This window comes from Amblyraja radiata, chromosome 25 (assembly GCF_010909765.2).
Source record: "Amblyraja radiata isolate CabotCenter1 chromosome 25, sAmbRad1.1.pri, whole genome shotgun sequence".
NCBI lineage: Eukaryota > Metazoa > Chordata > Chondrichthyes > Rajiformes > Rajidae > Amblyraja > Amblyraja radiata.
The window spans coordinates 17458939-17603117 of NC_045980.1; the positions used below are offsets into that span (position 1 = coordinate 17458939).

The window sequence follows — 144179 nt, forward strand, 5'->3', positions numbered from 1 at the left end:
TGTTCAATGCAATGTGGCTCTGCAGCATTGGTGCCGGAAATGATTTTGGGGGGAAAAAGAGAGATCGGAGCTCTATCTTCTCAAAGGTATCTTAGTATGTGCAACAAAACACTGATCTTGTCATCATTACACATTTCAAATAAATAGAATCAAAGTAATTCCATTAGAATTTAAGTTTAAATGAGATCCTAATGTATATTGAGTTTATGTGGATTAGTTATTATATCCTATGGATAAAGAAATTAATTGTAATTCGGTCCAACATGCCTTGCAATATAAGATTGGAAAATAATTGATTCCCTCTATATATTGTATGTATAATGACAACAAATGAAAAGGTAAAGAAGAAACTTTATTTTAGGCTATTACACAGAGCAGACATTTTGAAGAATATCAAAGACATGAAGGCGATAACACAAATAGTCAGCAGCACAGTACCACAACTAAAACATTTTCAGAGAAAGGTGCAAAATCTAGTGACTGTTCTTGTGATTATCTGATGGAGTTTTGTAAAATTATGAATTGTTTTCAGGGTCTATAATCAAGCACCATCTATTGATTTCTATAAATCCAACAAAGAAAATCATACAATCTATGGCTATACCTCCATGCACAATGGCTATTGATGCAGATACAATGGGCTGAAGCACACATGGGGAACTATTGTACAGTGCAGCTACAGTATATATGTGAACACTTTGCTTACTTCTGCTGGTTGATCTGACATCCCTGTTGTACCCAAGGTCTCAGCACTATGCTATTGGCAGCTCTGCAAGGTTCCAAGCCGAAGACTGTTTGTATCTGTGTTCAAAAGGGAACTGCAGATGCTGGAATATCGAAGGTACACAAAATTGCTGGGGAAACTCAGCGGGTGCAGCAGCATCTATGGAGCGAAGGAAATAGGCGACGTTTCGGGCCGAAACCCTTCTTCAGACTGTGTTTGTATCTGCTCCCCCAGTTTCATACTAGCCAAAACTGACATATCTTCAGTCTCATGCAACTGAATGAGATTCTCCAAATCTGGACGGAAAAGGACAATTGAGCATTTGGGGTTTTTCTTCTTTGTTTTAATGCATGTTAATGTCATTGAGCCGTACAGCATGGAAACAAGCCTTTAGGCTCACTATGTCTGGACTGACCATCCATCACTCATCCACCTCAACCCTGCACTAATCCCATTTTGCCCCCTTCATCCCCATTAACTATCCTCCCCAATTCTCCGTCTAACCAACGACACGGGGGCAATTTACTGTGCCCTCCACAATGTTTGGGACAAAGACCCTTCATTTATTTATTTGCCTCTGTACTCCACAATTTGAGATTTGTAATAGGAAAAATCACACGTGGTTAAAGTGCAGATTGTCAGATTTTATTAAAGGCCATTTTTATACATTTTGGTTGCACCATGTAGAAATTACAGCTGTGTTTATGCAGTCCCCTCATTTCAGGGCACCATAATGTTTGGGACACATGGCTCCACATGCATTTGTAATTGCTCAGGTGTGTTTAATTGCCTCCTTAATGCAGATATAAGAGAGCTCTCAGCACCTAGTCTTTCCAACACCTTTGGAAACTTTTATTACTATTTATCCACATGAGGACCAAAGTTGTGGCAATGAAAGTCAAAGAAGCCATTATGAGACTGAGAAACAAGAATAAAACTGTTATCGAGACGTCCGCCAAACCTTAGTCTGACCAAAATCAACTGTTTGGAACATCATTAAGAAGAAAGAGAGCACTGGTGAACTTACTAATCGCAAAGGGACTGGCAGGCCAAGGAAGACCTCCACAGCTGATGACAGAAGAATTCTCTCTATAATAAAAAATCCCCAAACATCTGTCCGACAGATCAGAAACACTCTTCAGGAGTCAGATGTGGATTTGTCAATGACCACTCTCTGCAGAAGACTTCATGAACAGAAATACATGTATGGCTGCTGAAGGTACTGGCTCACTTATCTTCATTGATGATACAACTGCTGATGGTAGTAGTATAATGAATTCTGAAGTGTATAGACACATCTTATCTGCTCAAGTTCAAACAAATGCCTCAAAACTCATCGGCCAGCGGTTCATTCTACAGCAAGACAACGATCCCAAACATACTGCTAAAGCAACAAAGGAGTTTTTCAAAGCTAAAAAATGGTCAACTCTTGAGTGGCCAAGTCAATCACCCGATCGGAACCCAATTGAGCATGCCTTTTATATGCTGAAGAGAAAACTGAAGGGGACTAGCCCCCAAATCAAGCATACGCTAAAGATGGCTGCTATACAGGCCTGGCAGAGCATCACCGGAGAAGACACCCAGCAACTGGTGATGTCCATGAATCACAGACTTCAAGCAGTCATTGCATGCAAAGGATGTGCAATAATATACTAAACATGACTACTTTCATTTACATGACATTGGTGTGTCCCAAACATTATGCAGCCCTGAAATGGAGGGATTATGTATGAACACTGCTGTAATTTCTACATGGTGAAACCAAAATGTATAAAAATGGCCTTTATTAAAATCTGACAATGTGCACTTTAAGCACACGTGATTTGTTTCTATTACAAATCTCAAATTGTGGAACAGAGGTAAATAAATAAATGATAGGCCCCAAATATTATGGCGGGCACCGTACATTGCCCCTTTACCAACCAGCATGTTCTTGATATATGGGAGATGACAAAAACTCCTGGTCACCGGGAGAACACACAAACTCCACAAACAGAACCCCAAGGTCAGGTTGGAACCCAGATCTGTGGAGCCATGAGGCAACAGTGTTACCTGCTGCTCCACAGTTCATTCAGTGCATTATTAAATTATTTTTTTGCATTGTAATTTATTCATGATAATTTTAGTTAACTGCATTTCAATAAATGTCTGATCAACAAGGATGGAAAGCAGACGTGGCCAGGTGGCTTTGCGGTGATCCTGTGTTGAGTCTCAGAGTTTGGTGCCTGACACCAATTTGCCATTCAGAAGTATTCAAGAAGGAACTGCAGATGCTGGAAGATCGAAGGTACACAAAAATGCTGGAGAAACTCAGCGGGTTGCCATGAACTTGCCATTCAGAAGTGTTCGCTTTAAAAACATTGGAAACTACCTGCAGGTGATAGACTCAAAACAAAGGCCTAGTCATACATTATTTTCATAACTTCTCTTAATTGTGAACTTGGTAAATATTTCACTGCACGGTGGCGCAGCGGTAGAGTTCCTGCCTTACTGCGTCAGAGACCCAGGTTTGATCCTGTATAAGGGTGCTGTCTTTACGGAGTTTCTATGTTCTCGCCGTGACCATGTGGGTTTTCCCTGGGTGCTCCGGTTTCCTCCAACACTCCAAAGACATACAGGTTTGTAGGTTAATTCGGCTTTGGTAATACCTATGAATTGCCTCTAGTGTGTACCTGTGCTAGTGTACAGGGATCGCTGATCAGCGCGGACTTGGTGGGCCCAAGGGCCTGTTTCTGCACTGTATCTCTAACCTAACCCAAGTTTGAAAAGGAAGAATATAAATGTAAAGACAGTGAAATAGTATGGGAAGAACGAGAACTGATAGATGGCAGTTATCATCCTTTTAATTCACTTAGAGGTATTTATATTTTAATTTTTAAATGAAATCAACAATCAATAAACGTCAGTCTGAAGAAGGGTCTCGACCCAAAACGTCACCCATTCCTTCTCTCCAGAGACGCTGCCTATCCCGCTGGGTTACTCCAGCATTTTGTGTCTACCTTCGATTTAAACCAGCATCTGCAGTTCTTTCCTACACATAATCATTATGCTCTTTAATGTTTACCAATTGATTCTGTATTCCTATACTTTGCCATATTATCCCATACCTTTTGACATTAAATATTTGAACTTCAATTCAATCTCATCTATTCCACTAAAAATAATTTAAATGATCTAAACCCCAAGTTTGTGCTCAGGGCACTGCACGTTAAGCCATTCTTCTCTGGTCTCCCAACTATGGTGGGTTGGAGGGTAGGGTACCACAAAATATTACGGATATGAAAAATGTGGAGAATCAGCAGTGCATCACACCAATTGAGCAAGTGGGGAAAAAACACAGGCAGAACAAACATACAACGTATTGAGAGGCCCTGAATGCTTCAGATACAAGTATATTTTTAAGTAACAAAAAAAAAATTTAACAATGTGATCGCAGTTCTCGGCTTGTCCTCACATATTAGAATGCAATGCACTACAAAATGCACACTTTGAGATTTGACCCTTAGTATTTGCTAATCAAAATTCATGCTTTTAATATAACTGAACCCTTTAACTTTTCTGGAAATCAGTTGGGCAGATTTGGAACCTCCATTTTATCAGCTGTTGGGTGCAGCTCTGGGGCAGGGAACCTATTTTTGAATGCAGGTAAGAAAGGTCATACAGCCAGCTCTCTCCTTGGATTTGTACAATACCAGCAACTGATCACTTTACAGCAGTAAAATGCTGCGTATTCTCACGAGGAAGATCAGCAAACAACATTTTGGATGATAACATTTAAGGTTTGGATAAGAACTACAAGCTTTTCAGTAATTTGATTTTTCTTGTAGATTGCAAATTAAGAATACAATATTTAAAGGGGAAACTAAACTAGTTATTTAGAATTAATACTTGGACACACCTACAGTTAAATAATTAATGGAGGTGCAAGGAACTGCAAGTGATGGACTCTTCAGCAAGTGCTGATGGAACTCAGCGGGTCAGGCAGCACCTGTGGAGGGAATGGACAGGCAAAACTTTCGGTCAGTACCCGTCTATAAGCCCCAATCCAAAACGTTGCCTGTCTATTCTCTCCACAGATGCTGCCTGACCCGCAGAGTTCCTCCAGCACTCAGTTGAACCACAAAGTTCCATTACAAACTACTAACAGTTGAAATGCTTTGGAAGGTTTTAGAGTTCCAGGTGCATATGTGTCCCATCATTTAATTGTAAGGAACACAGGTAGACTGTTATTTTTCACCCACCGTTTCCATCATTACGCACGGATGATTTCTAGGTCAGAAGTAGTAATAATACTAAGTACATTTCAGCGATGCTTTTTTTTGCAATATGAAAATAACTACAAGAATAAATACACAAAATAAAGGGCAGATTGAGCATCACTACTTTTAACATAAATAAATTGCAAGCCATTGAAGATTTTTAGTTCCGTTAAATGTTTTACCACAAAACGCAAAATATACACTTACTCAAATTTCCTGAATAACCCAAAACAGTTCACTTAGCCTCACAGATTTATTATAGCCGGTATACTTCACATCATGTTTGTGCCAGTCAATAAACCAAGAATCCCAAACATGATTACAGGAAATACCTTGCTCTGAAATTTTAAATTCAAGCGTTGACTTGATTCCCACAAATATAATTGGGTGTGCAGAATAATACAACTAAAGTGCAATGTAAAAAGTCTTGTATCATTTACATAAACGGAGTCAAGGTAGCTTCATGCTTTTCCTTCTCTTGAACGAAGAATAGAGTCAGCTGTTGCCACATGGATCACCTGAATTAAAATAAAGTACAAGATAATAAGTGAAGTTTCGAACATAGTACAGCACAGGAACACGCTCATGTTCCAGGCACCTGTGTAAATAACTTGTCCCGCATCTTCAAATTTTGCCTCTCGCATTATTTAGTGTATTTTCATTTTTTTCATAACTATGCTGAATACAGTAACATATAGTAACAATACAGGCCCAGATTTAAAAAAAACCCTGCAATATTGGTAAACAGCATAAACAGTGTGATAATTTACAGCATTCATTGGCAATTATAGAAACAAGAACTTTTTCGAAGTTCTCTTTCAAAACTGGAATATTATAATCTGACACACTACTCTCAATATGGTCTCCCCCCCCCCCCCATCTCTCAGTCTGAAGAAGGGTTCTGACCCAAAACATCACCTATTCCTTTTCTCCAGAGATTCTGCCTGACTACTCCATCAGTTTTTGTCTACCTTTGTTAATATTAATTTGGAAAAAATTTTGTGCAAGTTAAGGACACTTACCAAATACATTCCGCTTACACAGGGGGCAAGTCTGTTGAAGTAGCAACCAAGGATCAACACAGTCCCTGTGAAACTCGTGTAGACAAGGCAACACACGTAAACACTGGGGATAAAACAAAAATCAAACTAGCTTCACTTTTCTTCAACAGGACTTAATCCAATATTCTTAAATTTCTACTCATAACAATATTACTCAATTGACGTGCTCAATAGAAGCACACTAATAAATAACCCTCAAACACATTTTATGGCATTATTAGCTTCTAGAATAAATAAATTCAGTAAAGGGAAGTCAAATCAATGAATAAAGTGTTTAAAAGAAAATTTAAAACTATACAAATCTGAAATAGAGATAAATGACAATTTGAAAAATTCTGAGATTTTTGGTATTCAAACAGAAACCTGATCCAAAATGTTCCTAACTCCACAGATCACCACTGAAACACAGCAGAACAGCTAATGTTTTAACTCGCCTTCATATCAAGTCATTAGATGATTAAGATGTTTAACAGCAAAAAGCAACCCAAGCAAAAATAAGTAAAAGAGTGAGAGACTCGACTTCTAATCAAAACCACACACCTGATTTTTGTGGAATTCTTCCAAGCACACCGCACAACTTTCATGCTCTTGTAACTGTGTTTTGTGTCTTTTATTTGGAAAATATTTTCTAGTTTTCATTGCCGATAGCTGCTTTAAAACTTGTTGTTTTAAGTTCATCTATGAATAAATATTAAAAACAAATCAATCTTCTCATCAAGATGGGGGAATTTTAAATTGAAGATTTTGTTGGCCTGAAACATCCTTCCTACCCTTCCGCAGAGAACTATTGTCGAGGGCTTTTTTTTGCCAGGTCAACACATCTCCAACTTCTATACCTGGGCACTGTGGCTTGAAAGTTGGAGACTGACTGGAGCTCTGATGTCAGCACATCCCATCTCCTATGTCGCTGCACAACTCCGCAATGAGACAAGGGGTGGATCACAAATGGACTAAGCTGAGGGAGCAGGATATATTTAGCATCTAACTTCTCAGTTTTCCAAAGGGTGGGAGATTGCAACCTTCACGTGGTCTATCCTGTTTCGCCGAATGCAATCAACCTGGCGTGCACAATCAAATAAGATCAAATAGACCAAATGTCCTACAACTTTAGGCTGTGCACGCCATACGCAAGAAGAAGAAGTTTTCCAAGAGCCATGCCTGGATTATATGGCATTAACCCATTCATTTGAATTGTCTTGTCAATCATGACTGCAAAGATAAGCCCTAATAAAAAGGTTTTTGTATTTTAAATTTTACTTTAGTTATTTTTAAATATACCCATAATTTCTTTCCTTTAGCTTGTGTTTTAATTATTGTAATCTATTTGGTTATCAAAGACAAGTTAAAACAGTTAGGGTGACATAATGGCACAGCTGGTAGAGCTGCTGCCTCACGGAGCCAGAGACCCTGGTTTGATCTCGACCTTGGGTATTGTCTATGTGGAGCTTGCATGTTCTCTCTGTGACTGCATGGGTTTCCTCCGAGTGCTCTGTGTTTCCTCCCTCATCACAAAAATGCGCAGGTTTGTAGATTAATTCTCCCTCTGTAAATTACCAAGAATGCGTAGGGAGCAGATGAGAAAGTGGGATAACATGAAACTAGTGTGAACTGATAACTTATGGTTGGCGTGGACTCCGTGGCCAGTTTCCATGCTGTATCTGTCAATCAATCAGATTTTTTGATTCCAGGAAGTTTATCAAAACTGTCAGTGACAAGGTTTCATGGATGGGCTTTGGCAGAAAGCACGTCAGCTCAATCAGAACGGCAGGAAGATTTGATAAAAACCTGGTGATGATGAATATGAGAGGCAGGCAGGATCAATGCCATCTGATCCCTAAACATTATTTCACATAAAGTCAACAAAATTACCTAAAACTAAATGTGGCTTCTGATTTAATTTAAATTTAGAGATATCGCACTGAAACCAGCCCTTTGGACGACTGAGCCTGCGCCTGCCAATGATCAGCCATTCCCACTAGTTTTTTGTTATCCCACTTTCTCATACACTCTCTACCCACTAGGGGGCAATTAACAGAAGTAACCTGTATTAATTAACCTACAATTAACTCACCAACCTGCATGTCTTTGAAATATGGGAGGAAACCAGAGCATACGGAGAAATCCCACGCGGTCACAGGGAGAATGTACAAACTCCACACCGACAGCACCCAAGGTCAGGATTGAATCCAGGTCTCTGGGACTCTGATCTCTACTTTAAAAAAAAGTAGTCCCATATTTTCCTAAATAGCTAAAAAAAATAAAAAAATTACAAGAATACATGATATAAATACATGTTATAAATATATTTCCTTAAATACATTTTTAGCATAATTGACTGCTTACACAGGGATGGGACACAAACCTCCAATTCTTCAGAACTAGATTCGTAGTGTCTATATTGCCACTGGGCCTGTACAATGACTCCAGTACACAGGATTAAGCCCACCAGTAGAACAGTGTTCCACAGCTGATGCAGATATTTCTGCAAAGGACAATGGAATTCATTTCAAATGGAATTCATTCATTCAAATCATAAATGAGACAACATAGATGACTCTAGTTTAATAAAGTATCATGTTTGATTCCAATGCCTTGAGTAATTTTCTAATTTATAAAGCCTCAAGTTTTCATCATTCCATTAACTTATTCTTTGTTCTTGTTTTGCAAATATATTTCTCAATTAGTTAAAAAGTGTTTTTGGCATTCCTACTGAAAACTTCAACTAACGGAATGCACCAGTCAAATTTAAGGCCGAAACAAATAATAAATCAGAGATAATACTAATTGTGCAATAGCCTTAAATAATCTCAACTTTCCTTTGTTTTACTGAAACAGTTGTTAAAGAGAAATTAATGATGTCCAAGGGAAGCTGAATTGAAACTGCATTGTACCATTGCTTACCTGAACCCGAGAGCTGTTCTCTCCTGTACAAATCACTCCCTGCCATTCCCCATACAGCCCACCTCGTGAACGGCCACAGGTTGACCACAGCGTTAATGTTGCTCCCTGATATTAATGAAAAAGATGTTGGTTGAAATCGGTTTACGCGATGGTCATCTCAGCAAGGCTAACATTTATTGTCCAACCATAAATGCCTTTAATCTGCATCAGCTGAACAACTCAGTGTGGCACAGTGGCATTGCAGTAGAGTTGCTGCCTTGCAGCACCAGAGACCCGGGTTCAATCCTGACTACGGTGTTGTCTGTACGGAGTTTGTACGTTCTCCCTGCGATGTTTTCTCCGGGAGGAAAACCGGATGATGTAGGTAAATCGCAAATTGTCCCTATCGTATGGGATAGTGTTAGTGAACGATGTGATCGTTGGTCGGTTCGGTGGGCAGAAGGGCTTATTTTCACGTTGTATCTCTAAACTCTAAAGTGAAGACTCAGTGAATTGCTACAGCCCTCTGGTTATACTCCTGCCACAATTGGGAAGGGAGTTTGTCAGCTTCAGTAACAATGAAGGACAGCGATATATTTCCAGATCAGGAGAGCTTGGAGCTGTAGGGGTTCCTAGCTGCCCTTTATCTACTAGGTAGTAGAAGTAGACCAGTCTCTGCATGTTTGTCGAGAACTTTGCAGAGTTGGATATGGTTTACCATGTCCTAATTCAGGATTGATGAATATTATGTTTCACCACAGAATACACTGTCCACTGCGTGCAGTGTCTACAGGATGTGGAGTTCAGTAAGCCGAGGGCAACAGTGTACTTTTACATTTAAAGAATTAAACTAAGATAGATAAAGACAAAATGCAGAGATTGTAACCTTTGTGGTTCTCTTTCTAATTTAATCTCTAGCTCCTCTGGCAGAAACTCCTTTTCCCAATCTCTGTTACAGGTTGGACAGGTCATCTCTGAGGCAGGATCTCTGGAGAACATAGATGGGTGACTTTTCAAGTCGGGATCCTTCTCCAGATATGCTGCCTGACCCTCTGAGTTACTCCAGTGCTATGTGTCCAACTTCTGCAGATACTAGTTGCTAAACTAAGATAGATGAGGAAGTGAAAAGGAATGTGGTGAGGACATATACATAGGTGGATAAATACTGGTGCCCGTTGCAATGACTGCAAGTTTGGAAGACCACGTTGTCAGCGGTGGTTAAGGACATCTCCTCAGGGCTGGAGTAGAAGAAGTATCCAGTAACAGAGTTTGGGAAAAGGAGTTTCTGCCAGAGGAGCTAGAGATTAAATTAGAAAGAGAACCACAAAGGTTACAATCTCTGGATTACAAACCGAACCACGTGCCAATCAGCATATGGTCAACCATACCAGTGAGAGAAATGTATGGCTCAAGGATTGCGATGGGGTTTCAATTCTGGGGTTTCAAGAAGCTGTTCCTTTGGGGGTTCAAGGTATAAATATAATTCAAGAGGCAGCATTTTATTTTAAGGGTGGCACAGCGTCGCAACGGTAGAGTTCCTGCCTTACAGCGCCAGAGACCTGGTTTCGATCCTGACTATCGATGCTGTCTGTATGGAGTCTGTACGTTCCCCCTGTGACCACGGTGTTTTTTCCAGGTGCTTTGGTTTCCTCTCACGTTCCAAAGATGTACAGGTTTGTAGGTTAATTGGCTTCGGTAAAATTGTAAATTGTTCCTAGTGTCTAGGATAGAGTTAGTGTACGGGGTGATCGCTGGTTGGCGCGGACTCGGTGTGCCAAAGGGCCTGTTTCCGCGCTGTATCTTTAAAGTAAACTAGAGGGGGAATTTTAGAGGGGGGAATTTTAGAAAGACGGAAAGATAGGGTGAGGCAAAGGGTAATGACAACCATGACCAATAACCGGAATCTGTCAGCAGAGGTCAGTATATACGAGCATACACTTCCAATTTGATAGAGAAAATTAACATGAAATTAAATTAAAGACTTTCATCTGAAGGCATGCAGCAACTGTAATTAATGACACAAGGAGAAATAAATGGGTACAGTCAATATACATTTTGGTTGCAAAGTGACAAAAGTTAGAAATTCTTGCAAATAAGCTAACTGGAAAAGATGGTGCTGTCGTTTCGATAGAAAAGGATGGGATAAATGCAGTAAAGAGAAAGACTCTTAGGTTGAGGGGAAAAAAAATAATCAGGAAATAGAATCTGTTTAGGCAGAGCTAAGAAGCAGCAAACAACTATAAGCATTGGTGTTGCATATAGATCCCTACTGTGGTTGCATCCTAGGGGTTTGTGCAAATCAGAAAGTGGTGGCCTTCCTTCTGAAAGTCTTCTTCACTATTGACAATGACACCTAACAAAACAACATTAAAGCAAACTAAAAGCTTTAATATATTTGTAAAAAGGAAAGAGGAACTAAGATCAATATAGGCACCTTACAGTATAGGTAGCCATTGGGAAATTATAGTGAGGAATAGGCAATCGACAAAAAAAAATAATTTAGGTTTCAAAGAAATCAGCATTTGTAAAATAAATGTTTTGGGAAAAGCAATGGAATCCTGCTTGATGGATGACATGGACATGATGGGCCAAAGGGCCCGTGTCTGCGTTGTACGATTCTATAATTTATTGAAAACCTATAAATCCCAAGGATGTGATGAAATGAATACCAAGCTTTTAAATGAGGTGGTGAAGGAGACATTGAATCCAATGGATCCAATTTCACATTGTATACTGGCCACTCAGTATCAAGTTTTATAGTTGCCTCATCTCAATGACATGGATATATTTTGTGATTATTCAGCTCTTAAACAAGTGAAATAAAATACATTATCACATACCAGATCATTCTGAATTATGCTTTTAAAAGTTATTTTGGCAGATGCACGAAGCCCACTGCAATTGAAACATAATTTGAAGGAAAAATTACTTTTAGCATGCTCAAAGTTCTCATCATTATGGTTATAGTTTATCTGAGTAAGATTAAGACATTTTACTCACCATCAATTGCCCAGTCCTTCTTTTAAGATTAGCTACATCATTAAAGAAGGCCAGCAAGAATGTCATTGATGGCTGTGCTTCTTCAGTGATGTAATAATGTACTCCATGGGTTAAAACAAATAGTCACTTCATAACCTCCCGATACCATTGGAATACGACAGCATCCTAAAGAAATTTAGTACTTGTAGACTATGACGCAAACAAATTTGGCAATGCTATAAACTGCAAATTATTCCCCTTGTTTGGAAGATATATGTTAAGGGCAAAAAGCGCAAAGTGCTGGAGTAACTCAGCGGGTCAGGCAGCATCTCTGGAGTACAGGGATAGGTGATGTTTTGAGTCAGGGCCTTTCTTCAGACTGATTGTAATGGGCAGGGGGCGGGGGAAGAAAGCTGAAAGAAAAAAGCAGGACAAAATCTGGCACGTGATAGGTGCATACCAGTGAAGGGGTGGGGGTTGATGAGCAATAGACAAAGAATAGATGAAAAACCAAAAAGTGTGAGACCCATTGAGTTACTCCAGCTCTTTGCCTTTTTTTTTTCAACCAGCATTTGCAGTTCCTTGCGTCTACTTGAAACCTAAAGGCCTTAATTCAAGGCTTGCATTAAAGGCCTTGGTGCAAAATTTAGGGATTACATATTCAAACCCAATATTACCTGATATGGGAAGAGACATGAAAACACCCTTTCTTCCTTCATACGTGGCGAAGGAGTTGCTCAAAAGCCTCTCGTATGGTTTTCATTAATGCAAACCCTTAGCAAAATCTATTGTTCACATTTCTTGTTTATTTGGTTATTCTTTCCTCACATAACTTTGACCAGCAGCAAATTTTTGTTCAGTATCTCAAGTTTTCTGATGGTGATTTGTGAATTCCGCCAGGATGAACTTCCATTATCTGAAAAGTGTGTGTGTGTGTGTGTGTGTGTGTGTGTGTGTGTGTGTGTGTGCACATGTGCGTTAAGACTGTATTTAACGTTCTCCGCCATTTCCCATTTTACAGTATTTTGCCATATCTGGACTTCAAGGAAGAACAAAGGAACAAGATATGTAGGAAGGAACTGCAGATTCTGATATATACCCAAGAATGCTGGAGTAACTCAGCTTGTCAAGCAGCATCTCTGGAGAAAAGGAATAGGTGACTTTTCAGGTCGGCACCCTTCTTCACATTGAAAGACAGGGGGTGGGGGGAGAAAGAGAGAAAAATGGAGGCATGAAATGGCTAGAATCACCTGTTGCCAGCACCGATTTGTAATGGCCTTTTCTCACCTCCAGATCCCCCGCCCCCCACCCTCTATCTTTCAGTCTGAAGAAGAGTTACGATCTGAAACGTCATCTTTTCCTAATCTCCAGAGATGCCGTGATTGTGGTATGGCAATTGCCAGGGGTGAGAAGGGACTGGGGAATATAATAGTATAGTACCAATAAACAATACCATTAAGTGACACAAAAAAAATGATGCAAGCAATTCTGTTATAATGCAATAGTCGTATTTCTAAGAAACCTTGTGCCTTAGAAAATTGTATTTAAAAAACTATTCTGCCTATGGGAGAAAGAGGTTAGTGGCTAGAGAATTTCAGACATCCAATAACCAAGTTATTTTTCCTGTAGGATTTTCAAAAATTATGATTTTTAATAACTACAAGTTTATTTTTGTTACTGCAAGCTACAAAATGATTGTATGCTGTATTATTTAATAGAATATCACTGCAAAAGTATTACTAGAAGTGATTACTTGACAATTTTAATAGTAACCATCAATGTGTTGGCAACCAGAATGTGTTCTCAACAGGCAATGGTCTCTTATTATTGGGCGGTGGTGTGTGGGGTGGGGGGGGGGGGGGGGGAGGAGGTTACAGGTTACATGGATTTTGTTTTCCCCCAAGACACCCTTTTTCTGCTTGCCAATTTCCAAAATGTTTAAACAGTTCTTCAATTCCTTATTGGAATTGGATTATAACCAATTAGACCCAAGTAAAATAAATTCATCGAGTATGTAATATCTAATTCAAACTGTGAAAACACACAGCAAAACTACCTATATTAATGTGGTATTTTGTTAACTTAGCAAGATTAATTATCAAAGTCACAAGGTGCATTCTCTTTTTTTTTTTTTTAAAGATTCATTATCTTGATGTTATTTTGTGTTTACATACATGGATTGATTTGGAAAAAGTATATTTCCTAGCATAATATAAAAATATTTCAAACTGACTGTAATCTGTGATATATAAATGTAAATGGGATCCACTCAACAAACTGACACTGTTATGTGCTTGCTCACCTTAACAAGGCTCCCAGAAGTTTAGTCACATTTTCGGAGCTTTGCATTACAACTACAGGCTTAGAAAGTACTTCAGAGATGTCCATCTAATATAATAATTTTAAAAGAATCTTTCATTATGGCAATAATCATATGCATCATGATATGCTCAAAAAACATTAAAGCTGTTTAGAATACATTTCACAACAACCATCCGATTAAATAATTACTACATTTTCTTAACTCATCACACCTGAAGGGCTTAATTGGCATTACTTTGTTTCAGGCTTTACCAAGTAATGGTAAAAATAAAATGGTGTAATGCTAAATAACAGCATATTTAAACAACTCATCACAAATATGCAAATCATTCAGAATAGAATCTGTAGCATAAGGCGAAAAATGTACCTCGGTGAAGGCATTTTGATTCAAAACTAAAATGAACAGGGCTGATGCTCCTAGAACAAGTGCTCTTTTCATCTGTAAGAATAAAGCAACCATATTTTACTTGAGGGATGAGAAAGCATGGCACTAAGAATGTCTTAACTACAAAACATCAGATCCACTGTATGCCTTGCCATTAATGAGAAATATATCTTTGCCCTTCTCTTAAAATGCCAAGCCAGGTTTATTTTAAATTTTGATCTGAAATAGTATTCATAATTTCTACCGATTATTCATCAAAATTCAAATTCATCATCATCACTTCAGGTAAGGATTCAGTAACAAATACCCTCAACTATATTGTCACTTCAGTGCTGGGGTGACTCAGCAGGTCAGGCAGCATCCTGGAGAAAAAGGATGTTTCGGGTTAGTCTGAAGAAGTGTCCCCACCCGAAACGTCACCCATCCTTTTTCTCCAGAGATGATGCCTGACTTGCTGTTACTCCAGCACTTTGTATCTATCTTTGGTATAAACCAGCATCTGCAGTTCTTTGTTTCAACATTTTTTTAAATTTATGGTTCTTTTATATATTTTAAAATATGTAAGATTCAGCCTTAAATGCACCAGAAAAGACAAACTAACATAGACTGTCATGTATGCAAGAAATACAACAATCTTTCCTGAAGAATATCATTGACAGTAAATTGAATTTACCAATGTATATTTGCAAATAGCATTTTATTTGTCAAAAAATGTGGTTAGTCAGAATTTAGAACAAAGAACCGTGACAGGCCCTTCGGCTCACAATAACTGTGCTAAACAAAATGCCAAGATAAACTAACCTCACCTGCAGTACATATCCCTCCATTCCCTGCATATTTAATACCCGCCTCTAATTCTCATTGGAGAAGATAAAAGCAAACTGCTCCTCTGAACTGCTGCAGCCTGCGCAATGGAGTTAGGCAGGTGTTCCAGAGTTTTGACCCAGGTTTGACGAAGGAACAGCAAATATTTCTAAGTGAAGAGAGAGTGTGACATGAAGGAAAATTTGGCAGTGTGGTGCACCCATACTCATGTCGTCCTTGTACTGGATGGTAGAGTTCCAATACTTGTGTCGTGCAGGAGGAGAGCAGCACCTTGGAAGAGGTTGTGCTAAATCCCTGTGGCCACAGAAAGCTGGGGATAGATGGTGTTTATCTATAACCTTATTCCGGAAAAGTATATATGATTTAAATTGTTTAAGAAAGAACTGCAGATGCTGGAAAAATCGGTAGACAAAAAATGCTGGAGAAACTCAGCGGGTGAGGCAGCATCTATGGAGAGAAGGATAGATGCTGCCTCACCCGCTGAGTTTCTCCTGCATTTTTTGTCTACCTATGATTTAAATTGAATGTGTAAAACTTATGGTAATTTATCCAAATAATGTTTGTAATGAAACTATCTTAGAAATAATCTATAGTATTCATTTCGTAGAATATATAATAAAAGTATGAACAAAAGGCAAGGATACTAGTGTGGCATCTACTTTGCTTATGATCTTTTTGTTCTCCATCCAAGTATAAAGCGACTGGAGGATTAGTTTAGGGATACAGCATGGAAACAGGTCCTTCGACTCAGAGTCCACACTGACCATCGATTACCCAGTTCTCACTAGGTTTTCCCACTTTCTCATCCATTCCCTACAAACTAGGGGCCATTTATAGAGATCAATTAAACTACAAACCCCACTTCTTTGGAAGAAACAGGAGCATGCGGAGGAAACCCATGCAGTCACAGGGAGGACTTGCAAACCCCAAGATTGACAGCACCCAAGGTCAGGATTGAACCTGGGTCTCTATGCGGCAGCAGCTCCACCAACTGCGCCACAGTGCCACCCTGAATTTCTACACAGCAAAATATAATGCACAAAATATGGTTAATCTGGTTTTAAAATGGACTTTTATAAGCACCATATAATACTTGCCTTATTAATAACTGCAGCAGCAAACCATTCCTGCTTGCTGCTTCCTTTTTTTTCAACCTGGTCTTCATCAACAGAAACGACTCCGATCCATTTCTCTCCCTTGTTTGGCTGAATGTCCAATGGTTCATCTTTAACCTTAAAAATAATGAATAACCACAGCTTTATTTTTTGTTTAAAAAAGCCAAGAAAATTGTATTGAAATGCTTCAAGAAATTTGTAATTCAAAGATACTTTGCCATGCAAGCATAATATTATTAGTCTGGTGGATTAAAACCTTAACTCAAGACATTTTCACATCATTTTCTGGAAAATAACTTTCTGAAGTATCTACACAATATGGCTTTATGAACCTTAAAACACAAAGCTATTATATGGAAACGTCAAGCCACTTTTTAATTTGACCATCTTAATACAGACGAGTTTAACTATTCTGATGCTTTAATTTATTTATATTTCATCTAAATATTGCATTAAAACAATTGAACTTTTCTATTAACCATTAATCCACATTAAAATGTAACCTATAATATACCATTCGAAAGGTAGTCAGGAGCCTGGATGTTCAGCGATAGCCCATGACCCAATTTTAGATAAATCAGATTTAGATTTGAAGCTTATTTTATTATGGTTAATTGACTGCCACCTTCCAATCATTCATGGATTAATGCACCTGTGTTGCCTAGACTTTTGTTTTGCTCCAATGCCAACTGAATTAATGTTTTAAGATGCTATCAAATCCTCAATTTGTAATTAAAAAAAACAAAACAGAAAAGTATTAAGTTCCAGAAAAAAAAAGAAATAGCGTCTATTCTGCAGGCATAAATATACATCACGAGGATTTTTCGACTGACTCTAGACCAGTACTTTGGCAATGAACTGATCACAAAGGAGGTATAACCTCAGCTCTCCTCAAACCGCGAGGATTTGAGTATAAGAGCAGGGAGGTTCTACTGCAGTTGTACAGGGTCTTGGTGAGACCACACCAATATTGTATTGCGTACAGTTTTGGTCTCCTAATCTGAGGAAAGACATTCTTGCCATAGAGGGAGTACAGAGAAGGTTCACCAGACTGATTCCTGGGATGGCAGGACTTTCATATGAAGAACGACTGGATAGACTCGGCTTGTACTCGCTAGAATTTAGAAGATTGAGGGGGGATCTTATAGAAACTTACAAAATTCTTAAGGGGTTGGACAGGCTAGATGCAGGAAGATTATTCCTGATGTTGGGGAAGTCCAGAACTAGGGGTCACAGTTTAAGGATAAGAGGGAAGTCTTTTAGGACCGAGATGAGAAAATCATTTTTTACACAGAGAGTGGTGAATCTGTGGAATTCTCTGCCGCAGAAGGTAGTTGAGACCAGTTCATTGGCTATATTTAAGAGGGAGTTAGATGTGGCCCTTGTGGCTAAAGGGATCAGGGGGTATGGAGAGAAGGCAGGGATGGGTTACAGAGTTAGATGATCAGCCATGATCATATCGAATGGCGGTGCAGGCTCGAAGGGCCGAATGGCCTACTCCTGCACCTATTTTCTATGTTTCTATGACCCCTGTCCCAACCCGTCCTGGTTTCAATTGAAGCACAATTTCTCCGACCATCTCCCAGTCTCCCTGCTCCTTTTCATACACTCATCTCCCTTCCTTGTTCAGCATTTCCCTTTTATCCCCCCCTTCTTTCCCCTCACCCATGTTCTTCCACCCATATCTCTTTTTTCCAGCTTTACATTTTATTCCTCCTATTCTTTCCTTATCCAACACATTTTGGACTCTTTTTCACCTCTAGCTATTGTCACTTACTCCACCCATCTGCCAATCACCCTCCTCCCTCACTTATATCCATCTATCACTTGCAAGAATTTGCCCCATCCCTGCCTCTCTTTTCCAATTCTCACTCCCTTTGTCAAATCAAACAGAAGAAGGGTGCATTCCCACCACAGATGCTGCCTGGTCCACTGAGTTCCTCCAGCATTATGTTTTTGCGTCTTGTAAACAATCATAAATAATAAATGTGTATCAAAATGAGTTTTTGAAAATGGTTTCTTCTGCCGGCAAAGCAACATGGGAGAGACCATAAACCAATGCCACCGGTACACTACAGCACGGCGGCAACCGATATGTGGCTCCTTCTGACCTCTAGTATTCAGGACATCTCTTTGCAATTAAAATTAAATAACTTCATTTTGAATGCCTAATTTTAGTCATTGAGTCATACAGTGTGGAAGCTGGCCCTTCGGAAAACACATCCCGTCTACACCTGTCCCACCTGCCTGCGTTTGGCCCAAATCCCTCCAAACGTTTCCTGTCCATGTACTTATAAAATGTTTTTTAAACGTTGCAATAATCTGCTTCAACTACCTCCTGTCACGGCTCGTTCCATATTCTCACCACCCTTTGCATACAAAATATAACCCTGTTAAATCTTTACCTCCTCACCTTAAACCCAATCTGGTCTCCATTCCCCTACTCTGGGCAAGATACTCTGTGCCTTCGATTCCTCTCAGGAGTTGTTTATGAGAATAGTTGTTTAACTAAAATTCTATAAAGTCTTCAAGATCATAGACATGTACAGAAAAGGGGCTACAGATGTGGGGTTGGTTTTCAGTTATCATAAAGTTCACATCAACTCATATCCACAATTTTTGTTGCGAACCCATACAGGGAACAGGCTTATTCATATCTGTACATGTGTAATCAGATTGATTAATCACAATTACAATTCAAGGAAAGAGTTGTGTGATAGTTTTTCACATTCCATTTCAGAATAGTAAAGGTTCTTACAAAACATAAAAGACAACTAGTAGAAACATGGAACTGCAGATGCTAGTTTACACAAAAGAACTCAGAGTGCTGGAGTAACTCAGCAGGTAGACAAAAATGCTGGAGAACAGCAGGCGAGGCAGCATCTCTAGAGAACATGGGTAGGTGACATTTCAGGCTAGGACCCTTCTTCAGGCTCATTGTGTGGGGTGTGGGGATGGGAGGGAGAAAGCTGGGAGAGAGGAGAAGCAGGAGAAAGCATGGCAGGTAATAGGTGAACGCAAGCGAGGGGCAGTTTTGATAGGCAAATAGTTGGAATAAAGGTCAGAGATAAAAGCAGAAGGTGCGAGACAGATGGGTTGAAGAGTTGCAAATTGCAAAGCAATTACATTGTGAAGGCAAGTACATTGCATAAAGTGAAAGAGGGGCCAAGGAAAGAGCGTTCACATCTCGGCCCTGTTTCAACCAATCTTTCCACCACCACGCACAAGAAGCACAAGAAGCGCAAGACAGACACCATTGGGCAGATGCCAAGAAGTGTGTTCAGCTCTGGCTGAACAACTTCTAATCTTGTGTGTGGACTCGATAAGAAGAAGAAGAAGTGAAAGGGAATGAGGAATTCAATTTAAAGATGGGTGGTAATGTAGGTGAGCTGTCTTTCGCGCGCTATTTACACGACCTGCTAGCGTGTGGGTAGCGTGGGGATGGGCGCATGGAATGGTGTGGAGGAGTGTGGACTTCGTCCTGCACAAAATCTTTGCGCGCCACCGGCCTGTCATGTAACTGACGGCCAAAGCGCGACAGGCCCTAGACCCTGGCGCGACGCAACAGCTCACCTCCAACAGCAGCAGAAGCAGGCAAACGATCGACAAGCTCGGCCTGGGGCTCACGGTCGTTGCGGATCCGGATCTGCCCCCACTCTTACTCCCAGAGAGGGGCCAAGAAAATTGAAGATAGACACAAAATGCAGGAGTAACTCAGCGGGACCGGCAGCATCTCTGGATAGAAGGAATGGGTAACTTTTCGGGTCAAGACCCTTCTTTCAGACTGAAGAAGAGTCTCGACCCGAAACATCATCCATTCCTTCTCTCCAGAGATGCTGCCGGTCCCGCTGAGTTACTCCTGCATTTTGTGTCCATCTTCAAGTGACGCCACGCGCTCCAGACGGCTGTGCAGGCGCATGATGACGCGCGCGACTCTCGGGGGACCGTCACTACCAGCCTGTCGCGTAAGTGACGGCCCAAGTGGGACAGGCTCTTAAGGCTACATTCTCTTGGGGAGCATGGTTTAGATCCCATCACTGTATTTTCCAGGTGCCAGGTAGCAATGCAGGTTGTGTAGTGCTCCACATCTCCAGTACCTCCAGACTCACAAATAAACCCCTCATATGCAAGGGACAAATTCCCGATCTTCCAATCTACCTCAATGAGAAACTCGTATTTAAAAAAATAAAATATCCGGACTTTCTCTGTAGTTGTAATACTATATTTTGCATTCTATTTTCTCTTTTATACCACATAATGTGCTCATGTATGGCATGATTTGCATGGAGAGCACACAAAACAATGTTTTGTACCATATCAATAGACCAATGCCAGTAGAAATCCCTCACATAGTAAAGCTGCTTGTGTTTCCATGCTATCGGACTGAAGCAATGCTCAGGCATGAACCATTAAGTGACAGTTAATATTCGTGGCACACCATGCAATGACCATCTTAACAACAACAAAAATCACTTATCCTTCACATTCAATAATACTGCACTCCCCTAAAATTTCCTGCAGATTATCACACTCAAAATGTAACCAAACTACCACCATGAAAACAAGGCTACTAGACTGGATCAGATAAGATATTCCGTGGAGAGCGACACACCTGATTCCATAAAGCCTTTTCACTATTTACAAGAACAAAACTAAGATTGCAAGAGAATGTTCTCCAATTACCTTGAGGACTCCAACCTCCACAACCCTCCAAGAAACCCAACACCATTCAAGAGTGAGCAGCCTTCTTGACATACTCTATCTGCCATAAATTAATCGCCAGCACTCCATGCTCAATCTACAAGATATACTGCAACAACCTGTCAAGGCTTCTTCAAAAGTACTGCCCAACCTCTACACAGATGCACATGGCCATCAAAACACCTCTGGGTTCACATTCAAAGCACATTAACCTGAATTCAAAATACTTTGCAGTTACTTTATTGTCACCGAATCTCCCTACCTAACAATACCGAGTGAATTTCTTTGTCACACCATCTGCTGTGGAGGGTGGCTCATCATCATCCCTGTGGGCAATTTAGGGATGATGAATAAATGTAGGCTTTAGCAGTGACAGTGCATCCCACAAATTAATACAATGATTGAAAAAGCTGTGTTCAAGAAGGAACTGCAGATGCTGGAAAATCGAAGACAAAAGTGCTGGAGAAACTCAGCAGGTGCGGCAGCATTTTTGGAGCGAAGGGAATAGGCAACATTTCGGGCCGAAACCCTTCTTCAGACTGATGCAGGGTGGGGTGGGGGCGGGAAACAGAAAGGAAGAGGAGGAGCCCGATGGCTGAGGGAGAGCTGAGAAGGGGAGGAGACAGCAAGGGCTACCGGAAATTGGAGGTCAATGTTCAAGCCGCTGGGGTGCAGACTGCCCAAGCGGAATATGAGCTGCGGCTCCTCCAATTTCCGGTGGTGCTCACTCTGGCCATGGAGGAGGCCCAGGACAGAAAGGTCGGATTCGGAATGGGAGGGGGAGTTGAAGTGCTGAGCCACAGGGAGATCAGGTTGGTTGATGCGGACCGAGCGGAGGTGTTCGGCGAAACGATCACCAAGCCTGCGCTTGGTCTCACCGATGTAGATCAGTTGACATCTAGAGCAGCGGATGCAATAGATGAGGTTGGAGGAGGTACTGGTGAACCTCAGTCGCACCTGGAACGACTGCTTGGGTCTTTGAATGGAGTCGGGGGGGGGGGGGGGGGGGGAGGTGAAGCGACACGTGTAGCATCTCCTGCGGTTGCAAGGGAGAGTGCCCGGGGAGGGGGTGGTACGGGTAGGAAGGGAAGAATTGACCAAGGAGTTACAGAGGGAGCGGTCTTTGTGGAAAGCAGACAGAGGGGGAGATGGGAAGATGTGGTGAGTGTTGGGGTCACGTTGGAAGTGGTGAAAATGACGGAGGACTATTTGTTGTATGTGGCGGCTAGTGGGGTGGAAGGTGAGGACTAGGTGGACCCTGCCCTTGAAAAAGCTGTACCATTTTTATAATACCCAGTAACCAAAAATAACGTGCTGCTACTAGAAGAAAGGACTGATATTACTCTATCTGTTGTTGTAAACAGTTGGTTCTCCTTTGGGTATTTTGTAAGTGATTCAAATAAAACACAACATTTATGAGATCATTCAATGTGTATACAGGGTGTTCTGTCATTATATTCAACGTGTTTTAGAAAGAAAGACTTGCATCTACTACTTTACTGCACAAACGTAGCTTTACATGCATTGAAGTTTCTTTGACTCGGCTCTTTTTCTAGTGTGTGAATGAAGCAGCCAACACATGAAGCAAATTGCAACAAACAACAATGTGACATAATTAGATGGAGACACAAGAAACTGCAATGCTGAAATCTTGAGCAAAACACAAAGTGCTGGAGAGACTCAGCAGGTCAGGCAGCATCTGTGGAGGGAATGGATAGGCAACATTTCAGGTCAGGACACTTCTTCAGATGCAACATCTAAATAATTGATTTGTTTAAAGAAAATTATCTTTGAGGTTCAGAAGTCTTTTTGAAAACATCCCTGTTTTTCCAGGAAACAACATCACAATATTTTTTTCCATGGAAAAATAAAAAAATAATAAACAAACTCACAATTAAGGAACAAATTTCAGGGAATGGGCAAAGAGAAAGAAAGAGTTGGAGAGAGATTTAAAAAGATAACAGCTGATAGTGTTCAATTGTCATTTGTACTAACAATGCAAAAATCCCCCCCCCCCCCCCCCCCCACGACAAGCAGACAGAAGGGCCCCGACCCAAAACGTCGCCTATCCATGTTCTTCACAGGTGCTGCCTGACCCGTTGAGTTACTCCGACACTTTGTAAACCATTATTGTGTAAACCAACATCTGCAGTTCCTTGATTTAAATCTTTTTATTTGAATTTCACAACAATTTGCATACATACAATGATAACAGACAGTTACAGTCAAGGCATAATTGTGCAACAGTATGTAAGTGACCCTCAAAGCCCTTACCCTTACCCACCTTCAACCCACCCAAATCAGGTCGGAACCAAACGGGGACAAACAACACTCACATACATACACATCCACACAAATATGGTAAGATAAACGAAACAAAAAGTACTAAAAAAAAAAAATCTAAAAAAAAAGGGGTCACTAATAACAGTAAATAAGTAAGTAACTAAATAAATAAGTGTGGGGAGGGGGGGGGGGTTAAGGGGAGAGCAGCTGCAGTAGAGCAGAACAATGGTGGAGAGCACAAAGTCCTCTTCCGAGGACAAGTTGAGAGAGTTAACAAGTTCCAAGAAAGGGTTCCATGTATCTAGGAATGTCTTGGTAGAGCCTTTGAGAGAGAACCTAAGTTTTTCAAGCTTTAAATTGTAAAGCACCTCCTTAATCCAGCGGGCATGTGTCGGGGGACAGGTGAGCCTCCAGTTAAGCAAGATCAGTCTCCGGGCTAACAAGGTTGTAAAAGCTAGGACCCGTTTCACCGCAACAGAGAGGTTGGTGTTGGGAGGGGTATACCGAAAATGGCTGACAGTGGGGTTGGAGGAATAGTCTGGCCATAGGCTCTGCTTATCAAGTCGAAAGCACTCCTCCAAAAGGCTGCTAGCTTAGGGCAAGACCAAAACATATGGCGATGGTTGGCAGGAAATTGATTACATCTGTTGCAGGTGTCCCTAACAGCGTGGTAAATTCTAGATAATCTTGCATTTGTGTAGTGGACTTTGTGAAGGACTTTGCATTGGATTAGGCCATGACGGGCACATATGGAGGAAGAATGGATCAAATCCAAGGCAGAGTCCCATTGCTGGTCTGTTAGTTTCGTATTCAGCTCACCCTCCCACGCAGCTTTTAATGAGGTATGAGGTTTCAATATAACCGACCCTAACAAGTTATACAAAACAGAGATGCATTTCTTCCGGTTGGGATCTAGAGCTAAGATGGTATTAGTCAGGGTTTCAGGGGGGCGATTTGGGAAATGGGGGAATGTCTTCTTCACAAAATCCCTAATCTGGAAAAAACGAAAAAGGTGGGAGTTTGGGAGGCTATAGTTGGACGAGAGCTCCGCAAAAGACGAAAAGATACCATCCTTGTATAGGTTTTTGATACTACTGATACCGTTGCTATGCAAGGTTTTGAATGCGTGGTCTGTACTTGAAGGTTTGAAGATGTGGTTTTTAAGCAGTGGGGTCAAGATGGAAGGGCCTTGTAAACCGAAGTTTTTCCTGAGTTGACTCCATATCTTGAGCGAGAGGGACGCAATTGGGCCTGCAGCCACAGATGTTATAGGAAGGGGGAGTTGGGAGCATAGGACAGACCGCAACGGGAGATGTGAACTCGCCTTTTCCATGTGTACCCAGGTCGGTAGGTGGTCGCAATCATCATTCATCCAATACAGGAGTTTTTGCAAGTTAGCTGCCCAATAGTATCGCCTAAAGTCAGGAAGTGCCAAACCGCCGTCACTCTTAGGAGACTGCAGTATCGCCTTTCGGATTCTAGCCGGTTTACTACCCCATAAAAATTTAGATATTGTCCTTTCTAATTTATCAAAAAAAGATTTAGTGATAAGTATAGGGACATGCTGGAAAAGATACAGGAATTTGGGTAGGACGACCATCTTGACCAGATTTATCCGGCCCACGAGGGATAGCGGTAAAACTGACTAGCGGTCAAAATCTCTTTCAGCTTTCTCAACCAGAGGCAGAAAGTTTGTGCGGAACATATCAGATAAGGGTGTTGTGATAAAGACGCCGAGGTAGCGAAACCCGTCCTCTGCCCATTTGAATGAGGTTAAAGAGCGAGGGAGCTGCTTAGCCAATGAGTTAATCGGTAATAGCTCACTCTTTTGGTAGTTAAGTTTATAACCAGAATACGCACCAACCCGTTCTAAAATATTCATAATCACAGGGAGAGAGCTGACTGGGTTCGAGATGTACAGGAGCAGGTCATCCGCATACAATGAGACTTTATGAGTTGTGTTGAACCGTGTAATACCTTTAAAGCCCTTCAGGTCAGGACACTTCTTCAGATGCGACATCTAAATAATTGATTTGTTTAAAGAAAATTATCTTTGAGGTTCAGAAGTCTTTTTGAAAACATCCCTGTTTTTCCAGGAAACAACATCACAATATTTTTTTCCATGGAAAAATAAAAAAATAATAAACAAACTCACAATTAAGGAACAAATTTCAGGGAATGGGCAGAGAAAGAAAGAGTTTGAGAAAGATTTTTTAAAATAACAGCTGATAGTGTTCAATTGTCATTTGTACTAACAATGCAAAAATCCCCCCCCCCCCCCCCCCACCCACCCACACGACAAGCAGACAGAAGGGCCCCGACCCAAAACGTCGCCTATCCATGTTCTTCACAGGTGCTGCCTGACCCGTTGAGTTACTCCAACACTTTGTAAACCATTATTGTGTAAACCAACATCTACAGTTCCTTGATAGACAAAAGTGCTGGAGAAACTCAGCGGATGCGCAGCATCTATGGAGCGAAGCAAATAGGGCCGAAACCCTTCTTGCAGTTCCTTGTTTCAATGCTCCAGCACTTTGCTGTAGCACTCTGCTCAAGATTCCACCATCTGCAGTTCCTTGTGTCTACAACGGTGTTCTTACTTGCAGCAGCAGAACAAGTCTGCAAACACAATGCATACAGATAATTGATAATAAACACAGTAGATTAATAACTCAAACACTCGTACAAACAAAATATAAACTGTGCACAAAGATGAGAGCATTTATGATAACGTTTGATGCATCAGGCATCCTGAGATGGACGCAATGCAACACTTACTAATATTAAGCTTCCTTCTAAGCTGTCCGGGTTATGTTTGGGAAAGGCGCACAGTCCCTCGTTACCTTGGCCGCTGCCAGGCGCCAGCACCGTCCCCTGCAGCCGGTAGTTGCTGCCCGACTTGAAGCCGAACTCGGCCGACCAGCCCCGTTGCGCATCCATCAGCAAGACGTCCACCAGCGCCACCTTCTCGGCCGCCGCGCACCAGTGCAGGAGGGAGGCGGCGAGGAGCAGATAAATGCCGAGCCACTTCCAACAACAGTCCACCATCTTCCTTCCTTCCTTCCTTCACTCTGACTGTCGGTGGTCTGTCTGTCGCACAGAGCGCGGCGGCGGCGGCGGCTTCCGGGTCACCCGTCCCTGACCCCGGATGGCGTCGCCCGTTACTAGTGGCAACGCGGCCCAGCGGCCAACGATTCCTGGCGCCGATCCCTTTCAAAATGAGTTCGGGCGAAGCGCCGAGCGTGGGATGAAAATACCCCCCCACCAAGACGAAATGAGTCTCCTATTGGCATCAGGGATCAGCAATATTAACCCCTCAATATTAACTTTTTTTTTTGCCTCGCTGGCTATCAGTTCATGAGGATCACCGGCGTTTTGTAAACGGATGGTGGAGCGGAGGCAAGTGATCACAAACCGAGCGACACGTCAAAGGGTTTGACTTGAAAGTGAAGCCAGGCTGCTGCAGCTGCTGGAGATCTGAAACAAAATCAAACGGAAATGCTGGAGGCAAGTGGGAGGGGGGGGAGGGCTGCAGATGGTGCAGTGCTGAGCCAAAGGAACCAAATTGTGCTCTAGGAACCAAAGCTCTATAATCTTTGCTAGCAACTGAGCGGACCAGGCAGTATCCTGAACGGACCAGGCATAATCTTAGAGAGGTCTACAAAATTATGAGGGGAATGCACGGAGCCTTTTACCCAGGTTGGAGAATTAAGAACCAGAGGACATAGGTTTAAGGTGAGAGGGGAAATATTCACTAGGAACCTGAGGAGCAACTCTCTTGCTTTTTTTTCGTATGGCTGTATGGTAATTCGCATAGCATTGTACATGTGACAAATGTGACATTGGTACATGTGACAATAAAAGACCTTTGAAACCTTTACACAGCAAGAATAAGGTTATGTGGAACGAGCTACAGAGGAGGTGGTTGGGACATGTAAATTGAAAAGACATTTGGACAGGTAAATGGCTAGGAAGGGTTTAAAGGGATATGAGCCAAATGCGGGCAAATGGCACTAACGTAGACCGGCATCATGGCCAGTATGAACAATTTGGGCTGAAGAGCCTATTTCTGTGCGGTGTGACTTTCCCTGTGGAGGGAATGGGCAGACAACGGGACCCTTTATACAGCACAGGAATAGGCCCTTTGGGCCACAATGTCCACACCAAACATGATGCCAAGTTAACCTAATCTCTGCCTGCACATAATCCATATCCATGCATATCCATGTGCCTATCCAAAGCCTCTTAAATACCACTATCATATCTGCCTTCACATCACCCTGACCATTGCATTTCAGGCATGCACCACCCTCGGTGTATAAAAAAAAGTACCCATTCATCGCCCTTAAACTTTGTCCCTCTTTATCCCACCTTAAAGCTGTGCCCTCTAGTCTTTTACATTTCTACCCCGATAAAAAACCTCTTGTAATGTTATTATCAGGTCTCCCTTCAACCTTGGTCTAAAAGACAAGTTTGCAGAGTGAATTTTGATATGTAACTTGGGTGATTTAAGACTTTAATCCCAATGTCAAGATGAAGGGAAATAAGGCAACAGAAGCAACGCACTGTGCTAGTGGATGAAGAGTGACGTACGAACAGTGTTGAATTTTGGATTGCCATAAGTATACAGAGCGTGAAGAGTGAGAAGCCGGCGGGTAGAGCATTGAAATAGTCCCCCATACTACAATCAATCCGAAGAAGGGTCTCGACTCAACACCTCGTCTGTCCCTGTCCTCCTGAGTTACTCCAGCACTTTGTGTTCCATGATTGAAATAGTCAAGTTTGGAGGAGGAAAATATTTTCAATAATTGAATTGAATTGGAATTGAATTGAATGCCTTTATTGTCATTCAGACCTTACGGTCTGAACGAAATTTCGTGCCTGCAGTCATACATACATCATACAATAATAACAACAATAAACACAAATTAACAGGGTGTATGTAAGTGAAGTGAAATGTGTTGGCGTTGTGGAGGGAGAAATGATTGTATTTCAAGGAGACAATGTTTATGTTATGGTACAAAGACAATTACTTCGTTCTTCCCTAATTGGGTAATTGCAATTCATTGCACACGCTCTCATGGCAAAGTGGGCGTCGCCGACATTGCTGCCGACTTCAAGCTAATTACATTATATTTTAATAAGGAACTACAGATGCTGGTGTACATAAAATGACACAAAGTGCTGGAGTACCTCAACGGGTTAGGCAGCATTTCTGGAGAACATGGATAGGTGACATTTCGGCCCTTTGTTTAGGGTTGAAGAAAGCTGGAATTGTTGCATTGTCTGTACATATGACAATTGAACACCCTTAATTCTTGATATCAGCAGCTTTTCTCTCTACCTATGCATTTATCTTCTACTATCGTTCTCTTCTACCGAATCTGGACTTTGTTTCTGTTCATTTTGTTTTGAGAAAGTGAGGCATTTCTTCTCTGGATAATATAATTGCAGCTTGCAACCTCGGTTACAGTGGATGACACTGTTTGTGTTTTGGAACAGTTTTCTGTTTTTCTGAGAAAGCCAGCATGACGTTTGCCGTGTATATACACACCAGTGCCAGGCCAGCAGAGGGAGGAGAGAACAGGAGAGGCGGCGCGATGCGTCAAGGGCGAGGCGAAGCGTAGCAACATTTCACCAGAAGCGAGTTGTCAGTTGAACCGCGGAAGCTGCAATGAGCGGTAGAGTCGGCGACCTTAGTCCCAAGCAGGCGGAAGCACTCGCCAAGGTAAGCGGGTGAAGTACTGCGAGTCAGTGGGCAAATCAAGCCAACGTGCGTTTTTTATCTCGTATATATCCCAGGTAGATCCTCCGACACATGGGTAGGCGAGGAACTGCTTATTTTGTCATGACTTGATTTAAAAACTAGAAAGATGTAAACCGACTGCGGTCTGCAGGCCTTGTAATAGCGGATAGCAACCGAGGATACCGGGTGCACAGCGTCTGCGATTGAATGTACACATTGGTTTTAGAGAGTTATACACCACACCAGCTAATCCCAATTCAATACCAATCAAAAGCAGTTTCCTAAACCGGGTTGCGAGGTGGAAGAATGCTGTGTGCAAACGGCAAGGACGAAAGTTATTACAGGTTACCCCGGGTCATAAACTGAGATTCCGTTTTTCCACACACACTGCTCTTGATAACATCTGAGGTGGCGTCGCTATCCTAGTGCTGAGATTTGAAGGGTCCCGACCAGAAATGTCACCTATGCATGTTCTGCAGAGGTGCTGTCTGACCCACCGAGTTACTGTTTTACTGAGATTTAAACCGAAATTAGGTTTGGGAAGGACTGGATCAGATTCAGATTCAATCTTTATTGTCATTGTGCAGTGTACAGTACAGCGACAACGAAATGCAGTTAGCATCTCACTCAGAAGAGCGAACATATAATAATGAGCAGTAATATATATATATGTACAACATTAGTAGTGAAATTTTTCTGGGGGAGGAGTGTCGGGGTGACTGGCAATCACCAAGGTGCAGAGATCAACGCTAACCTTCGTCTTTCATATGTGGCGCAACCTAATTACGTTGTCGTTGTTTTAGGGATTTATTGCCTAGAATCTACAGCGTGAAAACAGCCCCTTCGGGCAACCGATTCCATACAGACAAGTAATCACTCGTTCACAGTAGTTCGGCGTTATCCCACTTTCGCAGCCTCCACACTAGGGTCAATGTTACAGAAGGCAATTAACCTACAAAGCTACATGTCTTTTGGAAAATGGCAGGAAACCGTAGCACCCGGAAAAAAAACCCACGCGGGCACAGGGGGAATGTACAAACTCTGCACAGACAGCTCCCGAGGTCATGGTCTCTTGCGCTGTGAGGCAGCAGCTTTACCGTTGCGCTACTGTGTCACCCGTTTCTTATGTAATGCTGCATACTGATTGTGATTTAACATAACATTCCTTCAGAAGGTGTTTGGTTGTAAACGTGAGGTGTCACCACGGGTGCTGTCTGTGTGGCGTTTGTATGTTCTCCCTGTGCACGTTTGGTTCCTCCAAATGTTCGGGTTTCCTCCCACATCCAAGGACGTGCGGGTTTGTAGATTAATTGCCCTTAAAAAAAATGCTCCAAGTGTGCAGTGAGTGGATAAGATAGTGGGATAACATAGAACTGGTGTGAATGGGTGATCGATGGTTGGCGTGGACTCGGTGGGTCCTAGGAACAGTTTCCATGCTGTATCTCTAAACTAAACAATTTTATACTGCAGTAATTAGAAATGAAGAAATCTGTTCATTAATCAACATCACATTGTTACAGGAATTAGTGTGGGACCTCGTAGGAAATCAAGAATAAAAACAGAAAAATACTGGAAATAATCAGTGTGTCGGACAGTATATGCGGAGAGAGAAGTGGTTAGCATTTCAATGGATGTGGGGAATCTTGAAGGAAAATGACACAGTAGCTAAAATACATAATAATTTTCTGGAACCTTTTGTAACAGTGGAGTCACTTGTATTGAACCACCAAAACCTGCTGAACAAGTAGGTTCCTCCTCCCCTAGCAGAGCTGGTCTTTACCCTCAACAACTTCTCCTTTGACTCCTCCCATTTTCTCCAAATCAAAGACGCCCTAGCTATACCTGCCTTTTTGTGGGGTATGTCGAACAATCCCTGTTCCAGGCGTACACTGGCCCTATCCCCGATCTCTACCTCTGCTACATTGATGACTGCATTGGTGCTACCTCCTGCACCCATGCAGAAGTCACTGACTTCATCCACTTCACCACTAATTTCCATCCGGCACTCAAATTCACCTGGACCATTTTCGACATCCACCTACCGTTTCTAGATCTCATCATCTCCATCAAACCCACGGACTCCCATAGCTATCTTGACTACACTTCTTCCCACCCTGCTTCCTGTAAGGACTCTATCCCCTACTCCCAATTCCTCCGTCTACGCCGCATCTGCGCCCAGGATGAGGTGTTCCATACTAGGGCATCGGAGATGTCCTCATTCTTTGGGGAACGGGGGTTCCCCTCTTCCATTATAGATGAGGCTCCCACCAGGGTCTCCTCGATATCCCGCAGCTCCGCTCTTACTCCCCCTCCCCCTTTTTGTAACAAGGACAGAGTCCCTCTTGCTTTCACCTTCCACCCCATCAGCCGTCGCATACAACATATAATCCTCTGACATTTTCGCCACCTCCAACGGGATCCCACTACTGGCCACATCTTCCCATCTCCTCCCCTTTCTGCTTTCCGCAGACCATTCCCTCTGTAACTCCCTGGTCAATTCGTCCCTTCCCACCCAAACCATCCCCTCCCCGGGTACATTCCCCTGCAACCGCAGGAAATGCAACACTTGTCCCAATACCTCCCCCCTCAATTCCATCCAATGACCCAATCAGACTTTTCAGGTGAGGCAGAGGTTCACCAGCACCTCCTCCAACCTCATCTACTGCATCCGCTGTTCTAGGTGTCAACTTCTCTGCATCGGCGAGATTCAAAAGTGTGGAGCGATTGTAATATGTGATTTGCAGGTCTGCTTCTGTGGCTTTTAGACTAATAGTCGCCTGGGTTGGACGCCATCCCCTTTGTTCTGAATTCTGATGAATTCATGATGTAACCTCCCACATCTGAGAAGAGGTGTGGATGTTGGTGGTCTTGGAGAACCAGGATATCATAAAGAAAGGAAGCAAGTTTGATTCTGCAGTTAGCAGTCTTTCTGTTATCTGCCACCTGAAAAGTTATTGCAAGGATCCTCCTCAAACATCTCCCAGCAGCCAAGGAGTTCCTCCTGAGTTGCAACTAGGATTCTGTCCACGAGACCTACTGCACCACATCTCCATAATTGCTATTATTTCTCTCTCTCTCCCTATGGACTTCATAACCCAAATCATCTCAAGTCCACTCATTGGTTTAGAGTTCAGAGATAGTGTTTGAGTTCTAAGATATTATGAGCTCCTTCATTGAAGAGGATAAAAACATGGACCTTGTACGAAACATTCAGATGGCAGGTGTCCTCAACAATCTACCTCCACCACACAAAATTGTCATCCAACAATCTCATTATTTGGTGAGACACTGGAAAACACAGAATACCTTCCATGTAATGGAGTCGCCTATTAGTTAGGCCTTTCAACTGATGATCAAATTTACTATTACCTGCAGATTGAAAAGGATTTGGCCAAATAAGCTTTCATAGATCAAAATCTATAACCAAGAACCAAGCCCCATGGTCTATTGAATGCTTTGGAGACATAGTCTATATACAGTAGGAATTTTAACATATTGTAGAAGCATCGCCTATGTTGTCTGTGCAGAATCTTACGAATTTTGGTACTCACAAAATGCTGGAATTTTGCCACCAGATGCTGGAATCTTGCATAGAACATAAAGTGCTGAAGTAACTCAGCAGGTCAGGCAGCATCTTTTGAGGACGCGGATAGGTGGCATTTCAGGTCGGGACACTTCTCATGGCCTGAAGAAGAGTCCCGACCTGAAAACATCCATTCCTCTTGAAATTCTATTGGCAAATTAGGGGGACCAAATCAGCATTCTCTCCCAGGTCAGCTTTGAGACTATCATCATTTTCAGTTGGTGAACTACACCAGTCGTGTACATGACACCAGATTTCCAAAATAAGCACTCTACTTCAAGCTCCATCACAATTAGAGATTACCTGGAGGATAAAAATAGTAACCCCTCTGATGCTCCCAAAGTCCACAGGACAACAAATTATAAAATCCTTTCATCCCTTTGCATAACTACCTAAAACAGAGATGGAATATCTGGGAAGATACTGAGCACATAGAATTATTACAACAGGAGCATATAGAACAAACATGCACAAACAGTGGAGGAAGGTTGGAACATCCCCAAAAAACCATCAATTCCAAGCTGCCCCCATTGTGAGCAGAGCCTGCAGTTCCAACACAGGTCTTAGCAGCCACTTCATTTCCTATTGAAATCGATGAATTGCCTATTAAGAAGACCCACTGCTCTTTCCAAGATTTAGATCTTTCCATGTGATTTAGACCAGTACCTACACTACTAGAATTTCCTGGGACACTGCTCGACTCCCTTGTTACCCCTGGCAGAAAAGTAAGAATTTCATTCTACACTCTCCCTAACTATAATTTCTCCAGTAAAATCTAAATTGTGAATTTGGGAGTTCCATGTTGCCACCATCATAGAGTAGACCAGCCAAAAGCCATTGTTGTGGATGTTTAGTTTAGTTTATTGTCACGTGTATTGAGGTACAGTGAAAAGCTTTTTGGTTGCGTGCTATCCAGTCTGCGGAAATGCTATACAATTGAGCCTTCCACAGTGTACAGATACCGGATAAAGGGAATAATTGCAGACACATTTTTCAGCTTTTCTTTAAAAATATTGTAATTGATTAGTTTAGAATATGTACAGTGAATTACAAAAAAAGTGTAATGATTATTTACATAATCATTGATGGGATTTGTTTCTGGGGGCTGAGTTTTAAAATAGCTTCTTTGGCACTATATTTAAATGCTGGCTTAGTCCCATTTGCAATGGGATTGTACTTTTGGGCCAAATCATTACTAAAATCTTTATTACTGTGCATTACAACTATAAAGATGCTCACTGATGAGCCTATCTCTTGGGCATTCACTAAGAAAGAGAAAATGAAATGAGTTTTGTTTATTTTCGAAATACAGCATGGAAACACTGCGTCTACACCAACCATCGATCACTCTTTCACACACTAGTTCTACACATTAGGGGCAATTTACAGAGGTCAAATAACCTACAAACCCTTTGGGATGTGAGCGGAATGTGAGAGAACAAATGAGCACTCGGTTGAAACCCACGCAGTCACAGGGAGAACTTGCAAATCCCACACAGACAGTAACCAAGGTCAGAATCGAACCTAGGTCACTAAACCTGCAATGCAGCTTGCTCCACCAGCTGTGCCACTGTGCAGCCTGTTAAATACAGTAAGTCCTTGCTATAATGTAGAGAATAGCCAATTTGCACTCTGCAACCTTTAGGAATGATAGTTGGGAATGAAACATTTTTGTTTTTGTGGCAATTCCCAGCACTGGCATTGCATTATATACTCAGTACACTTCACCCTGCACTTTTCTAAAGACATTATTCAGCTCAGACTTCCAGAAGCATACTCACTGCATCTGTGCGGTACTACCTTTCCATGCACCGCCAATTATTACAGTCTTTCCTTGACATGAACAATGCAAGTAAAAAGAAAATGAAATATCAGATATAGAGAAGATATTTCGATCACCCAGAAGTATCTGGATTATCTTTATCCTAGATGGCACAGTGACGCAGCTGGTGGAGCTGCTGCCTCACAGCGCCAGAGACCTAGGTTCAAACCTGAACTCAGATGATGTTTGTGGGGCGTTTGCGCATTCTTCCTGTGACAATGTGGGTTTCCTCCGAGTGCTCCTGTTTCTTCCCACATCCAAAGACATACAGGTTTGTTGAGTAATTATCCTCTGTAAATTGCCCCGAGTGTGCAGGGAGTGGATGAGAAAGTGGGATAACGTAGAACTAGTGTGAACGGGTGATTGATGGTCAGCGTGGACTTGATGGGGTGAAGGGCTGTTTCCATGATGTATGTTTCAATTATTAACTGGAGGTAAAGGTGTAGTTCATCAACAGTTATAGCTTCATAATAACTTAACTTATTGTTGTCATTGGTAACTATTTGCAATAACATTGATGTTAACCCGTGATCAATTTTGCATGCTCGAACAGAAGATAATTGACTTGAAAAGTTAACTGATTTTTCTTTCCATAAATACTTCTTGACCTCCTATTACTTTATCTGTTTTTAGCATAGGACATTCAGCATGTGATTTTGTTCAATGGAACTAATTATTCATCGAACTAAATGACAACATGTACGCTTTGAAATGCCTTCCATGGACATAACAATTATTCTGAAAACCTTCTAGCTTTCAAAAAATCTAATTTGTAATTACATTTGCATGTATACTGAACAATTTGGACTTTAATCTCAGAAATCTGCACTCCCTTATCTTCAGTGACCTTTCACTGCAACAAATTAGCCCATGCTTAATGCAATGAATTTGCATTCAAGCCTCCACAAGTGTATTACTTAAAAATAATACTTTAAATAGTCAAAAATATACATTCATATGTGTGTTTTATGATGTTATTTGATGTTTTATAACAGCATATATATATTCGAATATCATCTGTTTAGGGTAAATTCAGTATTTCTCAGCTATGAAGAGCAGTATTTGTTTTTGCCAATATTTGTGTTGCTTGTCAAACAGAAGTGGGTGTGCTGCTACACAGAACCCTTTGGCGTGGCTGTGAAGCATTTCATGAAACCCCCAGGGATCCTTAGATGCTTGTGGTTTAAAAGAACTGACTATAAGGCAGGGCAAAGTGCTTTCAACGCATTATTAGTGCTTATTCTGCACTTCTAGGTTCCACATATTACCAGTTAGTACTACAAATGTATCATTTTAAATTGCGTGTGTGATGTTATTGTGATTATATCTTTTTTTCTGTTCACAGTTCCAAGAGAATATTCAAGATATTTTGCCAAATCTTCCTGTCCAGGATGACCACTACCTGCTGCGATGGCTTAGAGGTACCTACTTTAACATCAATTGTGTTGTTTCTCCCCATCTTACCTTCCAGTGCTTTGCTCACGGATTTAGTTTTCACCAAAATGCACAGTACTCCACAAATTTAAAAGATCAGACCGAGGTCCCAAGCTAAATTGTGAGACTCTTCTTCACTTGCTATTGTTGGTATTGGGTAAACTAATACTCAGTAGAGTTCAGAGTTAATATGGATCTGTAACCACACAATTGGAGGGCAAAAAAGGACCTAAAGTGCTGGCAGAGCAGTTGTTAAACTCAATTTGCTCTCTCAGGTTCCAGGCACTTCACACACTTTGTTCTGTAATTTCTAAAAACATTTCACGAGCGATCATCATAATTTATCCCATTATGTTACTCAATTTTAAGCAAACCTACTTAAATATTTTTATTATTGGTTTGGCAACTTTAGAGAATGATAACCTGACAACCAATTTATTTTACTGTGAGGTTTTGTTATCATTGTGGACTGTACAGAAAATTCTTTTGAAATTATTGTATATGGAAGTCACTGGGTCATTTGTGTGGGTGTACTGGACACTTTGCGGTACAATGGTAGAAAATCTGCTTGTTTGCATTTCTGTCAGTTCGTTGTGATTTTTGCAAGTCACATCAATATATGTGTGGAATCTAGATTTTTCATTAGCTGCTGAGGTTCCAGTAATTAATTCAGTTGGTAAAGCCTTCCTGAACTCATGAATACAAGCAATGTTATTGGAATATGAACTTTTACTTTGAAGATTAATTATATTGCCATTGCATCTTTTCCGAAGATGGCATTGCAGTGATGTAGCTGGTAGAGCTGCTGCCTCACAGCGCTAGAGACCCGGGTTCAATCCTGACCTTGGGTGCTGTCTGCGTGGAGTTTGCACATTCTCCCTCTGACTGCGTGGGTTTACTCCAGGTGATAGGGTTTCCTCCCATATTCCAAAGATGTGCGGGTTTGTGCATTAATTGGCTTCTGCAAATTGCCCCTAATGTGAAGGGAAAGTGGGATAATGTGGAGCTACTGTGGTTGAGTGATTGATGGTCGGCATGGATTTGGTGGGCCAAAGGGCCTGTTTCCATGCAATGTATCAAAAAATAAACTTTTTGAGGGAGCGATTGGAACATAATTTGCTTTCCTCAGGCCAACAACGTGTAACTGCAAAGGAAAATGTGGCAATAAATGGAACAGTTTGAAATAAAAATATAATTGGGCAAAGTTGACATGGATTTATGAAAGGGAAATTGGGCTTGACTAAATTGTTTAGGACTTATGGAGGTTGTAATCAGCAGAATAGATGAAGGGCAATGATGTATTGCAAATGGTATTTCAAGGCATCTTTGATCAATCCGGCTATGGAACAAAATTTGAGCACATGGATTGGAACAATAAACTGTTGAGAATGGACAATCAGATAACAGACAGGGGAAAGGTGTAGAAATAGCAGGGTCATTTTTTGGCAATGAGATTGATGCTGGCATCCTCCCTGTTCAAAGTCAATGATATGGATAAGGGGGATTGCATACATTTGGGTTTGATAATAATGCAAAATTGAGTGGCATTGCGGGTTATGAAGAAGATGCAAGGGATATTTACTGGCTAAGTGGAAGAACAAGGGTGTAGTAGGTTGAAAATAATGTGGAAAAATGTGAAGCCATCTACATGGAGTATTTTTTAGAGGATGGGGGTTTGAAAAGTGTGGCTATTCACAAGGATATGGCCATCTTTGTTCAAATTATCATTATAAGAAAATGTGCAGCATAGTCAGCAGCTGAGGAGGCAAATACTATGTTGACCTTTATTGCTAAAATTAAATAAGCTCTTGGTAAACTGCCCATGGAATATTGTGCATAGGCCTCCCCACCTAAAGGAATATATGATTGGGTTAGTTGGGTTTATTTTCATCAGTGCTGTGAGGCTTCTGATTGGAAGCATTAAATCCATTTTCTAGTCAGTGCAGATGTCACACTCTGGTTACAAATAATCTTTAAAATTTATAATTTCCTCTTTCTATTGGTATTGCTCTCTCACCAATTGGTGGAACTGATGGATCGATTGATGAAAGTAAATAAATGCAGATGCTGGAAATCTAAAATAAATGCAGAAACTTCTAGAAACATTCAGTGGGTCAGGCAGAATTTGTTGGAAGGAGAAAGAGAGTTAATGTCTCAGGTCGAAAACCTCTTTGTTGGGAATGGATTGATATTGTTGGGTAGGATAGCAAGTGAAAGGATACGGGAAAGAGTTGGAAAGGTCCCAGGATGGCATTTAAGAGATACATACAATATTACTAGCAACTTGCACCTCAAAAGCTTTAAGTAGCATGGTGGTCTTCATTATGTCAAATTACAAATCATTTAGTATCAAAGAAGAAAAAGAAGCAGAGGTCAATAGAGAGAAGCATGAAGATGAAATAATTAGAGATTTCAGAGGATGGAGATGTGGAAGAGAGACAGAAAGAATCTTTGGTAAGCAGATGTCAGATGGTAAGAGGTTGAGAATCTTTTGCAGTCATGCAGTTTGCAACACAATTTGGGATATCAAATACTAACAGGCCATATGCAGTAAATGGCAGAAACCTTAGGAGAGTTGATGCACAGAAGGATTTTGTGGTGCAAGTTCATAGCCCCATGAAATGGAGACACAGGTAAACTGGGCAATAAATAAGGCACTCAGCAAGTTAGCTTTCATAAGCCGGGATACTGAGCACTAGAGTTGAGATATCACATTGCAACTGTGAAAGGCATTGGTCAGGCCACACTCGAAGTATTGTGTGCAGTCGTGGTTGCTACACTGTAGGTGGGATGTATACTGTATATCAGCAAAAAACACAGAAGTGATTCACCAGGATGTTGCCTGGAATGGAGGGTTCTGGTTACAAGGCGAGTTTGGATAGGCTAGATCTAATAGGGGGGAGATTTCATGCATTGGTTACAACCCCAAAATAAATTATGGATAGAAAATGCATATGATCTTATTTTTATTTATTTCTATTTATTGTTCCAGTATCTCATGCTCGTGTGTGTGTTTGCCTAACTTTACAGAAATAATATGATCAAGCATATCATCTCAATTATGACTATTATTATTGCTTCATTCTTACACTGAATAAAAGTTTTTAACACATTTAGCCAAATAAAAAATAGCATTCTATGTACAAAAGTGGACCCCATAGTACACAGTGAGTTGGCTTTGAAGTTTTATTCATGTTATTTTACTTTGAAATTTTTATTTTCAGTTTTACTCATTTGAAATTAGAATTTTGGCTTTATGTGAAATATATTCACCTAAATTGGGGATTCATTCTGTTTCCACAGAGTCCTGGCTGTTATCGTTAGAACTTCTTGACATATATTACTTCAATTTTTAATTTGAGGTCCCCGTTAAATGCAAACAGGTTATCTATATCGTCACTTAGTCCTGTTCTAAGTAGCTTTTTGTCCCAGACCTATGCTTCTTGCCAAAACATTCACAATATAACCTAGTAAGAGAAATTGTTCCCAGCCTTCTGCCCAAATTGTAAATCAGAGATCAAATTCTATTTTCACTGTGTATGCACACATAGATGGGTCTTTTCTTAATTAATTATGACACAGACTTTCAGGACTATGCTATTTCCAGCAAAGTACTCCATTTATCTCATTGCAGTCCCAAATTCCTTGCACATTTACAAGTTGCTCTCCTATATCCATTAGTGCTCTGATTCTCTTGCCACTTGCCAACACTAATGGGTCATTTGCAGTAGCTGATTAATCAACTAACACATCCTTGGTATATGAGAGAAAATTGGAGCATCTGGTAGGAACCCATTTATTTATTGTGTGAACGTGCAAACTACACACAGTGCCCGAGGTTAGGAATGAACATCAATTGCTGCGGCATGTGAAACAATAATTATTTAGGTATGAAAATTTCTTGCTATAATTTCAGTGGATTATCTGCAAAATGCCTGGAGCAAGGGCATAACCTGCTTTTTATTCCATTCTCCCTCTCAAAGTTGTAGTAGGAAATCAGGACCCTTTCGGCAGAAAATCAAAAACTTGAGATGGTGAAACTGAAATAAAATCAACACTGGGCATACACTGACTGAGTCAGCCAGCATTTGTGGAGAAAGAGGGATATAGTTACTGTTTCACAGGTGCTGCAACATCATTGATGTGAGACATTGACTATTGTCCTCTCTCTTAGAAACATAGAAAAATAGGTGCATGAATAGGCCATTCGGCCCTTCGAGCCAGCAACGCCATTCAATATGATCATGGCTGATCACTTAAATCCGTAGGTAGACAAAAATGCTGGAGAAACTCAGCGGGTGCGGCAGCATCTATGGAGCAAAGGAAATAGGCAACGTTTCGGGCCAAAACTCTTCTTCAGACTGATGCAGGGAGGGCGGGGGCGGGAAGAAGAAAGGAAGAGGAGGAGCCAGAGGGCTGAGGGAGAGCTGAGAAGGGGAGGAGACAGCAAGGGCTACCGGAAATTGGAGAAGTCAATGTTCAGGCCACTGGGATGCAGACTGCCCAAGCGGAATATGAGGTGCTGCTCCTCCAGTTTCCGGTGGTGCTCACTCTGGCAATGGAGGAGGCCCAGGACAGAAAGGTCGGATTCGTAATGGGAGGGGGAGTTGAAGTGCTGAGCCACAGGGAGGTCAGGTTGGTTAATGCGGACCGAGCGGAGGTGTTCGGCGAAACGATCGCCAAGCCTACACTCACCGATGTAGATCAGCTGATATCTAGAGCAGCGGATGCAAAAGATGAGGTTGGAGGAGGTGCAGATGAACTTGGAACGATTGCTTGGGTCCTTGAATGGAGTCGAGGGGGGAGGGCCACAGCGAGCAGGGGCCGAGCGCCACGAGCAGCGGCCGTGCGCCCTGAGCAGCGAGCTCTGGCTGTACCGCACGGCCGCGCACCTTCTGTGAACATGTTTAAGAAGGAACTGCAGATGCTGGAAAAATCGAAGGTAGACAAAAATGCTGGAGAAACTCAGCAGGTGAGACATGCAAGGGTTGCATGAGGCTGCTTCACCCGCTGAGTTTCTCCAGCATTTTTGTCTACCTTCTGTGAACACGTGATTTGATGCCTGCCATCCGGGGCGGGATCCATGTGTACACATGATAGATGTGGCCAGCCATACGCTCACAGACATGCGTCCCGGCCCCTATGCAGAACAAGGTCGCCGACCCTTGAACTAGAGGGCATAGCCTCAGATTAAAAAGACGTACCTTTAGAAAGGAGATGAGGAGAAATGTCTTTAGTTAGAGGGTGGTGATTCAGTGGAAATCATTGCCATAGACGGTTGTGGAGGCCAAGTCATAGGGTATTTTAAAGGCAGAGATTGATAGATGCTTGATTACTAAGAGTGTCAAGGGTTATGGGGAAACGGCAGAATAATGGGGTTGAGAGGGAAAGATAGATCAGCCATAATTGAATGGTGGAGTAGACTTGATGGGCTGAATGGCCCACTTCTGTTCCTATGATATGAACTCGGCAAGTCAGGCAGCATCCTTGAAGAATATGTCTGAATAAGGGTCTCAATCTGAAGTGTCTGAAGAAGGGTCTTGACCCGAAACGTCACCTATTCATGTTCTCCAGAGATGCTGCCTGATCTGCTGAGTTACTCCAGCACTTTGTGTATTTTGATGAAAAGTGTAATCTGTGCCAAGGTTTGTTCTTGTGCAAACCTGGAATGGGTAAGAGTTGCTAGTGTATGCATAAGTGCCCCAGTCTTTTATCAAACATTAATATATGGACTAATCACCTAATAAATGATTTGATTGCTGGGATGTGTTCATACACTATGTGTTATATGTGTTCATACATTATAAACTTGACTCCATGGGTCAGTAGAGATACCAAGCAAAAATTTGATTGTTTTCCTTGTATCTTCCTTGATTTTCAAATTCATGCATTATTCTGAACATCCATTCAACTTTAGAATGAAATTGCAAACACAACATTTTTATTTTATTAGTCTCTTATGTTGTGGATATAACTGAGAAATTGTAAGGGTAAAAATACCCTAATGTGAGTTATCATCAGGCCCCCAAACAGTAGCCTAGAGATCGGGTGCAAGTTGCATCAGGAGTTAAAATTAGCATGTAACAAAGGTAATGCTGCGGTGGTTATGGGAGATTTTAACATGCAGGTAGACTGGAAAAATCAGGTTGGTACTGGACCCCAAGAAAGAGAGTTTGTAGAGTGCCTTTGAGATGGATTCTTAGAGCAGCTTGTACTGGAGCCTAACAGGGAGAAGGCAATTTTAGATTTAGTGTTGTGTAATGAACTGGATTTGATAAGGGAACTCAAGGTAAAAGAACCATCGGTAGGTAGTGACCATAACATGATAAGTTTTAATCTGCAATTTGAGAGGGAGAAGGTAAAATTGGAAGTGTCAATATTGCAGTTGAACAAAGTGGACTATGTTGGCATGAGGGAGGAGCTGGCCAAAGTTGACTGGAAAGGTACCCTACCAGGGATGACAGTGGAAAGGCAATGGCAGGTGTTTCTGGGAATAAACCAGAAGATGCAGGATCATTTCATTCCATAGAGGAAGAAAGATTCTAAGGGGAGTAAGAGGCGACCATGGCTGACAAGGGAAGTCAAGGACAGTATAAAAATAAAAGAGAAGACGTATAACATAGCAAACATGAGCGGAAAGCCAGAGTATTCGGAAACTTTTAAGGATCAACAGAAGGTAACTGCAAAGGCAATACGGGGAGAAAAGATGAAGTATGAAGGTGAGTTAGCCAAGAATATAAAGGAGGATAGTAAAAGCTTCTTTAGGTATGTGAAGAGAAAAAACATAGTTAAGCCAAATGTGGGTCCCTTGAAGACAGAAACAGGTGAATTTATTAGGGGGAACAAGGAAATGGCAGACGAGTTGAACAAGTACTTTGGTTCTGTCTTCACTAAGGAACACACAAACAATCTACCGGATGTACTAGGGGACAGACGACCTAGGATGACGGAGGAATTGAAGGAAATTCACATTAGTCAAGAAATGGTGTTGGGTAGACTGATGGGTTTGAAGGCTGATAAATCCCCAGGGCCTGATGGTCTGCATCCCAGGGTGAGGTGCCTGAAGACTGGAGAGTGGCTAATGTTGTGCCTCTACTGAAGAAAGGCAGTAAGGAAAAGCATAGGACTTGCACACCAGTAGTGGATATTTATTGGAAATTATTCTAAAACACAGTATCTGTGTGCATTTGGAAAGGCAAGGTTAGATTAGGAATAATCAGCATGGCTTTGTGCATGAGTAAACATGTTTCATCAATTTGCTAAGAGGTTTTTGAAGAGTGACCAAAATAATTGAAGAGGGCAGTGTGACAGACATTGTGGACATGGACAAGCTACTGCATGGGAGGCTGGTCTGGAAGGTTTGTATACTGGATCCAGGGCGAGTCAGCCAAAGGGAGACAAAATTGGCTTGAAGATAGGAGACAGAGGATGGTGGTAGAGGGTTGCTTTTCAGACAGAAAGGTTTGGATGAATGCGAGCCAGACAAAACAAGTAGGTCTAGCTGGGTTAAGCAATAGGTCGGCATATATGAGTTGGGCCGCAGGGCCTGTCTCCATGCTGTATAGCTCTATGACTTTATGACACTAAACTAAAGCTTAACATTTGCATTTTGAGAAAGGATTATGTTCTAATCTGAGAACAAAATTAAGTGACTGCAAACTTCTTGTATTTACAGCCAGAGGTTTCAATCTTCAGAAAGCAGAGCATATGGTTCGCAAGGTAAGAAAAACTTAAAATATGTACTGCTGATGTTTCTCCTTTCTATTCAATAGAAATTTTCTGGAGCCAGTTTTCCCTCCTTTTTATTTAGTTTTCTCTCCCAATTCATTTCCTGGATATGATGGGAGGAATGGGCAAATATTGTTTTTAAATAATTGTAGATATGAATCGATACACAAAATTGGTAAAAATGTGGCAAGTTCATTTAATTGTAAGCAAATGTGAGGTAATTTTGGACCCAACCAGTAGGGAGATTGCTAAACGGTGAAAACCTTGATACAGGTTTGAGTCAACAATTTTCTGTTCCCAATGCCTTATCCACTGCCTATTATTCTTGTAATTTAATAGTTAATGTGGTTACTTTCCATTTTCCTTACTCTACCACTGTGCGTGTTCCCCTTAAAGCCACGTGCCATCCTGAATTCAAAATAGACCACGATTCTTTAGTAAAATCCTGAACCCTACCTTACTTCCCCAACTGCACTGAGGAGTTCCCTCAACATTCAGACCGGAGCTGTTCAACAATATGGCTGACCTTCTCGTGAAATTAGGATGGGCAATGAATTTGAGCATTGTCAGTTAATGCAAGTTAATTAAAAATAGACTGGATATTTTAGTCTTTCAGAAGTTGATGTGAACAATTGGAAGGAAAGATGGTATTGTAATGGCGACAGGTGGTGAGCGTCTTCCCGTGCGTTTAAGTTTGTCTAGTTGTTTAAGTTTCTGACTGCATGTGGTTGAATGAGTGTTACCACGGTTCTTATTAATGTTTGTCCTGTTTGGACGTATCATCATAGTGAGATCAAAGCTTGTAAAGTACACTTTTCAAGATGAGGAAGTGCGTGCTGCAGTTGCTGCTGCTCTGGACAGTCGAAGTGCAAATGGCAGTATCTGGGTGACATGGTAGCGAAATTCTGTGGTATAACTGGGACGACCTGCTGCTTCTGCGGAATATGGATTACCCAGCACCAAACGTGGACAACTGTGGAGAATTGATACTGAGACAACGCTATACATCATGGAATGGCTGCGATCACCGGCGAAAAGCTCCGAAGAGGAAGCGGGGAAGGAGAGAGGGTGAGGCAGAGGCTGAAGGGACTCGCCGGCACCCAGAAATATCTGCCGCTCCCCTCTATCATGCTCGCCAATGTTCACTCCTTATACAATAAACTGGATGAACTACAGGCAAACATTTCATGGGCGTACAAGGAGGCCAGTTTGATCTGCCTCACGGAAACCTGGCTGGATAACACGATCGCGGACTCAGAGCTCTCTCTGGACGGAGTTGGTACTCCGCTCAGATTGGAATGGGACACTGAGTAGCCTGAAGAGACACGGGGGTGGGCTGTGTGTATTTTAATAAGGACTGGAGCAGAACTGCTGATGTCATAGACTCCTGCTGTACACCTGATCAAGAGCTGCTTGCTGTGTCATTCAGACCCAAGTATCTCCCCCGGGAGTTTGGTCAACTGGCTCTAGTACTTGTTTACATCCCCCTCTCTGGCAACGTCACACGCGCGTCAGAGGCCATAGCTGCGTCTGTCCATCAGATTGAATGTGCATCTCCAGATTCCCCCGTTCTCATTCTAGGGGATTTTAATGGCTGCAGGCTAAATAAGACACTCCCAACTTACCAACCGTATGTTACATGCGCCACCAGGGGTGAGAGAACAATCGACCTCTGTTATGGGAATGTAAAGAACGCATATAAAGCATTCAAAAAACCACCTCTTAGTACTGCAGACCACAATGTTGTTCATCTGATCCCTGCCTACCGCACAAAACTGCAGGGAGAGGGCGTGGCTAAGAAGCTGGTGAAAAAGTGGGATGATAATGTGGTTGAGACTCTACAGAGCTGCTTTATCTGTACAGACTGGGAGGTGTTAACCCAAGGGAACAGTCTTGAGGAAGCCACTGATGTGGTTACTCACTATATCACCTTTTGCGAGGAAATGATTGTCCACACAAAAACTGTAAAGGTATTCTCTAACAATAAGCCCTGGATTACAAAAGCTCTGAAATTAACTCTGAATTAAAAGAAAATTACATTCAACTCAGGAAACAGAATTGAGTCCAAACTCATTCAAAATAGACCAAACAAATAAATAAAAGCAAAGAGAGGGTACAAGGATAGAGTTAAGAAACTGTTTCGGGAAGGTAAAGCCAGGAACGCCTGGCGAGGCGTCAAAACACTGGCTGGCCCCCCCAACAATAACTCGGCAACATCAAAGACCTGGTCAGATGACTCGGTCAACATGGCAAAGAGCCTTAATCAATTCTACTACAGGTTTGGCCAGTCTGACTACTCACAGGAGAGGGAGCAGCTAATAGCTGAGCTCACTCCAATGGTACCTACCCAAGTAAACCTGGAGCTGCAACAGGGGGAGGTTGAACTCATGCTGAGGCGGATGAAACCGAACAAAGCACCAGGACCTGACCAGATTTGTGGCCAGTTGTTGAAGGCCTGCTGCAGCCAGCTGGCTGGTGTTTTCTGTCATCTCTTCAACCGTCACTCTGGAAATCCACGACCATCTGTCCTGTAGCCAAAAAGAGCAATCCCACCTGTGACAATGACTACCGGCCTGTGGCATTAACATCTCTGGTCAAGAAAGGCTTTGAAAGGCTTATTCTTTCCCAGCTTCAGGAGGAGGTCAGTATGCATGCTGACTCTTTTCAGTTTGCATACAAATGGCACAGGGGTGTGGATGGCGCTGTACTAACGCTGCTGCATGGCGCCTATACCCATCTTGAGAAGCCCAAATCATTAATTAGACTGGTCTTTGTGGACTTCTCTAGCGCCTTTAACACCTTGCAACCTCACCTGATGGGACGAAAACTGCTCCAGATGGGTCAACCCGCACCTGATCCTCCGGATCCTCTCATTCTTGACAGATAGACACCAGAGGGTCTGAGTCAATGTTCACCTCAGTTCATCCAAGACAGTCTCCACAGGACCCCCACAAGGCTCTGTAATCTCACCGGTTCTGTAGACACTATACACAAACGACTGCAGGAGCACTAAGGTATAACATCCAGGTATAACATACAATAAATACTCTGATGACACTGTGATCATGGACAACACCAACTCACAGGGACCGTTCCAGTCTGAGATGGATATTTTAGCAGAGTGGTGTAGGTGGAACTGCCTTGTTCTCAATACCTCCAAAACAAAGTTGTTGACTTCCATCACCCCCACTCTGTTAATCAACAACCAGCCAATAGAAAGGGTCGCGTCATACAGACAGACACCTTGGGACAATAATTGATCATAAACTCACCTTCCAACTAAACAGTAAAACTATGTTTTCTAAGTGTCAGCAGCGCCTCTTTTTCCTGAGGAAACTCCGCAGACTTCAGGTTCACCAGTCAGCCCTGACAGCTTTTTACAGATGTTTCATTGAATCAGTAATAACTGTCAATATGTCAGCCTGGTTTAGGTCACTATCCAACATCCATCGCAACCCACTAAACAAAATCATATCAATGAGCAGTAAAATAATCGGACTGGAGCAGGAACCACTGATCAGTATTTACAATAGAAGGACTAAACTAAAAGGAACACAAATAGCCTCAGACACCACTCACTCATTGCACAGCCAATACAGTCTTCTACCCTCAGGCCAGAGATACAGGTCACTCACATTCAGGACTAAGAGAGCCATGTCGAGTTTTGTGCCTGCATCCATTAGACTCATGAATAGTTGATCTATTTATTTATTCATTTATTTATATATACATTTTTAACATTCTTTTAATGTTTTTATTGCCTATTCTTCATGTATTGTGCTTTGCAAGTTTTAACCACTGTTGGACTGCTGGTATGTGATGTGTGTGGTATATTGTGTTGTGTTGCTGGGTATGTGAATTGTACACGCACTGATGTTCTGCACAAATGAAGTTCCTAACGGATAAATAAAGTTCATTGAATTGAATTGAAATCAAAACTGTTGCGTAGTCGTTAAATGTGATGACATATCCCCGACTTAATAGTATCAGCATGGCTCTTGAATTTATCATAACATTCAGTGGATCATTTAACCAACTAAAACACAGACAGAGCGCAGGTCTGCAAATGTATTAGCTAGTAGATCCCCAATGGGAAAGATGCAACTGTGGATAATTTTACTATTTATGACTTAATCCACTGTCAGTACTCATACTTTGCACATATAATGATAGGATACAAATCTTGTCCTTAAATTACTTAAACAGCAGGCTAATGATTTTGGCCCAAGCTTAAGGTGAGAGGAAGGAGTTTTAAAGGCGATTTGAGGGGAAATTAATTTTACAACCAGAGAATGGTTGATGTCTGGAATAGGCAGCCGGAGGAGGTGGTGAATTCAGATACAATCACAATGTTTAAGTGACATTTAGACAGGTCCTTGAATAGACAGGGAGTAGAACCTACAGATATTATGTGGGCAAATGAGATTGGTGGAGATAGGTAAAAAGGTTGGCATGGACATGATAGACTGAAGAACCTGTTTCTGTGCTGTGCAACTCATTGACTTTATGACAAAGGTAAATTTTGCTAATTTGCTGATGACAAAGACACGAGATCTTTGTCTAGATCTAGGTTGTTTGTCTAGTAGGTTGTCTTGCAGTCATGTGCACTGATGGTGAAGGAATGGTTGGGATAGTAAGGGGGGTCCCAATTAAGCAAGCTTCCTTGTCATGTCTGCAAGTATTGAGCTTTTGGAGAAAATACCAGGAAAATTGAGCATATTACATAATGGTCCTGCGTTATACCTTGTAGTTTGTGGAATGACTCACACCAGTCAAGATGAGAGTCACTACATGTGATGGATCCAGACTGTGAACTGCTCCTGTAGTTGAAGTATTTGTGTGATACTGATACTAATAGTTATCGTGATGAACATCAAGAGGTGCAGAAACAAAGAACTGCAGATGCTGGTTTACACAAAAGGACACAAAGTGCTGAAGTAACTCAGTGGGTCAGGGAGAATCCCTGCAGAACATGGATAGGTGACGTCTTGAGTCGGGACCCTTCTTCAGGTCTGAAGAAAGATCCCAACCTGAAATGCCACTGAGTTATTCCAGCACTTTGTGTCCATCAAGAGAAGGCAGTTAGTTTTTTGTTGAAAATGGTTTTTACCTGCCATTTGCAGAGTATGAATTTTACTTCCCACGTAATACTCATGGCTTGGTGTAGGAAGGAACTGCAGATGCTGGTTTAAATTGAAGAAAGACACGGAATGCTTGGAGTAACTCAGCGGGACAGGCAGAGGCCGGAGAGCAGGAATGGGTGGCATCTCTGGAGAGAAGGAATGGGTGACATTTCGGGTCGAGATCCTTCTTCAGACTGAGAGTGAGGGGAGGGGGAGATACAGAGATAAAGTGTAAGGTGTGAGAACGAGACATTAGAGGGGGTGGATCAAGGAAAATCTATCTCCTAGCTAGATCATTGTTAGCTAGGAGAAGGTAATAACAAAGCAAACAGAGCTGAAATATAATCAAGAACAGTCGGACAGGTCAGAGAACTGGGAAGGGGGAGGGATGGAGAGAGAAGGAAAGCGAGGGTTACTTGAAGTTAGAGAAGTCAATATTCATACTGCTGGGGCATAAGCTGTCCAAGCAAAATATGAGGTGCTGTTCCTCCAATTTGCGCTGGTCCTCACTTGAACAATGGAGAAGGCCCACGACAGAAAGGTCAGTGTGGGAATGGTAGCGAGGGTTAAAGTGTTTAGCAATAAACACTTTATAAATAAACCAATACTCTGGTGTTGTCTACACCCTGTTTTATTGTCAAGGGCATTACTAAAGTAAGCTGTATTGTGCTCATTAAGTTTCTGTCTCAATTACATAATTTTACGTGAATTGATAGTTGTATTCAACCGGTTAACGTGAAGCTGCATTGAATGTAATGTTTATTTTTCATGTTTATTTTTAGCATGTAGAATTCAGAAAACAGATGAAAGTTGATACACTCACTACCATCTGGGAACCTCCTGAGGTAAGACAGTCGTATTGTGCATGAAAGGAGATGGAACTTTCGAACTGACTCAAAGCTGATTAAACAGATTTGTGAACCTCGAACTGTGGTTATATAAATGACATAATTTACCTCTGATTAGATAATATAATTTTTTTTAGGGAAAGGTTATCACCAAATATCTGACTATACTTTGCAGAAAAGTGAATACAGTCTTGCAATGAAATAGAATACAATTAATTTTGAGGGATGTTCAGTGGCATTAACTTTTTAATTTTGTGAGGAAGTAAGTAAGAAGAACATAAGTTGGGTATAAATGCAGGAGTAGCAAGATGGATTCAACAGTGGCTGAATGGGAGACACCAGAGGGTAATGGTGGATGGCTGTTTGTCGGGTTGGAGGCAGGTGACTAGTGGGGTGCCTCAGGGATCTGTGTTGGGTCCTTTGTTGTTTGTCATGTACATCAATGATCTGGATGAAGGTGTGGTAAATTGGATTAGTAAGTATGCAGATGATACCAAGATAGGGGGTGTTGTGGATAATTAAGAGGATTTCCAAAGTCTACAGAGTGATTTAGGCCATTTGGAAGAATGGGCTGAAATATGGCAGATGGAGTTTAATGCTGATAAATGTGAGGTGCTACACCTTGGCAGGACAAATCAAAATAGGACGTACATGGTAAATGGTAGGGAATTGAAGAATGCAGTTGAACAGAGGGATCTGGGAATAACCGTGCATAGTTCCTTGAAGGTGGAATCTCATATAGACAGGGTGGTAAAGAAAGCTTTTGATATGCTAGTCTTTATAAATCAGAGCATTGAGTATAGAAGCTGGGATGTAATGTTAAAATTGTACAAGGCATTGGTGAGACCAAATCTGGAGTATGGTGTACAATTTTGGTCGCCCAATTATAGGAAGGATGTCAACAAAATAGAGAGAGTACAGAGGAGATTTACTAGAATGTTGCCTGGGTTTCAACAACTAAGTTACAGAGAAAGGTTGAATAAGTTAGGTCTTTATTCTCTGGAGTGCAGAAGGTTAAGGGGGGACTTGATAGAGGTCTTTAAAATGATGAGAGGGATAGACAGAGTTGATGTGGACAAGCTTTTCCCTTTGAGAATAGGGAAGATTCAAACAAGAGGACATGACTTCAGAATTAAGGGACAGAAGTTTAGGGGTAACATGAGGGGGAACTTCTTTACTCAGAGTGGTAGCGGTGTGGAATGAGCTTCCAGTGGAAGTGGTGGAGGCAGGTTCGTTGGTATCATTTAAAAATAAATTGGATAGGCATATGGATGAGAAGGGAATGGAGGGTTATGGTATGAGTGCAGGCAGGTGGGGCTAAGGGAAAATAATTGTTCGGCACGGACTTGTAGGGCCGAGATGGCCTGTTTCCATGCTGTAATTGTTATATGGTTATATGGTTATATGGTTATAAGTGTGTTTGAAAACAATGATAATAAAATCTTTATTATGACCTTTGAACAAGAGTATCTGGATACGAACCAGTATCTGAAAATTACTGACTTTGTCATAATTTACCAGGACAGTGAAAATGAAAAATTCGAGAGGTTCAATATGGGAGAAACGCTTCATGGAAAAATTAGCTAGATGTTTGAAAGGGCTTCCTAATTTATACATGCTTTTGTAATCTTATTGAAGGATTTTTAGCTTAACACACTTTTGGAGAATGTCAACAATAAGTTCATTCACAAGGAAAGAATGTTATCCTCTTTTTTTTAAAACAATTACTGAAGTTGAGATGACATTAACTGTGGAAGTTTCTGTAGACCTACTTATCAATGTAATGGTTCATGAGGTTAAACTACTCCATTCTGAGAGATTGTAAGACAGGTTGAAAAAAATAGTGAAAGTGAGGGGAAATTGATGAAATGATTGAGAAGAATGTTGACGGTGGTTTTTGTTGTTGTCAGGTGATGACTCGATACTTTGCTGGAGGAATGTGTGGCTATGACAAAGATGGCAGCCCTATATGGTATGACGTGATCGGCCCTTTGGATCCAAAAGGCTTGATGTATTCGGCTTCTAAACAGGACTTTTTGAAAACCAAAATCCGAGACTGTGAACTGCTACGGGAAGAGTGTATTAAACAATCTAAAAAGGTAAGTTGGGCAGAATTTGAACATGGGAGACATCTGGACAAACAAGTCCAGAATTTCAAATAATTGGTTTTGGAACTTTTAGAGTATAAAGTTCGAATTATAGAGCTCCACAAGATGGTGTGCTGAATTAACATTACAGATATTTCATTTAAATTTGTCACTTGTTTTAAAATATTCCAATAAAAGTAGCATTTTACTTTTTAAGGAACGTAGTACAATGGCAAATTATCATTGTTAAGTACAGAGCCTGGCATAATCCTTTCAGTATTGTAGATTAAGCAATGGAGGATTTAAATGTATACCATTTGATTTGGTAGATAGTTTCTTCTTCTCATGAAGGAGTTTAAAACAGGGCAAAATATCATATTAAAGGTGAGGAAAATCTGGAGTACTTGCACCTGTTGGTAGGAATCACTTACTTCTCATACATCAGCTTTAACATTGATTAGAATTTTACATCGAATAACTGAGGCAAACACTTATGCATTGTAGGTGTTGTCATCTTTAGTTCTGTCAAATGTAACTATAGGTTTCATAGTGAAATTACATGTTTTAAAGCAATATATTTTCAGGTTTCAGTTATTATTTTGTGAATGAACTATTACTTAATTGGTCATAGAACGTAGAGCACATGAACAGGCCCTTTGGCCTACAATGCCATGCTGAACATGGTGCCTAAATAAACAAATCTCATCTGCCAGCACATCCCTCCATTCCCTGCATATCCATGTGTTGATCTAAAAGTCTCTTAAATGCCACTATCGTATCTGCCTCCACTCGTCACCTGGCAGCGTGTTCCAGGCACCCACCACTCTCTGTAAAAAAAACTTGTCCTGCACATCTCCATTAAACTTTTCCCCTCTCACCTTAAAGCTAACCCCTGTAGTCTTTAATTTTTCCACCCTGGGAAATAAATTCTGGCTACCCTGTCTACGCCTCTCTTAATTTTATATACTTCTATTAGGTCACCTTTCAACCTCCGGCGTTCCAATGAAAACAATCCAGGTCTGTCCAACATCTCCTTATAGTTAATACCTTCGAATCCAAGCAGCATTCTGGCAACCCTCTTTTGCACCCTCTCCAAAGTCTCTAAAGCATGCCTGTAATGGGGTGACCAGAACTACGTGCTATACTCCAAGCACAGCCTAAGCAAAGTCCTATAAAGATGATATGCTTATCATAGAAGACCATTGTGTTTGGGAGCGAAACTTTTCTACAGCAATTAATGAGTTCTATCAAAGTGAAAAAATTGTCCATCTCCTGCTATGATCATTCATGAAATCTTTAACTAATTGCTGAGCCCATGTCTTTTGTGACCCAAACCCCGAAACAATTTTTGACCCGAAACGTCACCTATTCCTTTTCTGCAGAGATGCTGCCCGACTCGCTTAGTTACTTCAGCATTTTGTATCTATCTTTGGTATAAATCAGCATCTGCAGCTCCTTCTACACATCTTTTGTATCCCTCTTGACAGTGCATGGGCTTTCATCTCTCTTTTGTTGCATTGCTTTGGTGTTTATTTTGTTTTTAAAGTATGATAAAGAAAAGTATTTATAAAAGTAAAGAATGGAGTTGAGAGAAAAAAGTAGATCAGCCATGATTGAATGGTGGAGTAGACTCGATGGGCAAAATGCTCAAAATCTGCACCTATGTCTTATGGTTTAGTAATAGATATTACTAATTATACTAGAAATAATATCTTGAGCTAAGTGTTGATGTTGAATCTTCTCATGACAAAAGCAAGTCATTAATTAAATTTATTTTTAACTCTTAAACACCAAAAAAAGTGAGTTTATTCAACTCTGAATAAAATTAGTCTGAAGAAGGGTCTCGACCCGAAACATCACCATTCCTTCACTCCAGAGATGTTGCCTGTCCCGCTGAGTTACTCCAGCATTTTGTGTCTACCATCAAATTTATTCAACTTCTTGTTTGGGATAATAAAAAAAATATGGGATTGATATATTGGCTTGTCATCTTAATATTGATTCTGTGATTGGATTTTGCAGCATGGGAAACAGATTGAAGCAATCACAATGATCTATGACTGTGAGAATCTAGGAATGAAGCATTTATGGAAGCCAGCGGTTGAACTTTATGGAGAGGTAAGGCAGCTTATAATTCAGGATTTGCAAAATCTCTACACAAAAGAATAGAATGGGATTATGTTTACAGGATACTAATGAAAGGTTCTGGGTAGCTAGTTATATAAAAGTTACTGTATTAAAGAGTGACGTGTCCAGAAGCAGTTTTGTATTGATTTACATATAATTTGTCACCTGATTATGGAAATCAGATTACAATAGTATTATTAATGCTTGATATATTTTGTGTACTCTGTTTGAACTTGATTATACTAGGTAAATCATTGTGTCATATGGTGGCCATCAGTATGCACTTAGATTATGTATATGTAGGTTGTTTGATAGCCCAGTTCTTTGCTGTGTATTGCCATACATAGAAAACGTCAGGGAGTATAATTCCTGCTAGAAAAAATAATTATTTACAGGGAAATTTTAGGTACAGGTAGTTCTATAATGTATTTTGCTATAATGTCAATAGACTCAAAATGCTGGAGTAATTCATCGGGTCAGACTGCATCACTGGAGAAAAAGAATAGGTTCTGTTCCAGGTCAGAACACTTCTTCAGAAGCGACCTGATTCTGACAAATTGTCACCTATTCTTTTTGTCCAGAGATGATGCCTGAACCGCTGAGTTACTCCAGCATTTTGTGTCTATCTTCGGTATAAACCAAATCTGCAATTCCTTCCCACACATTTCCATAATGTGAATTGGATATTGTGCGATCAATGAATTTGATAATGTTATTTATATTACGCGGACTGAATTGGTTATAACGTGATTTTGATTGGGGACTGGAGAACCACTTAAACGTTACTTTGGAAATTGATAAGCAGAAAAAAAGCTGTATTGGAAAAAAGACAGTCTTGGAAAAAATAACAGTTTCCATGTAATCTCCCTGCAGTAATAAGACACAATTGGCTCCCAAGAATGCAGCTATTAGTTTCACTTATGAAGGCCTTTAGAAATTGACAAGCAAACACTTTCATTGACACTCATGTAGTGATACTCTATTAAACAATGTAATATATAGCCTTTAGAATAGAGAGATTAAACGAGAACTTACCGTTTGAAGTTTGATCTTTATTTTATGAGAAGTTGGAGTGAGAGACTACGTGAAGAACCCACCAGCCCGCATGCGCGTCAATCTTCAAAGCAACTGTATGAAACCACAGACCACTTGCACCAAATTAAACTATAGAAAGATTAATAACCCTTGACTTACCGAATGATCTTTATGCGATTCAGGGTTGGGAGTGGAGGGCACGTAGTCTCTCACTCCAACTTCTCATAAAATAAAGATCAAACTTCAAACGGTAAGTTCTCGTTTAATCTTTCTATTTTATATCGAAGTCTCGTGATGAGACTACGTGAAGCCTTCGAAGCTCTGTGGTTTCATGCAGTAAACCAATCTGTATGTGAACACACTACACAGATAAAATTCTATCTGCGAATTGTCCAGATCTGTTAATCGGTTTATTATAAAACTTCTGAAACATGTGTTCATTTGACCATCCTGCTGTTGCAAGAATGTGATCACGAGGAACCTCCATTCTATTTGCTGCCGTTGTAGCTGCAGCCCTGGTAGAGTGAGACTTGAAAATATCAGTATTCACTCCCGCTTTCAACAGCGTACACTTTATCCATCTAGAAATAGTCTGCACCGACACTCTCTTGTGTGGCTTTTTATAACTTATGAAGAAAGCTTTTTCCTCATCTCGAAGGTTTTTAGTAACCTCAATGTACTTCTTCACATAAATAACAACACACAATCTCCGATCCGGTGCATGTGCTGCCAGATATAACGTACCCCACCGCGCCTGGCCTGCTGTGCTTTATTAGATCATCTGCATAAATACCACTTTCTTGTCAGTCACAGCAGACGGAGTCATCCGGACGGAGTTTGTGCAAAGACTGAGCTCTTTGCACCGAAATAAATGCCATAAACATCACTAATTTTAAATGAGCTGTTCCAATGTCAGCGATGCAGCTGATGCCAGGTTGTGAAGCAGACTTAAAACTACTTTCACATTCCACACATCATTATATCTAGGCCTTGGAAGGGTCATATTAAAGACACCTTTCATGAACTTTGACACCAATGGATGAGTGCCAATAGTTTGTTGCCCGAGCCCAAGCACTATGTACAATGATAAAGCACTGCGAACAGTGTTAATAGCGCTATAACTTAGACGCTTCTCAAAAAACAAAACTGAAAGATATTCCAAACATCAGCTACTTCTGCCTTAAAGTAGTTCAGTTGTGCATCCTCACAAAACTTTTTGCATTGTTTTATTTTCCCCCAAACCTCTGCTACTTCTGTTTAAAAGTAGCTCACATATGTGTCTCTTCACAAACCTTTTCCATACAACCATGCAGTGATAAATGCACGAGTGTTAGGTTGAACGAACCACTGCTCGTGTCTGTGAGCAAATATAGGAGCTTCTTTCAGCAGATCTATTTACAATGGTTGAATAGGCCAATTTGGCGCTACTATAATTCATGTTGCCTCTTCATGAATTATCTTTGGAGGCATCTTCCAATATTTATACCCTGTGCATGCCTCGACAATATTCTGTTTCTTATCTGTGGGTAGGGTCACAGACATATCTGCAGAGTTTATGACAAAACCTAAATATGTAATAGATTTTGTCGGCTCCAGTATGGACTTTCCTGGATGAATAACAACCTTAGATATTCTAGGAGTGCCTTTGTTGCTGAAACAGCTAACTCTGTGACACATGATCTCTTCCCTACAATGAGCATGTCATCTAAAACCCCACGATAATATGCCCTTTAGATCTGAGTAGGGCTTTAGAATCTTTGTAAATAGCCTAGGGCTGAACTCAACCCCCTAGGTAGAGCCTAAAATTTCCACAACTGGCCTTGCCAGATAACCTACAGATATCTTGTGGCTCTCATGCATTGGTACTGAATAGTATGCATTTTCGAGATCGATTGAGGCCATAAAGCAATCCTCTGTAATCAGCTATTTCGCTGAGTGAAAAATATCCATCTAAAATTGGGTATATTCCAAGCACATGTTCAGACTAGCTAAATTCTAGAAAGATTCGTTATCCTCCACTATTCTTTAACCTTGAGAAGATATTAGAAATATACCCCTCTTGTTGATGGGCAGACTGCTCAATCAAACCCTATTTGTGTAGTTTCTCTATTTCAACTTGAATAGCCATAGTTTCCTCTTTAGACCGTATGTACGAGAGTCTTGGCTTTACTTGCCGCGGAGGAAACTGATCAGCTAGAAACTCAATCTTATAACCATATGTGATTAGTAAGCCGAAAGGATCAGAGGTTATCTGTCCCCACCTGTTTTTGAACAGTCTTAATCTACCTCCGATTTGAATATCGTCAGCACATCTCATGTGACCGATGGAAACATATTTGCATACCTCAACAGCCCCCACCTCTTGGTCGCTTTGCTGTCCATGACGAGACAGACGGTGGCTGTAGGTGTGATCTAGGCAGTTTGTAAGAAAGTGCTTGCTATAAAACCACCAAGGCTGCCTATAAAATACTAGGCAAGAGGTGATTATCACCACCAGCCACCAAGATCCAGCAACCACTGAGACTGTGACACCACCAAAATGGCCTTGGGCGGTTGATCAATAGAGTCAATTGACCCTAGATTTTGCTCTGTCCCTTTGGCTCTGGCATCGTGGCCTGCTGGGGAATGATACTGAGTATGTGGAGTGCGCTGCCTCCATGGTGAGCACTGTGAACCTGCTCATAAAAAAACCTCTGGCTTGGTTTTAATTGTGTAGGCCTGATGCTCCAAGCAGCCTCAGTGTAGCGGTATGTGCCGCTAGCTTGGTAGTGATTATATGCACGGCGGTAACTGGGAGTCTTACCCACAAAGAGTGTCTTACCACACCCACCGCAGACTTGAATTTTACTTGCTTGACCAAATCTTCTCCAAAGAGATACTTGCAAACCGCACATTACTTGCCTTTCACAAATCTTTTGTAACAGAATTGAGCTCAAACTGTGCATTACACAGAAGTGCTAAGGTGTCTACTTCAAATCAGACAGCTGGCAAAGGCTGAGATCCCTCTTGTGAGAAATCACCAAACTCACTGGGGTTTTAAGTCTTTTAACTTTGTTTTCCCATTCAGATTGCCCCAAATTGTGGCATTAGCCTTCGGAACCTCCAATGTCTGGCAGTTATCAGGACCAGCATACTTTCCAGCAGTGTCCTGCATGTTCTTCTCATTCAGCTGATGAGAAGTCAAGTAACCAATGCTACTTGCCAGTTCTTCCTCTAACGGTTCTCCTATCCCCGAGGGGATGACAAATTAGTCACAAATGACAGCAGCTCCTTTTTAGAAAAGAATAGAATGCCATTTTATTGTCACTATACACATGTACAATGAGATTAAAAGCAGCTCCTACTCAGTGCTGACATGTAATTAGTGCAAAAAACAAAAATAAAACAAAGGGGGGGGGGATAAGGTGCACAGTTCTGCGGCACTATATACATATCTATAAAAAGACAATGGATGAATAGAGTGAATAAATAGGATTCCTATATACAGTATGGGTTATTGCACATATTTAAAAAAAATTACAGTTACAGTACAAATTACAGTAGGTGGATAGATGGAAGTCCGGGGGTTAGGCTGTGAAGTCAGTACATGTGTGAGTTCAGGGAGGTTATGGCTTTTGGAAAGCAACTTGAGTCTGTTTGTCCTTGTTCTGATGCATCTGTAGCGCCTCCCTGAGGGCAGCAGGTCGAACAGGCCAAATGCAGGATGGGAGCTGTCCTTGATGATGTTCTTCGCCCTGCTGAGGCAGCGGGAGGTGTAAATGTCCATCAGGGAGGGGAGAGGGCAGCCAATGATCTTCTGTGCTGCCCTAACTACCCTCTGAAGCCTCTCCCTGTCTGCCATGGTGCAGCTGCCGTACCATGCTGTAATGCAGTATGTCAGCAGGCTCTCAATGGACGAGCGGTAGAAGGTCTTTAGACTTGAGTTGAAGTATATCATCCACTTATTGAGGTAATTTAAGTTTGCTGTTGATTTCCCCACAGTCAGAGTCTACCATGTAATACTCCTCAAAACACCACTCCTCTGAGCGGTAGATATCATAATGCAACCCTGAACCAGGTATTGCTGCCACAGACATCTGGCTGGAACTACCTCTATCGGTCGCCAGTGTGCGGAGCACATTCCCTTCGACCCACCTTTCAATCAGTTTTTTCCGTTTTGAGAGCTGACAGAGGATATCCTTAATGGATGATGAGGCGGTACCTTCCTGCCCAGTATTGTCCTTTGGACATATTTTGCCCTATTGGCCTTGGCCTTCCCCAAACTAGGGTCGCCAAACTGCTCCCTTTCGGAGCTTCTTATTTATGTATAAATAATTCTTGCCAGTTCGGCCTTTACTGCTTTGCCTATCCCCAGAGTGCTGGCAGCTCTATTTTAGCCGTGAGCTGAAAGTATTTTGCATGTGTAGAGGGAATCCTCAAACTCCCCGCCTCTGTGCCGGAGATATCCTCAAATATCTGAATCTAACTGCCTGTATCAGTGCAGTGCACTCACTCAGTTATCCTCACTCTTGTGAGCATCCTGATAACCTCAATCTCTGATGTTGAAGCAGTGCCTCCCTGGCCAACATGGTCCTTTTGAACAGCCAGTCCAAGAACTTTACTGTCCCATCTGGGACACATGACAACAAACTCTCCGGAACTTGAACTCTTTGAGTTGGTCTTCCCTGAGCTGGGGTCGACAAGCTGCTCCATTTTGGAGCTTTAAGAGGTTGCTGTGCAGGCCATCCTGCCAGCATCCCCGAGCCCGGGTCCAAAAACCTGCTCGTTTTCAGAGCTAGCCTATGCTGCCAGTGTCTCCGAGCCTGGCTCCATTTCGGAGCTTCCACAGAGGTTTAAATGCAGACCTTACCTGCCAGCGTCTCTCCAACAGCGTGCAGTCTCTTCGGCCCCACACTTCCAAACTGCTCCCTTTCGGAGCTTTAAACGGAGGTTGCTGTGCAGGTCCCGCCTGCGAGCGTCTCTGATTCTGGTGTGGCAGGCTGCTCCATATCGGAGCCTTGGTGGATTACTGTGCAGGTCGCACCTGCCAGTTACTCCGAGACCAGGCCGGGCCACCTGCTCCCTTCGGAGCTTTGACGATGGTTACTGTACAGGTCTAGCCTGTCAGCATCTCTGGGCCCGCTGCACCGTTCCTGCAAAGCAAAATCACCTTACCTGACGGAGCATTTCCGAATGCATTCGTATATCTCGCGCCATGCCACGACGTATTGATGCGCATGCGGGCTGGCGGGTTCTTCACGTAGTCTCATCACGAGACTTCGATATAAAATTCTAAGCTTGCAATAACAGAGTACACTTATAGTTATAAAGATATAAGAGTAATATAGTTATAAGATTTATTTTTGAAAAGCCTGCAGGAAAAATTACTTTGTTATTGTGAGTCTGAAACTCTCCGACCCCTAATCTGTTTTTCCCCCACTGACAAAGTTGTTTTTATGATGCAATATTCCAAAATGTAGTTTCAGAATATAATTACCATGTTATAGTTGTTCTACTTGCATTTAGAAACATAGAAAAATAGGTGCAGGAGTAGGCCAATAGGCTCTTTGAGTCAGCACTGCCATTCAATATGATCATGGCTGATCGTCTAAAACCAGTACCCCGTTCCTGATTTTTCCCCATATCCCTCGATTCCTTTAGCCCTAAGAGCTAAATCTCTCTTGAAAACATCCAGCGAATAGGCCTCCACTGCCTTCTGTGGCAGAGAATTCCACAGATTCACAACTCTCTGGGTGAAAATGTTTTTCCTTATCTCCGTCCTAAATGGCCTACCCCTTATTCTTAAACTGTGACCCCTGGTTCTGGACTCCCCCAACATCAGGAACATTTTTCCAGCATCTAGCCTGTCCAATCCTTTACAAATTTTATATGTTTCTATAAGATATCCTCTCATCCTTCTAAATTCCAGTGAAGCCCAGTCGACCCATTCTTTCATCATATGTCACTCCCGCCATCCCGGGAATTAACCTGGTGAACCTACGCTGCACTCCCTCAATAGCAATAATGTCCTTCCTCAAATTAGGAGACTAAAATTGCACACAATATCCAGGTGCGGTCTCACCAGGGCCATGTACAACTGCAGTAGGGCAGTTGCAGCACCTCCTTGCTCCTAAACTCAAATCCTCTCGCAATGAAGGCCAACATGCCATTAGCTTTCTTCACTGCTTGCTGTACCTGCATACTTACTTTCAGTGACTGATGTACAAGCACACCCAAGTCTCGTTGCACCTCCCCTTTTCCTAATCTGACCATTCAGATAATAAGGTAGACACAAAATGCTGGAGTAACTCAGCATCTCTGGAGAGAAGGAATGGTGACGTTTCGGGTCGAGGCGCTTCTTCAGTCGCTCATTCCCTCGCTCCAGAGATGCTGCCTGTCCCGCTGAGATACTCCAGCATTTTGTGTCTACCTTTGATTTAAAGTTGCAGTTCTTTCTTACACATTCAGATGATAATTTGCCTTCCTATTCTTGCCACCAAAGTGGATAACCTCACATTTATCCACATTGTACTGCATCTGCCATGCATTCACCCAACCTATCCAAGTCATTCTGCAGCCTCATTGCATCCTCCTCGCAGCTCACACTGCCACCCAGCTTTGTGTCATTTGTAAAATATGAGGTAATGGTAAACAGACAAGTCTTCTAACCATGTAAACATCCACTGAAGCTAATGGATCAACATAATTGTTTTTATTTAACCAGGTACTTACTATGTTTGAGGATAATTACCCTGAGGGTTTAAAGACATTGTTTGTTATCAAAGGTAAGGCACTCTTTGTTTTTAACAGGTTGCCAAATATGTGGAGAATGCTTGGAAATTCTCTGACTCTTTTTAAAATCTATTTATGCTCTGTGTACACGCAAGTAAAATTATTTGGGTGTTCCAAAAAAAAGAATGCCTAAGATTTCCCATGTGTCTGCAAAGAGTCATTAAATGGTTGCTGCTTAGTGAGACAATGACCATTTGATTATAGGTTTTGATTTGTAATACCTATAGCACTTGCAACAAAAGACACCGGACACTACTGAATCTTCCTTACTTGAGATAAAGCCTTTCCATTATGTGCTTATTTGGAAGACAAGAAGGAATTTGTTTGATAATGAAGCCATAGTTTGTGGTGGAGTTGGGGAGAGTGTTGAGAGGAGGGATGGCAGCCAACAATCAATGGTGATGATTGTAGGCAGGTAGAGGTCTGCGTTACCAGTTAAGAATAGGTTGACTTCAGTGCAGTGTTGAGTTCAGGCTGGAGTCATCTGGTGGGATGGAGTGGGAGTTGGTGCTCGAAGGGAAAAACAATGATAGATTTTTTCCCACATCCCAATAAAGTGGGGGTTTGTAGCCTAGTTGGTCTCTATAAATTGTCCCTAATATTTAAGGAGTGGATGTAAAAGTAGGATAATATAGAACGAGTGTGAACAGGTGATCATTGGTCAGTATGGACTTAGTGGGCCGAAGAGCCTGTTCCCATGCTGTATCTTTAAACTAAACTAAACCAGAGTTACCAATTAAATAACCTGCCATTCAGGTTCCCAATAATAGATGGGAAACAACTTAGTGACGCCCATTTCATTAAGAGTGTATGCATTGGAAGCCTTCTTTTGCAGAAGTGGCCTATGAAGAACTTGAGGAATGAAAGGTTTCAGGAGCATAATATTAATACTTCAGTATAGTGCTGATCAAAGCTGACCAAACCTCCAACGGGATCCCACCACTGGCCACATCTTCCCACCTCCTTCCCTTTCGGCTTTCCGCAGAGACCGCTCCCTCTGTAACTCCTTGGTCAATTTGTCTCTTCCCACCCGAACCACCCCCTCCCCTGGTACTTTCCCTTGCAACCGCTTGTCGCTTTACCTTCCCCAACGACTCCATCCAAGGACCCAAGCAGTTTTTCCAGGTGAGGTTCACCTGCACCTCCTCCAACCGCTGTTCTAGGTGTCAACTGCTCTACATCGGTGAGACCAAGCGCCGGCTTGCCAATCACTTCGCCCAACACCTCCGCTCAATTCGCATTTAACCAACCTGATCTCCCGGTGGCTCAGTACCAACTCCCCTCCCATTCCGAATCCGAACTTTCTGTCCTGGGCCCCCTCCATGGCCAGAGTGAGTCCCACTGCAAATTGGAGGAGCAGCACCTTATATTTTGCTTGGGTAGTTTACACCCCAGCAGTATGAACATTGACTTCTCCAATGTCAGGTAGAGCTTGCTTTACCCCTCCTTCCCCTCTCCTTCCCAGCTCTCCCACAGTCTACTGACTCCGCCTCTTCCTTTCTTCTTCCCGCCCCCCAACATCAGTCTGAAGAAGGGTCTCGACCCGAAACGTCGTCTATTCCTTCGCTCCATAGATGTTGCCTCACCCGTTGAGTTTCTCCAGCTTTTTGTCTACCTTCGATTTTTCCAGCATCTGCATTTCTTTCTCAAACACAAAGTCAAAATAGTTTGCAACTAAGGGGATAACTTGTAGGTGGCAGCATTTCTATATACCCCATGCCTTTATCTTTCAAGGGAGATAGAGATTGAGAGTTTGAGAATTGCTGTCAAAGAAGACTTAATCAACTCCTACATTTTGCAAATGTTATATACTGCAGCCGTGCTTTGTGAAGGGAATGTGTAGGAAAATGAATGCACTGGCAATCATGGAGCTACTTTGTCTTGAATTATGTCTTGCGAGTGATAGAGGCAGATGAGTTGCTCCCTGCAGGAACAGTTGGCTAGGCTGGTGATTAAATTATTAGGTTAAGAGATGAGAAGATTCCACCAGAACAGGTGGCAAATTCAGTTAATAATATAATCGAGGATTAAAGGATAATATCAAGAATAGTGACCAAGAAAGTACTAATTGCCATCACAGCCAAAATGGTTTTATCCAGTCCATGCAGTGTTAATTTGAATGATTAACCCCACCATTAGCCTCTGTGTTAAATGGGGATTTCAGGAGGAGGCTTAGATGGATCATGTAAATGTCTCACAGGAGTATTACAATATCTTTGCTGACTAGGTTTTTTGATCATTTATCTCACTTGCTGTTTATGAAATATACCTGCATAGATTAAACGGTATCTGACTGATGCATGGTGGGATGTCTTGAGGATGTGAAAAGGACAATACATTTATTATATCATATATATTTATTCATGGCTAAATTAATTATTATTCTGTTCTTGTTTTATACAGAACAGCATATCATTTCAGTGTTCTAAAATCTAAGAACATCAGGGATTTATAAAGGATACAAAATTAAACTATTTATTAGTTTAATTGCCTCCCATAGAATTATAGAGAAAGCAGTCCCTACAGTCCACTATGTCCATTCCCAATATTAAGTACCCATCTATACTAGTTCCATTTGCCAATTGAGTAAGCTGCCAGAAGAAGTAGTTGAGGCAGGCACTATAACATTTAAAGGACATGTGGACAGGTACATGGATAGGAAAGGCTTAGAGGGATATGGGCCAAATGCGGGCAGCTGGGACTGGAGTAGATGGGGCACCTTGGTCGGCATGGACATGTTAGGTTGAAGGGCTTGTTTCCATGCCGTATGATGCTATGAATCTTTACTTTAGGCCAGTGCCTTCCAGTTTTAGTTATGGGGAAAGTTTTCTGCTATTTACATATTCCCCTTATAATTTTGTATACCTCATTTCCGTCCCCCAGAGCCTCAACTCCCAAGTTTATAAAGTCTCTCCTTGTAAGGGAAATGCTCCATCCTAGGCACTATCTTCATAAATCATAGCTCTACCCTCTCCAGATGCAATCAAGTTCTTCCCATGGTGGTCTGACCCTAACTGTACACATTGCTCCAGCTGTGGCTTAATCAATATTTTACAGAGTTGTACTGCAATCTTCCTGCACTGGCTAATGAAATCAAGTATCCAATGTGGCACCTTCACCATTTTATCTCCCTCTGCTGCCACCTTCCGGGAACCGTGAACTTGTCCATCGAGGTCCATCTGTTCCTCAGTCATATCATTCACTGTGTCTATCTTATCCAAATTAGTCCTTCCAAAGTGCATCAACCCACATTTATCAGCATTAAATTCCATCTAGTACTATTCTGTCAAACTTACTAATCATAAATATTGCCTATCAATGTAGCTTAACAATGTCCTCCTTCTGATTAACCACATCACCAATTTTCATGCCACCTGCAAGTTTACTGATCATACTTCCTAAATTCATATTCAAATTGTTAATTTATATGACAAACATTAAGAATCAGTGGTAGATTACTGGATACACCTACGCACCTTTAGTTTCTGCTTCCAATAACCAAGCAAAATTTGAATCCAATTTTCCTTGGATTCCATGGGTGCTAACCTGTCTTACTTTTCAGACTGCTTAAAACAGACGCTTAGCCTAGCAATTCCCCCCATGAGTGGCATCATGGCAAGATGTGGATCAAATGAAAAGTTGGGCATAACATTGGATAGAATTTAATCCTGACAAGTGCAAGGTGTTGTATTTGGGAAATCCGACAGGGGTAGGATGTATACAGTAAATGGTAGGTCATTAAGGAATGTAGATGGAGCTTGGGGTTCAAGTCCATTGTTTCTTGAAGATGACAACACAGGTAGTTAGGATGATGAAGAAGGCATATACATGCTAGTCTTTACAATCAGGTCATTATATATGAAAGTTAGGATGTTTTATGGAACTTTATAAAACTTTGCTTGTAGTGTTTGTGTCACCCTATTGTAAGTATGTGATTGTGCTGGAGAGACTTTTAGTCTCTTTAAGATCCCTTAAAAATAATGTTTAAGAAAGAACTGCAGATGCTGGAAAAATCGAAGGTAGACAAAAATGCTGGAGAAACTCAATGTCTCGTCTAACGGGTGACCTCTCATGCATAGTGTCGAACTGTAGTTGCCAGTGAGCATCATTACATTCAGGAGAAAAATGTTGTGTTACTTTGAATTCTAAATTAATTTTCAGTTTTCAGTCCTTTGGTTACTTACATTTTCGTATTCTTTACAGCGCCAAAAGTTTTCCCTGTGGCCTACAACCTTATAAAGCATTTTCTTAGTGAAAACACTCGGAAGAAAATTCAAGTTTTAGGTGGTAAGCTTCTTCTATGCTGGCTATTGCAAACTGTACACATTAAGCTTTTCCTTTGTACTGTGAAGGCATAAGTAATGCTGGAAACTGTGGAGATGTCATTCAAGAAGCATCACCAACTGCAATTGTGGTTGTTAAGGAAGGTACTGACCAGGTGTAATGTGGAGGTGATGATCATCTTTTAACATGGGAGAGAATTTAACTGCCTACCTATGCCATTCGTATTCATTATTCCATATTTACAATTTTCTCACCAACATAGGATGCCATTCTGCCCATTGAGACTATGCCAACACGTAGCACAATCCTATTCCTCCATCTGTTTTGTTGCAACTCATTGTTACATCTTCCATCATACAACCATGGGGAGTGGGAAGTGGAGGTGATTAACAGCGCTGGCTAATTAACAGGGCAGGACACATAAGTACTGTGGCTGGCAGAACAATCCTGAGCTTGTTTGAAATGAGTAACTCCCCAAAGCTTTTCCACCATCTAAGAGGCACAAAGACTGGCAATGCAATATACTCCATGTGCTTGGATGAGATGAGCAAAGACTGAGATGGCACAGTGGCACAGTCTGTAGAGCAGCTGCCTCACTACTCCTACTGTATGTCCCAGCTTCAATAAGGTTTTTGTCTATTTGGTGACCGCAGGGTCACATTATCCTCCTGCAATGCACTTGCAGTAGACAGTTGCATGGAGACAATGGAAGGTTGTTAATTAAGCAATCAAATACCAACAGTACAGGGATAAGGCTAACCAAACTTTGAAGGTTCTGTAAGCATGAAGAATACATGTAATATCTATAAAAATAATAGATAAAATTCCAGCTTGTGTGACTTGAGGATTTATGCGCTGCATAGCACAACAGTAAATGTGTGTTATTGGGCCTAGTCCTCTTCTATTGGGATGATATTCATCTGGAGCACCATCTGAACAGGTGTTGGACAAAGTTACGTGGTGGACCCCACAGGGATGTCAGCTCAGCACACACGTTCTCTGCCAAAGAGCCAACCTCACATCGTTTTTGTGTGATATTGTACAGAGTGTAAATCCAAGTTGATACCAATCTTGGGTTACAAAATACTCACAATCCATTGGGGGGGCCTTGCCCATCAGGACATATAAAATGTACTTTTACATTTAGGCAGCATTAACATTCATTCTTTTCATTTTGAAACATTTACATTTTAATTACATCAGCTAATGATGGTATTTGCACACATGGACAGCTCTTCCTGAGCAAAATGATTGGTTATCATTAGGCAGGCTCTAGGTTACGTGGACCCATATCTGCTGGTAGCAACATGATATAACTAATTTAAAAGAAAACTTGTTGTTGCTATATCACTAGAGGGTGGTGGGTAGATGGAGCGAGCTGCCAGAAAATGTAGCTGAGGCAGGTACCATAACGACATTTTAAAAACATTTGGACAGGTACATGGATAGGAAAGGTTTAGAGGGACATAGGCGTGGGACTAGCATAGATGGGACATGGTCAAGATGGGCCGAAAGGCCTGTTTGCGGACTGTATGACTCTATCTGTACAGGTCTGTTACAAATGCCCTTTCTCAGTCTCCGCTTACTTTACTATTGATTTGCAGGTAATTGGAAAGAGGTGCTATTACAAAATATTGATTCAGAACAACTTCCTGTTTATTATGGTGGAACTCTCACAGACCCGGACGGCAATCCTCGATGCATGTGCAAGGTAATTATTTCTTTACTCTTTATTTTGGAGCTCTTTGTGGACAAAGAATATGAAAAGAAATTGTGAATTCCATCAATGTTATGTGCTTTGAGCCATCTAACACAATGACAAATTTCTCCTCAATAAAATCCACATCATGTTTCTGACAGAGGATATATGTGCACGTAACTTAGACCCTACTAACGACAACTGTAATCATCCTGCCCAGAAAGAGCTGTTGACCTGTGCAAATACCATCATGAGCTGAGAGCAGTTAAACATATTATTGATTAATTTTCATCACGGTTTCAAGAACAGCATTTCTACGTTACCAAATCTATACTCCTTGAGCTTACCTATTCTTACCCTATTGCTCCTGGTGCTTCATAATATTAAATTTTGATACCCAGTTGGACGATAATAAGCTACGTCCCTGACCCAGATCCTTAAAGATGTTCAACTCTGCATTATAGGTTTGTAGTGGGGACTTCCGTATTTAATTAACTGATATTTACAATGTTGCACATATAAATATTGCCCGTGTTGGTGCGCCTTTGGGGTGGGTAGCATATGGAGAATTGTAGAATTTGTCTGGCAAGCAATATTCATGATATTCAAAATATTCAATATTCAAAATTAAGATCTTCATTGTCATACAATTATCACAAATTACTTGTGTGTGATATTTCAATATGCGAAAACGAACAGATATCTTTAGCCTTTAAGATGTTTATGCTTGTGTCTGCAAAGAACCAGGGATATATTGAATGTTGGCCATTCGGCCCAACTAGTCTGGCTGATAATTGTACTCTGTCTAGCCCAGGCTTCACAATTCTAATTCCATCCTGTCTACATCATAGCCTTTCAATATATCTTTTATTTTTTATGTTCATAAATTCATCTCATAAGACCAGAATTAGACCATTTGGATCATCAAGTCTACTCCGCCATTCAATCATGGCTGATCTATCTTTCCATCTCAACCCCATTCTCCTGCCCTTCCACTTTTGTAAATATTCAGTTCCCTTTCAGATCATATTGAAAAGAAATGGACAATTTGTTATATAATATTGGACACAAAGTGCTGGAGTGACTCAGTGGGTCAGGCAGCATCCCTCAAGAACATGGATAGGTGATAGTTTAGATCTGGACCCTTCTTCAGACTCAATCTTCTTCAGACCCTTCAGAAGGGTCCAGACCCTAAAAGTCAACTATCTATGCTCTTCAAAGATGCTGCCTGATCCACTGAGTTTTAGAGGAAATGTATGTAAGTTACACTTTCAAATCAGGACATATGAAACTTTTATAACGTCGACATTATCCGCAGCCAGATGGTCAAACCAAACAAATGCTCAAATGTAGTAATGTCCAGAAATGGAAATCAGGAAATCAGAAAATAAACTGATGAGAAATAGTTTAGCGATAGTTCCCTCATCTCAGTCCTAAATGGCCTACCCCATATTCTTAAACTGTGACCTCGGGTTCTGGACTCTCCCAACATTGGGAACATTTTTTCTGCATCTACCCTGACCAATCCTTTACGAATTTTATATGTTTCTATAAGATCACCTCTCATCCTTCTAAATTCCAGTGAATACAAGCCCAGTCGACCCATTATTTCATCTTACGTCAGTCCTGCCATCCCGGGGATTATCCTGGTGAACCTACGCTGCACTCCCTCTATAGCAATAATGTCCTTCCTTAAATTAGGAGACCAAAATTGTACACAATACTCCCAAGTGCGTTCTCACCAGGGCCCCGTGCAGTATGACCTCCTTGCTCCTAAACTCAAATCCTCTCGCAATGAAGGCCAACATGCCATTAGCTTTCATCACTGTCTGCTGTACCTGCATGCTTACTTTCAATGACTGATATACAAGCACACCCAGGTATCGTTGCACCTCCCCTTTTCCTAATCTGACACCATTCAGATAATAATCTGCCTTCCTGTTCTTGCCACCAAAGTGGATAACCTCACATTTATCCACTTTATACTGCATCTGCCCACTCACCCAACCTATCCAAGTCACCCTGCAGCCTCATAGCATCCTCTTCGCAGCTCACACTGCCACCCAGCTTTGCGTCATCCGCAAACTTGGAGATGTCACATTTAGTTCCCTCGTCTAAATCGTTAATATATATTGTCCCAGCACCGAACCTTGCGGCACCCCACTAGTCACTGCCTGCCATTCTGAAAAGGACCCGTTAATTCCAATTCTTTGCTTCCTATCTAACAGCCAGTTCTCTAACCATGTCAATACCCTACCCCCAATACCATGTGCTATAATTTTGCACACTAATCTCTTGTGTTTGACCTTGTCAAAGGCTTTTTTGAAAGTCCAGATACACCACATCTACTGGCTCTCCCATATCCATTCTACTTGTTACATCCTCAAAAAATGCCAGAAAATTAGTCAAGCATGATTTCCCCTTCGTAAATCCATGCTGACCGATCCTGTCACTGCTTTCCAACTGCACTGCTATAACATCTTTAATAATCGACTCCAGCATCTTCCCCACTACCGATGTAAGGCTAGCTGGTCTATAATTCCCTGTTTTCTCTCTCCCTCCTTTCTTAAAAAGGTGGTGTTACTTTGGCTACCCTCCAGTCCACATTAACCCTCCAGGCCACCTCCTTGAGTACTCTGGGATGCAGACCATCAGGCCCTGGGGATTTATCTGCCTTCAGTCCCAACAATTTACCTAACATAATTTTCTGACTAATGTGGATTCCCTTCAGTTCCTCCTTCCCACTAGATCCTCGGTCCCCTAGTATTTCTGGGAGATTGTTTGTGTCTTCCTTAGTGAAGACAGAACAAAAGTACTCATTTAACGGTTTTGCCATTTCCTTGTTTCCCCATTATAAATTCACCTGTCTCTGATTGTAATGGGCCTGTCCCACTTACGCGACTTTCGGCGACTGCCGGCACCCGTCATAGGTCGTTGCACGTCGCCGAAAATTTTCAACATGTTGAAAATCCAGCGGCGACCAGAAAGACGCTACGACTCTTTGGGCGACTGAGGAGATTACTCACGATCATACAGGCGACACCCTGGCGACATGTCGCGGGGTGAAGCCTGTATGGTCGTGAGTAGTCGCCCAAAGAGTCGTACCTTGTTCTGGTCGCTGCTGGATTTTCAACATGTTGCAGGCGACCTGCAGGCGCCGAAAAGTCGCATAAGTGGGACAGGCCCATAAGGGACCTACATTTGTCTTCACTAATCTTTTTCTTTTTACATATCTAAAGAAGCTTTTAGATTCCGTTTTTATATTCCCCGCAAGAATCATTTTTCCCCCTCGTAAATAACCCCTTTGTCCTCCTCTGTTGAGTTTTAAAGTTCTGCCAGTCCTCCAGTTTGCTGCTTCCTCTGGCCAATTTATATGCCTCTATCTTGGATTTAGCACTGTCCTTGATTTCCCTCCTTGATGAACAGGGATGGACAATTTTTGGAGTTCATCCATGCGGTCTTTAAATCTTTGCCATTGAATCACCACCGTCAACCCTTTAAGTTGACGGTGGAGATTCAATGGCAAAGATTTAAATTCTTTGTTTTGCATTCTTTCCAAGCAGATATGATATACGATACATAGATACAATCAAGTCCAACTCAAGTACAATAGATAGAGCACAGGGGAAGATACAGAGTGCAGAATATAGATCTCAGCATTGTAGCGTATTTATCCAAAAATATATGATATATCATACATATATACAATCAGGTCAAATTCAAGTACAATAGATAAATGTGAAGATACAGTGTGCAAAATATAGGTCTCAGCATTGTAGTGCATCAGTTCCATAGACATAGTCCAATGTCTGCAACGGGGTTGAGGTGAATCCGTCGTGCAAAAGTCTAACATTGTTTTCAATAAACGTGTAGGACTATTTGAAAAAGTACAATTAATATTTACATGGTGCTTTTAAATTAAAATATTTAAGCAATAATTCAAAAATAGAATGGTGGGTGTGCATAGATTCGCTTAATAACCAAAATGAAATATCAAAATTGACACTATTAAAAATCTGTGTTTCTTTAATTAGATAAACTTTGGAGGTGATGTTCCAAAGTCATATTACATCCTTGAGTCCATCAAACAACAATATGAAAGCACAGTCACTGTTAATAGGGGATCATCGTTCCAATCTGAATACGAGATTCTCTTCCCTGGTTGTGTTTTGAGGTGAGACTAAGTCTGTTGTATTATTTGTGCTGAATCATTTGGGGTAAAAAATGTTCTTCCATGATGCTCAAAATGTATGTATTTTGTATTCTGTACTAGTTATGAAAACTCTTATGGATTATCTTATGAGAAAGATGGAGAATTTCTAAACCTGGAATTATTACTTGTTTATTCAACAAATTTTTTTTTTAACAAAGGTAATATTATGCTACTCTCACGAGGCTATTGAACCCTCAACTACAGGGGTTGAATTTAAATCTTATCTCTGACTAGTACTTGAATCTAACAACCTCCAATAATTAAAGTTCTCATCAGTCAAATAGCTAGACATCCATTGGGCCGAACAGTCAGGAGTAGAACATTTTAGAAACAGCATAAAACCTATCACTGACAATTCTTAATACCTGTGGGTAAGACCATTCCAATCTCTTGATGAAGGGAAAGGATAGTAACTATTAGCAGTATTATATGGACTAGAGGGACAGGGGAATTCAAATAAGTGCATGTACCAATTTATTATTTACTACAGATTTACTCATTGGTTATATTTAAATAGTTTTACTGCTGTTTTTATTCAGTCAATACAATGGTTACCAAAACACTACTTTAATTAAAAAATGACAATAATGTAGTCATTTTGCTGCAGTTCGAAACTGAACTGAAATAACCATTGTAATATTTGTTGGCCTGGTGCATCTGAAAGGAAATGATGTTAGCTTTAACAGATTGTGCACTGGAAATACTTGAGCAACAACAACATTTACAATTATGGTTTGCCTTTCATGTAGGAAACAGTTTCTAAGTGCTTCACAGAACTGTGATTGGAAAGCCAAGGGAAATGGCAGGAGAATAGCCAAAATGAGTTATTCTGAAAGAAAGAGAAGGAGGTGTATTAATGGGAATGGAGATTGCTGGAAGCTGGAGCTAAAAACAAGCTGCTGGAGGAACTCAGTGAGTCAGACAGCGTGGGCCAGGCTGGATTATGGATTATCCCTTTCCACAGATGCTGCTTGACCCGCCTAGTTCTTCCAGCGGCTTGGTTTTTGTATTGGTGGGAAATTTCGGGGAGGGTTTTCCAAAGCTTGTGTTCGAGAAAGTTGAATTCCCAGGCATGTCTATTGTGGCTAAAGGAGTAGGGGATACACGTGGCCAGAGTTAGTCATAGAGTCATACAGCATGGAAACAGGCCCTTCAGCCCAACTTGACCATGCTGATCATGATGTCCCATCCACACCAGTCCTATCTGCCCGCATTTGGCCCATGTCACTCCAAACCTTTGCTATACATGTACCTACCCAAATTTTGTTATAGTACCTGCCTCAACTACCACCTCTGGCAGCTGGTTCCATATACCCACTGTGTGAAAAGGTTGCCCCTCATGTTCTTGTTAAATGTTAATCGCGAAATGCAGTCAGTTGTAAATTATAGAACTGGTGGTTAAAGAGATGGAGAAGGATTTGATACACAAAGATGACATTTTGAATTTCAGGGGCTGTGCAGTTTCTCAGTATCTCCACTGTTGTTGCATGTTTCCAGGTGGCAATTCATGACTGAGAGTGCGGACATTGGGTTTGGTGTCTATCTGAAGACAAAGATTGGAGAACGACAAAAGGCTGGTGAAATGGTGGAAGTGGTTTCCAACCAGCGATATAACAGTCACCTGGTGCCTGAGGATGGAACACTTACCTGTATGGAACCTGGAATCTGTACGTCAGTAAGCTTAATGATGATCTGCCTTTTTATCAATTCATAATTTCAGTACTTTCAGGGTAAAAAAAATGGTGTGGCCTATTGGTAATATGTCAATATATTTGCCAATTTTAATTATGTTTGATTGTCAGCATTTACAGTTTCTGCACACAATAGCTTTCCCCCATCAATCACTAACTTTATAGTAGTAAAGCGTCATCCAAAACATTGTTCATAGACATATATGAATGCTTTTATACTTTAGTTACAGTGATTAAGGTGGGTGGACCCCAGAAGATATCAGTGAAATCCCCTAAAGGCACGAGAGACTGCAGATGGCAGAATCTATAGTAAAAAGAGCATTGAGAGCAGCTAGAGGAATTCAGCAGATCAGGCATCTTCTGTGGAGGGAAATGGACAATTTTGGTTCAAAATCTTTCATTGAGACGTTCATCCAGTCTAGGTGAAGGGTCACAACCAGGAACATCAGCTGTCCATTTCCCCCCACAGATGCTGCCTGGCCTGTTAAGTTCCTCCAGCTTCTTTTTTGAATACATTTCTTGTACCGTTTAATGCTAGGAGTAAGAAAGTATACGGACTAAACATTATACCAGGTACTGCAGATCAAGATGAATGATACACAGGAGATTCATTATTTTCAGACCATGCACTATTCCCAAATATGCATCTTTGCTGATCACTAGATTTAGGTTTGGTTAAATTTGAACTTTACAGCTGTACCGTTTTCAGGGGAAGACTACAAATGTAAATGTCATTTTGCAGTTTCACTGAGAAGATTGAGGTGTGATCTTTAATTAATAAGGTCACGAAACCAGTTGTCCCCTTTTGAAAGATTAAAAAAAAATTCCAGTTACATCTCCATTCATCCCCGTTACATGCAAACACAACTCAACATCTGATGTGGAAGTCTGAAAAAGTCCAGTTGGATTTCAACAACACAAAAAAATTCACCCTGATTTCTAGTGCTTTGTTAATTTATTTTTCACAAATTTTGGCATGGAGTTCATATTCCCTCCTGACAGACAGATATTTTGCAGATATATCTCCATCTGAATGACCTACCAACTATAAATATTGTTCGAGGTGTACATGAGATTAACTAAACTTTCTGTTCATGCATCAAAACCCAGCTTCCTCAACGCAAACTCAATATTGACAATAGTCATCGATAAATGTACACTTCTAATAAATTATTTAAGAGCCACAGAATTTTCTTTCTGTATAATTTTCTATTAATAGAATATTGAACACAATAAGTACAGGAACAGGATCCTCTGGCCCACGATGTCTGTGCTGAACATGATGCGAAGACCAACTCTTATCTGCCCTCACATAATCCATATCCCTCCAATCTCTGCGTACACATGTGCCCATCCAAAAGTCTCTTACGTGCCACTATCCTATCTGCTTCCACCACCATCCATGGCAACGTGTTGCGCACAATCACCATCTTCTGTGTAAAAAAAACGTGCCCCGCACATCTCCTTTAAACTTTCCTCTCACCTCTCTTCCAAATAGTTTACAAACTGTGTAGATTTTGTTTATTAATTTGGTTGACATCTCAGGCTAGAAATTGGAATGTAGAAACAAGGATCTGAGGGAGTGCTGGAGTAACCCTTTAGTCCTGACTCGAAACGTCATCCGTCCATCTTCTCCAGAGATGCTGCCTAACCCGCTGAATTACTCCATCATTTTATGTCCATAAATTGGAATGTTTATCTTATTGTCATTTTTCATGTTTATTTTCCCCAGATGTTTTAAGATTTGACAATACATACAGTATCATTCACTCCAAGAAGGTTAGCTACTCAGTGGAAGTGCTGCTGCCAGATAAGGGATCGGAAGCACAGATGGATGGTCTTGGAAAGAAAATAAAATAAATGATGTCAATGAAAAATAGCAACATCACTATTAAAGGAATCTGTAAGGCTATTTTTACTAAAGAAATGATTTCATTTTTGTGTGCCGCATAGACAGTGAATGCAATGGCATGTTTGATTATTTGATTGATTATTCTCAACAAGCAGATATTAGTAATGTGTACACTTTGTCCTTAATGGGATCTAGTTGAATAATCCATGGATGATCATGACCCAGTCAAAATTGGAACAAATAAATGGCTGATTGTGCATGCTACTTGTACCATCGATAGGATTAAGTGGATAAACCCGACAAAGTTTCCTCATCTAAGATTCAGTATTGACTACTATGTGTAATAAATAGCTAAATTGGTCTGGGGTTAATGATGTAATCAGATATTTGGCTTCAGTGTTGTCCAGTACCATAATGTCATACAGGATAGAAATGGGCCGATCATTAAGCACCCATCTTTACCAATTGCATTCTTCTTCTCTCATCTCCCTTAGAGGTCACACCTGGAGTACATATAATCCAGTGTGGGAAGAATTGCAAAGATTTTTACTAAGTAGTGCATTTACTGTCAAATTAAATGGGCAGTTCTTAGGTGGTCATAAGGTATTAATTTTCAATCAAATATATTATTACGATTAGTTGTTTCAAAATGTAGATTATGAATTTCTAACTTACTTTAACAGTAAACATATCATTCCATTTACTTCTAATTCTAGATTAATAGCAAACCGCTTTTCACTGACCCATTCTAATGCCTTTTAATGTCCATTATCGCTGCCAATATTCAGATGACGAATAATTATCGCTGCAATGTCACACACAAGAAAATAAGAGCTGAAGTAGGAAACCTGGAAACACTCACGATTCAGTAAATCAAAGCTGATCTATTCCAGGCTACAACTCCTCCCACTGTGCCATATCCCTACAGCCTTCAATCTTGATCTTTTTTTTATTATCTACCTCCACTTTAAGTATTTATATTAGGTTTGGCTCCACAGCTCTGAGGTAGAAAATTCCAGAGATCCACTACCCTCTGTGAGAAGAAATGTATTTATATCTTGGTTTGAAACGATTGGTCTCAAATTTTGAAACTCTCCCATTAATGAAAACATCTTAGCATCTACCTTGTTATGCTCCCTTAGGATATTTCAATAAGAGCACACCTCGTTCTTCTAAACTCTAATGAATACAGACCCAATCTGTTTAGTCTCTCTAGATAGGATAATCCCTTCATCTTGGAGTAAACTGGTAAATCTTTTTTGAAAGTCTTCCATGCTACCTTGTTAAGTAAAGGGACCAAAAGTACTCCAAGTGCAACCGCACCAACACCCTGTACAAGTATAATAAAACGTCACTATTTCTAAATTTTACAATAAAAGCCAAATGCCATTTGCCATGTCACTACTTATTGCACTTACTTTCACCATTGGCAACACACAGTACATTCACTTGTCTCTCAAAGACCTGACAAATATCAAGTAGTGCAAGTATCTGCTACCGTTCCTTGAAAAGACTGGCTTTGTAGTGGTACCTAGTTCATGTTTCTTAACTTATTGCAAACAAGAATTACAGTCTTGTGCTGAAACATTCAACTTTCCAATATCCATTTGAATGTAAAATATTCAAAAATGAAATATTGCAGATGCTGGAAATCTGAATATCAAATGCAAGTCAGGTAGCACTGGAGAGATTTAGGCTTATGATCTTCTGTTAATTACCTTGATTATATTAAAATCAGGTTCCAATCTTTTTAATCTTTGAACATATTTTGAATGAAGTTGCAACGTGATAAATTATTGTCTTAAGAATTAAAATTCAAGGAATAAATCGCTCTACCTATTGAACAAACTCTGAAATAAGATGGCATTTTAATGGGTACATATGTCTCTAGTTTGGGATTATTCTACATAGTGGGCTCTGCTCGAGTTCAGTAGTAATTTAAAGTTGCTCCATTCTTTCGGATGTTTCTCAAACATTCCCTTTTAAGCAAACATAAAGATATTTTTATTTCCTTTCAGTTTGCTTCTTTAATACGTAAATATTTATTGCGTTTCCTCTTCCTCCCATCGGGAAGAAATGCTAGATGAGGCTGAGTAGATCAACATGAATGCCAGAGATACTTTCCAGAGACTGCAGCTTGCTTGAGATTCCAAAGGCTGCCAAGTTTTGCTTTGCACTAACAAAAAAAACTACCTTGGCATTGATCTGCAATGAATAGGCTGGCTGAGATTGCGAAAGTTTACTCAAATGACGTAACTGAGTCCAAACAGTGGTCAGTCATTAATCCCACATTACTTGGGAATCAAGTATACAGTCTTTAAACTATAGCATGTTTACCAGTGTAGTGAATCATCATAAACATGTAACTGGCAATTGCTTGATATAAATTGGCAACAATGTCCACCTTCCCAAGAAAAAGAGCATTTAGGTTGCTGGTGGTGGATCTCAGAGGAACATTGTGAGTCAATTTCTAATCTTTTTGACATTCCCAATGGTTCTGGACTTATTCTGGAGGAGTCTCCAAATATTCTTCCAAAACTACTGAGTTAGTTGATCACACACCAGAAGTTGGGACCAGTTGATTTGTTTTGGCCTCATTGCTCTCCCCTTTCTTTTGCCTGTTAACCCTTGTATCTAGGTTAATGATTGAATGACCACTGGATCAAGATACTGAATGAATTTATGATATCCATGGTACAGTATTTAGCATGCATCCGCTACATCAAGAAATTAAAAGAAAAAAAGAACAGGAGGGCATCAAAAACTATCACATAACCCCAGTTTATTAAAATTTAATGTCGGTAATCATCATCTTTAAATATTAAAAAATATTAATAATAAATTTCTAGTTCTCCTTTCACTTGCCAGGGGCACTAATTCGGTTTAACACTTTAACTGTTCATTTTCAACGGCAAGTTCCCTCTGCAAGGAACAACGTTTACTTTGTGTAAGGCAGTATTTTCTTCATTGGCAATTACATTCCAAAGTAACTCAAGGTTTGCTTCTGGGATTGAGTGCAGCAGATTTACAGTAGTTGGTTCTGCATCAGTGCACTGGTTTAAAATGCAAACATGCGCTGCACACCACTGTCAGAGTTCCATTATTCATAACTGTTTTCATTCCAATATCTCTTCCACTTGAAGTGCCATTAATTTTTCAACTTATTTAATCAAGCATATGCACCTGATATTTATTTGTAGAGACTGATGCTTTGTAATTAAATATACAAACGAATGGGTAAATTGTAACCAAGAGACTTTTTTTTACTTCTCCGGGTCTACTTTCTTACTTGACAATATGAATGAATGTATTAATGAATATCGAGTAGTTATCTAACTTTGGTTCTTAAAAAAATCGCAGATAACAAAAATTATTTATTTGACTTCCAAAATGATGAACTTGTTTCTACACCGTTCCCCCCCTTCCCAGATCCTTAAATGTAATACTTACAATTTACTTGAATACTACTTGCAATTGATGTCTTCATCATTATATTGTGGTTCTGTATTGCAATTATGTTGTAGTCTTTAATGTATTTGGTGGACATATATTAGATTAAAATAGTTAGTTAATTAATATAAAATTATCCACCATAAATTGATTTTGGTAAAACGCCCAATTTCAGAACTACTGCTATATATTTTGAATGAGTGTATCTCAATTTTACAGTCACAGGAGAGTCTGTGGTATCTGCTGCTGTTTACAGAGAAATAATGTACAATTGAAATGAATGAATCGAATATCTGGTTTGATTACCAGAATAAGAATGTGGAAGTAGAAAAAAACTATCCAGCTGATCTAACTGGCTCCAATATCCACACCTTGCAGGACCAAACCTTTCCATGTTCGTTTGGTGATTTTAAACTTCCACCATGTAAATAGGAATATGAAGAGAAATATTTTCTACAGATGGTATTTGGCAAATATAAGACAATTCTAAATGCAAAGATGTTATCTCTTAAGCTGAATTTAGTGTATGGCTTTTTTCAGTTTGTTTAACCATGCCCACTGTCCAATAATCCTTGCATCTGTTTACATTTACTGTATAAATTTACTGTGTCGTAAGATTATTGAACTTGCATTTTGGTTTGATCGCAAAATTTATACTCTTCCCATAACTCAGCAGGCTTAAAGCCTGGAATATTTCAAAACCATCTCCCTACTTCCCCTCATCTTCCACCCATACTTTAAACTTCAGACTCAACAACCAAGGGGTGGTTGGTTCTCCTCCTGCACAGTGGGATTTTGGGCACGAGGACAATTTTTATTTTGGAGCATACAGTTAGAACTGAAAGCAATTTAGTTGTATCTTTAACGGGTTGGAGATGTCTTATTGAGAATCAGTACAGGGTGCTGCTATATGCAACACATAATTCAGGACATAATTACATAAATGGCATGGTGCCTTGCACAATTCCCAAAATGATTAGCTGGCATGTAAAGGTCACTGGAGTACAGACTCTGCATTTTTTCTAGAAACCAGTTGACTCTCAATGTACATTGATGGAGAGAACAAAAAGTGTTTGTTCCATTGGATCCAGCTTCATGTCAGCAATGCAAAGAGTGCCCATAATATTTTGGTAAGGTCAGTGAATTTATAATTGGGATTGTATTAACATTTTTTTTCCTTTCTCAGATGAATACTTTAATGCACTGTACAACATACTTGAAGTGGTGTGTACTCCTCAGTTACTGTAAAGAATTGGAATGCTAATTTTATAGAGTTCCAATTTACCACTGGAATTGTTAAATGTTCTTGCATTTTTGGTGGACACTGTATTTGCTAACCTTTGAAGTACATCAAGGATTATGTGATCACCACCCAGAATGGGGAACTTGGGTAGCAGAGATCACTGTCATGGTTAGCACAGCAGCTCATAGCTGTCCAAGTTGGGCCACATAGCATCGCAAAATCACTCCTGTTCCAAAACAATGCAACAGCAAAATTATTTTATTTTCAAATAACTTGCTTTGAAATAAGATGTTATGCAAAATCAAGTGTGTGTTCTGTGGAAAATAATTAAATAATCCATGTACCTCACACTGAGCTGGTATTTTCTTTGTCAGTGTTTATACTACATTGTATTTAAAATAACAAATGACACCATGCTATCTGTCACTCAGATGCCCACTCAACATTCCACACGAACCTGGCAGCTGGAATGCCAGTATCAGAATGAAACATCTGGGGAACAGCTGGATCACAAGGTTGAATTTGTGATGTGTTTTCAGGTGTGTTTCCTGTTGAAACCACCCCACATCACCACAGAGCACCTTGTGCTGCCTGACAAGAAAGACGAATGAACTTGCACTGCTAGAGTAGAAACAAAGAACTGCAGATGCTGGTTAACACACAAAAGGACACAAAGTGCTGGAGTAACTCAGTGGGTCAGACAGGATCACTGGAGAACATGAAACGTCACCTATCCACATTCTGCAGAGATGCTGCCTGACCCATTGAGTTCCATTCTGTCCTTTTGTAAAAAAAGTGTATATATGCTGTCTGAATTTACAGCAGTTGTAATACACCAACAAAGGGTGGTGGGTGTATGGACCGAGCTGCTGGAGGAGGTAGTTGAGGCAGATACGGTTGCAAGGCTTAAGAAACATTTAAGATAGACATAAAATGCTGGAGTAACTTAACGGGACAGGCAGCATCTCTGTATAGAAGGGTGATGTTTTGGGTCGAGACCCTTCTTCAGACAGATAGTTTAGACATGTTCTTTAAACAGGTCTTCTTCTTGCGTAGGGCGTGCAGCCTAAAGTTGTAGGACAACTTGTTCTATTTGATTGTGCACCACAGGTTGATTGCATTCGTCGAAATGGACGGACCACGTGAAGGTTGCAATCTCCCACCCCTTTAAACAGGTACATGTGATGGATGGGATAGGTTTAGAGGGATACGGGCCAAACGCAGCCACGTGGGACCAGTGTAGATGGGACATGTTGGTTGGTGTGGGCAAGTTGGGCCGAAGGGCCTGTTTCCACGCTGCATGACTCTATGTCCTGCTGAGTTACTCCAGCAATTTGTGACTTTTCTTTTAGCACACCAATATCTGCAGTTCCTTATTTTTCCTCCGACCCTTTGAGTTTGAGTCTTATCGGTGCAGCAGCTCTGTGTTTCACGGCGTGCGCGTTATTTTTATATCAAGGCCACTTGTGTAACATTTGCATCGGCACGTTGCCAGTGGAAGCAGCGCACGGTTGCCTGGTAGGGTGTGAAACCCCGGCGTCATCGCTGTGACTCAGCTGAACTCCGGGAGCTGGAGACTGGGGCTAGGAGTCGGTGAGCTGACATTAACTCGTGGGAGGGAGGAAATAGCCAGGCCGGGCCGGCGTCCCGGGACCGGGACCGGGACAGACCCCGCATCTGTACAAGCTGTCCCCGTCCGTCTCGTTTCTCTGCCGAGGTGAAGGGATCCGGTGCCGGGACCGGGATGGGAGCTCCAGTACCTGTGGCCAGCGAGAAGACAGTCGACATCTACCGGGACACCTGGGTCCGCTTTCTGGGTAAGAGACCTGAAGCTGCCGTGAGTCTGGGGCTCGCCGGCTAATCCCCACTCGCTGGTCTATTCCCTCCTGATTATATTTCATGAGTCAAGTCTTTTACTCGTTTGCCCAGTATATGACCTTGAGTGAAGATATCGCCTCACTACACCCGTGGTCGGCGGCTCCTGGTTCATATTTCACACCGGCATACAATGATCCTCTTAACCTCCACATCGCCCAATGAAATTATTAATATGTAAAGAGTAAAGCTGCGTGAAACACGAGCCCCAAACCAGATGAGTCCCGGCCAAACATGGTTGAAATAATCACACACGCAATCCAAAGGCCCTTGTGTGTATATATACGTGGAAAGGACAGGTTTAGAAGGATATGGGCCAAACGCGGGCAAAGTAGGGGAATCAAGAGTAGGAGAATCAATCACTACGTGGGTTTGAGGGGAAGGATTTAATAGGAACCGGGGGACAACTTTATTTTACACAGAGGGCTGTGGGGAAAAGGACCCAGTTACTGGGGTTGGTAGTTGACATTTTAAAGAAATTTGGACTTGTACATGGATAGGAAAAGGTTTAAAGGGACGTGGGCCAAATGCGGGCAGGTGGGATTAGTGTAGATGGGCATCTTGGTCAGCATAGGCAAATTGGACTGAAGGGCCTGTTTTCATACTGTACGATTCTATGACTAAATAGGACTAGCTTAGATGGGACACCTTGATTAGCATGAACAAGTTGGACCGAAGGGCCAGATTCCGTGTTGTATGACTCTATGAGCACCCAACACTGTCAAAGGATGTCATTATGTTGGAAAATGTGCAGAGATTTTACAGGATATTACATGGGCTTGAGTTACAGGGAGAGTTTGGATAGGCAGGGATTTATTTGTTTGGAGAGTAGAAGGCCGAGGGGTAATCTTATTGAGGTGTACAAGATCATGAGCGATATAGATAAAGTGAATAATTAAGTCTTTTCCCCAGGATGGAGGATTCTAATACTAGGAGGCGCTGGCTTGTGGTGAGAGTGGAGAGATTTAAAAGGGACCTTGTGGGCAACTTTTTCACTCAGAGGGTAGTCCTTATATGGAATGATTGGTAGAGGAAGCTATGAATGCGGATACAATTACAACTTTTAAAAGACATGGGCCAGATATATGGAATAAGAAGGGTTTAAAGGGTTTTGGCAAAGGGGACGAGCCAACATGGATAAAATGGGCCAAAGGGCCTGTTTCTGTGCTGTATAATTTTATGACTGTCAGTTAATTTGCAATAGTTTCTCTGGAGTTTCAGTTCTCTCATTTGGTTTTTGTTAGGCAGTGTTTCTGTGCTGTATGACTCACAGGATCAGGATTCACCAAACATTTGCAGTTGGCTGCCCTACCCAGAATTCCATCTGTCTCTGCCTCCTCCACCCCATTGATTTGCAGGACCAAAATACTCTTTTTTATTTAAAGCATCTCCTTAATGCTAATAAAATTCTTCAGATAGACACAAAAAGCTGGAGTAACTCAGCAGGACAGCTGAGTTTGAAAATTCTTCAGACCCAGTCTGAACAAGGGTCTCGACCTAAAACATTGTGTACTCAGGTCCTCCACAAATGCTGCCTGACCGGCTGAGTTACTCCAACTCTTAGTCATGCAGCGTGGAAACAGGCCCTTCAGCCCAACTTGCCCTCTCTGACCGACTTGCCCCATCTTCAGTAGTTCCACCAGCCTGCGTTTGACCCATATCTCCCCAAACCCATCCATGTACCTGTCCAACTGTTTCTTAAGAAATGTAATGATAGTACCAGCCTCAACTACCGCCTCTGGCAGCTCGTTCCATACACCCATCACCCTTTGTGTAACAAATTCTTTGTGCATGTATCCTATCTATTCCTCTCATGTTCTTGTACTCCTCTGTACAGTTTTTGTCCTTTGTGCAATAAAAACTAGTTGTTCAAGAAAGACTGGAAAGGCCAATGAGTTTATGGAATGAGCTGCTGGAAGAGATAATTGAGGCAGTTACCATAACACCATTAAAAAACATTTGGACAGGTAAAGTGCATTCAAAACGTATTCAGACCACTTTTTCCACATTTTGTTACGTTACAGCCTTATTCTAAAATGGATCAGCTTTTTTTTTTTATCATCAATCTACACACAATACCCCATAATAAAAAAGCAAAAACAGGTGTTTAGAAATTTTTGCAAAGTAATTAATCTCCGGAGATTAAACCTCTGGAGATATTCAATCGGGTTCAAGTCCAGGCTCTGGCTGGCCCACTCAAGGACATTCACAGACTTGTCACAAAGCCACTCCTGTGTTGTCTTGGCTGTGTGCTTAGGATCGTTGTTCTGTTGGAAGGTGAACCTCTGCCCCAGTCTGAGGTCCAGAACACTCTGGAGCAGGTTTTCATCAAGAATCTCTCTGTACTTTGCTCCGTTCATCATTCCCTCGATCCTGACTAGTCTCCCAGTTCCTGCCGCTGAAAAACATCCCCACAGCATAATACTGCTACCACCATGCTTCACTGTAGGTATGGTATTAACCAGGTGATGAGTGGTGCCTGGTTTCCTCCAGACCTGACACCTGGCATTTAGGGCAAAGAGTTCAATCTTGGTTTCATCAGACCAGAGAATCTTGTTTTTCCTGCCTTTTGGCAAACTCCAAGCGGGCTGCCATGTGCCTTTTACTGAGGAGTGGCTTCCGTCTGGCCACTCTACCATAAAGACCTGCAGATGTAGTTGTCCTTCTGGAAGTTTCTCCCATCTCCACAGAGGAACTCCAGAGCTCTGTCAGAGTGACCCCCGATTGCTCAGTTTGACTGGGCGGCCAGCTCAATGAAGAGTCCTGGTTCTTCCATTTAAGAATGACGGAGGCCACTGTGTTCTTCGGGACCTGCAATGCTGCAGAATTTGTTTTATAACCTTCCCCAGATCTACGTCTTGACACGATCCTGTCTCTATGGACAATTCCTTAGTCTTCCTTGCTTGGTTTTTGCTCTGAAATGCACTGTTAACTGTGGGACCTTTTATAGACAGGTGTGTGCCTATCCAAATCATGTCCAATCAATTTAATTTACCACTGGTGGACTCCAATCAAGTTGTAAAAACAACTCAAGGATAATCAATGGAAACAGGATGAACCTAAGCTCAATTTTGAGTGTCATAGCAAAGGGGCTGAATACTTATGTAAATGTGATATTTCAGTTATTTATTTTTGATTACTTTGCAAAAATGTCTAAACACCTGTTTTTGTTTTTATATTATGAGGTATTGTGTAAAGATTGATGATATAATAAAATTAATTTAATCCATTTTATAATAAGGCTGTAACGTAACAAAATGTGGAAAAAGTGAAGGGGTCTGAATACTTTCTGAATGCACTGTACATGGGTAGGAAAGGTTTAGGAGAATGTGGGCCAAATGTGGGCAGGCAGGACTAGTGTAGGTGGGATATCCTGGTCAGCATAGGCATGTTGGGCTGACGGGCCTGTTTCCGTGCTGTATGACTAAATAAAAATACAGAATATGCTGGAAATGCATAAAAGGTTAGGCAGCACCTGTGGAAAGAGAAACGGAGTTTGTGTTTAAACCAGCATTTGCAGTTCCTTCCTACACATAGTGTTTTAGGTCAATGATCTTTTATGGACATGGACTGCATTTAAATGCAAAGCAAAAAGTGCTGAAAGAACTCAGCAGGTTAAACAGCATAATTGGAGGGATCTAGATTTAAATGCATGTTTATATTATTAGTGGTACAAAGCTGTAACACTTCACACCAACCTGTCAATGTGTAGATAAAACTTTAGTATCTCGTGCAGTACACCCTCTGCAAATAAAAAGTGCCCTTGATTGATTACATTCCCATTGCAATGGATTGAAGCAAATATCAAAACTAGTTCATATTTCCCCCTTTATCCCAGCCAGTTACTTCAAATCAGCAGTTTATATTAGATTAGTTTAAAGACACAGCAAGGAAATAGGCCCTTCGGCCCATGGAGTCCACACCAACCATCCTTTCCCTACACACTAGGGCAAATTTTACAGTGGCCAATTAACCAACAAACCTGCATGTCTTTGGAATGTGGGTGGAAACTGTAGCACCTGGAGGAATCCCAAGGAGTCACGGGGAGAACGTGCAAACTCCACATAGACAGCATCCGAGGCTATAGAGGTTGGGTGGTACAGTGGTGCAGAGGTAGAGCTGCTGCCTTACAGTGCCAGAGACCCGGGTTCAATCCTGACTATGGGTGCCGTCTGTATGGAATTTGTACATTCTCCCTGTGACCACGTGAGTTTTCTCTAGGTGCTCCAGCTTCTTCCTGCACTCCAAAGACATGCAGGGTTGTAGGTTAGTTGGCTTTGGTAAAATTGTAAATTGTCCCTAGTGTGTAGGATATTGCTGCTGTGTGTACTGCGTGATTGTTGGTCGCTGCGGACCTGGTGGGCGTATCTCTAAAGTCAGGATCAAAACTGGGTCTTTGGCATTGTGAGGCAGCAACTCAACCAGCTCTACCACTGTGCCGCCCAACATTGCTGAAGTGTTGTGATCTGTTTACTATTTAGCAGCTTATAAACACCAGATGGGAATATTAAAGCATATGCTGCAAGTCACTAATTTGTGCTTTCCAAGGCTGCTGAGTATTTCAAGCATTTTCTGCTTTTATTTCAGAATGCCAGTAATTTTTTTTCCCCCTTTGGAATTAATTCTAGTTTCTGAATTAAGTTGTTTGTCTTCATCAAGAAACTGACCTTTGGCTGTGTTTAGTGTGAGGTACTGTTTCTGTCTGAATAGTTACTCCTGGATGAAGAGGAGTTTGCACAGTCGAGTAAAATGGAGTCCTGGGAGCCAGTGACCTTACTGCACCATGGCTGGATGAGGTTCCTGGACAGACACAGCTCTGCTGAACACAAGATGCCTTTGAGTGGAAATTCCCGAGGGAAACTTGGGGCTCCAAAATGTTATGCAAATATAGATCTCTAAACATAACAAAAATTGTATTCCTAAATATGGGAAAGGTTAGAATTCGTTTACATCATTTTGTTTTTTTTTTCTCCAGATCACCTTGCATTGTGTTTCTTCGTGTGTCTTGTGTGGGGGGTGGTGTGGGGGGGTAAGGGGGAAACCGCTTCGGTCGCCTCCTCCATGGAGAGGCGACTTTTTCTAGGTCGCCTCCACCGTGGCCTAACATCAAGGATCGACGCGGCCTTTCCCGGAGACGCGCCCGGGGCTTCAGCGGCGGGCGCAGCGTGGACTCTCGGCGTGGAGCGGGCGACCCTCGCTGGGGCTCGCTGGAGGGGAGCGCTCCGTTTCGCTGGCCCGGGGCAGCCGGCAGCCTGAAGTCGCAGCCTGAAGCCGCGGTCTGCAGAGCTCCAGCTGGTGCGGCGTCTACAGCCCGGGATCCCTCGTGGGGGACCCGGGGGAAGAAGAAGCCATCACTGCCGGCACGCGGCCAACTTCTACCGCGGGTGTGGCATGGAGTTACCATCACCCCTGGAGGGGAGCTTCGACCGCCGGCCCTGCAGTCTACGGTGCTTCTGGCTGCGGCGGGGACTTTAAATCTCGAACGCCGGCCTGCGGCCTACAACAATCTGAAGCCGCGGTCTCCGGTGAGGAAGAGCCGATCCTGGACTGACTGGATTCTGGTCCTGTACACGGGGGGGAAATGGAGGAGGACTGGCCAAATTTTTGTGCCTTCCACCACAGTGATGAATGCTGTGGTGGATGTTTGTGTTACAGTTTTATTGTGTGTTCTTTATTATTGTACTTCTGCTGACAACCCAAATTTCCACCAACCCTGGTTGTGTGGCAATAAATTATATCTATCTATCACCTTCCTTTTCTGTAGCAAAGTACTCAGAGTAGGAGAATCAAGAGCCAGAGGGCATAAGTTTAAATTTAAGGTGAGAGGGGAAAGATTTAACAAGAATCTGAATCTGAAGGGCATTTATTCCCCCCACAGAGAGGGTGATGGGTGTGTGGAATAAGCTGCCAGAGGAGGTAGTTGAGGCAGCTACTATAACAACATTTAAAATAATGTTGACAGATACACAGGTAGGAAAGATTAGGGATGGAGGGATAGGAAAGACGATATGGGCCAAATCCAGGCAGGTGGGATTAGCATAGATTAGGCATGTTGGTCAGCATGAGCAAGTTGGGCCGAAGGCCCATTTCAGTGCTGAATGACTCTATGACTCCCTCTTGCTTTATGGCGAAGTGGAGTTTATTTCAATCCAATGTTGCTAAGAATTGCTGATATAATATTCTAGTTCTATGCAACGCTTAGGAGGCCTAGACAGTGCATTCATAAAGTATTCAGACCCCTTCATTTTTTCCACATTTTGTTACGTTACAGCCTTATTCTAAAATGGATTAAATGCATTATTTTAATCATCAATCTACACACAATACCCCATAATAAAAAAGCGAAAACAGGTGTTTAGAAATATTTGCAAAGCAATTAAAAAGAAATAACTGAAATATCACATTTACATAAGTATTCAGATCCTTTACTCAATACTTCGTTGAGGTACCTTTGGCAGCGATTACAGCCTTAAGTCTTCTTGGGTATGACGCTACAAGCTTGGCACACCTGTATTTGGGTAATTTCTCCCATTCTTCTCTGCAGATCCTCTCCAGCTCTGTCAGGTTGGATGGGGAGCGTCGATGCACAGCTATTTTCAGGTCCCTCCAGAGATGTTCAATTGGGTTCAAGTCTGGGCTCTGGCTGGACATTCACATACTTGTCACGAAGCCGCTCCTGCATTGTCTTGGCTGTGTGTATATGGTCATTGTCCTGTTGGAAGGTGAACCTCTGCCCCAGTCTGAGGTCCAGAATGCTCTGGAGCAGGTTTTCATCAAGGATCTCTCTGTACTTTGCTCCGTTCATCATTCCCTCGATCCTGACTAGTCTCCCAGTTCCTGCTGCTGAAAAAACATCCCCACAGCATGATGCTGCCATCACCATGCTTCACCGTAGGTATGGTATTGGCCAGGTGATGAGCGGTGCCTGGTTTCCTTCAGACTTGACGCGTTGTATTCAGGCCAAAGAGTTCAATCTTGGTTTCATCAGACCAGAGAATCTTGTTTCTCATGGTCTGAGAGACCTTTAGGTGACTTTTGGCAAACTCCAAGCGGGCTGTCATGTGCCTTTTACTGAGGAGTGGCTTCCGTCTGGCCACTCTACCATAAAGGCCTGATTGGTGGAGTGCTGCAGATATAGTTGTCCTTCTGAAAGGTTCTTCCATCTCCACACAGGAACTCTGGAGCTCTGTCAGAGTGACCATCAGGTTCTTGATCACCTCCCTGATGAAGGCCCTTCTCCCATGGCTGTAACGTAACAAAATGTGGAAAAAGTGAAGGGGCCTGAATATTTTCTGAATGCATTGTAAATAAGTAGAAAGTGTTGGTGGTGTCTATGCAAATGATCATGTCATCCCAGAGGTCCATGTCCCATGTGCTACCATGGTTTTGATTTGATTTGGTTTTGAATTGATTTAATTTATTGTCATTGTCTTCAATGAAGAGACAACGAAGTTCTATTTCCCTTAGTCATACAGAATCCCCACAGCAGCACCAAAGTTCCCCACTGTGAGGTAAGGAACCAAAGTCCAGTCAACCTCCTCGCCGATGTTCCCCAATGTTCACCCGTGGTCAGGGTCTCCCGCGCACCCTGTAGTCGTCGCTACGGGCGGCCCGATGTTCAGGCCCTCTCGCCGGGACCTCTTGTCGGCCACCTTCCACCGGAGTCCGCGGCTCCCGATGTCCACAGGCCACGCTGGGCGGAGATTCGCGCTGGCGACCCCTGGCAAAGGGTCCCAGGACTCCGTGATGTTAAAGTCAGCGCCACCCGCGTTGGGAGCTCCGCGATGTTGATGCAGCGGCCCAGCACTCCGGAGCTCAAAGCGGCGATCCCAGGAAGGCCTCGCCCGCTCCGCAATGTTTCCAGTGCCTCGCCGCCGCTGCTGAAGCTCTGGTCCGGTTCCGGCAGGAAAGGCCGCGCCAATCCAGTTGATAGGCCGAAGGGGGGGGGGGGGGGTGAGGGCGTGTCTCGGTTAATAGCCGCATCCTCGCCAGGAAGCAACTGAAGGACGGTTCCCCCTTACCCTACCCTCTTCCCCCCCACATAAAATACTGAAAAAAAAGCTAAAAAACTAAAGAAACATACTCAAAACATAACAAAATTTAAAAAAGACAGCCAGACCGTGGGTGGAGGCAGCTAGCAACAGCGCCACCGGATGTCCAGAGGTTACAGTACATGTCTTGGGTGGGTGTTGGGTCCAATGATACAGAGAGTCTGCTAATCACATCTAAACAAAGTTTTAGGGAGAGATTAGATAGGCTGGGTCTGTTTTCCCTAGAGCAAAGGAGGCTGAGAGGTGACAAGATAGAAATATTTAAAACTATGAGGAGCATAGATAGGACAGTCAGAGTCTGCTTCCTGTGATAAAGGGGATCTAAAATAAGAGAGCACATTTTTAAGGAGAGAGTGATCCGGTTTAAAGAGGATGGCAGAGTACATTTTTTACACAGAGTAGTTGGTATCTGGAATGTTCCAACTTCTGCCAGAAATGGTGGTTGAGGCAGGAACAGTTACAACATTTAAAAGGCAACTGGACAGGTACAGAATGAGCAGAGCATAGAGGGGTATAGAATTACTGTGGGCAAGTGGGATTAATATAGACTGGCATAATGTTTAGCATGGACACAATGGGATGAATAGGCCTGTTTCAATGCTGTACGATGCAAAGGCAAGTTGTATTTCGACAGACAAATGGAATTGTTCATTGCAGCAAAAAGCTTATCGTCTCCTCTTTGATTTAAGGATATGCCAACGAGGTTGGTGAGTCATTCCGGGCACTGGTCCCAGTGGGTGTGGTCTGGGCCAGTTATGCGATTTCAACTGCTTATGTGACGGCTGATGCAGTGGACAAAGGGAGGAAGGCGGCTGCTGTGAGTACCAACCCTGTGCCACCTCTAACAAGCTGACAGCACGGACATTGTGGGGCCTGTTCCTGTTCTACACCATTCTGCATTCTAACTTTCATCAGTATGCTGTTTTAAATTAGGATGTCCACATGCATCTATCAGGATTTTCTAAGTGAGTGCTACTGAGCTGCTTCAGATTGAGACACAACAGGTCCACGACTGGCGAGTTTAGGCCTACAGTTTCACACTCTGCAACGCATCCCTGAACTGTACCACCATAGATCTCAATTGGTTCAATAGCAGGCTCACTCAATACATTACTGGGTGTCCTGCTCTTTTCCCACCTATCATTTGTTCTATAGGTCTCCAGTTTTCTATTGGACCCCGGGATGTTTCTCCACCACCGACTCCATCTACACTTCAGGTTGCCTCGGAAAAGCAGCCAATACAATAAAAAACTTGCCCCACCTAGTCATTCCCGCTTCTCTCCGCTCCCAACTGGCAGAAGGTACAGAAGCTTGAAAGCTCGCACCACCAGATTTGGGAACAGCCGCTTCCCCTCCTTTATCAGGCTTCTGAACCGTCCTTCCGTATGCTAGGGTACTGTCCGATTCACCTCGACCCCATTGAGCATAGTGGACTTTGTTCATGTTCACATGTCATAGGAGCAGAATTAGGCCAATCGGCCCATTGAGTCTACGCATTTTATCATGGCTGATCTATCTTTCCCTCTCAACCCCATTCGCCAGCCTTCTCCCCATAACCTTTGACACCCGCACTAATCAAGAACATGTCAATCTCTGCTTTAACAATGGCTTGACCTCCACAACTGTCTGTGGCAATGAATCCCACAGATTCACTACCCTTTGACTAAAGAAATTCCTACTCATCTCTACTCTAATGGTACGTCCATTTTATTCTGAGATTGTGCCCTCTGGTCCTACACTCTCCCACTAGTGGAAACATCCTCTCCACATCCACTATTCAGGCCTTTCGCTATTCTGTAATTTCAATGGGTTTATTTGTCTCTGGAACTGATGCGCTACAATGCTGTATTCTGCACTCATTATCTTCCCCTTTGTTCTTCTTGTTGTACTCGTGTTTGATTCATGTATGGTACATTTGTTGTTTGCGTAGCATGCAAAACAAAGCTTTTCACTGTACCTTGATGCACATGACAGTAATAAACTTAAACCTGCCCCCAAAAAAAAGCATGTAGGAAGGAACTGCAGATGTTGGTTTATACCAAAGATAGACACAAAGTAGTGGAGTAACTCAGTGGGTCAGGCAGCATCCCTGGAGAAAAGGAATAGGTGACCTTTTGGGTCGGAACCCTTCTTCAGACTCAAATAAAACCACGCTATTTGAAGACATTATTTCTGATACTAATCATGCTTTCTGTCCCCCTCCCCAGGATCACGGTGATGGGCCTGGAAAGGCCACGAGGGTCGGTGTGGCGGTGGTGGACACTTTCATCTGGCAGGCCCTGGCGTCTGTGGCAATTCCAGGGTTCACTATCAACCGACTGTGTGCAGCGTCCCTGTTTCTCCTAGGGAAAACCACGCGGTGGCCTCTGCCCATGAGAAAGTGGACAACCACTGCTATCGGGCTGTCGGCCATTCCGGTCATCATAACCCCCATTGATAGGTAAGAGCATGTCAGAGTCACACTGCACGGTAACGGGCCCTTCACCCCAATTGTCCATGGTAACCAACATGCCCCATCTACACTGGTCCCACCCGGCCGCATTTCACCCATTTCCCTCTCAACCTATCCTATCCATGTACCTGTCTAAATGTATTTTAAATGTTGTTATAGTACCCGCCTCAACTATCCCATCTGGCAGCTTGTTCCATATGCCCCTCGTGTTGCTATTAAATCTTTCCCCTCTCACCTTAAACTTGCATCGAAACAGAGAACTGCAGATGCTGGTTTACACAAGAGGGCATAAAATACTGTTTTCCAGACATGCCTCCTGATCTGAACTACTTCAGCACTTTGTGTCCTTTGAAGTCTATGTCCTGTGTTTGTTGATTCCCCTATTCTGGTTAAAAGATTCCGTGCATTCTATTCTACTCTGGGCAAGAGACTCAGTGCATCCACCCGATCTATTCCTCTCATGATTTTATACACCTCTTTAACATCACTCCTCTGCCTCCTGCGGTCGAAGGAATAAACTCCTAGCCCGCCTAACCTCTCCCTATAACTCAGGCCTCGAGTCCTGGCAACATCCTTCCTGTATATATCCTTGGGTAATACGGTTGAACACTAATCAACAGCTCAGCATTTTGGTGGGGTTTACACGATGTGGAACGTAAACTCTAGAGAGGAGCAAAGAATTAGAGGGACCCAAGTATGTGCTTTACAGTGGAGAATGCCTGCCCTGCTTTTAACATTGCTTCAGGTTCAGTTTCCTGGGATTATTTACACCCATGACTGATGCCAGAGAAATTTTACTTTCCTACATTTCTCTTGGTATCTGGCATCCATTACTTAGAGTGAACCTTCAAGGTAGATTTTTGAACATCTTTTGATCAGGGACACCATTTTCTGTGTTCAGAGGTAGCCCATTTTCCTCTATCTTTTACCTTGTTGTTATGGGTTCACTAAACAAGTAGTCTCAGTGGAGCTAATCATTGAGCTAATGTAATGGTAGTGCGACTGCCGATAGGCTCATTAACCATCGACACTGGGGACATGCTTGTCAGTTTGTTCAAGACAATAACAACTAAAGACCAAAGACATGAAGTTTAAAGGTGGTTTCTCCCACTATCCCCCACCATCCCAGTCACCCTGCACCTTGCCCTTCCTTCGTACCCTCACCTCCCATCACCGAGTCCTTTATTTCTCTTTTAGCCCCCTCCAGCCCCATCTCTCCTCACTCCTTATCTGACATCCCTTTTGTCTGGAATGGAATACTTTGTCACATGTGACAAGGCACAGTGAAATTCTTTGCTTGCATACCCAAGGTATACAAATAGTTGCCCCATACAGCACTGACAAAGTTACAAACTACCCACGCCGGGTCCTCCATTGCTCTTCCCGCACAGTGGTTCCCCGCGCTCTCATAGACCACTTCACCTCTAGACCTCGTCACTTACTTCACCTATCTTTCACACGGTGGCGCAGCGGTAGAGTTGCTGCCTTACAGCGAATGCAGCACCGGAGACCCGGGTTCGATCCCGACTATGGGTGATGTTTGTACGTTCTCCCCGTGACCTGCGTGGGTTCTCTCCGAGATCTTCGGTTTCCTCCCACACTCCAAAGACATCCAGGTTTGTAAATAAATTGGCCTGGTAAATGTAAAAATTGTCCCTAGTGGGTGTAGGATAGTGTAAATGTGCGGGGATCGCTGGTCGGCGCGGACCCAGTGGGCCGAAGGGCCTGTTTCAGTGCTGTATCTCTGAACTAAACTTCCTGTCCTGTATCCACCCATCACTTGCCAGGCTTTGCCCACACCCTCATCTCTTTTCTAACTTTCTCTCCCTCTACTACCAGTCTGAAGAATGGTCCTGACCTGAAACAGCACCTATCCGTTCCCTCACACACGCCACCTTACCCACTGAGTTCCTCCAGCAATGTGTTTTGCTCAAGTTGAAAAGAAAGCTTGACCTCTATAACAGGTGTGGATGAACAGAACAATCTCGGTAGAATTATCATATTTTATCTTTTACTGAAAGGTTTCCACATGTAATTTGAGCTAACAATCCACTAAATAGCTGTCTAAGTAGGAACTGCAGATGCTGGTTTACAAAAATTTCAATGGGAGATTGTGTTTGGAGGAGCTAGTCAGGGGAAACTATTGAATCGAAAGATACAGCATGGAAACAGGCCACTGAATATCGATCACCCGTTCACACTAGTTCTACATTATAGAAACATAGAAATTAGGTGCAGGAGTAGGCCATTCGGCCCTTCGAGCCTGCACCGCCATTCAATATGATCATGGCTGATCATCCAACTCAGTATCCCGTACCTGCCTTCTCTCCATACCCTCTGATCCCCTTAGCCACAAGGGCCACATCTAACTCCCTCTTAAATATAGCCAATGAACTGGCCTCGACTACCCTCTGGCAGAGAGTTCCAGAGATGCACCACTCTCTGTGTGAAAAAAGTTTTTCTCATCTTGGTTTTAAAGGATTTCCCCCTTATCCTTAAGCTGTGACCCCTTGTCCTGGACTTCCCCAACATCGGGAGCAATCTTCCTGCATCTAGCCTGTCCAACCCCTTAAGAATTTTATAAGTTTATCCTACTCTTTCATCCACTCCCTACACACTAGGGACAATTACCCTTCAAACCTGCATGTGTTTTGGATGGGGTGGGAACTGGAATGAAACCGGGAGAACCATAACTCCACAGAGCACCCAAAGTCAGGATCGAACCAGTCTCTGGTGCTGTGCGGCAGCAAGTCTACCAGCTGTGCTGCCGTGTTGTTCTATGTCATTCCTGCAAGATGTTAAAGAAATGAGTCTGATACGAAAGCAATGCAGTAGGAGAGTATACAAGATGGTACAAATATTTATAACAAGACTTCTTCCTGTTTTATTAAAAACCATTCCTCTTAATCCTTGCAGGTCTGTGGATTTTCTTTTGGATTCCACGTTACGAAAGTTGTATGGAACCGAACAACAACACAAGCCATAATAAAAGCCAACTGGATTGGAACGTGAAGATTGATGTACACAGTAGCTTTAAATACCATTGCAAGGCAATGAATGGTTCTCCAACTGTGGAACCTTGTCTCCATTTTTCAAAGAATAGACCAGAGGTGAAACCCCACCTTTAGAAATCAAGAGCCAGGTGCTTGTGTATATAGTGGATGTCTGCTACCAAAGTATAACAAAATGTGCCTTTTCAACGTGTACTTGGAGAAAATAATTATCAATGGGTGAATAACTTTGCAGAAAGAGGTGCTTCATTTAAAAAGGTATCATGTTTGTATCACATTCAAAATAATGGGATGTCTAGATTTGGTTACTTTGAACTATTTAAACAAATAATTGCCAGAATTTACTTTCCAAATATCCACGTCAAAGTTTTATACGATCTCCTTTTGTCCGACACTTCAGATGCATCCCTACCTCTACCAAGTGTGGATCAACTCGCCAAAGTAAAAAAAAGTTAGCCATTTGGCTTGTTCCCTAGAAATGTAGAACAACTCTGTGAGGCAACTTGTTTAAAGAGTTGGAATTAAATTGTGTTTTCAAATCATTATATTTAGTTCATGAAATTTAACAAGCCGTTTCCCATTAAGTGGAAACACTGATATCTGGTGAGATTGTTCAGTATGTTTTTTACCATCCTTTTACATTAACCAACCTGTTCCTTTAAACAATTCACAGACTTTAACTTCTAATGTTCATGCTACTTTCACAAGGCATGCTGAGACACAAGCCTCCAACTGTACTGATAGTAGATTACCACTTAAGTGCACAATTTAATAATTTAAAGTGGAAACTATGCACAACATTGTGACGCTGTTGTAAAATGGAAATGAACCGTTTCGGATCCACCATTGTCCTCTAAATGGTTTGCACGGGTCATGAGGAACCAGCTTACCTTTCATACCACAATAAAATTGTAAGTAATATACCTCTTAGTGGCTGGAGAAATCTACTCTGTAACATGCACCTTCTTTGGAGAAATATAGATCTGAATAGCAGTACAAGCTAGAAGGCACAAATTGCTTAAAGGCAGTGGGGAAGAAACAATTATTTGTGAATTAAAAAAGGCAAAGTGTAGTAACTAAGAGGGTCAAACAGCATCTATCTCTGGAAAATATGGATGTGACATTTTGGATCAGGATCAGACTCTTGGTGGCCTCCCATATTGGATTTTCAGGAGATGACAATATCTGTCCTATATAGTTGAGGCAATGTTCTTTACCCAGCAAGGAATGCGGTTAGATACACCAACTTGTATTAGCTCCTATTGGTATGATTTAGAGTTTTGGCTTCATCCAAAACATTGGTCTCTTGCACAAACTGATATCCCTGCCAGATTTCATTTGAGAAAAGGATGGGTTTGATGCACCACCCATCCTACTGACACACCAGCAAGTATTTAGCGACTTGGATTGACAAAAATACTCAATGTCAGCCCCCACTACCATATGTGGCAATGAATTCCACAGATTCACCACTCTAGCTAAATAAATTCCTCCTCATCTTTCTAAAGTTACATCCTTTTATTCTGAGGCTGTGCCCTCTGGTCCTAGACTCTCCCACTACTGGAAACATCTGCCTTGTATCCACTCTATCCAAGCTTTGTTGGGCTGGTCCCATTTACCTGCATTTGGTCCATAGCCCCTTAAACCCTTTCTATCCAGATGGTCAAGATTTTAATATCTCATTCTTGATAAGATAGGTATGCAATAAAAACTTTAGGTACAGACAAACTATGTTAGTGACTTAAGAAAGATAAAGTGTTGGAGTAACTCTTTGGGTCAGGCTGCATCTCTGGAGAAAAACGACGTTACTCCAGCACAGTGTTTGTCTTCGGTATAAACCAAGTTCCTTTCGACACATTGAAATTATACCTGAAATTAGAAGATTCAATATTCATACATGTGGGTTGCAGATCAAGGAGGCAGGTGTTCCTCCAGATTGCACTGGGCTTCATCCTGGCAGAAGAGACCAAGGACAGACTGTCCGATGTTGGAATGGAAGCGACACAACTGCTTGGGATGGCCATTGTGGGCAGTGTACAGGTGCTCTGCAAACACATCATTTATTCTACACTGCCTTGATCAAGGGGATCATAGAAGGAGCACCCAATACAGCAGATAAGGTTGGAGAAGGTGCATGCAAGTCTTTGCCTTACCTGGTCCCTGGATATTGGCAAGAGGCGGCACAAGTGCACCTCCTATGGTTTGGGGATGGGACAGAAAAAACACTAGCAGAGAATCAAAGTTCAGGAAGTGAGACTTAACTCCCTCAGTGGACAGGAAACCACAAGGTTTTCCCAAAATAGGTTGTATCAGATGTCCTGGAAGGGAAGGCTTTATCTCAAGAACACAGGCGCAGCAGAAACAAACTGGAAGGGATAGCATTCAAGACAGAGTGGGAAGACAGTCAAAATAGCCACAAATCAATGTGTTTACAACAAGTGTCAGCAGGCGAATTTATTGAGATGGAGACAGATCAAGAAAAAGTTCAACTGAATTTGAGAACAGTAGAAGTTAGTAGCAAAGCTGATAAAACTTATACATTTGGCATAAGTGTCAGAAATACCAACAATGCAGTTGGTGCATGTTTAAGTTGAGTGGTACCAGAGATTTGGAACAAGGACAGTTGCACATAAACTGGCTTAAATGGTCCATTGTTACAGCTTTAAAAGAGAAGTTCAGGGTAATGGGATCTGCCAGACAGATGTGGAGGATGGAATCTGGTTAGATATTTGTGGCAGGAAGCAAGAGCTTCCTCATGTAGTTGAAAGTGTCAAAGGGAGTGGATGAGGGCAGGCATGCGAGAGAATTGAAAGTTGACAAAGTGGTTGAGGGCATGTGTAGGTGTCCTGTGTGAGGGTGGGTAGATTGTCACGGTACAAGGAGTTAGTTCAGTGGGGCAAGAGTATGCAGATACAATAGGCTCATTAGGATGGTCCTGTTGGTATATCTTGGGCAAGAGGTGGAAGTAGGAAGTCAGGACACTCAGCTTAGTGGTCAGATCTCCTGATGTACAAGTAGCAGTGGTCTGCTGTTTGGTGGGGTCATGGTCTGGGAATAGGCATGATCAGCTAATCAATAGCGGATCAAACCTTTAAAAGCAAATATTTAAACATGACAATTAAGGAAATCCAATATTAAGGAAATTTAGTTGCAAATGGGTAGACTTAAAATTTACTGTTCAGTAAATCTGGCCTTGGAAGATAGAACTCTAAACTTCTAAAGTGTCAAGTTCATTGCTTGCTCCACATATTAATTTAGAGATCATTAAACAAAATCAAAGTTGAAAACTATGTGCACATCTGCAAAATGTATCTTTATTCAAGTTAAGCACCAACATCAAGCAGTTAGGATCCAGTTAACCAATACAGCTTTTGCCACTTCAACAGCTGTGGTGCACATTCCTGATCTTCCATTTATACAGAAATAGGAAAACAATTCCCAAAAAACAAGCCAACAGGGGCGTTGCCAGGAGCATAACCCTTTGATTTTCTGCAAAAGAAAAAAAGTTAAAAAAACTGTTAATGCTCTACATAAAATTGATGTTTTGATGTATTGTCAAAGGCTTATTACACAAAAGATGGTGGCTTTGGAATGGGTGAGGTTTACCAGAAGGACAGCTGGATTAGGGGACATTAGGTGCAGTAAGAGGTTCGAAAGCCTAGCATTGTTTTCTCTGGAAAAGCAGAGGTTGCGGAGAGACTTGATACGAGTGTAAAATTATGAGGGACATAGATAGGGTAGACAGTCAGAACAAATCAATTACTTGGAGGCATAGCTTTAAGGCAAGAGGAGCAAAGCTTAGAGATGGGAAGGGAAAGTTTTTTTTTTTTTAAATAAAGAGGGTGGCAGATAGTGGCATTGAAGAGATCTTTGGATAGGTGTATGGATATGCAGTGAATGGAGGGATATGGACATGGGACTTGGCATTATGTTTGGCACAGACATTGCGACTGAAGGGTCTGTACTGTTCCATTAGTTTTATTAATCCAATAAATCTTACTAGGTATTACAATAGAAAAGATTGGATAAAGTACTTAATGTTAAACTTTATCTGGTTTCTTACCTAAAGTTGTGGATCCATGTTGCTTACTGAGAATTCTCATGGGACCCACTTTGATTACATGGCCAACACTAGTTTCTGGCTCTAAAGGAGAGAAGAAAAAAAGTTGTAACACCAAGGAAAGTAATTATCCAAGCAGATACCAGAAGTGGGAATATTACCTGTGGCTCGTTTGTGGCGAGACTGGCAGATTGAATTACAGCAGTCACACAAGGAACTTTGTAATGGGGCATCCAGGAGCTGCCAACTAAAGAGAACAAAGTCAGGATGGCAGGTACCAAATGTCAATGGTTAGATCTTAGTGTGAACTTTGTCAACTCTCGAAATGGGAATTATCTCTAGAGGTTACAATAGAACTCAAAGCCAAGATATAATCATTCGCATGGAGCACAATAAGAAATAATTTGCTTTACTCCAAAGTTTAACATTAAATGTTAATTAGTTTTTGGGCCAGAGCTTTCGAAAACAAGGTGCAAGAGTTAATGGAAAGTGTTACCTTTGTGTTTGCTGGTCAAATGAGCATGCTTTATGCACAAGATCATCCCAACTAGGGTCCCATGCCATGACTTTGCAGTGTATAAAAATCTGCAAAATGCAAATGCAGTGTGTAATTCATCAGGCATCATGATCTCAAATTCAGCTGTACATCCAACTTTGTTAGAATATTTAGGATTTAACATGTACTTCTATCAAGAAATGCTTCCAATTATTTGTAGAAGTCACAAATCAACCATGCTTTAGTTGCAGATAATTAAAAAATAGTTACAACTAGCTTCAGGTGGAGACACAAGCATCCGAAGATGCTGGCATCTTGGGGGGAAAAAAAAATGCTGGAGGAACTCAAATCTGGCAGCAACTGTAAAGGAAGTGGACAGATGATGTTTTTAGTCAGAACTGAAGGGTCCCAACCTGAAGGGTTGTCTGTCCATACCCTCTTCAGATGCTGCCCAACTCAAAGATCCACCAGAAGTGTTTTAATTGAGGCAGACATACATTAGTACAATACCACATATTCGGATTAATGAAGTGGTCATTACCCTTTCAAGACTTGCAAATGAAAAATATCAACTCACTTCAGCATCCTCCAGACTGAGGAATTTGAATGCCTGCACAACAAATTGAAGGACCGCACCATCTTGTCTGGGCAAGTACTTGGAATTTCCAGTTTTTCCATCAACAAGACATCTACAGAATGAGAGAACGTGTTTAATTTAAGTCAAGTTGACATTCCCCCAACTAACAAACTCTTTATCCTTACCCATGATTGGTTATGATGGTATAATTCTCTGGAGACATGGCCAGTGAGCTTGTTGGTGTGGCAATGCATTCCTGTACATAGAGACGAAGGGCCTGATGATACGGGGCCAGAACAGAGGCTTCCAGGTTAATCGAAGCTCCCAAGAAGAAGAGGGAATTTGGTCGCTCAGCAGTCCAATCATCTGTTCAGCAAATGTCGTATCATTAGGATGATGCAATTGTCGGTGTTTGTTCTCCATCTCACACAAAGGATCAGCCTAGATTTATACAGTTTAGTTCTAGCCAGATGAACTAGTTACTGTCCAAACAGTCAAGGCAAGCGTTTCCATTAGTAAGTGTGGCCAGACTCAACCATTTAAAGTAACATTTTCCACCCCTCTCTCAACATTCACAATTCAGATCTGTGCTTGTACAAGTGTTGGAAATATCCAAAATAAAGTGCAATCATAATCTTTACTGCAAAGTATCTGCAGACAACAGGAACAAACCAATATTAACCATGGCCCACCCATCAGATTCTGTCCAGTCCACCCATCTTCTACATTAGAAAATTTCCTTCCCCATTCCAATTTTAGTTTGGAGATTGATCATGAAAACACACCTTTTGACCCATTGAGTCCATGCAGACCAGTGATCCCAGCACATTAACACTATCCTACACACACTGGGGACAATGGAATCAAGCCAATTAGCCTACAAACCTGCACATAGAGTGTAGGAGGAAACCCAAGAAAACACACAGGTCACAGGGAGAATGTACAAACTCCATGCATACAGCACCTATAGTCAGCAAGGTAGTAACTCTACTACTGTACCATGGTAATTGATGTTTTAACCTTTTTAGTCCATAGCTGCAGCCTTGGTCAAGTTTCAACCTCCCTCCCCACCTTTGTTTGTCAGGTTTTTATACATTTTAAAGGGCTCAGCTCCATGCAATTCCATGGTATTAAAGCACAAGGGTCTCCTGGCAGGGCAAGTTACTGTGCACATCTTGGTACAAAGTTGACTTGGTCACAAGTGGCTTAGTGCAGGGTTGCTGCTCGTTAACAATTCCTGTGCAACCATAGACTACAATCACATTACAATCCTGCAAATTAGGACAGGGTCTATAATAAGGAGCAATCTGCAAAGATTAGAAATGTGGCTACATTTTGAACACCACTTAAGCAACCAGCTTTGAAAAATATTTTAATTTGGTCAAGATAGAGATATTAATTGGCCATGAAATAAGTACCAACAGGTAAACTAAGCATCAGAAAGATAATACAGCACATGTTTAGGTTTATCACATGTACCAAGATAATGAAATAACTTCATTTTTGAAGGTTATCAAATCAGATACAAATATAATGACATTAAACACAAGTGCAATGGGAGGAGCAAAGGGAATGGGTAGCACAACTAAAGATGGTTCATAGATCATATTTGTTCAAGAACCTTAGTTGTTCAAGAACCTTAGTTGTTCAAGAACCTTAGTCTGAAGAAGGGTTTCGGGCCGAAACATTGCCTATTTCATTCACTCCATTGATGCTGCTGCACCCGCTGAGTTTCTCCAGCATCTGTGTACCTTAGTTTTATTATTGCCATATGTATAGAGATAGTGAAAAGCAGTTTTGCATTCTATCCATTCAGATTAGGTAATACTATACCCAAATAAAATCAAGTCAAACTCAGGCACATAGATCAAGCAAAAGGGAAAGATGCAGAGTACAGAAGAGTTTTCAGCATTGTAACACCAGCTCCAGAGACAATGTCCAAGGGGAGGACCAACGGGCCATGTATTCAGTGTAAGAGAAGGTGGGGAAAGAAGAGATACATAGAAAAATAGAACCGTGTGTCACACCACAAGGGGCAAGCATCAACAAATTCTTACCAGCCATTATCATCATGGAAAATATCAGATTTCCATCTCCAGCTAGAACTCCAGTTGTTGGAATTGTTGTCAGAGACATTGGTACCTCATTCCTGAAGAGAAGCAAACAACTTATGCAAGAGGCTTCAGTGGCAGGAACTTCGATACTAAACATTGCAAATGTAAGCTTAAATGCAGAGACCAAAGCACAAAGAGAGTTCTCATTTTGCAACTTAGAATTTCTCATTAAATGTTTAGTCCATTTCTTAGAGTTTCAAATAGAAAACTTAGATTGACCACTGGACTGAAATATGGATAGGTTTGAAGGGATATGGGCCAAACGCAGGAAATTGGGACCAGGTTGGGACCATGTTGGTAAGAACGCGCAAGTTGGACCGAAGGAGCAGTTTCCATGCTGTGTGACTATGACCGAGAAGCAAGTACTATTAACAATGCCAGATCCTTACACTGGGTAGACACATTCCAGGCGCACGTCGGGTCGTTTTATCCCAGAGGTAGGTCCATCGCCAAACTTCAGGTAGTTTGTGAAAGTTACCTCCTTGCCGGTCGTCTGCGGGGCGGGGATGGAGGAAACAAGAGGGGGGGAAAAGTGATTAGGAGTGGGCCACAAAGCGGAGTTTGAGCGAGAGCAGAGAATTAGACCCACCAGGCGCACTGCACCGCAGTCCTGCAGCCCATACTGGAAGAGGAGAACTTGGAGGGAGCTGGTGTCTGAAGCCGGGCAGTTTCCCAGCCGCAGGGCAGAGGCTGGGGCGCCAGCCAACACATCTCTGGCCACAAACACCGTCAGGGTGTGGTTACCGCAGGAGGAGGTGATACCGGGCGGAAGATCTGAAATAAGAGGCAAATGTGGGGGTACAAAAAAAACCAAGCAAGCACACAAATGTCAAATCTCCCTGTAGGTCACCAGATGCCAACCCACCTGCTTGTAGCTGTCCCATCACAGCGGCCACCATGAGCACCGTTACCCTCGCCACCGACATCATCTTCACTGAAGGGCGAGTTACTGACTGACTGCAAGAATGCAGACTGGGGGGGCTTATAACGAGCTCGTCGACCTTGCTCGTTAAAATTCCCGAGCCAAACCACTACTCATCCAATTTACTGAACCAATCAAGATCTCCAGAATCGGGAGCAAAACAATTAGGGGAAGAGATGTTAGAGAGAGAGACACGTGGTAATTCCCTCTCACCTGATTTAGTGTGGCCTGAACCAAATATACTAGAGTCTTTGGCCTGGTCTGTGACAACTGCACCATCCCTGATTGATTGGGGACAATCAGCCATGATCACAATGAATGGCGGTGTTGGCTCGAAGGGCCGAATGGTCTCCTCCTGCGCCTATTTTCTATGTTTCTATGATGGTCAACATCCTTCCGCTGGTTCTATATTTTACTCCCCGTCCTTCTTCCTTATCTGATTCCACACCTGCCAACTAATACTCTCTAATTTTAGGTAACCATGCCCCTCCCCCCTCCCCTCTTTTCACCTTCACACTTCCACTCTCTCTCGTTCTCCCCTGTCCCTCCCCCCCCCCCCCCCCTTCACCCCCCCCCCCCCCCCCCCTTTTATCTCCACTGTGCCACACCTGGACTCCCACCAATTTCTTCCCCACGGCCTCCTCCCTCCTGCTACCTTCCTGCCCCATGCTTCACAACCTGCAACTTTTGAAACCTGTCTCACCCTTATTGTTCCTATTACTGGCATTTGATCCAACCATCTGCCTTCACAAATTCAAGATTCAAGATTCAGAGTTTATTGTCATGTATCCCAGATAGGACAATGAAATTCTTGCTTTGCTTTCAGCACAATAGAATATTGCAGGCATAAATAATACAGAACAGATCAGTGTGTCCATATACCATTGAACACATATATACACACATATAAATAAACATAAATTGCAGAAGGCTAATTAAAGTTCAGATTTTGTTTGAGTTGAGTTTAATAGTCTGATGGCTGGGGGGAAGCAGTTATTCCTGAACCTGGTTGTTGCAGATTTCAGGCTTCTGTACCTTCTACCTGAAGGCAGCAGAGAGATGAGTGTGTGGCCAGGATGGTGTGTTCCTTGATGATGCTGCCAGCCTTTTTTGAGGCAGCATCCCCCCTGGCCAGTGTTGATCTATTACCTGCCATGCTTTGTCCCACCTCTCCCCTTTTCTAGTTTTCTTCTCCCCTCCTACAATCAGCCTGAAGAAGGGTCTCAACCCGAAACATCACATGTTCTCCAGAGATGCTGTCTGACCTGCTGAGTTACATCAGCACTTTGTGTCCTTTTGTGACACCCTTCTTTTCTTCACTTCACCTCAAGAGTGTTTACTTGTCATATGTACTGACAACAGATCAATGAAATTCTTGCTTGCTGTAGCTTAACAGGTCTGTAAAAGGAACAACACACAGATAATCTATACTAATCAAAAATGCTATAAATTAATAAACATAATACTAGGTAACCATATATGGCAAAAACAAAGTCTATAGTGCAACGAAAGACACAGTTGATAGAAGATCATATTTGCGATGTTAGTGTTGTGTGGTGTTCAAGAGCTTAATGACTTTGATAGCCAAGAACTTTATGTTAAGATCTGGTTTATTATTGTCATGTGTATTGAGGTACAATGAAAAATGTTGTTTTGCATGCTGTCCAAACAGATCATACATACCATACATAAATACAATAATGACAAACTCAAGTACAATGGATACAATGCAGAATATAGTTCTCAACCGCCAACATTTGTTACTATTGCCACTCATCTCCGATACATCCCTCCTAACCTCCCACCCCACCACTTGCCAGCTTCTGCCCCACCCTTTTCCCTCACCCCTCTTTACCAGCTTTCTCCCCTCCACTCCCTCACTCTGAAGGAGGGTCCTGACCCAATTTTCCTCCACAGAGGCTGCCTGACCCACTGGGTTCCTCCAGCACTTTGAATTTTGCCCCGATACTCCATCCGTTTCTCATGACGTCTGTCTTTGCTTATGTACCTCCTGCATCTGATATTACACAGTTAAAATTGTGCAAAGCTCTCGAGATTGAAAATAATAGAAAAAAAAATGCAAAATGCTGGAAGTAGTGCTCAGAATGCAAGACAGCTTTGGTGGAAAGGGGAAGGGTTAAATTTTCAGGTCAATACTCTGTTATTGCCTGATTGTTGTTGTAATTCAGCCAGTGTGCAGAAGCCAAGTCAGCACAATGGTACAAGCAGAAACAATGAATGTCCTGTCATTCATAAAAGATTTACACAACTTAATTAAAAGGTCGTAGTTATGAATCATTATTCCTCCCAAGATATTCCCATGTTTTCTTTGTGGGATAATTTATTTACCTTGTTCCCAGTTTCACCCTGTTGACCATGTAACACTCCTGGCCCAAGACCAAGCAACCAAACTACTCAGGATTTCTCTTTACTTTGGCACGGGACATTAGGAAAATCTCAGGCTCTGCCATTTCACAGTTTGTTATTTACTTTATGAGAGATTTTAATCTCATTGATCGAGCTCACTCGCACACTCGTGTCTCCTCTATAAAGACATAAAGTGCTGGAGTAACTCAGTGGGTCAGGCAGCATCACTGGAGAACATGGATAGGTAACGTTTCGGGTCAGGACCTTTCCTCTGACATTGCAAGGGGGGTGGGGGGAGGGGGGGGGGGGGAGGTTGGTGGGAGGGTGGAAACGAAAGGTGGAAGAGTGGAGGGACAGGCCAAAACATGGCTGCTATTAGGTAGACAGAGGCGAGAGAGGGTTTTGTAGGCAGATTCTTGGACAAAGGCCAGTGATTTAAAAAAAACACATGATATGAGAAAAGAAGGTACGGGGTTGCGAATTGTGAAGCCAGAGGAAGGAAGGTCGTATCTCGTCTATTTCCCACAGTTCTGTTCTTGCTCCCCCTTCACCAGAACAGAACAAGGATCGAGTTCTCCTGGCCCTTACAACCCTCACTTTCCGTGCAAGTCCATGTATTCTGTCCATCTGCCAACCACACAGCCCCCATCACTGATATCCACCTATCACTTGCCAGGCTTTGTCCAGCTCCCACTTCTCTTTTCCGGCTTTCTCCCGACTCCAAGGAGGGTCCCAACCTGATATGTCGCCTGTCCATTCCTCCCACAGATGTTGCCTGGCCCATTGAGTTCCTCCAGCACTGCGTTTTGCTCGTTGCCAAAACTCTTGTGTTTCCAAATTGAAAATGTGATTACTAAGACATGCCAAATTCAGGGATGAATCATTAGAGCTATAGAGGATAAAAAGTGCAGTTATACTGAACCTAAATAACACAGAGGGTGCAGATGAGGTTTACCAGAATGATGCCTAAATAAATGAATATTAGGTAGATAGAGAGGTTGGATGGACTTAGATTGTTTTCTCTGGAACGCCAGAGGTTGCAGGGAGACCTGGTAGAATGAGAAGTATAGATGGGGTGAACTGTCAGAACTCTTTTCCCAGGATCGAGATCTCAATGACTTGAGGGCATGGCTTTATGATGAGAGGGGCAAAGTTTAACGGAGATGTGCAGGGCATATTTTTACACAGAGGATGGTGCTTCGAAAGGTGGTGGGGGCAGATGTGACAGAGTGGATAATGGGAGCAGAGGTCCTTGTGGAGCAGAGGTCGAAGATTAAAGGTCACAGCAAGTAAATATAAATGAAAATAACTAAGTGTAACATAAAGAAACCTTTGTTTAAATGCAGCCAGTGTGTGATCTTGTACCCTGATCACTTTTTTATTTTATACAGTATAATCATGCATCCTTTATTCATGCAAATGTGGACAGATTCATTGTGTGAAACAATGAGACTTGTATGATATGTTGATCCAAATTATGAATTGTTCCCTAAATAACAAATACTAGTAACTATTTCCGCTGGCAGGATAGTATATAACTCGTGGAGGCAAATTTAACATAATAATCACCAGATTATTACCAGAAGGGATGTGATGAGATATTTGTGACGCATTTATGTTAGGTCAAGTCAACTTTATTGTTCTATGTACAAGGACGGTGAGATACAGGTACAATGATCTTGCTTGCAGCAGCAACACCAGCACATAGACCCAGCCAACACAAAAAGCATTCATTTTTCAGGAAAGAGAAAGGAGAAAAATGAAGCAAAACCAAGCCCATTAATTAGAAAATAATTCCATGGTAGTGCAAGAGGTGGTCTGTAGTGTTCTGTTGCTGAGGTAGAATTAGGGTTGCGCGGGTGGTTTCAAGATCCTGATGGGTGTAGGAAAGTAGTTCCTGAACCTGGTGGAGTCAAATAGACAATAGACAATAGGTGCAGGAGTAGGCCATTCGGCCCCTCAAGCCAGCACCGCCATTCAATGTGATCATGGCTGATCATCCCCAATCAGTACCCTGTTCCTGCCTTCTCCCCATATCCCCTGACTCAACTATCTTTAAGAGCCCTATATAGCTCTCTCTTGAAAGTATCCAGAGAACCGGCCTGAGGCATCTGAGGCAGAGAATTCCACAGACTCACAACTCTCTGTGAGAAAACGTTTTCCCTCGTCTCCGTACTAAATGGCTTACCCCTTATTCTTAAACTGTGGCCCCTGGTTCTGGACTCCCCCAACATCGGGAACATGTTTCCTGCCTCTAGCATGTCCAAATCTTTAACAATCTTATATGATTCAATAAGATTCCCTCTCATCCTTCTAAACTCCAGAGTATACAAGCCCAGCCGCTCCATCTCTCTCAGCATATGACAATCCCGCCATCCCGGGAATTAACCTTGTAAACCTGCGCTGCACTCCCTCAATAGCAAGAATGTCCTTCCTCAAATTAGGGGACCAAAACTGCACACAATACTCCAGGTGTGGTCTCACTAGGGTTCTGTACAACTGCAGAAGGACCTCTTTGCTCCTATACTCGACTCCTCTTGTTATAAAGGCCAACATGCCATTCGCTTTCTTCACTGCCTGCTGTACCAGTCATAGGGAGAGCATGCAAACTCCACACAGACAGATCCCGAGGTCAGGATTGAACCCGGCTTTCTAGCGCTGTTGGGCAGCAGCTTTAGTTTAGTTTAGAGATGTAGCACGGAAACAGACCTTTCGGCCCCACCGAGTCAGCGCCAACCAGCGACATAAACAACCTCAGGTGGCAGAGATGTGTGCATGAACACCTCCGGAGGAAGCTCTGAGTTCACTGTATTCTCTGAAGAGTACATTCAGGCTGGAAGCTCCCTGAGCTGAGAGATGTTTTTCCATTCTGCTCACCCAGTGTTATTATCAGGTCGAGTGTGGGCATTGGGTTCCAATTCAATGGCCCAAGCTCACAATTCAACCTGGTAGCATTTCAATGACTGTTTCATTTCTCGTGGGCCATGGGTTTTATTCCAATTATTGCTAGTTTAGGGACGGCGTTTCCTTGCAGATAGACACAAGAGCAGGAGTAACTCAGCGGGTCAGGCAGCATCTGTGGTCAAAAAGAATCGTTGACATTCCGGGTCAGAACCCTTCTTCAGACCGAAGGGTTCCGATCCAAAATGTCACCTGTCCATTTTCTCCAGAGATTCTGCCTGACCCGTTGAGTTACTCCAGCATTTTGTGTCGATCTTCGGTATAAACCAGCATCTGCAGTTCATTCCTATATGCTTTTTCTTGCAGATTCATTAAGTACTAGGGCTCTTCATTAAGTTTACTGGAGAGTCTAGTGTAAAATATGTCAATGCTATTCATGCCAATGCTTTGATGGGGTAAAGAGGTTACAGGTGGATCTATCTTTAAGGATGACAAGCATTTATTGTTCTGCATGTTACTGAAACTGGGTTGAATGCAAGCTAGACACAAAGTGCTGGAGTTACTCAGCGGATCAGGCAGGATCTCTGGAGAAAAAGGATGGGTGGCATTTCGCGTCTGAATCCTTCAGCTTTTTGTTTTGGGGAGAAGATAAAACCAGGCTGCGCAGGGCTGGGGAACGATAAGGTTGGAGGCTGGGGAGGGCCCACAGCCGGAAGCGATAACGTCAGAGATAGTCTGAGAGATAATGGCCTGGTGTTCTTCTGTGTGGTCCAGGGTAAGTAGGAGGAGGTGTACGAGAGCTGGCACCTGCTCGGTAGAGGACAGCCCGCCAGACTACCACGCCACCTCCCTTGTCGGTGGGTGAAAGTTGATTCTCTCCCTTTACCACCGGCACACAGTGGCTGCATTGTGTACCGTTGATATAATCAATGTAGCTGGTCTGACAGGACATGACCTCCACCACCAAGGACAATGGGCTGCGGGAACATGGAACCACCCACCATGGTGAACCCATCAAGGTTGTAACCCATTGTCACCTGGAAATATCTTAATATTTCTTCATCGTCTCTGCTCTAAATCCTAGAACTCCTTCCCTAATTCCACAGCGGGAGAACCTTCACCAGAAGGACTGATGTTGTCCAAGAAGGAAGTACACCAACCCCTTCCAATTAGGGATGGGCAATTAATGCTCGCCTTGCTTAAAGGCTCAGGGTGGCAGAGTGGAGCAGCGGTAAAGTTGCTGCCTGACAGTGCCCAAGACCCTGGTTCAATTCTGACTACGGGTGCAGTATGTACGGAGTTTATACATTCTTCCACACTCCAAAGGCATAAAGCATTATAGGTTCATTGGTTTTCTGTAAATTGTAAAATTGTCCCTGGTGTGCAGGATAGTGCTGCTGTACGGGCTGATCGCTGGTCATGTGCAGACTCGCTGGGCCGAAGGGCACGTTTCCACGCTGTATCTCTAAAGTCTACAGACCAATGCCTAAAACTCCACTAAAAAAAGACCAGACCAGTAGGATGTCACTAGTGAAAAAGAGACGCAAAGTGCTGGAGTAACTCAGCGGGTCAGGCAACATCTCTGGAGAACATGGATAGTAATAATAATAATAATACATTTTATTTGCGGGCGCCTTTCAAAGTCTCAAGGACACCTTACAGAAAATTAACAAAAGAGAAAAAACATATAGTCGGAGTAAAATAAATAATAAGGACATCACCAATACACAAATTAAAGACAGAATTCGCTCCAAAGACAAAAAATCAAAAACACAATGCGCGCCAGCGTCCACTCTCCCTTCCGACAGCCATCTTGGACACAGACTAACATATTCACATTACACAGAAAATCATCCCCCCACAATGGATACCACTGTGGGGGAAGGCACAATGTCCAGTCCCCATCCCCAGTTCTCCCAAAGTCAGGCCTATTGAGGCCTCCGCTATTGCCTCTACGGAGGCCCGATGTTCCTGGCCGTTCTGGCCGGGTGGTGTTGCCCCGGCGTCGGGAGAGTCCTTTCAGCGGCTGGGCCACCTGGAATGGCTGCTTCCTAACCGCGGCTTCCGAAGCCGACAAGGCCGCGCCGGTATGGAGCTCCCAGGCTCCCGATGTTAAAGTCGGCGCCGCCCGCACCGCTCCGCAGACCCGCAGCCCGGAGGTGTTGATCTCGGCGGTCACAGCTCACCGGAGCTCCAGCGCGTCGATCCAGCGCGGCGACCCAGGCAAGGCATCGCCCGCTCCGCGATAGCGCTCCAGTGCTGTGCCGCCACCGAAGCCGAGGTGCTGGGCGGTCCCCGCCAGGAAACGGCGCTCCACGCCCGCTGGTAGGCCACGAGGACGGGTCGACGGGGCAGCCCGGAGAAAAAGCTGCCTCACCGACCAGGTAGGGACCTAGAAATATTATTACCCCCTACCCCCCACATTAAAAAGACTATCTCTCCCACAAACAGGGCACAGGACTAACTAAAACTGCAAAAAAAAAGTGAATTAAACGGACGGCTGCTGGTTAGCAGCCATTCCCCAAGATGGCTCCTGGTAGGTGATGTTCCAGGCTGGGCACAGGGGGTTGTTAGAGGTCACTGAAAATTGGAGAATTCAACGTTCATAGCGTTGGGTTGTAAGCTATCCAAGCAGAATATGAGGTGCCGTTCCTCCCATTTGTGTGTGGCAATGGCAGGAGGCCCAGGACAGAATGGTCTGCACGGGAATAGGAAGGGGAGTCAACTGGTAAATCCGGTCGGCCTTGGTGGACCAAGTGCAAGTATTCCTGGGCCTCCTCCATTGCCAGAGTGATGCCACACGCACGCTGGTGAAACAATCTCATCGACTTCTCCGAGATACACAATTGACAACCGTGAGTTGAATTTCCCTTCCAGATCCACCTCTATTCATCAAATTGAACCTAGCCCTCACCTCCAAACCATCTTTCTTTTAAATCTGGAATGTGTCTATAGATAATTTGATATTTTAATTAAACTACCTGACACTGCTAACTTTAGTTAATTCAATTAAAGTTTTGATTGTTACACATTGGAGGTGCTGCCTCAAGAAAGCAGCCAATATCATCAAAGACCCATCCACCCTGGCCACGCTCTCATTTCACTCCTGCCTTCGGGAAGACGGTGCAGGAATCAGAAAATAATGACCACCAGTTTCAAGAATAACTAGCTTGAACACTGCACAACATTAACCTCAACTGTGACCATCTATGGTCTGTCGTTGGTGGCACTTTGCAGTTTGAGCTTTTTGAGGAGTTTTGCACCAATGTTATGGTATTAATTTATTGATTAAAAGAAAATGTTATCTATGTGAGTTGTGTTTACAGGCCTGTTATGCTTCTGCAAGTAAGAATGTCATTGTTCCGTTATCAGTACATATGACAATTAAACACTATTGAGTCTTGACTCATGATGGGTTTCTGTAAACTTAGCAAATAATGAGGAGAATATTGTATTTTGGTTAGATGCGTGAAGCAAACCACTTAAGGAAGAATTCAAATATCTCAATTGTGTAGAAAAGTATAAAGTAACTTTCAATGTAAGTCTCTAGATACTTGTTATTGCAAAATATCATTTTATGGAATAAATTACATGGCAAATATACAAGCAGACAAAGTGCTCAAATGGAAAATGCTCACAAATGTTAATACTGTTTACAAATCTCATTATGAACCTTCGTACCAATATCATAAATCACTTCATGAATGTTCTGGACACTCACCAAGAACTGTCAGAACATTTAACTTTGTTTGTTCATTAGTAAACATACCTACTAAATATAATTTGAATAGTCTTAAAAGCAAAGAAACTAACAAGATCATAACGCAAAATCTGTTGTTTGCATCAATAAAAAGTCTGACCATAAATAAAATAATTATCCTATATTAAACAATATTATTTTGCTGCCTGATGTTAGAATTTATGTCACCATAATAAAGGTTTATTACATGTCTGGTTGTATTGTCCTATGTATAAATTAAATTTACAGAAATGTTCAAGAGAAATAGAATTGGTAGCATTACAAGAATGGATGTGGGTTTGGAATCAATGCAAATGGTGACAGGGACAAATGGGCGGCACTGTGGCACAGCAGTAGAGTTGCTGCCTTTCAGCACTTACAGTGCCAGAGACCCAGGTTCAATCCCGACTACGGGTGTCGTCTGTACGGAGTTTGAACGTTCTCCCCGTGACCACGTGGGTTTTTTTCCGAGATCTTCGGTTTCTTCTCACACTCCAAAGAAGTACAGGTGAATAGGTTAATTGGCTTGGTATAAATGTAAAATTGTCCCGTGTGTGCGTAGGATAGTGTTAATGTGTGGGGATCGCTGGTCGGTGTGTACTCGGTGGGCCGAAGGGCCTGTTTCCGCACTGTATCTCTAAACTAAACTAAACTACAACCTGTGAGAAAATGTAAAATCTTACAACCACAAATCGCCGCTTGTTGTAAAGCAATGCTGTGATATTTCATTTCATTGCAAAGAAATAATATTGAGGATGCCCATGGTTATAATGTTAGATACCTAATCACAAAAGGCACAGCCAAAGTGGAATGCAGCTATTTCACAAATTTCTGCACAGTAAATTTACAAATGCATTTAGCGTTTCATTGAATTATTGACACACACAAGCCACCGAACACAACACAAATGTCTACTAATCTTTTCACATGCCAGTCCTGCATTTATGACTGTGATTTCTGCTGCCTGTTTAAATGATAGCGCCAGTATTGCTTCTATTTAGATCCACAGCAACCTTATTAATAATGTCCAGGCTGATTTCACCATCAAGCAGATTTTCAGAGGAACAGATTTCAAATGAGCAGAGACAAAGTGAATTGTTAAAATGAATCCCTTGTGGAACTGACTTGTGTTAGGCTATGTATTACACCAGCATATATACAGCAAAATAATTAGTAATTTGTCATGGAACAAACATCACTGCATTTAGATGAAAAAGCTTCACGTATAATCTGTGTTTGTCCTTGTTACAGAGTATACGCAGGATACATGTGAACATTCAGTCTTTAATCCCACAATCTATACATATTTCAGTGGCAGAGTGAGGCAAAATGCAAAGAACAGCCCCTTGTATATCTCTAAAGGGTTAAGCAGTACAAACAGTCTGGGGTTTGGTCTCAAATCATTCAAAGCAGGCAAAATGGGTTGAATGACTCATATCAACTGCTGCGAATCTGAGTCAGAGTATTTTCTGAATGTGTCTGCTTATCTTTACGGGAAACAAAGGCAAGGTTTACCATCCAGTTCGAAAAACTCAGGAGATTGTTACAATGGGCTAACTGGCACAGTTTGGCTTTATTGTGTGGAGCTTCACATGGCGGGGGGGGGGGGGGGGGGGGGGGGGGGGGGCACGGGATGGTCAAGAATTCAGACTTGAAAGTCCTATCCTGCACAATTTTTAATCTATTTCAGTCCAAACCCTTTGGCTAGATTCCTTTGCAATGTAATTTGACATTCGGTATATTTATAACATCTGAGCTAACGTTAATTCATTGTACTTAAAGGGATTTAATACCTTTTTGCTCAAGTGTCAGCATATAAAAGAACAATTTTCCTCTCTGTTAATTAACAGAATACCGTCCACTCAGCACAGTACATTTTAAGTTTGTTGTAACCATGACAACAGCAGCAGCAGCATATCTTTTCCTCAATGAATTGATTAAAAACAATTTCAATGTAGTGAATAAATACATAATCTAACTTCTAAAGTTTGCAACTTGAGATAGATTATCACCATTTGTTTATATTATTACAAAGAAATTGTACTGTTTTGATGAAGAATGAGAAGATTAAAATTCATTTCAGAGATATGGCTTCTGTAATCCTGCATATCAAACCATTAGAAAAGTCCAAGGTAGACAAAAAAGCTGGAGAAACTCAGCAGGTGCGGCAGCATCTACGGAGCGAAGGAATAGGCCAAAAAGTCTATGTGACTGGCTCTCCTACTGAGAAATGTTTAAGAATTGTATTGTAAATGATCTCACGTTATTCATCTGGCACTTCAATTGCTTTTAATATCTCAATGCCATAGTAACTGAAAAGGGACCATTTAAATTAAATGAGGACATTTATTTTTGCAATAAGAAATCCTGAACTGCCAGCACAACCAAGCACAGGCTTGGTGATCATTTCGCTGAACACCTCTGCTCAGTCTGCTTTAACCTACCTTATCTCCCGGTTGCTCAGCAGTTTAACTTCCCTTCCCATTCCCACACTGACCTTTCTGTCCTGGGGCTCTTCCGTTGTCAGAGTGAGGCCCAGCGCAAATTGAAGGAACAGCATCTCATATTTTGCTTGGGCAGCTTACACCCCTGCGGTATGAACATTGACTCCCTCTCCCTTCCCAGTTCTCCGACCAGTCTTACCGTCTCCCTCTACATTTTATCTCTGTTTGCTTTGTTGTTACCTTCTCCCAACTAACAATGATCTATTCTACAATTTCCTTGATCTCCATTCCATTTTCACACCTTACGCTTCCTTATCTATACACCTCGTTATCTATGTACCGACCACTCCCCTGACATCAGCCTGAAGAAGACTCAACCCGAAACGTCTCCCATTCCTTCTCTCCAGAGATGCTGCCTGTCCCGCTAAGTTACTCCAGCATTTTGTGTCTATCTTCGACTGAAACCAGCATCTGCAGTTCCTTCCTACACAAAATAAACATGTGTCCTATCCATTGCTCAGAGATAATCACAAGCTCCACAGGCCAGACACCACAACTGAACTGAGACCTTTCTCTGTTCTGCCATCATAGAGTCATACAGCAAGGAAATAGGCCTTTTGCCCTACTAGCCCATGCCGACCAAGATGTCCCTTCTACACTAGTCCCACCTGCCTGCATTCAGCCCATAACCCTCTAAACCTTTCCGATCCATGAACCTGTCCACATGTCTTTTAATATGTTAGCTTCAAACTCTTTATGGTTACTTCATGAGTTCCTACCACTCTTTCATGCAAGTTGATAAAGTCCGTCTGTCCGTATGTCTCATAAATCAATCTTCCTGGTGCACACTGACCAACAACTCACTCACTGGCATTGTTGGTGGCCTCCAGAATGTTTCCAGATCTTTGCTGTGTACCAAACATTGCCCAGGAAGTAGTTTGTAACAAATAAAAAGACACTGTACTGGTACTGGAGTAACTCAACGGGTCAGGCAGCATGTCTGGAGAACATGGATAGGTGACGTTTCACAGAGTGCTGGATTCAGCTCAGCGGGTCAGGCAGCATGTCTGGAGAACGTGTACCTATCCATGTGCCTGTCCAAATGCCCTATTATCTAAATGGTGGCCGACTAGGAAAAGGGGAGATGCAGCGAGACCTGGGTGTCATGGTACACCAGTCATTGAAAGTAGGCATGCAGGTGCAGCAGGCAGTGAAGAAAGCGAATGGTATGTTAGCTTTCATAGCAAAAGGATTTGAGTATAGGAGCAGGGAGGTTCTACTGCAGTTGTACAGGGTCTTGGTGAGACCACACCTGGAGTATTGCGTACAGTTTTGGTCTCCAAATCTGAGGAAGGACATTATTGCCATAGAGGGAGTGCAGAGAAGGTTCACCAGACTGATTCCTGGGATGTCAGGACTGTCTTATGAAGAAAGACTGGATAGACTTGGTTTATACTCTCTAGAATTTAGGAGATTGAGAGGGGATCTTATAGAAACTTATAAAATTCTTAAGGGGTTGGACAGGCTAGATGCAGGAAGATTGCTCCCGATGTTGGGGAAGTCCAGGACAAGGGGTCACAGCTTAAGGATAAGGGGGAAATCCTTTAAAACCGAGATGAGAAGAACTTTTTTCACACAGAGAGTGGTGAATCTCTGGAACTCTCTGCCACAGAGGGTAGTCGAGGCCAGTTCATTGGCTACATTTAAGAGGGAGTTAGATGTGGCCCTTGTGGCTAAGGGGATCAGAGGGTATGGAGAGAAGGCAGGTACGGGATACTGAGTTGGATGATCAGCCATGATCATATTGAATGGCGGTGCAGGCTCGAAGGGCCGAATGGCCTACTCCTGCACCTAATTTCTATGTTTCTATGTTTCTATGTTTAATGTACTCCACATTTATGAAGTCGAATTGTAAATTGCAGTGAGGGTCAAGCTTATATCTGATCCACAGATTGTGTGTGAGAGCCTTTTAAAAGACGAGAAGTAAAGAGAGAACATGCATTTCTGTTCAACTTTCATAGCTTACGTCCCAAAGTGTTTTACCACTACTGATGGTCTTTCAAATGTGTGGCCCCTGTTGTAATTTAAGAAACGTGCCAGGTTTTTCACCCTGTACAATTCCACAAAGAGCTAGTACCTGACTGCCTCCTTTTGGGTGTCGATATTGAATAAATCTGGTCTGGTTCCAGGGATAGAACCTCCACTCTTTCTGCATTTGGGTCTTTTGGGCCCACTATTGGGAGCAAACATTAATTTGGTTTAACGGAGACACAAGGAACTGCAAATGCTGGGTATTTCTTTTAAACAAACTGCTGGAATAACTCAGCAGATCAAGCAGCATCTCTGGAGAACACTGATGGGTCACGTTTCAGGCATGAAGAAGGGTCCCTATCCAAAACGTCGCATATCCATGTTCTCCAGAGATGCTGCCTGACCCGCTGAGTCACTCCTGCACTTTGCGTCTTCTTTGCATTTGGTTTAAAGTCTTACCCACAAGAGCAACACTTCCTTCATAAGGCTAAGAAGGATCAGACTGGATTTTTGTAGACTTTTAGACCAGACTTTTCCACTCACTCCTTGCCAGTCACACAACACTAATTGCTCTGTTTTTTTAGTTGTACATATAGAGATGCAGCGAGAAATAGTGTCCTTTGGTCCACCGAGTCTGCGCCGATCAGCGATCACCCCATACACTAGCGCTATCCTACACACTAGGGAACGATGTACAAGTTTACCAAAGCCAGTTAACCTACAAACCTGTACGTATTTGGAGCGTGGGAGGAAACCAGAGCACCCAGAGAAAACCCACGCGGTCACGGGGAAAACGTACAAACTCCACATAGACAGCACCCGTGTCAGGATCGAACCTGAGTCTCTGGCACTGTAAGGCAGCAACTCCACCACTGCCACACTGTGCCGCCCTCAGTACCCTGGTGCAGTTGAGTATACCCTGGTGTATGCAAGTACCCTGGTGTAGCTCTTATAGCCTTCTGATGAAGAGGCAAGGGAGCTACTGATTAAAACTGATTGCCTTCAATTCAATTGTTCTACCAATAATGACATTGATTTAAAAACTATTGTCTCTTTCCAATCAATATTATTTTATACAAATAAATCAATGTGGGGGGTGGGTGGAATGAGCTGGAGGTGAGAAAATACCTGAACGGGTGGGTTCTGTTAATAAGATGAGAAAAATCACATCTGAATTCAAACTCTTTTAGAACTATGTCTACCTTGTCTGGCATTATAAATGCAATTCTGCAGGGATTGCACAAAGGTGCAGCGGTAGAGGTGCTGCCTCACAGCACCAGTGACCCGGGTTCGATCGTGATCATGGGTGCTGCCTTTGTGGAGTTTGTACATTCACCCTGTGACCACGTGGGTTTCCTCTGGGTGCACCGGTTGCCTCCCACGTCCCAAATTGGCCTCCCTAAATTGCCCCTGGTGTGTAAGGAGTGGATGTTAAGTGGATTAACATAGAACTAGCCTAGGGGTGATGAATGGCCAATGTGGACTCAGTGGGCTGAAGGGCCTGTTTCCAAGCTGTTTCTCTAAACCAAACTATTCTCTAAACTAGTCTGAAACAGTCTGAAGAAGGGTTTCGGCCGGAAACGTTGCCTATTTCCTTCGCTCCATAGATGCTGCTGCACCCGCTGAGTTTCCCCAGCAATTTTGTGTACCTTCGATATTCCAGCATCTGCAGTTCCCTTTTGAATACTATTCTCTAAACTAAACTGGATTTCATGGGCTGGTAGAAATTTCCTTACAAATGTGTATCAAATCATTACATAAGTCTGACGTGATTTGTTAGGCATCATTGTTGGTTTGTTGCGGCCTTTCATTAGTCTACATGGAAGCATTGGCATTAGATCTTTAAGCACATAGTTTTTATCACATTGTTTGAAGTTCTGATTTCTCTGATTACACTATTAATTCACAGTTATTATTTAATTTGTGATCATTCACAAGTTATGGCCAGGACTGTAAAGAGAGTTGGATATTTTACAGAGCATAGAATGGTGGGGCTTTTGGTTCCAGATGAATGACTATTTTACAAATAAAACTTAAGTGAAATAAAGTAAAACACTGACTGTAATCACATTGTGCTCGATAAATTAAATGCGTGAATGATTGCCTTACAATCACTGGCAATCTGGAATGGCATCCATGTGATGCCCATGGATTTCTTCCTCAGTGCTGTTCCTCATGCCTGTGGCATGGTTGGCACATGAATAGAAAGCCCAGCCTCAAAGCTACCATCTGAACAGGTCTCTGATGTAGGACCATAACTTTGTTATCCACAGATTAACCCCTAATTCAGTCAAGTATTGTAGCTCTGGAGTGAGCATTTTCCTGCAGAGTTTTCTATGCTTTCGACTAATGTTCTTCTTCAGGTTGTAGCCCATGATGGAGCGCTCCCCCAGAGGTTGCCACGGCTGCAAGGACGCCTCCTGAATGGCATTTGCATCCACCGGTCGCCCGCCGTCGATGCAGATGGATTGCATGTGATCGTTGCGCTCGCGCAGTTCTTCCACGTCATGCTGCATGCGTTCGAAGCCGTACTGCCTCACCTTTCTCCAGAACGTAGCATTGAAGTATCCATACAACATGCTGTCTATCCGGTTCCATCTCGTCGCTTTTTCATATAGCTCTCCGTTCATTCTCGAGATGGTGGAATCCTTCCTTATATTCAACTTAAAATACAGGATGTCGTCCATGTTCCAACACATCACATCCTTCAGGAGAATGAGGGACTCGTCAAAGTACTCAAGAAGCATCACCAACTGGAATCGTTCATCAATGGCTTTGATGTACTTCTCTACTCTGGGGTCACCAAACTCTAAGTTATTGTCATAGCCAAAGTCAAAAAACAACACGTTCTTCAAGTAATGGGAGTTAAAGCCATTCGGATCATAGTATCGGTCAGGTTCCCTGAGGAATTCAGAGAGCTTGTCCTCCCCACTGATCTTCCAGGTCAAAGGGATCACACGACCAAAGTAATGGAAAGACGATTCAAATAAATAAGCAGGGTTCCTGAGGATGCTGAAGTAGACAGTGTCTTCAGGGAGCAACTTGTGGACCTCTTCACTGTGAAACCTCATGTGGTTACAGATGATGTTGAAGCAAGTGCCCGGCCTGTAGTCCTTCACCTGGCTCCTGTCAAAGAAGGATGGGTAGTAGAAGTCGTTCCGGCCATTGGGAAAAGCAAATTTCAGCCGGTGCCTCTGACCAAAACGGAAGAGGATGTTGAGGATAGTGCTGCTGGCCGTTTTGTGGGTCTTCATGAACATGATGTCCTCCTTGAGAGTGCAGGCTTTACTCTGCTCCAGCGTCGAAAGCGTGTTATTTATTTGGGGTACATTCCTGGGATGCACAGGTTTGTAGGAGCAGGAATAAGGAACGGGAACTCTGTTAAGAGACAAAATGTATTAATAGAAATAGACAACACCTGACGCCGAACACCTCCGCTCGGTCCGCATTAACCAACCTGACCACCCGGTGGCTCAGCACTTCAACTCCCCCTCCCATTCCGTATCCGACCTCTCTGTTCTGGGCCTCCTCCATGGCCAGAGCGAGCACCACCGGAAATGGGAGGAACAGCACCTCATATTTTTTTTTTTTTTTTTTTTAATGTTTTATTAGGGACAGTGCATATTAATAAACATTTGCATGTAATATACAAGATTGTAGCCAGTAGCTAATTTCCATCTTTAGTCCCAACACAAGGTAAACACATCCCAAACAAGGTAAAAACAAAAGACAAAAACAAAAACAAAACAAACAATAAAGTAAAAAAGTAGCAATAAAAGAGTACCATAGGATAATTTTAAGGTAGATTATGATTGCAATTTTGATTTTGCAGTAACCATGTTTTTAGATGTTTGGTAAATGAGGTAAGGGTTGGCAGATCCCGTATGACGCATGGTATCGCGTTCCAGGTCTGCGACGCTCGATATGAAAATACTGACTGCCCAAAGACACTTTTCCTAAACGGGACTATACAATCACCCCTGGAGGCTGCTCTTGTCGACCTATTTGTGTTTTTCTTTATGAAGTCCTTTAACGGAGGTGGGGCTAGTCCACGGAAGATTTTGTAAACCAAAATCGAGTCCGAATATTTTATTACGTTTTCCCAGCTCAGCAGATCAAATTTCTTCAGGATGCTACAGTGATGGTACATTCTGGGCTTTTTGTCAAGAGTTTTTAGGGCTTGTTTATAAGCAATTTCAAAAGGCTTTAGTGTGGACTTACATGCCAGTGACCAAGTTGTTATACAGTAGGTCATGTATGGCACAATCATTGCATTAAAGTATAGTTTGGCTGAATCAATAGTTAAATTATTTCTAATATATCTAAAGTTGGACAAATTAAATTTTATTAAATTTTATTAAATATTCCGCTTGGGGAGTCTGCATCCTGGTGGCATGAACATTGAATTCTCCCAATTTTGTTAGCCCTTGCTGTCTCCCCCCTTCCTTTCTCTCCCTCAGCCCTCGGGCTCCTCCTCCTCCTTTTTCCTTTCTTCTCCCCGCCCCTCCCCCCCACCCCCCATCAGTCTGAAGAAGGGTTTCGGCCTGAAACTTTGCCTATTTCCTTCGTTCCATAGATGCTGCTGCACCCGCTATGTTTCTCCAGCATTTTTGTGAACACCTGACATAAAATAGGAACAGCCATCACACAACAAAAGACCATTTACAATTCTCTATACACCCCCCCCTCCTCCCTCCCATAAAAATGTACACTCCTCTGCCACAATTCTACATATTCTTGCATAATCAAGGACAAGTCTCACTCCTTCTTCCCTCTCCCATCAGGCAAGTGGTATAGAAGTGTGAAAACGCACACCTCCAGAGTCAGGGACAGTTTCTTCCCAGGTGTTACCAGGCAACTGAACCAGACATCGATTAACAAAGCAATAAATGGTGCCAATCATTGGCAGCCAATGCAAAGCCCATACATTTATTGAGGAGAAAATGTTTCAGTCACTAACACTGAGTGATTACTACACACAATTTTCTTTTGACTTTGACTTTAATTGATCTTTTTCTGTCATTGTTAGATGGAAACTACAACAATGTTGATTAACATTTACCACCGCACATGTCTGTTGAGCACACAGCAAAGTGCTGTTTAAAGGACACAAAGTGCTGGAGCACCTCAGCGGGTCAGGCAGCATCCCTGGAGAACATACACGTGATATTTTGGGTCGGGACATTTCATCAGACTGTCTGAAGAAGGGTCCCCACCCGAAACGTCCCCTATCCACGTTCTCCAAAGATGCTGCCTGACTTGCTGAGTTACTCCAGCATGGTAAAAGAAGTACTGACACTTTTGAAAAATATAAAAGTGGATAAGTCTCCAGGTCCTGACAGGATATTCCCTAGGACATTGAGGGAAGTTAGTGTAGAAATAGCCGGGGCTATGACAGAAATATTTCAAATGTCATTAGAAACGGGAATAGTCCCCGAGGATTGGCGTACTGCGCATGTTGTTCCATTGTTTAAAAAGGGTTCTAAGAGTAAACCTAGCAATTATAGACCTGTTAGTTTGACTTCAGTGGTGGGCAAATTAATGGAAAAGATACTTGGAGATAATATATATAAGCATCTGGATAAACAGGGTCTGATTAGGAACAGTCAACATGGATTTGTGCCTGGAAGGTCATGTTTGACTAATCTTTTTGAATTTTTTGAAGAGGTTACTAGGGAAATTGACGAGGGTAAAGCAGTGGATGTTGTCTATATGGACTTTAGTAAGGCCTTTGACAAGGTTCCTCATGGAAGGTTGGTTAAGAAGGTTAAACTGTTGGGTATAAATGCAGGAATAGCAAGATGGATTCAGCAGTGGCTGAATGGAAGAAGCCAGAGGGTAATGGTGGATGGCTGTTTGTCGGGTTGGAGGCAGGTGACTAGTGGGGTGCCTCAGGGATCTGTGTTGGGTCTGTTGTTTGTCATGTACATCAATGATCTGGATGAAGGGGTGGTAAATTGGATTAGTAAGTATGCAGATGATACCAAGATAGGGGGTGTTGTGGATAATGAAGAGGATTTCCAAAGTCTACAGAGTGATTTAGGCCATTTGGAAAAATGGGCTGAAAGATGGCAGATGGAGTTTAATGCTGATAAATGTGAGGTGTTACACCTTGGCAGGACAAATCAAAATAGGACGTACATGATAAATGGTAGGGAATTGAAGAATACAGTTGAACAGAGGGATCTGGGAATAACCGTGCATAGTTCCTTGAAGGTGGAATCTCATATAGATAGGGTGGTAAAGAAAGCTTTTGGTATGCTAGCCTTTATAAATCAGAGCATTGAGTATAGAAGCTGGGATGTAATGTTAAAATTGTACAAGGCATTGGTGAGACCAAATCTGGAGTATGGTGTACAATTTTGGTCGCCCAATTATAGGAAGGATGTCAACAAAATAGAGAGAGTACAGAGGAGATTTACTAGAATGTTGCCTGGGTTTCAACAACTAAGTTACAGAGATAGGTTGAATAAGTTAGGTCTTTATTCTCTGGAGCGCAGAAGGTTAAGGGGGGACTTGATAGAGGTCTTTAAAATGATGAGAGGGATAGACAGAGTTGATGTGATCAAGCTTTTCCCTTTGAGAATAGGGAAGATTCAAACAAGAGGACATGACTTCAGAATTAAGGGACAGAAGTTTAGGGGTAACATGAGGGGGAACTTCTTTACTCAGAGAGTGGTAGCGGTGTGGAATGAGCTTCCAGTGGAAGTGGTGGCGACAGGATCGTTGGTATCATTTAAGAATAAATTGGATAGGCATATGGATGAGAAGGGAATGGAGGGTTATGGTATGCGTGCAGGCAGGTGGGACTAAGGGAAAAAAATTGTTCGGCGCGGACTTGTAGGGCCGAGATGGCCTGTTTCCGTGCTGTAATTGTTATATGGTTATATGGTGTCCTTTTGCGCAAACCAGCATCTGCAGTTCCTTGTTTCCACAAAGTGCTGTCTAATGTGTTTTGACAGGAAGACTGAGAGGCAATGGAGACAGAATGGAACCATTCCAATAGTAACGCATGAAGAGAGAGTCCCAGGGTGTTGGTGGACTAATCTCTGATGATCCTAGGAAGGATTGAAAATCACTTGGGAAATTTGTCTTTATAAATAGACAAAGAGTACACAGCTGTAGTAGTGTTTATATGCATAGAACAACAAGTGTATTGTCCCAGGCACAGACTTTAGGAAGTGAATCAAGAGTTTTAGCGAGAGTATAGCGTGGAACCAAAAATTTTAATTTAGAAAAATGGAATATGTGAGAAATGACAAAGAAAATATGGAAATGGAATTTGGGCCCTGTAATATTTTGTTTTATTCTCTCAAAGTAACATTTAGGACAACTTTAGAAGATTAGGCAAACCAATTTTCTTTTAATACCATTTTACGATAAAGATGGTGGCTGAAATGTCCTTTAACTAAGTTGTACAAGTATATTTGTACAAGAAATAGATTTGGGCACAATGTGCTGGTTAAACTCAATGGGTCAGGCAGCATCTCTGGGGAAGATGGGAGAGGTGATGTTTCGGCTCGGATCCCTTCTTCAAAAGGTCACCGTCACCTATCCATGTTCTCCAGAGATGCTACCTGACCCGTTGAGTTACTCTTGCACTTTTGGTCTTTTTTTGTAAACCAGCATCTGCAGTCCCTTGTTCCCACAGAAATAGGAATGGAGAGAAGAAAGGCCTGTGGAGTGCACTGACTGGCGTCGCGGCTACGGGATGTTATCAGTTCACAAACCTGTGCTAAAATCTGATCTCAGACGTTAAACTGCCTGCAAACTTTTACACAGTTACCACCCCCCAACGCCTCTAAACGTATAAACTCCGTACAGACAGCACCTGTAGTCAGTATCGAACCCGGGATTCTGGCGCTGTGAGGCAGCAACTCTACCGCGACACTATTGTGCCGCCCTCGTCACTTTGTTCTAGTTACCTGCGATGACCTTTAGTCCACGCTGTCCCAGTCTGAAGAAGGGTCCCGCCCCGAAAAGTCCCCTACACATTTTCTCCAGGGATGCTGCCTGACCCGCTGAGTCACCCAGCACTTCGTGTCTTTTGTTTCTGTCCCAGTTTTAAAGTTATTTTGTAATTCTCTTTAAAACCTGCTTCGTGAAGAACCACTTCAATGTCTCCTTAAACGGTACGATGACGTTTTGAAACCCAGCGCCTTGCCACTGGGATCATTTACACACTGAATTATTAGAGCGCTACTCTTGTATAAAGAAGGTATCAGATTTTAAATTAATGATTGGGGTGGAATAAAGGTGAATCGCTTTTTAAAAAACCTGTGGCCAACAGTCGAGACCATTTACCCACAAACCAACAAGCAAATTCTTGCTCATCATGCAGGTAAAGTCCATATAGGGCATGTTTTTATTTATTTATTATTTTTACCGCTGAACACCAACGCTCTTAGTGCCCAGCCTTCTTAAAAAAGGCTCGCATTAAAAGATAAAAAAACAAATACTGTGGATAAAAAATAACAGAATGCACTTGTCGATAATCTGACTGGGTATATTAGGGTTAAAAAAAAACTGGAATTACAAATAAATAAGACAGCAATAAAATCGCTTTAAATGCTTGGGTACTATTTATTATCGTTACTGATTCTGTTATAAATTATTACGGAAAATTAATATGATGAAGGGTCGCGACCCGACACCTCTTCCTTGTGTCCAGAGATGCTACATGACTCGCTGAGTTACTCCAGCACGTTGTGTATATCTACGAAAAAATTAGAATTGATGCATCCGTCTAAAGCTTTTAATAAACGAAAACATCTGATGTTAGCAAGAAACTCCTCGAAGGGAAGGTAGAGTGAGACAGGTGCATTTCATCCCTAGTTTTATTCTGTTTTATTTCTTGCAACAAATTAACTTCGGTATTACTGCCAGCAGGGGTCGGTCGCTGCCCGTGATCTTCAAGGTCTACATGTGAAACGTTGGGAGGAATTGGGATGGATTTGAAAGATATTTAGTGGACGGAACAGGCACAACAAAAAGCACACAATGAGGTGTACACTTCGGAGACCCCATTCAAAAGGAAACAGAACTGATTATTCAGAGCAAGACACGAAGTGCTGGAGGAACTCAGCGTGTCAGGCAGCATCTGTGGAGGGAATGGACAGACCATGTTTTCGGATCGGGGTGTGCAGGAAGGAACTGCAGATGCTGGTTTACACTGAAGATAGACACACAGAAGGGTCTCGACCCGAATCGTGACCCATTCTTTCTCTCCAGACATGCTGCCTGTCCCGCTGAGTTACGGATTTTGTGTCTAATTTCGAGTCGGGACCCTTCTCCAGACAGAGTAAGGGAGAGAGAGGTGCAAAGGAAAGCCTGTCAAGTCATAGGTGGGTATATGTGGGGAGGGTGGGGGGGTGGGTGTGTGACAAAGGCTAAAGGTCAAGAGACAAGAAGGTGTCAGATAAGGAAAGAAGAGGAGGGGTGAAATGTGACATCGGAGGGAGGGGGGGGGGGGCAGGGTGAGGGGAAAGAAGGGGAAGGGGTAAAGGACACTGGGGGTGGGAGATGATGGATCAACGGGAACGCACCGGGGCGGGAGGAAGGAAGCAGGAAAACAGGGAGGGATGAGGAACAGGGAAGCAGGGAAACAGGGAGGGATGAGGAAGCTAAAAAAAGTCGCCTGTCCATTCCCTCCAAGAATGCTGCCTGACCCGTTAACTTCCTCCAGAACCGTGCGGCTTGCTCCATATTCCAGCATCTGCAGTACCTTGCGTGTAACACAAAGTACTGGAGTAACTCAGCGGGTCAGCTAGCATCCTTGGAGAACATGGATAGTTGATGTTTTGGGTCGGGACCCTTCTTCAGTCAGATGCTGCCCAACCCGCTGAATTACTCCAGAATGTTGTGCCTTGCTCCAGATTTCAGCACACTGCAGCACATCTACAATTCCTGATTCCACATCTACAATTCCTGATTCCACATTTACAATTCCTGATTCCACATCTGCAATTCCTGATTCCACATCTACAATTCCTGATTCCACATCTACAATTCCTGATTCCACATCTACAATTCCTGATTCCACATCTACAATTCCTGATTCCACATCTACAATTCCTGATTCCACATCTACAATTCCTGATCCCACATTTACAATTCCTGATTCCACATCTGCAATTCCTGATTCCACATCTGCAATTCCTGATTCCACACCTACAATTCCTGATTCCACATCTACAATTCCTGATTCCACATCTACAATTCCCGATTCCACATTTACAATTCCTGATTCCACATTTACAATTCCCAGTATCCACATCTACAATTCCTGGTGTCCACATTTACAGTTCCTTATCAGGGATTGCCTACATATTGTTACACATGTTTCCCACATCACCAGACATCTAACCCCAACAGAAACCCGCGGTTAAGACAAAGATAAGGACTTACTCTTGGAGGTTGAGTTGGTGAGGCGGCGCGGCGAAAGAGTAGAGCAGGATCATGCAGGTGGTGAGCAGAGTTCCCAGGACCAGCCCCTTGCACATGGACTTCCATTGCATGGCTTGCTTCAACATCGTTCGCTGACGCTCCTCGCACAGCCGCTGCAAACAGGAGATCCCAGAGGTCAGTTTCTTGGACGCGATGCAGCTGAAACGGAGCAGGGAACAGGCGGACCTTGTCTCCCGCTTGCACAGCTGTAGGCGACCCATGACTCTGCCCCTCGCCCCGTCCCGGGACAGGAGAAGCCGAGCAGCCCAGCGGTGGTGGCAGCGCATCAGTTCTCGCCGACAGTCCCTGCGCGCAGCTGGCCCCTCGTGTTATTTTTGTTTCCACCTAGCTGCGAATTGTCTCACTTAAAGCAGTTGGGAGTTGCCACGAATCCAACCCGGGCGCCGTTTGCTTTCCGCTCCAACGACCCGCAGTCGCTGGTTTTGCATTAGTAACTTACAACCAATGGGGTTTAGTTTAGAGGTACAGCATGGAAACAAACACAGGGTCATCCATTCCTTCTCTCCAGAGATGCTGCCTGTCCCGCTGAGTTACTCCAGCATTGTGTGTGCGTCTTCGGTTTAAACCAGCATCTGCAGTGCCTTCTGGCACACCGTTCCTTATGTTATACCACGTTCTCATCCACTCCCTGCAAACTAGGGGCAATTTACACAGGGCCGATTAACCTACAAACCCCGCACCTCTTTGGGATGTGGGAGGAAATCGGGGGGAATCCGCTCAGTCACAGGGGGGTCGTGTCGTGCAAACTCCACACAGACAGCATCCGAGGTCAGGATCGAACCCATGACTCAGGCGCTGCGAGGCAGCAGCACCACCGTGCCACCTTCTCCCGACGTGTAAAACATACCATGTAATTGCTTCAAACTTAAAACAGGAAAATGCTGGAAACAGTCAGCGGGTCTGGCAGCATCTGTGGAGGGAATGGACTGGCGATGTTTCTGGTCGGGACCCTTCCTCAGACTGAAGGGTCCCAGACTGAAGAAGGTTCCCAAACCAAAAGGTCGCCTGTCCATTTTCTCCACAGACGTTGCCTAACCCGCTGTTCCTCCAGCACTTTGTGTTTCGCTCACGATTCCAGCATCTGCAGTGTCTTGTGTCTTCATCTTTCCCCTTCCCCGCCCACTGGGAGTGTCTTTGACCAGAAACATGGACTCTGCTTCTCTTCCCACAGATGCAGGCTGGCATTTCCAGCGTTTTATGCTTTAATTTTAAATTTGCATATGAACTAGAGGGATTGAAGGAAGGAATGTTTGTGGTTAGGTGGAGGACTGGCCAATTTCTGTGCCTTCCACCACAGTGATGAATGCTGTGGTAGATGTTTGTGTAAAATTTTTATTATGGTTGTGTGTTCTTTATTATTGTACCGCTGCTGACAAAAAAACAAAAAATCTGAATTTCCCTGAGGGGATCAATAAAGTATTTATTATTATTATTATTATTATTATTATTTATTTAGGTCACCCGATGATCGCCAAGATTGAGTTGGACACCTACTAGACCATTTGGGTAGCTTACAACTCAAATACATGAACATTAAATTCTCCAGTTTTGGGCAACAAGTGAATCTCCAGCCCCCAAACATCGACCTGTAAAGTCACCTGTTATTTTTTTCCAGAGATGATGTCTGACCCGCTGAGTTACTCCAGCTTTTTGTGTCCACAGGTGAGGTGAGGTCTGTTGTATGATATTACTGGGTTGAATGCATAACAAAGTATTTCACTGTACCTAGCACACGTGACCATAAAGTATCTTTGGATTGAATAATTGAACCATCGAATTCTTACTTGCATCAGGTCTATACACACATTATGTACTCACAGATAATCACAGGACCCATGGTACTCATAGAGTCAATGGGTAAAGGGAGAGGGCGGGAAGGTGGTGCTGAGGCTCGGATGGAATCAGCTATGATTTTGATGAATATTGAGCAGGCAAGGAACTAGGCTGCCCCCCTCCTGCTCCATTCTCCAGTTCATTATGACCCAAGCAGTAACACCACTGAGGATGTGAAAAACTGAAATACTTTTCCTACCTTAAGTAGCAGTCACAGCATGGATATCCAATGCCCGGCCGGCATATCCTCATGGGGTCCAGTGTTAAACTCCACCTTGGTCATGGAAAATAAATGAGTTAATTGCCAGGACAGAAAGGAGAGTTACAATGGCATTTTTGGAGGGAATAGACCTCTCAATTATAAGATCCAGTGTAAATGGAAACTATTTGGATTACACATGACTGCCCTAAGTTTAACCAGGTTACTGAAGTTATAAAACATATGTCAACAAGGCAACAACATACCACAAAAGATACACCACCAATTTCTATGTTCACAAATGGTTACATATACTATAGACTACCATCCCTTAATCATCAATCTATCCCCACAATGATTGATTGAAAGATAGAGCTTGGAAACAGGCCCTTCGGCCCATCGAGTCCATGGCGACCATTGATCACCCGTTCACAATGGTTTGATGTTTTCCTACTTTTGCGTGCACTCTCTAAACATAAGGACCAATTAACTTACAAACCCGCACCTCTTTGGGATGTGGGGGAAACCCGAAGCGCCCGTGTGGTCACAGGGAGAACATGCAAACTCCACACAGACAGCACTCGAGGTCAGGAAGTAACCCGGGTCTCTAGCGCTGTGAGGCAGCAGCTCTACCAACTGTGCCACCCAAATACTGTTTATTATTATTTATTAATGCCATTGTTAATTATCAGTGTGATTATTAGCACATCTTTGGACTTTGTCCAGGAACAGGTGGACATTGAATGTGAAAAGGAAGATTGGCAAGTTAAGTTGATACATTTTGCAAAATAAAACTAAAGTACACCTGACTTTAACTCGGTTTCCAGTTAGGTTTTATATATTTTAAATGTTTAGTGATTGGCTTTCAGCCGAGTTAATTACTTCAGAAGTGGATGCTGAGTTAAGTACCGGTGAACAATGGAATTCAGGGTACTCCTGAGACTAGACATGGAGCAGCAGATATATCCTAGACACAAGGAACTGCAGACGCAGCAATCTTGAGCAAAAGACAAAGTGCTGGAGTAATTCAGCAGGTCAGGCAGCATGGATAGGCAATGTTTCAGGTCAGGGCCCAATTCTTCCACTATCCCACAGGCCTTTCTCCTTCCCCTCTATCCTCTTCCACCTATAATCCCATCATCTGGCTTCAGAATTCCTGCATCTTCTCTCCTTGTATCACATCTTTTGTCTTTTCATTTATGGTCTTTATCCACCCATCTGCCAATCAATCCTCCCCCCCCCCCTCCCACCCCCTCACCTATATCCACCTATCACTCGCCAGACTTTGACCCACTCCAACCTCTCTTCCAGCTTTCTCCCACCTACTACAATGTAGTGAACATATTTCAACAGATTTCTCCCCCCCCCCCCCCATCCACGCCAGACCTCAATGTAACAAAACACAAGTGGTGGAAGAACTCAGTGGGTCAGACAGCATGTGGAGGAAATGGACTGGCGACATTTCAGGTCGGGACCCTTCTTCTAACTGGTCCTCCACCGCATTGTGTTTTGCTCAAGATTCCAGCATCTGCAGTCCCCCGTGTCTCCTCAAACTATGGCGATCTGCGTTCAGTACATCGTTGACATCAGTGTGATGGTTGAGTTGGGAAAGGGAGCGCGCATCCCCAAATATTAATTGATTTGGTTGAAAGGCAGCATGAAAACAGGCCCTTCGGCCCAGCGAGTCCACGCTGACCATCGATCACCCGTTCACACTAGTTCTAAGTTGCCCCACTTTCACATCCACTCTATACACACTAGAGGCGATTTACAGAGGCCAATTACCTACAGGCCCGCGCGTCTTTGGGATGTGGGTGGAAATGGGAGAAAACAGACGAGGTCACAGGGAGAACGTGCAAACTCCACACAGACAGGACCCGGGGTCAGGATTGAACCCGGGTCTCCCGCGCTGTGAGGCTGCAGCCCTTGCCAGCTGCATCTCTTTAAAACAAATCTATTAGTCGGTGACAGCGGGCCAAATTATTTCTTCTATGGTCTCAGATTTCCAACATTTGCCCGGGAGCTCTGTATCGTGTGCTTCGCCAAGTCATGGACTGATATGTGAAATGTATATCGTCTCTGGGACAGGACACACGGCTGTGTGTAATAATCAGAAACCAGGGGAGGAGAGGCGCTATTCACGGGATCTTAGTTTAGTTTAGTCTAGTCTGACCAACAATCACTCGTACACTAGTTTAGTTTAGTTTAGAGATACAGCGTGGAAACAGGCCATTCGGAATGCGCGGAACACTAACACTATCCTACACACTAGGTACAATTTACCAAAGCCAATTAACCTAGGGATGTAGTAGGAAACCGGAGCACCCGGATAAAACCCACGCAGGTCACAAGGAAAACGTACAAATGCCACACACACCGCACCCATAGTCAGGGTCGAACCCGAGACCACTGGGCCCCTGTGCTGCACACCCTTCCTTCGGCTCAATGTCAAGATTGCCAAGGCGTATTTTAATGTGTAGGAAGGAACTGCAGATGCTGGTTTAAACCGAAGTTAGACACAAAAAACTGGAGTAACTCAGCGGGACAGGTAGCATCTCTGGAGAGAAGGAACGGGTGTCTATGAATGGGTATTTTAATGTCGTCTGGGGAAGGGTCGCGGCCCTAAACGTGGTCTGTCCCGCTGCCTGGCCCGCTGAGTTCCACCAGCACTTTGTGCTGTTGCTGGTTGCAGGAGTCGGACATCCCACAATAGACAATGACAATGTAATGGATACGGGCTCTGGTGTCAGCCCCAGTCGGGAACTCAGCAACGGCAGATTGAGTGTGAACTGAGGAGCTCCAAGTCAGAATTAGAGGCGGCACACCTGGTAGAGCTGCTGCCTCACAGCGCCAGAGACACGGGTTCGATCCTGACCTCGGGTGCTGTCAGTGTGGAGTTTGCACGTTTTCGCTGTGCTTCGGTGCTTCGGTTTCCTCCCACATTCCAAAAGATGAGACCACACCTGGAGTATTGCGTACAGTTTTGGTCTCCAAATCTGAGGAAGGATATTATTGCCCTAGAGGGAGTGCAGAGAAGGTTCACCAGACTGATTTTTGGGATGTCAGGACTTTCTTATGAAGAAAGACTGGATAGACTTGGTTTATACTCTCTAGAATTTAGGAGATTGAGAGGGGATCTTATAGAAACATAAAATTCTTAAGGGGTTGGACAGGCTAGATGCAGGAATATTGCTCCCGATGTTGGGGAAGTCCAGGACAAGGGGTCACAGCTTAAGGATAAGGGGGAAATCCTTTAAAACCGAGATGAGAAGAACTTTTTTTCACACAGAGAGTGGCGAATCTCTGGAACTCTCTGCCACAGAGGGTAGTCGAGGCCAGTTCATTGGCTATATTTAAGAGGGAGTTAGATGTGGCCCTTGTGGCTAAGGGGATCAGAGGGTATGGAGAGAAGGCAGGTACGGGATACTGAGTTGGATGATCAGCCATGATCATATTGAATGGCGGTGCAGGCTCGAAGGGCCGAATGGCCTACTCCTGCACCTAATTTCTATGTTTCTATGTGCCGGTTTGTAGGTTAATTGGCCGCTGTAAATTGCCCCGTGCGTGTTGGGAGTGGATGAGGAAGTGGGGTAACATAAAACTAGTGTCAAGGGGTGACCGATGACTGGCATGGATTTGGTGGGCCGAAGGGCCTGTTTCCACGCTGCACCTTTCAATTCCATTCAATTCGGCTGGAGGGGATGACTTTAAAAATAATACAACAGTAAGAATTGGGGTTAAATGTGTACAGCTCGTTGAAAATGTCAAAGTTAAGTCGAGGAATGTGGTTCAAATGCTCATGTAACAGTGGGCATTATAAATAAAGGTTTAACACACAAAAAGCAAGATTTAAGACAGGTGTACACAAAGACACACAGTGCCGGGTCAACTCAGCTGGTCAGGCAGCATCTCTGTAGAATATGATCCATGTTCTTTCTCCATATACTCCTGAGATGTTGCCTTTAAAAACTTTTGTTGCGTGCTATCCATTTAGCGGAAATACTATACATGATTACAATCAAGTCGCCCATTGTGTATTGATAGAGGTGAAAGGTAATAACGTTTCGTGCAAGATAAAGACCAGTAAAGTCCGATTAAAGATAGTCCGAGGGTCTCCAATGAGGTAGATAGATAGTAGCTCAGGACTGCTCTCTAGTTGATGATAGGATGGTTCGGTTGCCTGATAACTGCTGGGACGAAACGATCTCAATTAGTATAGGTTTAGTAAGGTTTAATAAAGGTTTAATACAAGAAACAAGGACGTGGTGATGCACCTTAATGAAACAGAGATAGGGAATTGAAGAAGCGGAGGAACACGAGAGGCTGCAGATGCTGGGATCCCGAGTAAAACACAAAGCGGTGGAGGAACTCAGTTGGTCAGGCAGCGTGTGTTACTGAAGAAGCTAGGATTGTTCTTGGAACACAAGAGGGGACGTGACAGGGTTATCTCAAAGACAGAGACAGTGAAACAAATCGTTTCCTTTGGCAGAGTCAAGAAACAGGAAAATAAAAGAAAATTGGTAAAAAGAATCAAACTTGACGCCAAGTGATTTTTTTTAAACACAGGGAGTGCCTGACAACTGGAATGCCTTGCTGTGGGGGAGTGTCCTGAAGGTGACCCGATAAGTATTTGAAAGGAAATAATTTGAAAGACTAAAGAGTCAATAGTGTTTTATTGTCATAGTCCAGAATTGCAGCAGTACAACACGTATTTAAACACAGTACCCTGTAAACCCCACAATAAACAAGCACAAGTTCAGTATGGAGAATAAAATAACATTGGTAAAAAAAGAATCAAACCTGATGCCAAGTGATTTTTTTAACAGGGAATGTTTTTGTTCATACATTGTTCAATACTGAACTTTTTTTTGTTCATATATATATATAGAACTGAAGCACTATGTCTATTTATTTATAACACATAATTTGTCTGTGTATGTATGTGTATTATAATGTATATTATATAGACAATAATATGTATATTATATAGGCAATATATATTATATAGACAATAAATAAGACAAATAAATAGACAATATTAGAGCTTTCTCATTTAGAATGGACTGAGAACTAAGTCTATGCTGCAATGTATCTGCGGTTCTTAGTGGCGGGTGAGTGAGGGATATCCGCACACGGTTTAAAACGATCCAACGAGGTGGTCGTACCTTCAAAGCAGAATGGGGATGGACCCTTCGGAATATCCCAATCACTCCTGAGGACTATCCACATTATAGACTGCCCGTGGCGACCGATGCAAACAGGTCTTAATCCGGGAAAAGGGGTTTCACGCCAGCAAAGAAACATGAGCGGGCAAAAGAGGCCGTTTGGCCGGTCAATGTCTGTGCTGGCTCTTGGCGTCATTGAGACCCAATATCTTCCCCCAAAGTAAAACACAAAGTGCCGGAGTAACTCGTCGGGTCGGGCAGCGTCTGTGGAGGGCGCTGGTACATCCCAATAGATTCGGACCTCCTTACAATGACTTCGCCGCCAATATCCCTTTCTCTGGCGTGAGGCGATAATCTGTGCAACATTTCGGCCCTGGCCTCCTCTCCTCCCCTCCCCGCCCCGTGTACTCACAGCCCGGTTCCCCTCTGCGGTCCATTCCGTTGGCAGTGGGACACTGACCTCTGTTCCTCTGTTGGCCGTCACCTCACCATCGGCGGCGTTTCCTCGCTCCACTGAAACCCCCCACATCAGCCTCTCGCACTTTCAACAGAGACATGACTTCCCCACAGAGTCACTCACAAGCCCCACTTCCCAACACGACAACTGCGCCTCGTAAAACATACATTCATTGTTTTAAACCAGTGAAGAGAATCGTTGCTTTGGGAAACATTTCGCGCTGTAACAAAGGCATGGAGGTGAAACCTCGGTGCAAACACTTATATCAAAGGCCTGAATTAATCATTAATAACCAGGTCACTTGTGAGCTGCGTCCGGGCGCAGTCTAGAGGTGGGAAAACCTTACCTGTGCCCGTTCATGGGTTGTGGCTGTGATCCCTCGGACTGCTGGACTTTGTATTCAGCGCTGGAGCCAAGCTGTAACGTCTTCCCCTAAAACCCCTTCGCTTCACCGGTGAATTGCTGGCATCACCATCACCATCGCCGCCGCCAACACACTCCTCATCCCGAGAGTCAGTGAAACTCCTCTCCTCAAATTGGCCAACCCGTAGCCAATTCAGGCGCGGATCCCGAGGCGAAGTTTAATGAGAGCTGGTACAACTTGTCACCAGATCTCCGCGCTAAGCGGGACCTCCCCTTGGTGCCTCTCGCTGTCTCGTTAAACCAGTGCACGCATCGCCATTCAATGAAAGCTCCCCGCGCCTGTATCCTCCGGAGCCACAGCACTCCACTCATCTCTGGAGAGTCTTAAATATCACCCTCGGGATTTAATAGACATAGAACATAGGACAGTACAGCACAAGAACAGGGCCTTCAGCCCACAGTGTCTGTGGCCAACATAATGCCAACCAATCCTTAGCTGTTTAGTTTGTTGTCACGTGTACCGAGGTACAGTAAAAAAGCCTTTTGTTGTGGAGCCATCCACAGTGTACAGATACATGATAACGGGAATAATGTGAATAATAACGTTTCGTGCAGGATAAAGCCAGTGAAGGCCGATCAATGATTGTCCGAGGGTCTCAAATGAAATAGATAGTAGTTGAGGTGACTCTAGTTGGTGATAGGATGGTTCGGTTGCCTGACAACAGTGGGAAGAAACTATCCCTGAATCTGGTGGTGTGTGTTTTCACACTTGGATACCTCTTACCTGATGGGAGTGGCCGGGGTGAGACTCATCCCTGATTGTGCTGGTGGCTTTGTCGAGGTGTAGTATGAGGTGTAGATGGAGTCAATGGAAGGGAGGTTGGTTTGTGTTATGGTCTGGGCTGCGTCCACAATTCTCTGCAAATCTGCCGATCCAAAAGTCTCTTAAAGGCCAATATAGTATCTGCCTCCACCACTACCCCGACAGCAAGATCCAGGCATCCTGGCATCCACCATCCTCTGTGAAAAAAACCATGCCCGGCATCTCTCCCTCACCTTAAAGCTATGCCAACAAACCACCCCTTCACCTGTATCTAGCTAGCATGTGCAAGGCTTTGTCATGCCCCCCCACCCACCCCTACGCCATTACAATTTGTCCGAAGAAGGCTCCCGTCCTGAAACATTGCTTTTCAATGTTCTCCAGAGATGTTGCCTAACCTGTTGAGTGACACCAGCACTTTTTGTCTGTTCTTGCTCTGAAGAAGGGTCCTCACCTAAAACATCACCTTTCCATGTTCAGGGGGGGGGGGGGGGGGGGGGGGGGTACTGTATTTATTTTTAGAGATACAGTGCGGAAACAGGCCCTTCGGCCCATCGAATCCACACCGACCGGCGATCCCCGCACATTAACACTATCTTGCTCACAATAGGGACAATTCGCATTTATATCAAACCAATTAACCTGGAAACCTGTACGTCTTTGGAGTGTGGGAGGAAACCGAAGATCTCGGAGAAAACCCACGCTGTCATGGGGAGAACATGGGTAGAGTTGCAAGTGCTGTAAGGCAGCAACTCTACTGCTGCGCCACCGTGCTACCCCAAACCTGTACTGTGTGGGGTGGGTGGGAGTGGTGAGTGTGGGTGATAAACCACCTAGCTCAATCTCTCCCTCAGCATTGAAGGAAGAACTCTGATGCATCCCATCCAATAGGTATGTTGCAAAGCCTACCTGAAGCGTCCTTGAAAATCTGCCGTTGCGGGTGTGCGCGATTTTGGCGCCGTTTAGAGGGGGCGGGTTTAAAACGCGATTTTCTCTAGGCTGTTCAAATCGAAAATGTTCAGCCTAGTTAATTATTAACGAAAAATCGCTGGAAGACCCCGTCGCAAAAGCTATTATTAGGTTTAAAGGCCTTGAATAATAGTTATAGTAGTTTAAAAATCAATCTCTAAACCCGCGACCGCCAGTAACCGCAGGGTTTCATAAAGCAAATAGCAGAAGTTAGGTTGTATATTTTTACATTAAAAAGGGCTTCTAAAGATCCCTTTATACAAAGTTTAATATTGCGAGTAGCTCAATTTGGGCCCATTATATCCCGCAGTATTTTTCTCGGCATTTGGGGCACAAAACTACCGCAATGTGAACATTCTAAACCAGCGCGTTCCACAGGGACCCACTGGAAAGCTGATTTAAATGGGCATTTATTTACAGCAATTAAACACTAAATTCCTTCCATTTGGCCTATAAATTAATGTAAATGAGATTTAAAAATCATGTTTTATTGTGAATTATTTGTGAATATTATTTGGACATTTAGGCTATTTAAAAATGTTAATCATTTATTAAGAAATGGATAGATGTTTAGATCTAGTAATTGAAGTCTGAAATTAGCTACAATTAGGTAACTAACTAATTATATGCTTTAATTTCAGGTCATCCAAGTAAGATTATTTTATATTTGTTTCAGAATGCTTCAATCTATGATAACTGAAAATTTCATTCAGTTCTCTTAATTTTTAAGAAAGTTATGGGCTTTTGACTGTTCACGATCACAGCTTTTTTGTTATGTCCATAGAAAATCAATAGGGAACAAGATGCTAATTTCCCAGTATGAAAATGGCCATAACTTTTTAAATACTTGAGATATGAAAGTGAATTAGGTGTCAAATTAAACTTATTTTTATGCTTTATCTGATGGGATAAATTACAGACTTGATTTTTAAAATCTCAAAATTTTGTAACATTGCTACATCCAACAACACTGCGCGGGTCCTTCCACATAGACTGCCGCTACTCAGGGCGATGGATCACCAAAGGCTGCACTATTGATTGCAAAGGGCAAGGCAGCTACTGTCTTCGTTATTGGAGAATGTTTCATTGTGTGGCCAAATGCAGCTTGCCCACGCCTGCATTATGTCGATTTCAGACACACACTCCCTAATGTTGGAAATGTCCCAAATAGAATAGAACACATTCTGAAAGACATGCAAGGGCAGTCAATAACGATGACCTTGCCAGGAGTGAATGGAGAAAATATAACCTGGCACAGTGGCGCAGCAGTAGAGTTGCTGCCTTGCAGCTCCAAAGACCCGCGTTCGATCCTAACTACGGGTGCTGCCTGTACAGAGTCTGTACATTCACCCTGTGACCACGTGGGTTTTCTCCGGATGCTCTGGTTTCCTCCAACATCATCAAAGATGTACAGGTTTGTAGGCTAATTGGCCTCTAATTCGTACATAATATGTAGGTTGCAAAATTGGGATAACATAGAATTAGGGGTCCACAAAAATGCTGGTGAAACTCAGCGGGTGCAGCAGCATCATAGATCTATGCTGCTGCTGCACCCGCTGAGTTTCTCCAGCATTTTTGTGTACCTTTGATTTTCCAGCATCTGCAGTTCCTTCTTGAACACGTAGAATTAGGGTGTGGGTGATCATTGGTCAGTGCGGACTCGGTGGGCCGATGGGCCTGTTTCCATGCTGTGTCTCTAAACTAAGCTAAACGAAACTAGATTCGAGCGGTTAGCAGGCTACCGAGGGACTCAGGTAAAATACAAGTTGAACAGCTTTTAAGAAAAGTGATTCTTCTCGTGTCTTCAAGCACACCTAGATTTTAGTCCAAGGATTGTTATCTGTGGCCGCGAGTGGGAGTGGATATCTTTCTGTTGGAAGTTAGAGCTTTCGAAATAGTGGCACAAGTAAATTGACAGTCAGCTACTTTAATCACACAGTGATTAAACTGTTCACTTAATGTGTTAATAATTGATCCATGGTCATGAATATGTGTTACAGAGTTAGCAATTCCATGATTCCAAGCGGAATGTATACTTAAAACAGTAACCATCAGAGTGAATTGGTTAAGTAAACACAGATGAGTGGGTCTTGGTGGAACTCGGTGGGATTTGGTGCGACGGTTGGATGATGAGTCTTGGTGGGGGCTTGGTGGGGGCTTGGTGGGGGCTTGGTGGGGGCTTGGTGGTGACGGTGGTGACGGTGGTGACGGTGGTGACGGTGGGATGGTCACCCATGGGATGGTGGGTGTTGGTGGGACTTTGTGGTGAGCTGGTGGGAATTGGTAGTGACTTGGTGGGGTTTGGTGGGCCTCGGTAGATTGGGCTGACTGGTTGGCACACAACAAAAGCTTTTCACTCTAACCTTGGTACACGTGACAATAAACTAAACTCAACCGGGGCGCATGGAGAAAACCCACACTGTCACAGGGAGAATGTACAAACTCCATACGGATAGCACCTGTAGTCAGGATCGAACCTGGATCTCGGGCGCTGTAAGGCAGCAACTCTACCGCTGCATCGCTGTGCCGTCCCCTTAGTAGGTTTTTGATCTAGAATGCAGTGATCAATCACTTGAAGAATGTCAACGTGTTGGACTCAGCATGCATTTCTGGTCAATGCCTCCAGCCTATTGGTGGGACTTGGTGGGGACTTGGTGGGGACTTGGTGGGGACTTGGTGGGGACTTGGTGGGGACTTGGTGGGGACTTGGTGGGGACTGGGACAAGAACAGCAGAAGTTTGGATGACTACACATTTACAGGGTTGTGTACAGCCAGTAAGTAAGAGAACTGGAAAAGACATAAAGAGGACTGGAGTAAGTCAGCAGGACAAGGCAGCATCGACAGTGGGAATGGATTGGCAGCTTTTTGGGTTGGGACCCTGATTGTAGTGGGATGGGAAGAGCAGGGGGCAGAAAACTGAAAAAGAGAGATGGGGGCAGGATAAAGCCTGGCAAGTAAGGGTTACATACAGGCTAGAGTGAGAGGGGAGGGGGGGGGGGGGGGGGGGGGGGAGTGATTAGCTGATGGGCACCAAATGTTAGAGATGAGAGGGAGACAAAAGGATGTCATGCTGTCAGATAAGGAGAGAAGAAGAGATCAGGAAAGCCATCAGGATGCTTATGTAGACACAAGGAACAGCAGATTGTGGTTTTCAAAAAAAGACACAATGTGCAGGAGTAACTCAGCTGGTCGGGCAGCATCACTGAAGAACATGGGTAGGCAATGTTTTGGGTTGGGACCCTTCTTCAGATGTTCAATGCTGGGGGAATTGAATACGATGTAGGGAGCTTATGTTTTAGTGGTAAAGGACATTGATGAGACCCCATTAGACTTTAATTTAGACTGACGAGCAATAACCCCATACACTAGCATTATCCTACACACTAAGGACAATTCATAATTTTACCAGGGCCAATTAACTTACAAACCTGTACGTCTTTGGAGTGTGGGTGGAAACCGGAGCACCCGGAGAAAATCCATGTGGTCACAGGGAGAACGTACAAACTCTGCATAGACAGCACCCATAGTCAGGGTCGAACCTGGGTCTCCTGCGCTGTGAGGCTTTAAATGATCATTTTTTGGCCATTTAGTCCTGCGGAAACCGGCTCAGTATTTTTTATGTTTCTTAGACAGCATCTTTATGGCCCGTTGCAGCTCTTAAACATGCCGTGCTTATGCAGGTAAATGGTTTCTAAATTAGTTTAAATATTAAACTCAGAAAGGAATTATACTTGCGTGGTTTTTGCTTTCTCAGGTGTTTATGCTAATTGATGCTTTATTGGTGCTAATAAAATGGAATTCTGCTCTTGGATTGACATTGGAAAAATGCCTTTGGATAAATATACTGGCCTGGCGTCTGAAGAAGAGTCCCGACCCGAAACGTCACCTGTCTATGTCCTCCAGAGATGGCCGAATCACAGCTAGTGATGAGTCAGTGTACAGGAGAGGGATCGGACACCTAGTTGAGTGGTGCCGCAACAACAACAAACCTCCCGCTCAACGCCTGCAAAACCAAGAATCTAATCGTCGATTCCAGAAAGGGGGGATCAGGAGACCACGTGCAAGGTTTCATTGATGGGTCGGCAGTGGAGAGAGTTAGCAGCTACACATTCCTGGGCATTAACATCTCAAAAGACCTGGCCTGGGCCCAACACAGATGTAATCACAAAGGAGGCAATCCACCACCTCTAACAAACTTCTATAGATGCAAGTATCTCACTGGTTGCATCATAGCCTGGTACAGCGATTCCAATCCACAAGAACGCAAGAGGCTGCAGTGAATGGTGGACTCAGCCCGGTCCTTCACGGGCACAACCCTCGCCACCATCCAAAACATCTACGCCAGGCGCAGCCTCAAGAAGGTGGCATCTACCATCATGGATCCCCATCATCCGGGCTGTGCCCTCTTCTCACTGCTACCGCTGGGCAGGAGCTGCAGAAGCCTGACGTCCGGGTTGAGGAACAGCCACATTCTTGAAAACATCATGGTCTTGAACTGATCTGCACCACCCTAAACACATCCCGGCAATGATACACTATGGACCACCTCTTGCATGACCATGGACTTGTTTTTTGTCTACCTTCGATTTTCCAGCATCTGCAGTTCCTTCTTAAACAACTTGTTTTTCGATTATGTTTTGCAGTAATGTCTTGCTCTTACAGCAGTCTTTTTCTTTTCATTGTCTCATATTTACATATAATTCATATTTTCCGTGATCTGAGTCTATGCACCTATTAATCTGCTGCAAGCAAGGTTTTCATTGTATCTGTATCTTACTGTATCTGTGCAGACGGCAATAAACTCGACTTGACTTGAAATTCACCCAATTTAGTCTTTACAGTGGCTGCACATTTCACAACGTAGTATCACAATTATGTTTGAACTTTTCCACTGATGGTTTGAGGATAGAAGGAGGGAAATAACGCTGTATAATCCTGTTCATCTTGATTTTTCATAATTAGATTATTGCCTCATTAATTGAAACTCATTAACCTCAGTGGCAGGCACATGGATGAACCAAGAACATAGTAACAGTATCCAGATTGTATTGAGATTGAATAATTTCTGCAGATATTGGATTACTTTCCTGTTTGTAAACACTGCAGTGTTTCCCCATATCCAAGAAAACAATTCTGGCCTGTCCGTGGCACAGTGTTAGATTTTACTACATTATAAAACAAGTTGCCAATGTTTCTTCACTTATTAAGGGAGTGCTGCCTCAATAACCGCATGCCCTCTAGTGAATGAGTTTTGACCTCGTGGTTTCACATGTGACCCAGTTATTGCCAGTTGCTTTGTCAAGTGGAGATGGTTCAATGGTGCTTTAAGGGCCTGTCCCACTTACGTGTCCTTGGCACGCAAATTACGCGACCACGAGGTCGCGTAATTTGCGTGCCAAGGACACGTAAGTGGGACAGGCCCTTTATTTATCACACGTGCAACTGCACAGTGAAATCTTTTGGCTCCGCTTCTAAGTCCCAAGTCAGGTCCGCCCGTGCGCTCGGACTACTGGAGCAGTTCCCGATCCAGGTAAGGCCCAGGCTTACTCCTGCAGGGCCATTTTCCGTCGCCCTTGACCGGATTGGCCCACGGACCGATGTTTCTCCTCCCCCCCCCAGCCATCTTCGTGTCCTGTGGGCGCCTCCTGCAGCCCACCTTGAAGGCTCTGGATGCATTACCCCGGTTCAACCCTCCCACCGGCCCTTGCTCCTCATGTCCAACGTCTCCACTGGCTCTCTCCCGGTACGCGGTCCTTTGGCAATGGTTTCATATTTATTTCACGTCTCGGCTCAAAATACTTAAGTTCTAATTGTTTCTCTTTCACATACAATTGCAACGCGTTTTATTTCTGCTTCCTATTAGCAATGGATGAAAAAATTTGTGACATTAGGGGTGCTCCAGATTCTTCCCACACTCCAAAGACGTACAGGTTTATAGGTTGTAAATTGTAAATTGTCCCTAGTGTGTAGGATAGTGCCAGTATCGCTGTTCAGCGCGGTGCGGTGGGCCAGACCTGTTTCCGTGCTGCATCTCCAAAACTAAAACTAAAACAATAGAGCAATTAGTGTTGTGTGACTGGCAAAGAGTGATGTTAAACGAGTGGCAAAGGGAGAAACTCCTTGTATCAACTTTAATGTGGAATTCTCTGCCTCAGAGGGCGGTGGAGGCAGGTTCTCTGGATGCTTTCAAGAGAGAGCTAGATAGGGATCTTAAAAATAGTGGAGTCAGGGGATATGGGGAGAAGGCAGGAACGGGGTACTGATTGGGGATGATCACATTGAAGGGCGGCACTGGCTCGAAGGACCGAATGGCCTACTCCTGCACCTATTGTCTATTGTCTATAAAAGGTGGAGGTTTCCATAGACCTTATCCACTCTTAACGCTTGATTAATATCTGCAGATTTAAACTGAAAATCAACAAGTGTCAAGGTAAGTTAAAAAATGGTTGGCGCTTGGGCTCAGCTGTGAATCATTCGCAATAAGCCTGGGAGACTAGCCTTCACACTAATCAGTGCTCACTGGAGCTTAAACTGGTAATGAGTTGCATGTGTCACTACAGCAGGCATGAGGGCGCACTATCATTGAATATACTCA

The 144179-nt window shown here is 42.7% G+C and overlaps 5 protein-coding genes and 1 long non-coding RNA gene across 13 annotated transcripts; 3 read left to right on the forward strand and 3 right to left on the reverse strand.

Annotated features, from left to right (window-relative positions):
- The first annotated feature begins 2914 nt into the window (after positions 1-2914).
- LOC116987353 lies at positions 2915-4403 on the forward strand. The gene is made up of 3 exons (XR_004415701.1): positions 2915-2973; positions 3068-3101; positions 4370-4403. It is a non-coding gene; the product is annotated as an uncharacterized LOC116987353 (long non-coding RNA).
- Positions 3546-26715, reverse strand: rnf215 (ring finger protein 215). 5 transcript variants are annotated; one of them, XM_033043327.1, is made up of 10 exons: positions 26313-26715; positions 16533-16667; positions 14593-14664; positions 14206-14291; positions 11765-11819; positions 8946-9050; positions 8407-8526; positions 6585-6722; positions 6006-6108; positions 3546-5501 (listed from the first exon to the last, which is right to left on the reverse strand). In XM_033043327.1, exons 1-10 carry the CDS (start codon positions 26580-26582, stop codon positions 5479-5481), a joined length of 1107 nt encoding a protein of 368 aa, XP_032899218.1. In that variant the 5' UTR covers positions 26583-26715; the 3' UTR covers positions 3546-5478. The 5 variants fall into 5 exon arrangements, with proteins under 5 accessions (XP_032899218.1, XP_032899221.1, XP_032899219.1 ...); XM_033043330.1 differs by having other exon boundaries at positions 26378-26606; XM_033043328.1 differs by lacking the exon at positions 8946-9050.
- A 103-nt stretch (positions 26716-26818) lies between these two features.
- On the forward strand, positions 26819-80618 carry sec14l2 (SEC14 like lipid binding 2). Of its 3 annotated transcripts, none has more exons than XM_033043326.1 (13): positions 26819-26922; positions 32131-32138; positions 36031-36106; positions 43795-43838; positions 49753-49815; positions 51729-51917; positions 53928-54023; positions 61771-61831; positions 66042-66125; positions 67727-67833; positions 71856-71995; positions 73532-73701; positions 75458-80618. In XM_033043326.1, the coding sequence occupies exons 4-13, from the start codon at positions 43827-43829 to the stop codon at positions 75583-75585; spliced, it is 1050 nt and encodes a 349-aa protein (XP_032899217.1). In that variant the 5' UTR covers positions 26819-26922; positions 32131-32138; positions 36031-36106; positions 43795-43826; the 3' UTR covers positions 75586-80618. The 3 variants fall into 3 exon arrangements, with proteins under 3 accessions (XP_032899217.1, XP_032899216.1, XP_032899215.1); XM_033043325.1 differs by lacking the exons at positions 26819-26922; positions 32131-32138 and adding an exon at positions 28713-29262 and having other exon boundaries at positions 75458-75628; positions 77648-80618; XM_033043324.1 differs by lacking the exons at positions 26819-26922; positions 32131-32138 and adding an exon at positions 28713-29262.
- A 1167-nt stretch (positions 80619-81785) lies between these two features.
- Positions 81786-96585, forward strand: mtfp1 (mitochondrial fission process 1). The gene is made up of 4 exons (XM_033043333.1): positions 81786-82087; positions 90886-91013; positions 92404-92636; positions 95565-96585. The coding sequence occupies exons 1-4, from the start codon at positions 82015-82017 to the stop codon at positions 95632-95634; spliced, it is 504 nt and encodes a 167-aa protein (XP_032899224.1). The 5' UTR covers positions 81786-82014; the 3' UTR covers positions 95635-96585.
- Positions 96586-98951: 2366 nt separating this feature from the next.
- LOC116987356 (zona pellucida sperm-binding protein 3-like) lies at positions 98952-103848 on the reverse strand. The gene is made up of 10 exons (XM_033043336.1): positions 103772-103848; positions 103496-103680; positions 103296-103399; positions 102850-102941; positions 100978-101158; positions 100793-100904; positions 100216-100304; positions 99881-99966; positions 99723-99803; positions 98952-99148 (listed from the first exon to the last, which is right to left on the reverse strand). Exons 1-10 carry the CDS (start codon positions 103833-103835, stop codon positions 99039-99041), a joined length of 1104 nt encoding a protein of 367 aa, XP_032899227.1. The 5' UTR covers positions 103836-103848; the 3' UTR covers positions 98952-99038.
- A 15160-nt stretch (positions 103849-119008) lies between these two features.
- On the reverse strand, positions 119009-136073 carry gal3st1 (galactose-3-O-sulfotransferase 1). Of its 2 annotated transcripts, none has more exons than XM_033043334.1 (4): positions 135778-136073; positions 129810-129884; positions 127718-127869; positions 119009-120688 (listed from the first exon to the last, which is right to left on the reverse strand). In XM_033043334.1, exons 3-4 carry the CDS (start codon positions 127840-127842, stop codon positions 119533-119535), a joined length of 1281 nt encoding a protein of 426 aa, XP_032899225.1. In that variant the 5' UTR covers positions 127843-127869; positions 129810-129884; positions 135778-136073; the 3' UTR covers positions 119009-119532. The 2 variants fall into 2 exon arrangements, with proteins under 2 accessions (XP_032899225.1, XP_032899226.1); XM_033043335.1 differs by lacking the exon at positions 135778-136073 and adding an exon at positions 135387-135711.
- Between the last annotated feature and the right edge of the window lie 8106 nt (positions 136074-144179).

What these genes read in the sequence shown, in the direction of transcription:
- sec14l2 (XM_033043324.1), top strand. Translation starts at nt 29,209, where the DNA reads ATGAGCGGTAGAGTCGGCGACCTTAGTCCCAAGCAGGCGGAAGCACTC. An exon ending in AGGCGGAAGCACTCGCCAAG is followed by an intron (nt 29,263 to 36,030) that starts GTAAGCGGGTGA and finishes TTCTGTTCACAG; the next exon opens with TTCCAAGAGAATATTCAAGA. An exon ending in CTGTATGGAACCTGGAATCT is followed by an intron (nt 73,702 to 75,457) that starts GTACGTCAGTAA and finishes TATTTTCCCCAG; the next exon opens with ATGTTTTAAGATTTGACAAT.
- rnf215 (XM_033043327.1), bottom strand. Translation starts at nt 26,582, where the DNA reads ATGGTGGACTGTTGTTGGAAGTGGCTCGGCATTTATCTGCTCCTCGCC. An exon ending in CTGCTGCAGTTATTAATAAG is followed by an intron (nt 14,665 to 16,532) that starts GCAAGTATTATA and finishes TTATTCTTACAG; the next exon opens with ATGAAAAGAGCACTTGTTCT. An exon ending in AAGAATTCCACAAAAATCAG is followed by an intron (nt 6,109 to 6,584) that starts GTGTGTGGTTTT and finishes TTTTATCCCCAG; the next exon opens with TGTTTACGTGTGTTGCCTTG.
- mtfp1 (XM_033043333.1), top strand. Translation starts at nt 82,015, where the DNA reads ATGGGAGCTCCAGTACCTGTGGCCAGCGAGAAGACAGTCGACATCTAC. An exon ending in CACCTGGGTCCGCTTTCTGG is followed by an intron (nt 82,088 to 90,885) that starts GTAAGAGACCTG and finishes CTTTGATTTAAG; the next exon opens with GATATGCCAACGAGGTTGGT. An exon ending in AAGGGAGGAAGGCGGCTGCT is followed by an intron (nt 91,014 to 92,403) that starts GTGAGTACCAAC and finishes CCCCCTCCCCAG; the next exon opens with GATCACGGTGATGGGCCTGG.
- gal3st1 (XM_033043334.1), bottom strand. Translation starts at nt 127,842, where the DNA reads ATGTTGAAGCAAGCCATGCAATGGAAGTCCATGTGCAAGGGGCTGGTC. An exon ending in CACCAACTCAACCTCCAAGA is followed by an intron (nt 120,689 to 127,717) that starts GTAAGTCCTTAT and finishes GTCTCTTAACAG; the next exon opens with AGTTCCCGTTCCTTATTCCT.
- LOC116987356 (XM_033043336.1), bottom strand. Translation starts at nt 103,835, where the DNA reads ATGATGTCGGTGGCGAGGGTAACGGTGCTCATGGTGGCCGCTGTGATG. An exon ending in ACTGCGGTGCAGTGCGCCTG is followed by an intron (nt 103,400 to 103,495) that starts GTGGGTCTAATT and finishes CCCGCCCCGCAG; the next exon opens with ACGACCGGCAAGGAGGTAAC. An exon ending in ACATGGATCCACAACTTTAG is followed by an intron (nt 99,149 to 99,722) that starts GTAAGAAACCAG and finishes TTTCTTTTGCAG; the next exon opens with AAAATCAAAGGGTTATGCTC.